Genomic DNA, 119,849 nt, shown 5'->3' with positions numbered 1-119,849 from the left:
CTTACTATGGCTAGTATATTCTTTTTTTAACCATTTTTTTTTCTTAAAATTCTTGTTTCAAGTGATAGCCTAAACATCCTCAAGTATTTATGGGAATGACTGGCATTTCAGGTAAAACTACGTATGTATTTTTGAGTATCTAGAATTCTCAGATATTACAACGTTTTTGGATTAAAGTAACACTGGTTTAGAAACGCTGCGATCTGGTTTAGTTACTCATATTTATTTGTATTGACAGGATACTGTGCCAGATGCTGAACACCAAGAGCCAGCTGCTGCCAAGCACCAGAAGTGGAGGAGGCCGAATTGAGCCTGTCGCCTTTGAAAGGCTGCAATTGAGGGAGGTCCCCAGTAGCTGGAAAAAGGACAATTTTATGCCTCTCTTCAAAAACAGCGAGAAAGAGGATCCGGGCACATGAAAACAAGCAGGTGATTGGGATTGGCCAACACGGGTGTTTACAAAAGGCAAAATCCTGCCTGAGCACCCTGAGTGCTTTCTGCGATGAGATGATGGTCTGCGCAGACAAGGGTGGCAGTGGGTCCCCTTATGTTGACCTCAGCGAGGCTTTTGACACCGTCTCTCCTAGAATCCCTGCAGGCAAGTGGGGGCAGCACAGAGGGGGTGGGTGGCTACAAGGTGGCTGTAGGAATGGCTGGGCCACCAAGCTCCAAGTGTTGGGCAGCTCTTTGCAGTCGTCTGCAACAGCCAGCTGCGAGCTGCTCCTCAGGGGTCAGTAACACCTAACGGACTCACCGGTGGCCTGTACGGTGGGATGGAGAGCGCTTGGCAAGTGCGCAGGTTTTAATACCAAATGGAGGAGCCTGCTTTTCCGGGCGGTATGCTGGAGGGTACAGCTGCTGGGAGGGACTTCAGCAAGCTGGAGATGTGGTTTGACAGGAACCTCATGAGGTTCAAAAGCCAAGTCCTGTGTCCGGAAAGGAGCCGCCCCGTGCGATATTTCAGACGGGGCCTGCTCACCAGAAAGCATCTTTGCGGGAAAGGACCCGGAGGGAGCCAGGGGACACACAAATTTTGTGGTGGACAAATGGAACACAAGTCTGCAGTGCGCCCTTGTGGCAGCAGAGCTCAACTGAACACGGTACTGCTTTAGCAAAACCATGGCCAGCACGTCAAGGGAAGGGGTAAAACTCCTCTGTTTGGCACTTTTGAAGCTGTGCCTGGAGTAACGTGTCCAGTCTGGGGCCTCCAGTGTGAGAGAGATTTTGACAAATTGGAGTAAATCTGGGAGAAGGCCACAAAGGTGGCTGGGAAATGAGCTCATTGTATTCAGGCAAGTGGGATGGGTTCATTGAGCCTGGAGAAGGCTGTGGCAGTTCTGGCCACTGTCCTCAAGTGTGTGGTCAGTGGTCACAGGAAAGAGAGACAGACGTTCCTCAGAGAAGCCCCACAAGAGGATGAGAGGAGTCAGCCCGAAGCTGCAGGAAAGAACATTCTGACTGCATGTAAGAAAAAAATGTGTCATGGTAAAAGTGTGTAAGCCCTGGAGCAGGTTGCGCAGGACGGTTATTGCAGCACCCACCTGTGGGGAAGTTCTTATATGCAGCCAGATGAACCACTTGATCCAATTTCGATTGCTTTGAGCAGGAGGCTGGACTAGGTGACCTCCAGAAGACCCTGCCATCTTAAATGGGTCAATAATTCTAAAAGATAAGAAGGTCTTCTGCTGAAAAATCAAAAGTAATCATTGTGCTACAGGGCAATTAGGCGCTGAAGGAAACTTTGCAGCAGTAAATACTGACTGATCATTCAAAACATGGTGGGCACCTGCTGTGAGAGCCTGAAACAATGAAGACAAGTGTCTTACCTGTAATAGGCTGAAGAAGGGGAACTGAAAGGAGGATGTACCTGGAAAGGTGGGAGACTCAAAGTGACAGGGAAGGGAAATTATTTGTACTGCAATATTGTGACTGGATTTTGGAGTGGCCGAGGTTCTGTTTTTCAGGCCAAAACCAAGGACTTTGCAGTAATTGCAATGCGATGTGTTTCAGGCCTTGGTGAGTTTTGCTAAAACAAATATGTTTTCACAAAGTTATTTGGTTTAGATTATCTGAAACCATTTAACAAATTCAATGGCTGAAAAACTCACCGATCTTGCTCACCTCCTGTGTTCGCAGCCAAGCAACTTCTCGTAGTGCATCCAGCACCGTGGCTGACACCTGTTCTGCGTTTGTCTCTGGGTTCATGTGTTTTGGGGCAATGGGCTATTTGGTTTTTGAATTGCATGTTTCTTCTGCACCCTATCAGACTTAAAAAGGAAAGATCAATGCAAAAATTAGTCATATTTTTTTAGAAAAGTATTGTGAACGCTTTAAGGGTAATGTTGGTAACATAGTTAAAGTAGCAGCAAGAAGGTGGGTTATAATAGGAAGAAAAATACTCTGAGCAACAGACAGGCTACTGCTGGCTGAATCTGATCAACAACCATTGGTTTTTGCAGGTAAGATGCTGACTGAAAAAAGGGTGCCTGCTATCTCAGAAGCAGGGCTAGGTTGTATCAGAAAAGGGACCGGCTTGTTCAGGTCAGTCTTACATGAAAGAATTTGACTGTAGTGGTGCTGAAAAACACATTAGTTAGGATCTACTGTGAGCTATTTTTCTAGGCTAGGAGCAGCCACGGCGCACAGGCTTCTTTTTCAAAGCCTGCAGTTTACGCTTTAGATATACGATGTAATTTCAGCAGATTTAAATGCCCAACACGCGCAGCAGCCAGTTGGTACTGTCAGAGCACTAAATCTGAGCCACGACTTTCAAAATACTTCAGGCAACGAGCACCCTCTCTGGCGCTCCAGGTCCAAACGTGGCTCTTGACCGGAAAGGGAAATTTCCATTTTGTTTCCCCAGGATTTTGTGTTTCCTTCAGGAGGTCAACTGTTCATAAAAAAGATGTCATTTTTGGTTAAGCCTTCTCCCCAGAGCCATCCACCCAAGTTACTGTTCCATTGAGACACTTCCTCTTCTCCAGCTGTAAAAGGGAGGTTTTTCCCCACTGTTCAAAGACCAATTTCTGCCAGCCAAGCTCTCGCCATCCCATGTCTGAAGCTATTGCAGCATTCTCTTACCTTGCCTTCTGATTATATTAGCTGACTCTTTGATCCTCTCTCTAGCTCCTTCCTTGACCACATCAAACCATGCCACTTGTTTCTCCAGCCCTCTGTCACCCTCTTAAGTACCAGTTCTCATAGCCTGTCAGGATGTCAGCTCTCTCCTCCATCTCCTGAGTGAAGCCTGTCTTCATTTTCCAGCAAGTGCTGGTGAGATTTTTCCATTCTGCCCTTGAACTTGAAAGCAGCTCCTTAAACTATAAAGTTCACCTTCAATATCTTCCCTACAGCTCTCTTATAGCAGCAAAAAACCACCTCCCATCCCTCCCCTCCCGAAAAAAAAAGAACCACCGCCACCACAAAACCTGCAGGGAGAGTAAAACTGGCAGGAGATTCTGCAATGTCAGATTTCAGCACGTAGGAAAGGCTAAGAATAGGGGACAACGTAACCACGACCCTTCCCGCTTTATCTGTCTGAGCTCTGTCAGCCTTGACTGTGCTAAGCACATTTTCTGGCAGACCTGATAGTTGCCTTAGAGGGGCAGTGATGCCTGCAAACACTTCCTTTTTGGGATATATTATCTCCTTAGGAAGGCAGGTGGTAGCTTCATTCAAAGCTAATTTTCATGTTCAACTGTGCCAAATCAGGTTTTCACTTGCAATTCGAATTTTAAAATGGTCTCTAACATTTTCCACAAAGGCTGAATGATAAATGGATCCTCACTGCCTGACTTCACCGGAGCTGCTCTGAAGCTCTCCCGGTCGAATAGTGCAAGCCTGCCCATTGCCAAACAGGACAAAGGAAATAATGGGGGTTTGGTTTGTATAATAGGAAATACACTGGCTCTCTTCTTGCTTTTTCTTGTCTCCTGATGGGATCACGTGGAGGTGTACTCCTGTTCTGAACACAAGTCCACCCACCCCGCAAAACAGCACAGTTTGCAGTGTAGCCCCAGTATGGGGATGCGCACATACGCCTTATAATGTGTGTTGGGTTTTAATTTCCTTTCCTGCTCAATATCTGACATGCACCAGAGGGACAAGAGATCTGCTTCCTGTTGCCTATCTGCCTCTGAGCCCAGGGCTACAGTAATCCCCTTCCATATCTTGAAAAATTAATCCCGAGGAGTGCTTTGAGTCGATGCCTCGCTCCTTCCCCGGGGCAGAGATGCGTTTCCTGCGTCTCGGCTTCCCGCCTCCCTCCCCCAGCGGAGAGTCAATCAGAGTTCACGTAGAAAAGCCCTCCAGTATGAGATTTACCTGTGACTTTCACAGGTGAGTGTTTGCTGATGAATTATTCAGCCCCCAAGAAAAAGGAGATGGGAACAGGAACACAATGTCTATCTGACACCGGTTTGGACTCCATTAGTGAATGCTTTTCACCCGTGACAGCTACCAAACCATAAATCCCAGACTCCAGTCCTTTGCTGATGCTAAACAGACTCCAGTCATATTCTCCCCCTTCTCTGCTACTCATCTTTGGAATACATAAGGGGTTGGGGGGACATGCAAGCACAGATACGTTCTACCACCTGAGCCCTTTGTGGTGCCAGATCTGGCACCAGGGTCATAAATCAGCTTCAGTAGTTGCTCTCTGTAAATGATTTAGTGCAGGAGATACTGATTAGTGGTAGCAAAGGCACCAGAACTGTTCGAATGTAGAGGGTGATAAGAATTCCATCCACACCTTCAAATGCAAAAGTTAATTGTAAAAGTTACGGCTTGCTCTTCCCTCTCTGGGACTGAAAGCTGGGAACGTTCTTGTGCCTTCTAAATCATTGGAGCTGGTCTGCTCTGCAGTCCCCGTCATGGGAAAAAAAGCATGAAACAGTTTTAACCTTTTCCTGAAAATACTTAATTCCTTACACGTGTTGCCTGCAATTATTTACATCTACTTTTAAAGACAATTAATGGAAATTTTAGGTATTTTATATTTAAATTTGCATCCTGTGGTGACTACTTGCTGCATGCCAGGATGATGCTCCACCGGCATGGAGAGGAGACAGCAAAATGAGAGTGGGCAAGGTGGGCTGCAAGGGGAGAGGGAGCTCCCACTGCACCCGGATGCTTTGTGAGCTACTAAGAGGTACAATGCACTCACAGGAATTTAAGGAGGAAAACGTGTTAATGAAGGTGTCTTTTGAGACTGTCAGGTTTTGTTTTACATTGTGAGTGAGCAAGGATACAGTTGTGATTTGAAATGCACTCCTGAGTTGTCGCTTAAAGGATATATAACTAAAGACTTAAAAGCAGCTTGATAGATGCTTGATAGATCTTATGAAGTGGGCCATCGAGGGGAGGACTCTACTCAGTGCCAGGAACTTCACCTGGCCACTCTAGCCCATTTTACTGGCATTTCTCTCTGTGCACCACGGCTTGATCACCTATAAGGCATATTTGAACCCTAAAACCCTTAAAAATTTTTTTCTTTTTTTTCTTTTCTCCTAGGGCTACAATTTTAACTGACAAACTTCATTGTGACTTGAAAAAGCTCCCATGTGCAGTAAGTTCAGAAGTTCTATTCATTTTCCACAAGGCACATTTAGATTTACTGTCAACGTTCCAGAGCTGGCAAAAGTTCCAAGTCAAGGAGTTACCAGAAAGCAATGAAAAAACTTGTATGGTGATGGTTATTTCTTTCTATTCATATGGGCATTGCATGTGTTTACGCTAAAACAGACATTCAACTCCATTCTTCCGTAGTAACGTAGAATGTTGATAATGAAGGTAGAACTTTACCACAAATAGAACTTGTCAGACATTTTCCAATACGTCAGTAAAAATGTTGGTGAGCACCAAAAGAAATTTTCTTCTTAGCATGAGAGAGAAAGGAAGTGTCTCATCCTGATTCATTGGCATTGTTTGACCTTGGCATAAGGAAGAAACACAAAATGCACGTTGTTCCTCAGGAGGCAGCAATAGAGAACTTGAGATCACTGACAATGTTGGCTTCCCAACACCTTAGTATGGGTATAAAGAAGAATTACCTTTGCTTTTTTGCCTCATGTTCTTAGTCTGATTTCAAACCTGTTCATGGGACCTAAGCTGCCCGATGTTGTTTGGATGCTGTCTTCCACTGCTAATACAAAGACCAAGTGGACTGATGGCAATGTTTCAACGGGGTAACTGCTCGTATTCTTCAATGTACCAGAGGAATAACACTGAAGTGATAACAATACAGAATTTAAATACAGCATATCTGCTTTACAAACAGTAATCCTCCCAAGACTTTATTGACATGATCAGACATTCTTTAAAACATCCCATGTGGAAAATTTATTCTTGCCTTGATCACATCTTAAAGTGCCTGATTCTTCCAAAATACACATAGAGGTTTTCAGAGAATAAGGTCAATAAAAATGGACTCCAGATAGCAAACACGGTTTCTTTTGAGAAGATATGAATCAAAAAATTACCATCATCCTCTTTCATTTTAGAAATCTATTTCACCACATTGTCAAAGGAATTGTCTTTTCTCATCGTGACAGATAGAGAAGATGAAAATTGTCAAACTTTTTTTGCTTGGAATTTGGAAGGCTGATAGCAGTGATTGTTCCCAGCTTTTCTCAAAGCGTGGCTTCATACTTTCGACAAGCAGTTCACAAAACGATGCATTTCAACAGATCACCCACTTGCTTTCTAGTTTCATTTAAAATAAGAAAATTTTCAATTCCGTGAGTGTCTCTTTCAGACCCAGTTGAGACAAAGGGAGGTTTTTTTTTTATATTGCCTGCTGGTTGAAAAGAAACACCAGGACTTTAAAAACAGCCAGTGATTCTTTGAAAAGGGGAAAACATGGGCAGTTCTACCCGGACTGAACCAAAGCACTCTGTGACACGGGCTGCCAGGCCCCTGTGCTGATGGGAAATTAGCCTCTCACCCCTTGTCTATCAGTAAAAGGAAGAGTTAAGAAAGTAAAATGAAGATCACACCACAGGTCTTCTCTTTGCCTTACAACGGCAAGGAGGAAGGGGTGACACCATTCTCTTCAGCCAGCCGAGTGTCCTGGCGATGACTTGTGGTAATCTTGAATGCTTGGCTTCTGTGATCTCTAGCACTTATCCTGCAGCTTGTGTGTCTGCAGCCAGCCCGCGGACAGGGCTGCTTTGCCACGGCACAGGACCTGGAGCCGTTCATAAGCGGATCTCTAGGAAGTATGTACAGGTGTTGTAAAGAGAAAAATCCAATTTACGAAGTTATTTGTATCTGACAAATCTCATAACAGTAGACCGCTCCAACTTATTTTCGTATTTCCGTGTACTGTTACGAAGGTGTGATATTTGGTCTGCATACTACTGCTGGTGGAATTTCCCCGCCCCTCTATTTGCTGGGAAGAATCTTCTTATTTCTAGCAGCATTAAAACAAGTAAACAAACAAAATGCTTCTGCTGCATTGGAACTCTGTATTTTCAGAGTTACAACTTAGAAAAAGCAGACTCTGACCAGAGTCTCTTTAGAGGATAAAGAAACCAAAAATTAACACCACTGCTCCCCAGCAGAAATACCTTTCTTCTTGGCACTGATTGAAAGTATGGAGGTTAAATATGTACCTCCAAAGAAATCGCTCTGTAGGCATTGAAAAGGAATTGAGAGGTAATGCCAAGTATTTCTGAAGTTCCTGCAGAGGCTTCATACCAGGAGGACAACAATGGACCCAAAGGAAAGCTCAGTAGAGCTTGTCGCACCTGGAACAGCTGAACGTAGGTTTATAATAGAAACAGTTCAGTCTGCTAAGAACCTTTCAGGTTGATTTTTAAAAAAAAGAAAATAGAAAAGGAAAAAAAAAAGATTATTTCCTGTTGCCTGAGAAGTTCACTTTGATCGCGTTTGTTGATTTTCCTTTTCTTTTTTAATGTATTTTAATGTACTGAAAATAATCTTCCTGTTCTCAAGATACAGCTAAGTTAGAAGAACTCTTCAAGCTTTTTAATTCGTTAGAACCTGAGTTGGTAATTAGTTATATTTTCAAAGATTCCTCCCATACTTTTATTGATCTGCACAGTGTCTGCACTTCGAGTTGCAGCCCTGGCGGCTACAAGAAGCCTAGTGATGGAGATGCACAGCTCAGTTCCATATTCTGAGGTGGCCTCTGTCCTCCTTTGCTTGGTTTCCCATCGAAGGAAAAATATAGTGGAAAAAAGTGTCACAGAACTTCTGCATAAGGGAGTTTCATCTAAGGAATTTCCTTCTCTTTGTCTGCAAACTAGATTGAGAAAAAGAGTCAGCTCTTGAACGCATATTGTTGAACATGCAGAGAGGCCAAGACCACATTTTTCACTCTGTTGAGCCAACAGTTTCTTCAGCCAGCAACAATATGCATCCACTAACCCAGGAAAGAAGGGAACAGGAAGGAACTACACCCCTAAAATATGTAAGTCCCTGTTAAACAGAATCCTTGCAGGAACTTCCATGAAGTCAATCCCACTGCAGTTTTCTCACCAGCCGTGCTCCTCCCGTTGAAAAGAAAAACATGGATCTTCATATTAGAAACTCTGACTTGATATGCAGGTTAAAGACTAACCATCTGTGATTCTTTCTGATGCTTCATGCTACCTTGAAATGCAGAACTCTAGGAATAAAAGTTTAATTCTCTCGGCTATCGGTAGAGTCAGCAGTAGGGGTGAATAGTACATTAGATTTGATTTACACTGCATCTCGGAGTAAAGGAAGTAACACAGAGTTTCTTATGACCATTTATTATGCTGTTATTTTAAGACAAGTGCAGTTAAACTTGCAAATAGCTTTCTTTTTTCTTTTTAGAACTACAGCTTTAAGATGCGGAAGTTCTGCATGTCTGTAAAACGGTCTACCAAGGTCCTGTTTAAAGTATGAGGCATTTGTTTCACCCCCAATAAATGATTTTATTAGGAGAGCCAGCTGTACCACTACTACTTTCCTAAAAACACAGATTAATCAGAAATACATCATTAAAAGAAAAAGATAATTTTCTAAAGTACTTTCCAAATTGCTTTTCTAAAGTAATTAAATTACTTCAGAATTTACTGTTACAAGCCAGTAAAATTGTTTGCCATGAAACCTAACAAGACATTTTAAAAATATGGAATACAATGAAAGATTGGAGAACCAATTAGATGCAAGACCAAAGATCCTCTCTAGCTGGATTATTATAGATTTTCTACAGAAATTCAAAACATTACTCATACAGTTGATGACTGAAGAGGACTAAAATTTGAAGCGAGCTGAACAAGTTGGGTTCCACCCTAGGTCAGGGTTTTCCCTAGAGCCAGCATACTAGAAAGGTGCAGAGCAGTTGAAACGGTACCACCTGGATTGCAAAGGTCAGTCACCCACAGCAGAGCACATCTTACACAGCAGCTCCTGTATAGCAGCAGAAATACCCTTAAGAAGCAACCTATGATCCCTCTGCCAAGTCCTGGCCTTGAGTGCCGGCCGGTGCTGGAAGGAAACGGGTACTTGTCCACTTCAGCTGTGACCTTTGGAACCATCCAGAGCCCCTGGTGACAATGCCTGCCCCTTGTGTTCTTGTTCCAGCTAATAAGTGAGTCAAAGAGGATGTGAATGGATACATACCTCTCAATATGTATGCTATATGACAATTTAGGCTCATTAGCCAGTATGTAATTATGCCTAATTTCACATCACTTCTGAACTTGGTCCATTAAGAAAACTTAAACTAGTATAACTTATGTTCTCTGAGACAGCAACAAGCTGACCTTAAATGAACTGAATCTGAAATTGCCCAGTGATTGGCTTTTCAAGTTAATTATTTTTACTTTAGAAGTTAAATTTAAACGTGGCACTTTGCAGTCCATCGAATCTAGGTCAAATAGATAGGGTATTAATAATAACCAGTCCTGTGTGCAATTTAGGGGTTATATTTAGCAGTAAATTCAGTTTGCAAAATCCTGCAAAGCCTGGATTTCATGTAAGTAGCCATCTCCCACAAGACAAAGGTATAGGGCAGAGTTTTCCAGACTTCTGTAGATACTTAAATTCATCCAGGGCTCTTCCTCTTCAGCTCACTTCCCTCCTCTGTACCGATTCTGGGCATCATAAGTACAGAAAGAAGTACAGGGTTTCTAGATGGTGATTCCCCTTATCCTTGTTTAATCAGTTTTCTTCCTACCCCCAAAGAAATTGAGTGGGCGAAGGAGACTCTCCTCTCTGCCCCACATAAGGATAACTTCAAATAAAGGCACAGGGGTCCAAGAAGGAGGCAGGATCCCGCGTTGACCCAGCCAGAAGGCAGCTGAGCTAAAAGGCATTGGGTAACATCCAGTCCAGCTAAACCACCTCAAAAGGTAAAAATCAAAAAACTAGACCTTGCAGGAATGATAACTCAATGAAAATGTTTTGGCTTGTGTGAGCTGGAACAAAATAACGAACTTGGAAACACGCGATTTATTTGTTCACTGGAGTCAATTTCCTTTTCTGAAAGATACTAGAAGCTTTGGTGACACTGTTCTTTTTTACTGCAACGTCCTCCCTGTAATGTGCTCATCGATGATATTTAAGAAAATGAAGGGGTGAAGCTCTCCCTGCCTTTGGCTCTTGTGAATCACCTGGACAGTGCCGGGCAAACCACAACCAGATCCTCAGAGCCAGCAGCAACTGGCTACAGGACGCAGGTGCTGCCCGGCCATGTCCGCAGTCCAGTGGTTTTCCCACCTTGGCACACCTTTCGGGTGCTGGGTTCACTTCCCCCCATGCACGCAGCAAGCCCCACAGTCCCAGGCCATCTATAAGAATTCAGGGCAGGTTTATTTCTGCACTTGACAGTTTTTCATATCAGGGATCTGATTAACAGCCCCAGTGAATGGCTGTAATTTATTCGAGCTTCTTGTCCAGATGGTTTAAAAAAAAAAAGAAATCCCCTTTGCAGTAAATGAATGTAGAAATGGTGAGCTGGACGAGTGACAGCACATAGAAATGGGCAGTAAGAATTTGATCAGTAGAAACAGCATTTGGCATTTTTGTTGAAAAACTAAACATTTGGGGAGGGAGAGATGGAGGATGAAGGGTTACATTTGCTTTGAAAAAGAAATTGCTTCACAATCTACTGGGATGTGTGGGTGGGAGTGTGTGTGAATGTTTTTTAAGTGAAACCCTGGAATAAATGAGTATGTCCTATCTGATCCCTCTTCAATTCCTGCTTTTTTTTCATCTTGCAGACATCATGGAATTGGGAGCTCCGATGGCTTGTTCAAAAGCCAGAGAGAAAGACATTGTTCCAGGTGTGTTGATGAACACTGTAAATCCGAGCAGACTTTAGAGTAACTGTTAGTGGTATCAAAGGTAAGTTGACGTCAACCACTCACAGTGCAAATGTTTGCAGCTTGCTGTTTGCATCTTGTAGCTATAATCGTAGAATTATAGAATGGTTCGGGTTGGAAGGGACCTTAAAGATCACCTAGTTCCAACCCTGGAACAGGGATGCCTCCCCTGGGCAGGGACACCTCCCACTAGACCAGGCTGCTCAAAGCCCCGTCCAGCCTGGCCTTCAACACCTCCAGGGATGGGGCAGCCACAGCTTCCCTGGGCAACCTGTTCCAGTGTCTCACCACCCTCACAGTCAAGAATTTCTTCCTAAGGTCTAATCCAAATCTCCCCTCTTTCAGTTTAAAACCGCTACCCCTCATCCTATTGCTCTGCTCCCTGATAAAGAGTCCCTCCCCGTCCTTCCTGTAGCCCCCTTCAGGTACTGGACGGGCTATAAGGTCTCCCCGGAGCCTTCTCTTCTCCAGGCTGAACAACCCCAACTGCAAAAGTCTAGCTAAACAGAGAAGGGCATGGGGAAATCAGAAGTGTGGCCTTCTTAATACTGTGTCGATTTCCTGGCAGCTAATGAGAATTTATCTTTTTTTTCCCCTCCCAGAATTCCCACACATTTCATTACGTGGAGGGCAGTGGTGCTGGTGTGCGTTTTGATGACACCTAGTGGCAAAATGGGAATAATGCGCCAGAAATAGAAGGCACATATGGGTGGTATCAATGTTGTTGAAACTAAAGGAAAATGAGATCCAGGGGGAGCATAATGTGAACTAGAGGCTGACAGCAAGAGTGGAAAATAATAGGTTATGAATGAAATGGAGAAACTTAACAACATTATTTTAAGAAGCAAAACCAGCTCTGATAAATGTATTCCATATCTTTATAAAGTGTTCCGTACAGAGGAGCTATAATGGGCTCTATGGGATCAGTTACTGTCTATTTAAAAACAACTGTAAACAGCCATAAGATTAATTAGTTTAGTTCAGTAAAGTTGTCTCCTTGAATACCATTCAAGTGACTTCCACCATTGCTCAAGTGAGGTAAGTGGGAATACAAGCTTTGGGGTTAGTGTTCCAGATAAACAGCTACTTTTTTCCAGATAGACAGCTACTTTTGTGTACTGTCTCCTGATTGCTTTAAGAAAACAGGCCTGAAATCACCTAAGAAGCTTCAGTTTAGCTTCTAGTTGCCATGCGTGGTCTGCTAATAGATGGTATAGGTAGGGAGAGGTGTACACAGAAAAGGAGGCAGTTGTAACCCTGCCGTTCGTATTATCCTCCCCCTCTCCTGCTGTGTGCCGTGTAATGGAAGCGCTGGGCTGCATTCAGCCTGCTGCAGTTATTGCTGAGGGCACAACTGAATTAACAGTTTGAGATTCCTCAGTCAGTTGAACATTCATTTTAAAAATGTAATAACTTATACTTCACGGAGAAGGAGTGAAATTAAATTGGTTTTTTCTCCTTGTTTTAAATCGCTGAAAATTTCATGACTGGCTTCTCTTTCCCCATTCCATATTTTCTGTTACCTTAATTTGCATGTTGGGCTGGTTTGTTTGGGTTTTTTTTTTTTGGAAGATAAAGACTCTTCCTCTAGATTATGGGTCTCTGAGTTGAAATATTCAATTATCTGAGGGCACCAGTATTAATGATTTGCACACAGTGACACACACAGCTCCATTTTCCTGTCAGAATGTCCTCATTTTCACTTTTTAATATCACAGTTAGAGGTCAGCAACTACTTCAGTTTCAGGACTCTAAGCTATAAGAGAAAGCAAGCAGGAAACTTTCAAATGCTTCCCTCCTCCAAAAAGCTCTCAGTAATTTTTCTCCTGTTGGGACAATATCCCAAACTTTAAAAGCCCGGTCTGGGGCTTTTTTGTCTCATTTAAATTTTTTCCAAAGGTTGAATAACGTATCAGTCCTGCTTATGTGGGTTTTTTTTTTCTAATTGTAGAATTGAAATAGGTCAAACAAAAAAAAAATGGTGAAGAAGAAATAAAATATCAGTATTCTCACAATACGCAAGTGAAGTCTGTGTCCAAACTCTAGCTAAAGCGAGAGTTAGGTATTTATTCTTACAAGTCAGGAGAGAATTATGTATTTCCAACTTAAGTTATATACAGGGCCAATACCTTATCAAGACTCGATGACAGCAGTCCTAGATTTTAGCGCCCTGTACTATGAGATAAATGAGAGCTGCTGTCTCGCTTAGACAGCAGAGAGAGGGTATGCATAGATATGCTTGCCCTCAGGGTTGAACTAGCCATTTACACACCTGGAAGTGGTGCAGCCCCCCAATTCAGACCTGCTGCCGCTCGCTACTGGAGCTGTAAGACCAGTGATTTGCCCAGTGTGGCATAAGGGGAGGGTGCAGCCCTCGCCAGACCCTACGCAACATCTGCTTGCATGTCAGGTCTGTAGAAGGCTGCGGCAGAAAAGAATAAAACAACCTGTTCTTCGTGCTGACTGAAGCTAGCAGAGGAGGCAACGAGCTTAAATTTGAGGAAGGAAGATTTAAATTAGATGTTAGGACAAAATTCTCATGGTTTGGGTGAGTAAGCATTGGCACAGATTGCCTAAGCTTTGTTCTTAAAACCTACAACAGAGGGAGATTTCACAACCTCTCAGCAAACTTTTGCCAAAAATGACTCACTGCAGAGTAATGTGTTGACTGATACCTTGAGATCTCTCGCTACTCTAGATTTTAATAGTCTGTATATGCACAGTTCATTGATTTGCTGGTTTGTTCGATCGTTTGACATCTTAGCCCCGGTAATTACTTCAAAAGTCCTATATCAGCCGCTGGTATGGTTGCATTACAGAGTGCTTTGATGCATTTTTACTAATTGGCTGCTTCTGTATTATTATTTAGAGCGCATTAACTTTTAGCCTGACTCATAGAGAACACTTCAAGTCCAAGTGCCAAACAATAATTAATGCTGTGTAAAAATACACTACAGCAAAAAGTAGAAACTGAGAGCAACGAGTGGAAATATTTCCTGCTCTTTTCCCCAGAAGGCTCCAATGTGAAAGATTTCTGCGTTATCAACCGCTCGCATATTGACAGGGGCTCATGGCCATCCTGTTAGATCAATGCATTTCCATCAAGGATTCACTTTTTCCTGGAAAATCCCAGTAATTCAAGACTTCAGAGTACGAGACCTAACACCCACAGCTGTGAAGTGCTTTCCCCAGCCTGACAGTCTGGCAGGGCCACCAACCTCTTTGCAGCCTTTCTGTTCCTATTCCTGCCACAGACCCGGCAGTGCAGAATTGAGGTGGGGTTACAGATAGTGACCGCTGAGGGCAGCTCTTGACTTAGAGGGACAGCTTGTTAACTGAAAAGAAGAAGTTACACTGATATCAAAAGTCATCTTTATTTTGTCTCCAGAAAAGATGAGAACAGCTGTCTAGCTGATGCTGTGAAAATGTGTCAGGAAAGCCGCTGGGGCACAGTTTTAAGAAACTCAGTCCCACTTTCCCACTACCTCTAAATTAATAAAGACCCTGAGATGTCCCCGTTGCTCATTTTGCAGCTGCCAGAAGGGTTTGTCACAAATACATTTTTCAGTCTCAGTCCCAGGTCTGTCTGATGGATTGGGAAACATAAATTGGGAAATAAATATTTATGATATATAGTCGCTGGGATTCTTTTATTTATAGATTGTTCAGTGCAGATGCCTATCACAATAGTAAAACTAAAACTGAGCTAGGTTTCAGCATTCATGATTCATTTGCTATGGAAGGCTTAAATCATCAGTCCACTAAATGGAATGGTTCTGAACTAAATCGTGAAGTCTTTATAAGTGTCAGTCTCGCAAAGAAAATAGATTTATGTTATGCATTTTTTGCGTCTACCGAAAAAGCTATCTTGAACGCAGGGGACTCAGTAACCATCCCTTGAATACCAACAGCAAAGCTTAGAATAGCTGACACTAGAAGACTAGCTACTGGAGCTAACATATTTCTAAAATGACCGCGGCGTTCAACAGCGATCCCCGCTTATCTGTATACCAAAAGGTTTTCAAAAGTCACTTGCACTTTGCAAACCACAGTGTCTGTTACAGATACAGTGAAATTGTTATGCTAGGCAAGAGGAGTTGACAGTTGATTAAAAACATCCTCTGCCTGACACTTCGCTTTTTGGAAACCCCGGGTGCATATTTTTAATGCGATTTAACTTTGAAGAGAAATAGTCATATCTGGCCATCAGAACCGAACCTTACAGTCTCTAGCTCTGCAGCTCTCCTCTTCATGGGCAATGATTGCAGGTAAAATACCTTCAGGTAAGGAGTTGGCTCTGTGAGCCTGCAGCAAAGCATTTCAGCCTCTCCTCCAAGGTCAAAAGACTGCTACTTGGGATCTACCGACATGCGCCAATCTTAAACAGACAAGAAATGTAGTGTCTTAAGTTGAACACAAATAAAATAAAACAAATAGTTGAAAATACTTTAGATGCCAACTTAGCAAGCTTTCTTGCTTTTAATGGACTTCTGTGTGAGGCTCAAGCATCCATTATCAGCTTTTATACACTAGGCCAGATCACTCCTCAATCTCCCCGCCAGTATTTCTGACTAGTATTGGTATTTCAGGTGGTCTTAGTCAGCAACCAGACCTCCACTGTACTCACTAGTGGTTGCACACAGAAAAGCCTGCAGCTTAGACATATCACAAATAAATTGATGTAAGAAACTACTTTTGGGCCTCTGGAGGGAAATGGACAGAAAAATAGAGGATAATAGATAATAATAGAAATGGCACTCCGTGTATCTACCATACCATGACCCCATTTCTTCCACATAAAGATCTGCCTGCATTTTCCCATCCAGCTTTTGGGAATAAGTGTCCTTTCTACGTCTTCTGGAGTAATCAAATTTTATCATCACTTTCGCTTCGTTGAAATTGGTGCCTCTTGCTCATAGTTGCCATTCACTCTTGCTCTTTTTCCATAATTGTTCAGGTTACTTTAACATACGGCAGTCCTCTTTTAGCATTTACCATTTTCTTTATTTTTGGTTTCTGAAGAGGCTCTTTCATCTTTCAAGACTGGGATTGTGCTTCAGAATCAGATTCAATAGTTGGTTTTATGAAGAACAGATGCTCTGTTCCCTTGTCACCTCTCCAAATGGCCCTTCGCTTACAGGTAGCAGCTTTCATTTACAGGTACCAGGGTGGAATAGTTTTCCATCAAGAACGTCATTACCTCTAAAGATGCATCTTTACTAAGTGAGGTTGAGCTTCCCCATTTGTATAATGCGTATTTGATGAATAGTTGAATGAGTTGTGCTTCTTTGCGTTGAACTGACATGAGATCTCTTACATTTCACCCAGGCACGTTGCCTATGGCAGAATAATGGTTTGATCAGTATAGTGTCTTTCATAGCCAGTAGTGGTATGTTGTCTGTTTGCTTTTTGTGGTTTTTATCTTGTGGCACTGCCGTGGAAAAGCAGGAAAGTTATCACTCAGGCCTGAGGAGAAAAAAATAACCCTGCCTAATCAGCCCTCAAGTTTCTGGTGCTTTCATTTCATCTTTGAGAGTATTATTCACTCTGACTATGACCAGATTGAAAACGCACGGAAGTAGCAACAATATTTACTACAGGGATCATTTGAACAGAGGGTTAAAAAGCAGGACATTATTGACTTATTATTTCTGTATCAGTATTATTTGTCTGGTTTGGTGTCAGCTCAATATAGAGAGGAAGAGGTGATTCTTGTCATAAAGAATTCGTGCAAACTAAAACTTAAAATGGGTATTTCTGTGGATGGACCCCTGCCTGAGCCTCTGCATCATAGGAAAAGTGCATTCCTGTAGAGTCTTCTGGCTGGAAATGCAGTCGTGGCTGGTTAGAAATAAAACAAGATATCTGATAACACCACTTACGTGTCCTTATGCTGGTTCCTTGGGAAGTATTTATATGGGTTTTGGTCCAAGGCAAGCTGTTTGGACACACCTCTCATGATAATTCACATGCAATTTCCCTTTTCTTGATTTCATGAAGTTGAAATCACACCACTGTTGTTGAATGTATATACTTCCTGGGTAGCAAAGCTCTACTGAATTTGTATGCATTTAGTTGGTAACTAACACATACTTACCAGGCTGTAATATCATTTGCTTATCTCGCATTTTTTGGCTTCAGAAGCAAATAGCACAAAAATAGGTTGGCTTGACTGAGGGAGACTGTTTTGGTGCCAGCCTAGATAATAGCTTTGGCTGCTACTTGCCTACAGATGTTTGTCTAGGTGATAGGCTTGAAGGTCTGTCTTCCTCCTGAGGGCCCCGTAGGGACTTTTTTGCAGAGGGGCCCAAATAAGTCAGTAGAGATTTCACTGTTCAGCCTGCTTTCTTGCCATCCTGCAATTCTGAGCACCATCAGAGGCTGCCAGGTTCAGAGGCAAGAAGGCTCCTACCAAGCAGGAGTAAGTACAGATGGTCCTTCCACCTGCCCTGTTCAGCAAAGGAGGACCCACACTTTGTCCTCTATTCCCTGCAGTGTGGCGTAGCCACCTCAGCACGGTCATAAGTAACTATGAATCTGGCCTGCTATTTTAAAGGTCATTTTCATCCCTTCCTGATGACAGAGGTCAGTCTGCTTAGCTAATTGCACAGAAAAGCCGCTCTCTGAGTTACGTGCTCTATAAGCAAGTCTCACGAACATGATGAATCACTGAAGGGGAAGAAGCAAGTCTAAAGTAGGGAAGTTTAACAATCTATCGTATCCTTCCCTTAATTAAAAGTTTGGAGTGAGGCACGTAGATATGACGAAGAGATAACGAACTGCTCTTTAAAGAGGGAGAGGAAAACCAGCTGCGGGTAGTCTTGGCTTTAAACATGACTGGCAGAATACTGGCCTGGAACTCAAACCATCCTCTGTGCTTCAGTAGTCCGGGGAGAGCACCTGGTTCCCACTATGATGCTGGTACTTTATTTACCTGTTTATATGGAGGCCTATTTCTATTTTCTTGGAATTACATACAATCGAATTTCAGGCCTTCTAGGATTTATATAAAACATTCATACAGCTGACAAGTAACAAAAGGGAAAATAGAAGTTCTGTAAAGAACCTTCATATGATTATGTAGGAAGGATAGCAAATGTGTGATATGAATATAGATGCAATCATAAGAAAGATCTATCTCTCAAGTGGCTGGAGGTTTATGGGACTGAGACCATCATTGAAAGTCACTCTGCCAGCTGCTGTGCCTATTGTGAAGGACTCGACCTGCCCTGTTCAGTCTGACAGTAACACTTTCATCTTTGCCATTGCTATAGAGGACATGTAGGCAGCCTTTCAGACCTACATTGCCACGGTGGCAATTCTTGCAGTGTTCGAAAGACTGAATGCAGAGATGGGTACGCATTGATGCTCCTCATTTGAGCCTCTTAAGATGCTTATATCTTCACCGAAGCTTTTGCAGTCAGGTTCCCCTCCTCTGCTTGCTAAATTAGGACTTTCCACCTCAACGAAACTTTTTATGGCATTCCCTGCTCTCCAAGACAAACCATGGAGGAATCTGTCATTTTTAAATTTCAAAGGCAACGACAGCCTCTTTTGGCAGTTACAGACCAGGATAAGAGCAGCAAGCAGACATTGATGCTGGATACTTAGTGGAGAGGCTTCTTTCTGCCAAGTGGAAACGAACACGCAGATCAGACTGCACAGAGCTGAGATGAAGCCAACTCTTACGCCATTTCAGCATCAGCCAAAATAAAATATTTCCTTACTTTGGAATGCTTGGAAACAAGGGAGGGAGAAATCATACCCTGTAGAACAAGTGTCCTTCAGATCAGTTGCCTCACTTAGTGGTCAGGGCAAAGAAATGGCTCCAATACTTCATCCTCTCCCAAGAATGCTCCTGTACCTTTGACAAAGCCAACGGTCTTTACAGGTGTCCGGAAACCAGCATTGCACACACTAACAATAACTGTGTCTATTGCGTTTTAAAAGGGAATTGGTCCCCTTGAGAAACTTCAAACACCACAAACACACAAAAATAAATTGTACAATAAAACATTTGCTGTACAAGCAAAGTGATATCGAATACAAGAAATTAGGGGAAAACTGGTTTCAGTAACAAGGCACAGCAATCATGTTCCTGATGCCACCACCCACCATGTCTTCTCTGTAGGGACACGCTTCCCTTTAAAATGGTTGATGCTTAAATGAAATTTCAGATCAACAAAACCCCAGCTCACAACCCCTTTTTGACTTTACTTTTCTCTCTCTCTGATACTTCAGAAAGACCCTTTTATTTCTCTCTTGCATTTGACATGAAAAACTTGTTTAATAGAAATGCAGATGACGATGGTGGCAGACCTGCACCACATCAAACACTGTGGGAGAGCCCTTCGGCTTTTTGTTCCAAGGTTTTGAAAAAAAATTATATTAATAGAAAGTTTTTGAGGGATGTTTCGTCCTGAAATGTTTTTGCCTGCAAACAAATATGAAAACAAAGCCCAGAAAGTTTGTGGGTTTTATTGGCAAAAGAGTATTTCAGCGGAAAACATGAAATAAAATACTGTTTTTTTTCATTTTGATCCATTTGATTCCACAGGAAATGCTCAATAAATTGTACCTGCCAGTACCTTCGCTGAAATGTGACATAAAAAATAATGTAAAAATTAAGTACAGAAGTGAATGTTGGTCTCTGGTATTTTATACTTAAGACTCTTATTGCCTTGGAAGGTAATATATATTATGGCATCCTGATGAAACACTGCTGTCTTATAAAGAAAACTGCAGTGCTAAATTTTCCAAACTACCATAAATGTAATTACCTCCTGCTGAGAATCTGAGTGCTTGTTCATGGCATCATTACTTTTAGGAATTAAGTCTGTAATTTCCTTCAGAATATTATTCATTCATTCCTAAACCGTAAAAGTCGGGCCAAAAAGTTATATCTGATTGGTCAGCGTGTAGAAATTTCATTACTTTTGCTCCTTGCCAGAAGGTACATTAAATCTTCACCATTTAAAGTGCATCAAAGAAACTTCTGAATCCTGCCTGAGCTGGCAGGAAGCGGTGAGGAAGGAGGGAGATCCAGTCAAGGGAGGAGGAGGCAGGGTGTGTCCGTCCGTCCGTCCATCTGAGCAGATTTTGGCCAGCGAGGACGGTGGGCACAGATGTGTGTCTTTGCTTTCTTCTCCAGCAGCCAAGTTTCCGGCTCTGCAGAAGGCCCGTGAATGTTTGTGGCTATTCTTACTGAATACGGGGAGCAGAATTTTACTCCCTGTAAATTCTTCCAGCTGAGCTTGCTTACCCTTCTCAATGCAAGGGATGTTGCTCACCTACAGAAACTTTAAGTCAACATAACGCTTTTCCTTTTGTTGCCTCTTTCTGCCTGTAATATGGCGCAGAGAAGAGTCGTGAGGTGGTAGATAACGCATCTTAATGGTAAGGAAATTTAAGTTAGATTGATCTTCAATTTTAATAGCAGAAGCTGCTCCATGCCAGTGCTGTGCAACAGTTGCTGATGCGTACAGCAAAGACATCCCCATGTTGTTATGCACATTGAATGTTAGTATGGTATTTGCTTTTTTTTTGATTCAACTCAATTTGCTTCAAATTTTTCTCTTCCTTTACATGATTTTTTTTTTTTAATTCTCTTAGGAAATTAAAATCTTACGGGTTGCTCAGTAACTGTAGCAGTATTGCTGCAGATGTGCAATAGGCATATCTGATTACTATGGTGGTCTTTATTTTTTTAAGTAAAAAAAAAGTCTTTAAGTAAAATAAACATGACACTGAAAGTAACAATGGCCTAATAAAAGATAGTTTTTATTATCCAAAATGTTTGCAGCCATGTATACATTGTATTAGCTGTAGTAGGAAGTTTTTGGGAGGAGTGGATTATTCTTGGATGGGTTATTTTAGTAGCATCAACCACCATAAGACCACCTCTCCCCAGAGATTTATGCACACATCAGATACGACATGCAGGCAGTCTTGTCACACCTGGCTGCAGCTGAGGCGGGAGAGACTTTATTCGCAGCATACTCATGCTGAAATAGCGTAGGCCAGAAGTGGCAAGATCATGGAGTTTGATTTTTATCAGTTTCTGTAAACGATTCTAGATGAGGCTTATCAATGGCCAAGTTTAATATTTCTGCCCATGGAGGCTGGCAAGTTCCCCCTTGCTTTTGTCAGTAAAGTACTCCAGAGCTTTAGCCAAAGTTTTATGGGAAGGTAATGCGGGTGGCTACTGTGGCAACGTGAAATGTCTCGGCTCATTTGCACGGCTCCTGGCAGGTAGCATGTATGTTATTCGAGTGGCGCAGTTGTCCTTTCTGAATCCATTTCCCCGAGCACTGCAGACCCCCTTGGGTTCGTGGAAGGCAGGAATCCCCACACCAAGCAAAATCTTGCCTGTTTCACATCATCTCTTGACAGATGGGGTGGCATGCAGTTGTTCACTGGCTGGTCCAGGTGAGGGCTAACAGCTGCCTCCTGTATCAGTTGCTCCTCTGTATCAGAGAACTGTGCTGTTGAGTGTGAAGTGTAAGAGTTAAAATCCTATCAGTCATTAATTTGGGAGGAAAATAGCAGAATGCATATGTGACAGCAAATAATTGCTCTACTCATAGATTTCATTTCAGCGTTTACTAATTTGGGTGTGTTTGACACTGTAGCCGCAGCAGGATTTTAATGTAGATTTTTACCAGTAATTACATATAGACAGGCTCTCCTCTTAATGTGGGAGGAATAGAAGAGTTGTAATTGTTGACATTATTCAAAACTAATACATGGCATTTTAAAGATGTGGCAATTGTGTTAATATTTAATTTATTGTAGCTAGGTTAGGAAGGTTCCATTTATTTTGTTTTTTGTATTCAGTTTAATCAAATGTGTCCATTAAGTGTAGGATGTGGCATTTGAATTCTTTTAGGGTATGCTTGCAGGAGATTGATTTTTGTGGGTGTTTGCAGAGAGTGAAGGAGTTTGCCCGTGTAATCTCCAAAAAGGTCAAATCTTGACTTAATAAATGTATGATTCAAGAACATAAAGCTCATTCTTTAGGACATCACATTAATATTTATTGGGGTCTGGATACTACAAAGACCTGCTAATTAGCTACAGAGTCTTTTGTGTATTGGTTAAACTGGCTTAAATCCAGTTTTGCTCAAGAGGGATTAAATTGCTCCCATTATGATAAATCTGCTAAGCAGGGGACTCATATTCCCATTAATTCCTATGGCTCACATTAGTGTGTAGGTACATCTTTCTGCCATGACTAATAGCTAGTGGTAGTCGACATTTTTAACAGATTCAGTGAAGAATATTTCTAAGCAGAATCATCCCCTATTGCTGACAGCAGAGTAAGAACTAGGCAGCAGTCAGGGAGCCCAGCAGGAGCTACACAGCTGCATCTGGAAGAGGAGGCACCGACTGTCCCGCCCCGCGTAGAACTCACCCTGTGCAGGAAGGGAGCAAAGACAAGAAACCTGAGCTAGGAGTTGCCTGAAGGAAATGCTCCCAGATGCAGAGCTAAAAGTCAGTCCAAATTTTCAAACTACAGAAAAAATGAAGATGGCTACTGAGATGATGACAGAAAAGCAACGCTGAAAGCGGAGCAGGGAGAAGAGGCTACTGTCCAAGTAAAGGGCTACTATGCACAGCTATAGTTGCAGTACTGCCTAGGTGAGGGAGGAGATATCTATAGATAGTGCAAGGCAATACGGTACGAACATCACCAGGCTGAACGGAGCCTGTAAACCCACAAGACTCAGTCTGGATCTGGTCCAGAAAGAGTGCAGCTATATTTGCATAGTGCCAGCCCTAATCAAGTATACCCTGCTCCTGGAGTCCGTTCAGTTGTTTCTCAAATACCTTTGATTACAGAGTTAGTGGGTTGGGAAAGATAAGATTAGGCAAAGCACCTAGTAATCTCAATATTTTTGTAAAGTGGGAAAGAGAATGCATGCAGTGTAACAGCTGAAAAAAGACTTGGTGCCCTGGTAGAAAATTCCTAGAATGAGTGGGCTTAAGAATCACTTGCAACTAAAAGCTCATGCCTTATGTTGAGGGAAGAAGCCACAGAGTCAAAATAGGATTATAAAAATAAGGGTGGAAAGGGCCCAAAAAAGAATCACTTGGCACAGAAGAACTCTTAGCAGAATCACCCTTTTTTTTCCCCCCCCAAAGGAATGTGGAGACTGCTGTTCACAGGCATGCCACTAAAATGTGCAAAGCAATGTGGGAATGAGGGTATGTTTGGTCAGCCCCAGCTGATCCTGCTTCTTGTCATCATAGGTGGTGATACGGGACCAAGGTGGGGAGGATGATGAGGAAGCAGGCTCATGTCTTACGGGGATGCTGAAGCAAAGGAAGGAAAGTAAGCGCATATGTATGTTTGAGGAAATTGAAGAGAATGCATTCAAATGTAACTGTAGTAGACCAGCTTAAATCTCAGAGGCACTTTCTGGACTAGTCAGTAAGAGATAAGTATTGATGGAACTTGCCTGACCTTGAATCAACAGAAACTTCTTTGTTTTCATAGAGCGCATAGCATCTGATAACAGAGTGATTCAGCTGAAGAACTTTGCACCTCTATGCAGTATCGTCAACATTGTGGTAAATCTGGAGGGATAATGAGATTTTAAAAAATACTTGGATGGAGCTGTGGGAACCTTAACTCCTGTAATTGTTTTGTTTGTTTTTCCTCCTGACAGGTATTATTCTAAAATAGAAAAATATTATTTCATAAAGCCTCATTTAAACCCCATGCCCCCAATCTTCAGGACTCTCGTCTTTCAGTGAAAGGGAGAATAATGGGCAGAGAGCTAACCCATCTGCATAAACTATTTACCCGGAACTCCTGATGGGGTAAAACCACAGAGAATAAAGTGCTCTCTGCTCTTGGTTGCTGGCACACAGGGAAAAGCCAGCCATCGGAAAGCTTCATTTGCATCAACACTCGACTCAGCACTTCCCCACTGATGCTTTTGAGACACCATAACAGGAAGCAAATTAAAAACTGGTTTGGATAGTGAAGCTGAACTTAATGTAGAGCTCAGTTTAGAGTCCTTCTCCAGAAGGACTCTCCAAAAAAAGTGAAGGTTCTTCCTGAAGCTGAAGAGAGTGATAGCAAATTTGGATTAGCTCCATGAGGGCCTCCTTTTTCCCAGAGCTAAGCAGAGCTGAAATAGCCACCAGTAGCTGAACTGAAGGGCAGGTTCAGGCAGCATTCCCAAAGGACTGGAGCCTCTCCACGAGCCCTCTTGGATGGTACTACGCAATGAAAACCAGACGTCAGCCAGAGAAGAGGTGGCTAACAGCATACGCACCTGCTGCATGCTCTTTCCGTGAGTGAGGAATCAAAATAATGAACAGCTACTAAAACTAGCTTAAGGGAATATATATTGTGTATCACCATAAACACGTTGCTGGGAGCAGTGTTCAGGCTGAAGCTGTGTTTCTCTAATAATGATAATCTCTCTCTTCCCACACTGAAGAACCTAGTGCTTGGAAGTGGGGAACAATTTTTAAAGGTTCTCAGGGGATATATTTAGTGGTTCCAGAAATTCTAGCTGGGGGATTGAACTAAAGGTATATGCTAAGAACCCAGAAATACATTGAACTGGTCTTTTTCTGATTATTCCAATCAACTAGGAGGGAGCTTATACGATTTGAAGCTTTTATTTCTTGCTAACACATGTTCATGCACACAATGGCATTCCGTTGAATTGTATCCAGAAAATTAATTATTCTTCAGAAGGATTTTGGCTTCCTCTGAGGACAGCCTCTACTTTTTTGCATTAGAGAAATCTTTTTGTCTTTGTTTAACAAATAGGTGCAGTGGGGAAATACTTGCCTGGGAAATTCCTGTAGGGAATAAGATGCACAAAGATCTTGATGCTGCAGCCCAAGATAAATAGGACATTTTAATACTCTTAGCAAATGAAAATGCAAATCACAGCAAAGTAGAGGAGGAAAAAATATATTCCCTGGCCTGAACATTCAGAGAAAGGGAGTGAGACTGGGAGGTGTCTGACAAGCACATTATTTGCAGTCTCCTGCTAATTGAGTGTTATCTGAATTGCTTGCGGCCGTCATTCCATGACCAAATGTATTTGTAGAAATGCCAGTAGTTTCAGAGAGATGATGCACTTACCAGAAAAAATTGTGTGCACTGTAGGGAGACTACAAGCAAATGGTAATTGATGGAAGAGATGTCCAGGAGGACTCCTTGTGCTTATCAGGAGTCGTCCTTAAAGCCTAATCAGTGGGGTGTTAATTTATCAGTTACAGGTAAAGAATCTAACTGGAGTTTTCTTGGTTTGTGTGTGTGAGTTCAATTTACCAGCGTGCTTGGCCTTCTCTGCCAACCTAGCAATGAACTACCACCTAAGCAATGAGATTTAGGTGAGGCCAATGCAGAAAGGTATCTGGCAAAGAAGGAAGTATTTTTAAAAGGACTCAAGAGGTAGGCATACAGATCTATGAGACTTAGGAAGCAGAAAAAAAACCAAACCCAAAGGTTAAAACAAATAGGGTGAGGGAAGAAGAGATGTGGAAACAATAAATGAAGAAATCTGAGAAAAGATGTAGAAAGAGGGATAGGAGAGAAGGAAAGAAGGATTGTAAAACAGAGGAAAAGTTTGGATAAGAGGGACAAATATAGGTATTCAGAGAACAAATAGAGAATGGCATGAGGAAAGAGACTAAAATAAAAGAAAAACGTGAAAATGAGAAAATAAAAACAAATTAACAACAAACTAGAATTATGGAATGAATAAAAGCCATACCTAACACTGTGCTCAGTGAATGTTTCATACTATTTGTCTTAGGCTTTCTGATGAAACTGTATTATCATAAACCATAAAGCCTTGATGTGCCATTGATGCACAGTGATGTGGATCCTCGTAACAAGACGCTGTGTGTAACCACTCTGACAAATGCTTTGCCTTCAAGCAGGTGTGTTGCCATGTTGTGATCCTCAAATGCAGCTTGAGGGTGCAAAGCTACCTTTCAGATGCCCCCAAAAGCATTTTTCTCTTTATCTCCTTGATCTGTCTTTGGCTACTACTAAATCACAGATTTGTGACAAATGTATGAGTCTGAAGGACCCCTACAAAATAATTACATCTCCATAATTCAACTTTTATTTAGCAGATACAGTTTAACAAGTCTTCTGGCACATATAATTTTACTCCTTGTAGGTTGTAGGAAAATCTTATGTATATTTTTAACTCTTTTAATGACATCGAAATATATGGTCATGTTTATATTCAACTGGAGATCATTTCATTTCCACAGTTTCTCCTTTGGGGAAAAGCACAGCTTTATGGAGACGGAACAATACAAATGACTGCAACCAACACGTTCTCTTTCAAATTTCTATTGTGTGGATATCGAGTAGGTGCTTTGGAAAACAAAACTGCAAGTACTCCAAATTCTCCAAAAAGTCAGATATTCGTTGTGGCATCCCGCTGCTAGCAATGCCACTTGCCAGCTGTCAAAGCCCGTGATGTATTGTATAGCCTGTGATGCTTTTGCCGTGGATTCTTGATTGGGCACTACGGTCAGGACGGCATTGGTGATTCCGCTCCTGCCTTCAGTTACAGCCATCTGCAGACACGCAGGTGCGCACACGCCAGCTCCAGCCATACCAGGGCCACTCCGTTTTCAAAAGCGTTAATCATTGCAGAAGAGCAAGGAGGGTAATTGAAGTCCTGTGGGCATTTGAAATAGCTCAGCCCCACTCTATACTGTGAGGGCTGCCGAGCTTTATGTGTTATGAGACAAGTAGAAAATGTTGCTTGAATAGAGCATGCGGGGAGAGAGAAATAGATTAAGAGCCACTCTCAGCACGTAGCACCTTTTTCAAAGTGCTGACTAGCAGCTTGTATTTAGACAGTAATTTGGGGCTGAGAGGATACTTTCAGATCTTACCTAGCTGAGAAGAATATGATGGTGTGGGGAAGAGGACTTCACTGCTGACTGCCTTGATGGCTCTCCTGCTTTCCAGCAGTGCTAATCTAGGAGGCTTGGGGACCTTCTGGGACACATAGATACCAACTTTAAGATAACAAAGGTCCAAAAAGGGAGTGACTTGACTCAATAGCATTATTTTTGCCCGAATCGTGGGCTCATTCATTTCTATGCTCTTACAAATTAGGTTCATTTCAGGTGTGTTATCTCATCCTTGAAGACTCCCAGCAAGTGCTGTTGGTGTGGAGTCATTTAGAAGATGACTTCTACCACAGATTCACACAGATAAATTCAATAATGTAAAAACCCCGATAGAAGTTGCTGCATGAAGCTGTATGTGCTTTAGATGATCCCAGAGAACAGTGCTACTTACAAGGCACAACAGATGTATAATGTCTCCCAGATAATGGGAAATTGCACCCATTCTAGAGAGGTCATGTCAGAAAACCCAAACAAACCATATCATGGAAAATAAAAAGAAAAACCACAAGTGGGAATGGTTTCTAAAGTGAAAATGGGTAGCAGTTTTTTGAATGTCAGTAAGAATAAGGGAAAGAGTTGCATATGTCTTCACAGTTGCTGAACACTGTGAGAAGAAGCAGGGAAGAACCCAAAAAAATAATCTATCAGAGTTTTGAGGAACTTTGTGGTGTCTAACATATCTGTCCTTCTTGAAGAAGACATGGTATAATCACCTTGGAACCAGTGACAGATCACAGTTTGGTCACTGCAGCAATACAAAAAAATAAAACAGAAAAGGAAGAGAATGGTGCAGTTCAGATATATATGCCCTGAAGCCCTGGCTGTTTTAAATCACAGAGGAATACACACACACACAATTCAGCTTAAAAGGAATGGCCCCGTTCATGTAAATGCAGCAGAAAGTGTCCATTAAAAGAAATGAAATGTAATGATAAGCTCTGCCTACTATTATGACCAAACTGACTTCTTAATCTACACTATGATTTATGTTCACATAAGGTTTCAGCCAAGCCATTTATTTTATCTCCTTTTCTGCTGTTACAAGAAGGAACCAGGAAGATTGGCTACAATTTTCTCTCATTTTAGACAAATGCAATCCCGATGGCTGTGGCCTGAAGGGAAGAGCTGCCCTCCTGCCAGAAGAGGAGGAGGACTGTTGACATCTTGCGGCAGGAGAGGAGCAAAGGGTCGGCTCTGAGATGCACAGTTTGCTGTCGGCGTTACAGGTGAGATATTTCTCTTTGTAATAAACAGACCTATCCTGATGTGAGTGAAATTGTGTATACTGAGTGTAAGTCTGGGCAAATCAGCTTATGTAAATGTGATTTAGGGTGCAAACACTGTAGACTGACAAGGGAGGATAGGAAGTCTATTCAATAAGTTTCCTTTGAGTAGCAAAAGACCCCTGTGCAGTCGTGCGTGTTACAGGCACTCTTGCTGGAGAGCAGAGGGAACTGTGGAGCAGGCACCATTAACAGAGCTGGAGTGATTACTCTTACGAGCTTGGAGCTGCAAAGGCCCTTTGGAACTACAGGGCAGGTGAGGCAAGTGGCTGGAGGCACCACCAGAGACAGCAAATGATGATCAGCTTGGACCCGTGGAGCTTCAGGAGCTGGAGGCCACGCTTCTCAGCAGTGTGGGCAACACGTCCCCCAGCCTGACAGCCATAACCTGCAAGACTGAGGTGCTACCATGGGATGAGGCCACACGACCCAGATGAAAAAAAAAAAAGGACTTCATATTATATACTTGCATTTTTTGAAAGAAATGGTTACTTATTGTATACTATCCTATCACCCCATTAGAGCTTCTTCCTCCCCCCTTCAGTGAAATACTGTTCTAATATTTGAGTTCATCTGTCACTTACAAGTGGGAATAATTAGTTCAGTTTTATATTTCCAAGTTTCAGGGTATATATTTAAACTAGTGTTTATTAGAAATTCCTGAAGTTTGAACCCAGTCCTTTTTGCTGTCAGTAAAAGCCTGACAGAAGGGTTGTATTCCCCCATCTTCATAAAAACAATATTTCCTGAAATATTTTGCAGTTAACGTTTGGATATTAAGCCCTAATAAATGCTCAGAAAAGTGTGAGAAGTTCCATATGCTGCCATGTACTTCCATATACTGCAGGGCATCGCTGAATCTTCAAATTTCTTCTTAAATTTTATGTGCTGATACCTCTCTTCTTATTACCGCTTGTATGCGCGCTCTACTTATTTCTAACACATATTAGGTCATCAATTGCCTTGAAGCCGTTTATAGCGCCCGGCATTATGTTAAATGCACCTGCCATGCTCCAAAGAGTGGCTCGTCTTTCAGTGAAGACTTTACAGTGTCTAGAATGAGGCACCAGAAAGACACCAAGTGATTGGCAACCTGAGATGAATTTGTGTGAGAGGGCTGCGTTCCTCCCACCTCCCTCCCTGGGGGGTCAGGGATGCAATTGGTAGTGATGCTCGACGTACATCTTCCTCAATTTAAGTGTGGGTGCTTGGCAGGATATTCTTCACAGGGACACCTGATGACTTTGAGACGCTTTCTTGCTCTTGCGCTGAAATACTTTGGAGTTACTCATTTTGAGGCATAAGACTCAGCTCATTTGTTCCAACTTTCCTTTAAAGAGGAGAAGAAAGCACGAAATATAGCTTCCTGTGTCTCCCCTGGATACCAGCTATTGCTTGTAGGAGAAATTAAATAGATTGCATTTTCATTTTTGCAGTCTGAAATGGCTGATGGGACATTCAGAGGTGGTAGTTATTTAAACTAGGCTAAATTGCAAAAAATAGGAGAAAAAAATTTGCAACTTAACAGAAGTTACTGGTAGTTCACGTATGATTTTTTAGTGCACCCACTATTGGTTTAACTTACTTTTATTTTTCATTTAAATACACATGATTTACTGTATTAGTAGTATGTGAAAATATACCTTGTTCTTCCTTAGAAAGGCAAAGTTTCTCTCATCACTCCTATCTGTAGTCTCTGCTTACTTTACGTTTGGACCCTGACATATAAACCTCACATTGTGGTTTGCAGTGTTAATCAAGATACTCCTTCGTGAAGCTGTATTTCTGTAAAGGCCTCTATCACATACTAATTCCACAGCAGAGAATGCTTGTCTGTTATTTAGATCACCATACTTTTCTAGCCCATTTTCCAATGTCAAAGTTTCTAAGTAATCATCTGTTACTTCAAATAATATAAAAATAGCATGTCATTACCATTAAGCACCAACTGCAAGGATTTAATTTTAAACCATTTCTCCTTCCTCTGACTGAAGAAATGCCTCTGTGATAATTTCTAACCTTTCATCAGCATAATTGCTAAATAATTAACAATGGTTAAATGATGAGAACCTGAGAGATTTGAAAATTATTACTGAAGGATGTATTTAGCTGGAGCAATGGCCTATACAAATCTGTTTCAAAATAAAAGCAATGTATATTCACCAGCAGTAGCAGCACAAATTCTTTATATTTGCTAGATGTTCTGATATATGCGCTTATGCCTTAGTCACTTACAGCTGCCCCTGGTCCTACATCAAGGCGTAAAGACCCATCTCACTGCAAAGAACTGCTTGCGTGCTGTGGCTGAGCTCTGCTTCTCCAAGGTTACTTCATAATGCTTTGCATGTCTTCATTTCCACTAATGCAAATTACTTATTCCACAGAATAAGCCGTGGAAAACAATGTAAAGGCTCTATAATCCCTTTCTATTTTTGTAGCAGATATTGAGTACTTCCTTGCTTCTGTTCACCGAGCTGATTAGTATGCTGAGTTTTTTTGCAGTTTCTCCACTCTTCTCAACGAGCTCTACGTGCTCATTTTGGATATGTCTTTTATACACCCTTTAGGAGCTGACAGTCACCAGCCCCTCCATCCTGTCCCATCTCTGTGAGTCATGGGGATTTACTCTCCTTTGTCTCCTAACTTGGGTAAACTTAGAGGCTGCACACAGATCTGCTGGGATCCTGATGACCTGCTAATCTAGGTGCCACCAACACGTGGGCCCTTATATCCTCTCCTGCCCTTTGTTCCAGGCACTCCCATTCATTCTCCACTCACCTCAATCTTAACATTCCTAGTGCAACATAACAAAGGTAGGCACACGGGCAGGAACTCCAGGTATTTATTGGTGGGGGTAGGAGAAAAAATAGGCCGAGGGGCAATGGTTTTAAACTAGAGCAGGGTAGGTTTAGATTAGACATTAGGAAGAAGTTCTTTGAGGGTGGTGAGACACTGGTACAGGTTGCCCAGAGAGGTGGTGGAGGCCTCATCCCTGGAGACATTCGAGGCCAGGCTTGATGAGGCTCTGAGCAACCTGATCTAGTTGGAGATGTCCCTGCTTACTGCAGGGGGGTTGGACTAGATGGCCTTTAGAGGTCCCTTCCAACCCAACACATTCTATGATTCTATGAAAAATGGGAGCATGACATGTACAGCATAAATCTGCCAGAAGCCTGGCTGCTCCTCAAATGAATTATTCCTGCCCCCCCCCACCCCCTCCATTTTTTTCTTTAAAGTTCTGGTGGCTAATTAGTGTATACGGTGCCATGGTGACACTATTAGGACTCCCAAATCATGTGTCTGTCTACAGATCTTCTTCAAGTCCTTCTCAAGTTCATCTTTTTTTTGTCAGTAAATTTGTCTTCCCAATAGTTTTTTGGTAAAATCATGGAAAGTTCTCTGTGGCTTTGACTCCCTATTTTGAGGGTGTGGATATATCTTATATCTAATCACATACCTGCATCTCCCCATTCTGCAGTATTCTTCTTTTCGGTTGCATCATGTGCCTTTAGTGGTGGATGTGATTTTGCAGCCAGCGAGTGATGCAATTACCCTTTGAATTGCAATTCCCTTTGGTTTCCCCCAACCCTCTCCACAGTCACTTCTCTCCTTCTGTGTGCTTTCATCTACTGCTGTGCCTGTCATAGCCAGTCAAAGTTTATTTAATTTTTTTTTTGGCTGAGGTTTTGGGAGAAATAGTGGCAGAGAGCTTGTTTTGTTTTGTTTTTCTGTTAGAGGTTCCAAGGTAGGTAGTTTGCTGAATTACCAGTAGTGTCTGTACAATCCTAATGACCCTTCACTCCCGTCACTTTATTTATGCCTTTGAGCTGTTTAAATCAGGGGCACCTGGCTGGAAACAAAGGGAAGTGGCTGTCTGAATGTTTTCACAAATAAAAGCAATGTGTCTATTGCTTCAGCTATATCCCCACCACTTCCTCGTAGAGTATTTAGCACAAGGGCGTTCATCAGGCCTTGGCTTTGTTAAACACCTGCTCAGAAAATCTGCTGAGTACCGGAGGCCATGGGAGTACAGCAGCCCATTAACGCCTGCTTTTGCAAATGCTGGTCTAACACTAATACAGCAGTTGTGATCCTCTGTGAGAAAGTGCTCTAAATGCAAATTTTAATCAATGCCATTTCCTCATAAATCAGTCCCTCTAGCTTCCTAATTATCAGCGCCAGGCTCTGAATTGTCATTAGGCTTCTCATATTGAGGTCCAGATTGAGAGCGATATCTTCCTGCGCTGCACAGGGAAGGATTATCGCTTTGCTGCTCTATCAGGGATCTGAGCCCACAACAGGCAGCTGATTAGCACGCCTTCCTCTCTCCCGTGCCCAGGCTTCCACCGCTGCAGCTTTCCTACTGGTTTTCCTACTGGAAAGCTACTTATTTTTCATTCTTCTTAAAAAAAATAAATAAATAAAATAAATAAACCTACATGATTCCTCTGCAGTACTGTCATTTATAGCTTTTTTTAAAGAAGTGCCCAAATGAAAGTTGAGCCAACATCAGGCTTATTTTGTTATAAAGTTCATAAATAATGTGACCATAACTGCAGTTTCCTCCTGTGCTAATGTTTTTGCAGCCTCCTCATTTTTCTGAACAACTGAAAACCTCTAGATCAATAAAAATTTTCACTGGAATGGCTTACAGACATCTAAGCTTTCAAAACGGCTGTGAAATAATTTCCCTTCCCAGTAAAATAGATGTGAAATTTGTTGGCAAGCGTGTGTTCTGCTTTTTTATGTGTAAATAGAATTTTAAAAGGAAGTATGATTCCTGTATTATAATTGTTTGAAAAATAATGGCATGCAGCCTATTTCCATTACCAATAAGCAGAGCTTATTTATTGATTTAATACTGTAAAAGTAATCATATGCTCTTATTAGGTTGTTTAGTTTCCTTATGATTGGATGTAACCTTGTTATACCTAACTACTATATATATAAAATTTATTATTGCTGGTGTTTATTGTTAATAAAATAATAAATGAAAATGAGACTATGATCATATTAAAAATGTACAATCCTTTCACTGCAACGAACAGTAAATATTTTGCACATTAGAAAATTTATGTTTGATTCCTTAAACGGACACTCTTAAAGGGATTTTTGCAAAGCAAAGAGCAAGATCTTTTCTTTTGCATTTAAACCTGAAATTAGAGATGCAGATTGTATTTTTAAAAGATTGTGCCGCGACTCAGCACTGAGGAAACGGTAGTTTATTAATATCTTTTGAAGGCATGCTCTGCCAGGGAAGCCTAAAAATGTAATTGAAAAAAATGCATGGTGGCCAATGATAAAAATAAGGATATTAATGAATATGCAGAATAGAAAAACTTGAAATCTATTCAAGGGTGAAAATTTTGAGGCATAATCTAGATTAAACTCAAATACAATGTTTTATTTACCAACTACAACAACACAAAGACTTTAGAGTTTTGCTTTGCTGCTGATTAGATGCTGCAAATGTTTAAAACTGAGTATCTGCGTCCTGCTCCGCGAGAGAAGCAATGAAACGCTGTGCATTTTCAGGTATGATCTGGGAAATATTCCCTACGCTCTGGCTCTGGGAGGTGAACTGCCTTTGTTAAGAGCCACCTGGGTCTGGCCTCTAATGTCTGCTTTGCAGAACAGAGACATCCACAGGCAGGTTTGGCAGTTTGACTCGTATATCATGCAGCTAGAAGCTGATTGTGCTATTCCGAAAGACCTCTGGTCATTAGAAATCTGATTTCAAATCTTTTATATTGCTCATATACTTCCATGGTTTATAGGTGATCTAAAGCCCAGCCCATGCTCCTGCCAGTGGAGCTACAGAACTGTTTGAAATGAATAGGGCTTCTCGTCAGTAGTGGCCACCTATACAGACCTGATTACAAGATTTGCACTCCAGCGCAAAAAAAAATATCTAATTCTGCAGATATTTTACTCAAACAAGTAACTTCATATACATGAGTAGTCACCTTGAATTATAAAGACAAGAGAACTAATTATGCTTATGAGGCTTAGCAGGACTAGAACAAGAATTATGAAAAGGCTTTTCTTCCCATTCTATCAAAAATGGTTTAATTTCGTACACTGAGTTGAAAACTAAAACGAATGAAGGAAGAAGTCATACGTAACTGCCTAGGGAATCTCTGCGCAGCTAACAAATTGTGATTGATCTCAAAACATTTCTGTATTACTAAATATCACAGCAAATGTGTATTCTGCTGCTTGCTGCCAGAGTTTGTGACCCACGTTCAAAAACTGGAATACTGAAGGAGCCCTGAATTTCTCTGGTTGCACTTCAGGTGGAAGCCGTTTGAAGAACGGGACAGCAGCCACTTAGAAAACCCTGGCTAGTCCAATTTATTAAACAACAGAAAGATGTTTGGAGAGAGGACTACTGAAGTCAAGGAGTGACACTAGGAAAGGCGCACAGGGCTGACCGAGCACTCGGAGGGAAGGGCATGTATGACAACAGGAAGGATTTACTTTTTAACTCGAGGTGGAGTCTGATGAATACTTCCTTTGGTGAAGGTGATGACTGAATCAACTTGGGGGGGACGGAGAGAAGCTATTTTTGATCTTAGTTTTCTCCAGCCTGGTTCAATGTGTAGCTGCACAGATTAAAATTCACCATGCAAAAGGCAGTGGCGGGAGGGGCAGGTGCAAATGACAGGAGGGCTTATCAAGCTCTGGCCTGAGATGACCAGCCATGGAGGAGAGCCTGCCTGTAGGTGGGAGGATGGAGAGACACGTGCCATCTTCCAGGTGACAGAGGGACGGGTAGACAGGCAGCGTGGACGCAGTGAGAGAATTTTGAGCTGAACCTAAAACATGTTTAGACCAGGGAAGAAACCAAAACACAGAAATGGATAATGAAGTTTCTACTGTCAGCTGAAGGCAGAGCTGAGAAGGCTCGTTACTACCCTTATGGCACAACACTGAAGCGATAAACTCCAGGCACTAAAGAGGCCAGCAAGTTTAGAGTTCAGAAAAGGACTTCACCTGAGGCAGTGAGGACATTGAGGAAGGTATAGGGGAAGAGCTGGCACTAGCACTGCTGACAAGAACCAACGGGCATAAGGACATGTTTCTGTGAAGGGCTAATAGATGGCCCAGACGGTACAAAAGCCAATGAAAACAGATGGGGCCTGTTTATGCTAAGGAAGGTTTAAAAGCATCCTCCTCCTGACTGCACGTGCTTAGTGTGCTCATGAATTTTAAGCAGGAAGGTTCATTAGGACAATTTGCTGCAATGTCAAGATATGGAAAACTCACATGTTTCTCGCCAGTCGTGAGAATTCTAACTTTCTATAGTTTGGTTTGGGTTTTTTTTGCTATTTGATTCCAGATTCTTATCACACAGGCATTCATAAATACAGGGTAGCAAATTATAAGCACAATATTTGCTTTCAGGAATAAAATGCTAATAGTAGTCTGGTTCCAGTCGCTGGTTATAACTAGAGGACATAGCCCCAGTCAGTTATGAAAAAGGGTTTCAGAGAAGAATGAATGAAAACCAATTATTTCATAAAATCATGTGAAACTAGCACAGTCCTTGCACAATGCTTACGCAAAACAATCTCACAGCTCTACATTTATTATATTGGTTCAACTATGTCGACATTCCAAATACACTTCTGATTCAGTTAGACCAAATGGTTCAAAAATCCTGAAACGTGAGCCTGTGTAGAAATAAGCAAGAATAGTCAGTAATAGTATCAAACTCTTAGCAAGCAATACATCCACGAGAGAAACAGAGAACTGAAAAGCCCTAGCTCCAGATGGCCATTTCATTAGCTATGAATTCTGCTTCCTCCTCCAGCTCAAAACACAAGGTTGCAAAACCTGAAAAGGAATAGAACTGCCACAGTTTTGCTGAAAGATGGCAAGCGTATGATGTTGCAAATAGCTGTTCCTTTTCTGTACAGTCTGAGAGCAACCATCGCAGCTCGAATAGCTCACCGTAAAAGGATCTACAAACCACAGAGATTGACTGGATGGATTTGATGGGTAGGTACAGACAGGCTGTCGTGGTAGTTGTGAGTTGGCTGCTATGTACCCTGCACCGAACTGCAGAAGAGTCCACCCAACTCCTGCCTCTCTGAGGCTAAACCAGTTGAATATTAAGAAATAACTAAACTTAAGCTCTTAATGCTGAAAAACTAAGTAGATTTAAACACCTTTATTACCATTACAAGAAAGATACTATTAAAACAATAAGGTACTCATCAATATTTGTTACAGTATAAGAAACCATCTTGTATACAAAATGACTGTTTTTATATTTCTTACCTAAGTAAGTACAGAAAGGTTTTCTACCCCTGCCATGCCCTAAAAGTGGAGTTGCACACATGGACTGGCACTGCCTCTGAGTGTGCTCCCTGAGATTCTTTTCCTTTCACCTGTGTGCATCTGATAAGTTTCCTTATAGTTTACAGTACTGAAAGTTTAATTCTTAGTACATTGGGTTTTCAACCTGCTCACTGGCTCATGGGAAGAATATGAGGAGTTTTAACGATCTTTTCTGTAGAAAGGATCATTTGCTGAAGTAAAATTTGCTATGGGTCTGTAAGGGAAGAGTTTTTGTCTTTTTTTTTTTTTTACATATAGAACTGTAAATTTTCATGTTTTGTAAAATTTTGTTACATACAGTAACTCAGTGTACGATAACATTCTTCAACAATATTTGCTTTTATGAAAATTTTTCAGTATTACCTTATTAAGTAAAAATTGTTGTGTGATTTCCTTCATCTCTGCCCTATTTTTTTTCCCATCTCTCAGTATGAGCTGTTCTGAAATTATGCTCATGTACTAGAAGACAACGTGCCAAGTAGCTAATTTAGTACTCAACAGTTACATCCAAATTTCAGTTCTTGTATAACACCAAATACTGTAACGACGAAAAGCTCAAGAAATCCTTGCCTCAGACTAGAAAATCAACAGCGCTTTGGATTAGACAGTAGTATTCATATCCCATTTAAATAGCACCTTATTCTCAAGGTGGCCTGAATGACTTTAACAACCTATTTGTAATGTGTGTGACCTCTGTGAATAAGATCGGTATTGCAGCCTGATTGCCCATGACTTCTGATGTATGTGTGCAGAAAAGTGATATAGCAAGAGGTTTACAAAATCCTTTTGAACTACACAAAACAACAACAAAACCAGGACCAATGAGTGAGATTTTAAACCACCTCTGTGGATTAGAAACAGGTCCCACAATTAGGTTCTTAGGGCTTTTGGATGTGTTTGAAAATCCTGGCCATTCTGATTTCAGAGATATTTGAAAGTTAAGGATAAACAAATTCATTACATTCGAGACTGCTTTTTCAAAATGCATTAAAGTTTGTACACAACAGTTCTGATAAAGCAATGAGAAATTACCTCCACACATTCAAAAATGTTTTACTTTTTAATTATAATTACAGATGTAATTCATTTCCTTGGTAAAATAGTCGGGGTTTTAGCCGTGAAATTCTGTCTTTCTTGATGAGGATTTCTGACATGCAGGGTGAGCACTGAATACTGAGTAACTGAACACTGAATAACGCAATCTCTATAAAATAAGCACTCTTCTACACCAAAGGTTACAATTTAAAGCTCCTAAATGCTTAATAAACATAATAAACTATAAAGTCATGAATCTTTAAGGACATCCATAGGCTAGCAGACACAGTGATGAATTTTAACCAGCTCAGCCACTTACTCCTAAAAATGGCTTTTCTCTGAGAGTGAAGAGCTCTGGCTTATTGCCTCTAAAAATAGCATGTATTTTATCCTCTTTCAATTCACTGTTGCTAACAATGATTGTGATTAGTGTTAGTATACACCCTGGAAGCCAGCTGCTCTTGGTAAAGTTAGAAATCCAGGCTATATGAAGAGGAACCTATACAAAGAATGTATTTAAAATCCACAACTGACCACTTCTTGTTAACATAGAAAGATTTGCTATTGAGATGCTACAGAAAAAAAAAGTTATTGGGAAACTCCTTTCATAGAATCATAGAATGTGTTGGGTTGGAAGGGACCTCTAAAGGTCATCTAGTCCAACCCCCCTGCAGTGAGCAGGGACATCTTCAACTAGACCAGGTCGCTCAGAGCCTCATCAAGCCTGGCCTCGAATGTCTCCAGGGATGGGGCCTCCACCACCTCTCTGGGCAACCTGTGCCAGTGTCTCACCACCCTCATTGTAAAGAACATCTTCCTAATGTCTAATCTAAACCTACCCTGCTCTAGTTTAAAACCATTGCCCCTAGGCTTATCGCTACAATTTATCGGTTTCAATTTATTCTTTCTCCAAATGATTCCCATTCTGACCCCCCGAAAAAAACTACAGAAGTTTTTCTCAAGAACATGCTCGTTAACACCTCCTGGTTAGAACTGTGCTAGAATCTAGAATCGCCAAAAATAGGGAATGCATACAAAAAGTGTAATGCTGCCTTTGTTTTCCCCTTTTCTAAGACTGCACAAAGTAACAGCTACAGTGCAGGACACCTATTTCTTGATCTCTGACATACATTACCATCTAACCTCCTTTACGCTGCTAAAATTTTGTTATACCTGCCAATAGTTCATTTTGGAGCTGGAAATTGAATGTAAATCTAATGCAAGGAAAAATAATGGTGACATCGAATGTAGGTTCTTCTACGGGCTACTGTTAATTAAAGAGCGAGCAAGTTTCAGGGAGACAGTGAGTCTCATTAGAATAAGCTCTGTTCTTTCTTTTTTTGGTGCAAGCAGAAGAAAGCAGCATGGAGCTGCCCATATGGCTCCAGCAGAACATTAGGTGCTTTGTATGGGAGTCGTTCAAAATGCCACTGACCACCAGCACTCTCTCTGTTACTTGTATAGTTAGCAGTTCAGAGTCATGCGTTCTCAGAGCTGTTGTACCTCGTGGGATAACTAGTATGGTCAGCACAGTTGTTCCTTTTCTTCAGCAAGCACCACAGCAGTAATGCCTGACCAGATTGAGCCACCCAGTGACACAGTGTGCTGTAGACACCCCACCAAACCTGCTCAGTGGTATGGCACAAGCACCTAACGTGACAGGTGAGGTTGTTTTCATCTCCTTCCCTTGCAGCCACAAACATGACCTGAGACATTGCCCATCTCCATTTTGCTGTCACGTACCTTCTGACTGAAGCTACAGAGATAGGATCAAGATCCATACCCTTGTTATTGCACAGGAGACCCAAGCCAGACCTGCTGGACTGATTTCCTGTGTAGAAAGGAAGGCATCCCGCCTGTATTACACAGGCTCGGGGTCTACTGCCAGCCAGAAACCATTTCTTCTTCACAAGATGAAATAAATTTGTGAGGAAATCATGAGGAAAACCTGGGCAGAAAGATACTGACCACAGATAGCTTTGCTTCCCATTAAACATTTCTCAGGTTGCTACCCAGGCAATGCAGCTTTTAGGCTTCTATTTTATATTTTTTTTTACAATAAAGCCTTATTTCCTCAGCAGGAAGGAAAGGACAAGTCATGAAGATTGTATTTTATAGAAAATAAAAAGTAATTAAACAAGGTAATAAAAGTCACCACAGAGCTTGCTGCAGGACATACAGTCCAACAGCCTCTAGTATTTGGAAGGACATGATGAGATCAGAGTATGCTTTATTGTTTCTATGTGAGCACTAAGAAGCATATTGGAAAAAAAGACACTCCCCTCCCACCCTCCCCCCCCAGTTTTTTCGGAGTCTTGCAAAGATTCATACTGCTGTCTCATTACAGACATGTCACTCATGCAAAGACCTTTACAAAACAAAGGCTTTCTCTTTCTTTTTTTTAATAATTTAACCAAAGATCTTCAAAATTATTGACAACATGAGATAGGTATTTAAAAGATTGTTTTATACACCCTTTGATAAGTATGAATATAATGAAACATAAATCCTTCAGAACCTGCTAGGCGCTGCCTCTGCAGAGTGCCAGGCTTTCTGCTTGTGCTAATCAGTAAATGCAGTCTCACGGGTTTGGGCTACTTGGGACTCGAGTTTCAGATTCTATTAAGAGCACAATGTAAGGCTTTGTTGCTGATTGTTGCAGAAGAAACAATCTCTCCTCAGTTCAGGATTAAAAACTAGTATTTGTGTTTATAAGGACATTTCAGGTTTTTATGCTAATAGCAGGTGAATGTGGCCACCTTCAGAAGCCAGTGAATGGTAGCTCACACACGGAGTACTGGAGCGGATCTTTTGTTTCTTTCTGTGATGTTTTGAATGTGCACTGAATGCTTATATTTTTCTGTCACTTCCACTTCCCAAACCTCCTAATACTGTTTATCAACATAGAAGGGACTTTTCCCACTGTTTTGCCAACATGAATCTGGCTGTATGACAAATACATAAGGCTTTAAAGTAGTAGACGTCTCTGCTGCTTACCCGTGAATACGATGATACCATCTTGTTATGAACATACAAAATATTCTCCAGTTTTTATTTATAATTCATCACTGCCAGACTACACTAACCCCACGGCACATAGTTATTTGTTTATTTGCTGTATATACAATTAATGAATCGCGATGGTCTGCAAGTTATGTCTGTAGCCACTTATGCTGGGTAGTGCTAGTTTATGATAATTTAACTACTCACGCTCTTTTTTTTTGTGTTACAGGTGAAAACAATTGTTCCTCCATTGCATGGAGATGTGGAAGCAAGTAAGAAGCAAAGCAGCAGAGTAAATGTCTCCAGGTGAGGGGCTTCCAGCCTGCCTGCCGCAAGGCTGTGCCCGGCAGTGACTCCCTGAGCCTGGTGGCAAGCGAAGTAAGAGCAAAGGTGCCAAGTGGACCCACGGGGTGCTGCACAGGATGGCCACTGTCACTCCTGGTGGCACCTGGGACCAGTGTCATGGTGATGAGCTGGTGTCCACTAGAAGCATGGCAGGGGGTTGGTTTGTTTTTCTTTGAAGGCTGATTTTTCTGGAAGTGCAGCAACTGAAGCTGGAAGCAGCAAGTCCATTGTGAGGGCTCTGCTCTGCCTCTAACAAAGGCTCTGTTGTGCTGGCATGCAGCACAGCGCCCAAAGCTCAGGATGTTTTCAGCCTATTTACTTTTATTTGTATTTGAGTAAATCTGTCATGGCTGCTGGAGAAAAATGGCCTATATTAAGGGCCGTTTAAATCAAATGGATCCTTGATACAAAAATGTACTGTGATTTCTTTTTACTGGTAGTTCACAAAGGCAATTAACTACAACTCCAAACTGCTGGTATGACCTTAAACAGAATTAATCATCTCAGATTCGGTCCTGGCAAACACTCCGCAGAGTACACACAGAAAAGAAAAGTCAGAAAACCTGTTACAATGTCGTGATGCTTAAACTAGCACAGCTCCAGACAGAATATCAATGGGAATGAATTTTGGGTTGCTCTGTCTTAAAGCATTGGAAGCCCCTGCAAGAGTTCTGCCCTTCCTCTCTGCAGGAGGAGAAGCCTCCTTCAGTCATTGAGAAGAGATTCCAGCTGTGACCAGGAAAATTGATAAGAAGTTAGGCCTGTGTCCTTTTGGCCAAAATTCCATCCCCTCCCTCTCCCTCTCCCTCTCCTCTCCCCTCCCCTCCCCTCCCCTCCCCTCCCTATAAGAATGTTTATGAGTATTCATTAGTTCATGCGTACTGGAAAGTTTGAGATCCACCAGCCAAACCAAAGTGCACAACCTTGTCATAAATAGAGGTACTTTCATTTATTGTATAGGCTGCGTGACAGGAATGGTACACGGAATGTAATGTCTGCACTGCAGAGGCTCTTAGAAGTGCGAAATTACAAAGAAAAACTCAGTATGGCAGTCAGCTGTATCTTTCCCTTTGTTGATTTCAGTTTTGCTCCTTTTAAAGACGAAAGTCAGTGACTTCCACCGGGTTTTCCCTTAAGCTGGACATCAGTGCTGGGCATCACATCACTTATCCTGTGTTCTGAAATACTATTTTTCCTACAGTCAGAGATTACAAGGATTCAGGCTGTGGGATTTTAAGTAAATGTTGATGAATAGTGTAAGCTTCTTTCTATTGTGTTACCTTCTGACCACAAGAATGCAATAAATAAGCATAAATGTAGAACAGTGACGTTGCAGTTGTATCTGGCACGTTCTTAAACCGTTAGTGCATACAAATATTTAAAAAAATTTCCTCCTTATTTAATAAAATAAAAACTAATGTATATGGTTTTCTACAGCAATTATTTTCTGTGGGAAGCTGATAAAGATTATCTCTGTTTATCTCTAAAGGTTGTTAGGGAAGTTTTTTGCTCTTCCTCTTGTTTTGCTGTTGCTGTGTTAAGTGTTCTTTCAGGAAAGACCTGACAGAGAAGGTATGTTCTCGAGGCCGACAGGCCTCCTCTGAGAATTTTAATGATAATTCTGTATCTTTAGCTCTTGCATGTCCAATGAGTGGTGCTGCTGAGAGAGGGACAGCTTTCTGAGTCAGCGGAGGCAGAGGGTGAGGTCAGTTCCACAGGCGTGCTCCGATGGTGCTCTGAGGGCAATTCCTACAGCTCATGCTGACTGGCAGCTACCGGGAAGGGAAGCGAGCGGTGGCGGTTTTACAAACTGGATTTTAAGGGGAGAAACCAAGCCCACACAAGACAATTCTCCAATATGGAATAAGATATAGTAAATAATATACAGTTGCTCTGCGAATAACAAGAGCAAGATTACTGCTAAGATAGAGCTTGCAGAAGCCAATTTGCTTTTTAAGAGCCATTATGTAGCCTAAAAATGACATGTTCACCAAGAGGTTTAAGACTGACAGCAACTTGACCTAGGCCAGTTAGACTGAAAGCAAGACAAGTGTCCTGGCTGGCTTTCTCCATAGCATTTCTTTCCACATTTTTCCTTGTATTATTTCAGCCTTGGCGTGACTGAGTTTCAGCATGTTTGTCCGGGCACCTGCACAGATGACAGGTTATTAGCTGCAACCGGGGGGAAACAAAGCGCAGGTCGCTTGTGCGATTACTGCAACACCGATAGCAAAGAGCCGCAGGTGGAAGCCGACATCAGCCTGAGGCGCCATCAACGACCAGTTCTCACCTGCCATCAATTTGACTTCCACTCAACACCCGCTCACGCACATGTATCTCTCTCCAAACAGCAAAGCGCGACTACTGCTAGCACTAAAAACCCGGTAGTCGCCCAGACTGTCCCACGCCGGGTTATTCCTAACGGCCCCTCGGCTCCTGACAGGAGGCCGGGGCGGCGGGAAGGGGCTCTGGCGGGGCCGCGGCCTGCGGGGCGCTGCGCTCGGCACCCCCTAGCGGGGCGGCGGCGGCGGCCCATTGTCTCCCGGCGGGGTGGGGCTCCGCCTTGCCATCGCTCAGCCGGGCCGGGCTCCCGCGCAGCTGCCGCGGCGGCTCCGCGGAGGGGGGCGGGCGGTACCGCGGGCTCCGCGCCCTGCAGGCGGAGGAAGGGGGCCGAGGCGAGGGCAGCGGAGCGGGGGCGGGCCTGGCAGCGCCTGGTGCTCGCCGTCTCCTTGCCGACGGGGGAGGGGTCGGAGCCCGTCCCCGGGGGCTGCTGGCGGGCCAGCGAGGCGGTGCGAGGCGGCTGAGGGCGGCCGCCGCAGCCTGGCCGGAGCGGGCGGGTCCAGGCTCCGCCCCGCGCCCGCCCGCCCTGCCGCCGGCGTCCCTCACAGCCCGGGCACCCGGAGCGCCGGAGCCGGGTGAGTAGCCGCGTCCGGAGGGGCTCCTCTCTCGCCTCAGCCCTGCTGAGGGGGCGGCCCGGCGGGCCCGGGCGCAGCGCAAGGCCCCGCGGCCTGCCCGCGCTTTGTTCCCTGGGCGGCGGGGTTGGACCTGCGGGGCGCCCCGCTCCGTCGGTCGGCGGCTGGCTCCCGGCCCTCCCGGGGGGCGGCGGTGGTCCGGCCTTGCGGCAGGGCAGCGTGGCCTCCCCGGCCGGCGCCGCCTCCCCGCGGCAGGCAGGCGGGCTAACGGGGTACCTGGCGGTTGCCTGCGAATCTCGTCTCCCCCCGCTTTTCACTGTCCCTTTGTGGGTGCTGCCGGCTGTCCCCGGGCCGGGGGCACGGCAGGTCGGTACGGCCCAGGGGGAAACCGCGCAACAGGTTTGGGTGTTGTTCGTGCCGCCCCGCTACATACGTGGCCGCGGTGGCCGGGGCGGGGGGGCTCCCGAGCGGCCGCCGCCGCCGGCGGGGCCTGCCTTTGTGCGGGCGGCGGGAGGGCGGCGGCCCCCTCTCGCCGGTGTCCCGGCAGGCTCGGGAAGGAAGGCAGGAGAGGGCTTCGGGCAAGGGAGAGTTCCCCGGAGGGGCAGCCGAGGGCGGGAGGCGGCTCCCCGCCTCGCCGATCCACTCGGCTTCTCGCGGGGATTTCCCCGGTGCGCGGCCGCTGGTCAGTGCGGGCGGCGGGCTCGGGGCGACGAGTCACGGCCGTGTCACTGCCTCGGCGTCGGGCGCTCCTGGGCTTCTGGAAGCGCTGCCTGGTCGGGAAGCTGATTCACTGCTGAAGCAGTGGTTGCTCAGAGCCATGGTTGCTGTTTCTTTGATTTTTGACAGGTCTATTGTCTAGCAATTTTGCCTTTCCCCCGCTAAATGTGGTATCCCTTGCTGCCCCCTAACAGAGCTTTTTAGCCAGGCAGCTCTAGGAAGGAGATGCTCTAAAGCACCCTTTTTTCTTAAAGAATTTGAACGAGTGTACGGAAGCAAGAGTGGAGACAATTAGTGGAGAATGGTTCTTTGTTTTTTGAGTTTTTGTAATTTTTTAATGAGCAAAATCGGTAAGGTTTTCATGGATGGGTATTAGTAGATGCTTTTGTCAGTTGTTCTTTCATCTTTCTTCACCCCAAAGGAAATACTGGTCTTCTGCATTTTTAGTATTGCAGTGTCTGCATTGTCCTAACAATTGGATGTTGACTTAATTCACACATTAAAATCCACTGTGATGAGGAAGTAGTGGGTTTTTTCCTCCCCCTTTCCCTATTCTGTGACACTGTCTGCAAAGATTCAGTATATAGTAAATAATGGATAGTGTTATTACATTATAGGAACAGTGATGGTGATGAACTTCCGTGCTAATAAGGGTTCTCATTTTTCTGAGTGTGAGTTTTTATAGTCCTAGTCCTGTTGTCTGTACAAAGCAGAAACTTAAGGAGGAGAAAAGGGGAATGGTGGACCACAGAGTAGAACTGAAGCTTGGCCAGAGAGGCCTACTGCTTGCTGGTAAGATGCTGAACATGATTTGCTCTGTCGGGGGAGTGGGGGGGAAACCCACCCCAGACCTCCTCACCAAAACTCCAAAACTAGGAGTAATTACAGTGTTCTTTAGTGATGAATTTTAGGATTTTGCACAGTTCTTTACATTGTAGTTTACTATTTGAAAAATCCTGTAAAATCACCTCAGCTAACTGTTTTTCCTAAAGTAGCATGCTCATAGATGATATTGTATTTGCAATTTAGATGATCTGTAACATCAGTCTTCCTAGAAGCAAAAGTTAAGAGAAGAAAATATATGCATTTTTAAATTTCTTACAAGAAACAATGCTGTGATATCTCCTGGAGGTGTAGGCTATAATTCTAAATTGGCTGTGGAATCACACTTTTCAGTAAAGCTTACATAAACAGGGGAAGTGTACATAGTTTTGTTATTTTCCAGCAGCAGAATAAAGGAGTCAGGTAAAGTTCAGCTCAGTTTCAGTTGGCTGCTGCTTGGGAATGGTAGTAGGAGGGGAACTGGAGGTACTTCTGGAAGAGACTAGATACGCACATAATGGTGAACTTCAATACAATGCTACGTAACTGTCAAGAGTCCTTAAGACTAGAGTATGAAGAGGAACATCTTTATTTCCCAGTGACTATGAGTGGCTGGGGAAATATAGAACACCTTCAATAGGTAGCTTCTGATAAAGTACGCAAAGCCTACCCTAAGGTCTTGTAGGGGTAAGAAATGATGTTGCAGGATTTCCACCACGTCTCTGCTCAAGCTATCTTGAGCACTTAATATTCATAGTCTTGCTCCTGATCTACGTGTGTGTTTTCTTGCCTTCCCTCCATGCTTTTTAAGGCTGCTAGGGTATTTGACTAGAAAACTTCCAGTAATGCATTTTTTTTTTAAATTTAGAACTTCTTGTGAGAGAGATTACAGTAGTGACTGCTGCATCTGAGTAACTGGAAAACCTATGAAATGTGTTTAGCATTTTGGCTTTGCCTGCAACACAGTGTATACTACTTGAGTTTTTGGATTTTGTTGGTGGGTGGAATTTATTCAGTTGCGAGGCTTCATGCTCAAGTCTTAAAGCATTTCCTGAGGTTGTACGTTTGATGCTTATCTCTTAATTCTGCATCTTCTAATACAAATAAGGACAACTCACATTTTTTAATTCAAGTTATAATTTGCCTTTTTAAATTTTATAGCAGCGATTAACTTAGTTTGTAGGAATACCTTCTTCCCCTTTTCACAAAAAACCACTAACATCGTTCTAGTTTTGATTTTGCCTAAAACTCTGTGTAGATTACCTCTGACTGAAAGCATACTACAAGGATTCTGGTTCCTGTTACTTTCCCACTGCTTCCGGTGCTGCCTCAGGAGTATTGCCTGCTAATTATAAACAATGTTGATGTCTACCATATGTTTTGGTAGAAAATACGGGATTCCTGCTGTCCCACTCAACTTGAATGCCTAGCTTACAAGTATTTGTGAAAGTATAATAGAAATGTTGACTCCCCTACCATGTAGCTTTGTAATAAACCCGTGTTTTCAGCCTCCAAGGAAATGAAGTTTTAGATTGAGGATTAACATCTAAAAATATGGTCAAATATTTTTTTCATTTAAATTTGCAGAATCCGGGATCTAGAGCTCAAACTTGTATCCGTAACAGAGCGTTGTGTTCCAGTGCCAATGGTAAGATCAATGTCTTCTAAAATAAGATCTTTAAAATTTTCATGCAATATATTTGTTTCTTCTGAAGCTTTGACACTGAAGAATACACTGTATAGAACAATATCTTTGCAATTGTTTCTGCACAAACTTATTTAGGCTGTAACTCATGCCTTCTTTAATTTTAGTTCGTTTTTGTCTTGAGATTTTGTAAAAGTGCTTTTACAAACAGCTTCTGATACTGAAGCTGTGTTACCTAGTTTGACTTAGATACTATGAAATTGTGTGGCTTGTGTTACAGTGTCTCATGGTGTTGGTGTCTCACACAGTAGTTTTTGTAAATGGCTTAGAGGGTTTATAGGCATAAGACTGGAGATATGTGAATTCTAATTTAAAGATGGAGCTGTGGTTGTGGGTGAGAGTAAGGGGCGAAATTTTAAAAGCATTGAGGTAGATTGTTGCTGCTCTGATGGGGTTGATAAGCTTGTGCACAGAAGAGAAACAAGGGACTCAAGCACCTTGACTGAGCAAATAGAAAAACGCACTGGCAAAGTTTTTACTCTTTAGACTAAATGAGTAAGAGATTTTGAAGTGAGGATATCCTTATGGCAGACTCTAAACTCAACAAGGAAGCAAGTGAAAATCAATATGGAGTGTTGTTTTCCTGTTTCTAGGTGAGAAGATGAGCTGCTGCATTTTGGACAAGCTGGAGTTTGGAACGCTGGGACATAAAGAACCCATTAAGGAGGAAATTACAATAGTTAAGAGGAGATGAAGGTATGACTTAGGGCTTCACAGAATCAATGATTACAGGGAGATAGAGGTAGTAGGCATGTGAGAATTAGGAGCCAAGCTAAACTCCTGTGGTGTTGACAGAGTTGAATTTGAGATATGTTCTTAGAGAGATATGAAGGATAAATGTTGACCAGACCAATTAAGACTGGAAAAAAGTGTTGGAAGAATAAGATAAATGGATTTGATGTTAATTTGATGTTTTGGTCAATAAATGATATGTATGGCTGAACTTGAGAAAATAAACAGCTCTTCTTGAGGGAAAGAGTCAGTACACATAATAGGTAGATGAAAATTGCCATGGCTTATCTACTTTTAGGTGTTGGTAAAAGCGATGTTTTCTTTCTAATCAGTATACCCTCAATGCGGGTTGTCTGTTTTCTCTCTGCTAGCATAGTGTTTGCTAATTCTGTCATGTTACATTCTAACTTGGCCCTAGAAAATAGTATCAGTGGAAAATGTATGTGTTGCATCCATGCAAGATGCTCCAGATGGCAGTTTAGCTTGATTTTATATTCTCTGAAGTGTGTGACCACTTATTGATTTATGATAGTGGAATGCTACATGTTTTGTTTTGAGGGGATGTGAGAGAGGGAGAGGTGCTGTGGTTACTGCAGGTGGTTGCTGTGGCCAATTTAATTTGTGGTTTGCAGCTGAAATGTTCAGAATTTTTAGCATGAGTACAAAAACTGAAGACATCTGTGCAAGTTAAAGAAAGATTTATTTCTCTTTCGCACAGTAATTCAAGAGCAGCATAGATAATTATTTTTATTTTGTAAAGCAATGAATTTATGTAATTCTGAAATATTTTGAAACTTAAAGATGTGAACGAACAGGATGTTTATGTACCAGGTCTAGCATATTTCATTCTCTTCTAACTTCATGTCTGGTTAAGATTAGCAAAGTTCTGAAATTACTTATTTATTCCTTGTGATTGGATTTTTATTGTTATCCTCATTGCATCTACCTTGCGTGTTATGCAGTAAGAGGGGAGGAGGAAGTCACTACCATAACTTATTTTTTATTAAAAAACACAGAGGAAATTGTTCAGGATGTTTCAAGGCCAATCTTGCTCTTGAGCTGTAACTTTTTTGGTCAGGTATCAAACACAAAGTTTTAGGAACTTGTAATCAGTCATCTTATTAGCTTCTCATCTGTTTTCTTCTTGTTTTGGGTCAATGTTCTACACGTAAGAAGGATGACTGATTTTTGTGTCTGCTATGCTTATGTCTACACACCCCACCTTAATCGATGCCTTGCCTTTTCACACTCCCCACCACTCTATGTGGCTTTTGGTTAAGAGCATTTCTTTTTGTTTCCAGTCAGTTATAGTGTCACTATCACTGGGAGAAGTGATTCTGAGGGCCTGAGCCACATGCACTTGTAACCAATGCCAAGTATGTGTATTGTTATGAGGTTGTAGATTGTTTTCTTATATAAATGCTACAAAAGGAACAAGAAGTTCTAATCTTGCACCCCAGAGGAAAGTTATTTTTCGTTTGCTCCGGTCTGCCAACAGTTGCATTCATCAGTGCAGCTGTTTGTCTTTTGACTTGGCCTGGAATTGTCAGATCCTTTTCCTCCCACTTAGTTTTATGAAGTACTGAAGGCATAAGAGCCCTCTGATCTCTCATCACAAACTGGTTTTGGACAGTTCCTTAAAGAACCGGTGATAGGGTACTCATTTCCCCCAGCTCATTCTTGCAAGCTTTTATGTCTTGTTTTGGTTTTTTGTGGTTTTTTTTTTTTTCAGTAGAGGTAGCTAGAAGAGTATATAACTTTATTCTGCTATTCATTGGTTATTTTTTCCCCCAACATGTGACTCAAACTATTTCTGTGGGAGAATTTATTATCTGTGTGATTTCTGTTTTATTTCCACATGATCTCTGACTAAGTAAAGTTTTAATAGCTGGACCTGAGGTGTCTTCCCAAGGGGTCTTAGGGAAGTGTGACAAGGAAGTGAACATAGTTTTGAACACAGCATTCCAGTTGCCCTATTGCTATGTAGAAAGTGAGGGAAGAAGCAATCTCCCAAATTGCATTTTGCATGTTCTGTGGTCACTGGATGCTGTGAAATGAGCTGGGACTACACCAGATGACTGCAACTTCTGCTGTTTTGTCTGCCTGTTGCAAGAGATATAAGATAGATCAGAGTCTTCTGTTGCCTATGGTAACATCCTACAAGGGCAAGCTACAGGGTTCTGCAGGAAGGTAAACATGGGGTCTCTGTCTGTAAATGTGGCAGAAAAGGAAATGCAGAGATGCATGCAAAACCTGTGACTTATTTTCTCTACTATTCTAGATAAAAGAAGCCTGAAAACTGCTGTAATTTAACGTATACCATATGTGTTTGGCTTGGCCTGGGCCTGGAAAGGGTAGAAAACTCTAGTAAGCTATCATTTTATATGCCATGTGTTGTAGCATCATTATGAGCTTCTGCATGTGTTCCTTTGGGTTGAAGCAAGACTGCTGTCTGTGGACACGGCCTTTGAATCCAAAGAAGTGCTGATCTTTGGGAGAGTGCTAATTGCTGCACGGTATCCTGTGCTTGCCCTTCCTGTATGAAAAGACTGAGGTGTCATTACTGTGTTTCACAGCTGTACATGCAGATGTTATTGTGCATCCTTAGTTAACTGTTTCTGTGCTTGGTACTCTTTTTTTCTTTCCCTCTGACACTTGCTCTAAGTCTGAGGAAAAGCTCTACCATTCTGTGGAAAGAATAGTTGACTGAGATCAAAGATAAAACTTATGAGCTCAATATCTTTTTCTTCTTGGGTGGCATAACCTCTCTTACTCACTTGTTCTCCATTTGGTGGTTCACTATTCATTATATTGCTCATCACTTCTTTTTGCCACTCATCTTTTATTTCACTTTTCACAGAATGTTGGGGGGGTAAAAGGGTGGGAAATGAATATGGAGGATGGGTTAAACAGAAGAAGTAGTTAAGTCAGCTTTTCTATTATTAGCTATAGTTGGAGAAAGTGTATGAGATAAGACTTGAACCTCCAGGTAAAAATGGGGCAAAAGAAATGAAGGCTTTCCCAAGCTTAAATTTGATATGGCTGTGACAATGTGCTTTTGGATTATGGCCTAGTAAACTGTTAACCCTAGGTTTTACCAAAAATAGAGCATGTTTTCAATCTGTCCATTCATCTGCTGTCACAGAGTTGCTGAGTTAGAGTACTAACTGTGTATGTCTAATGGAACTGACATTGTGTGGCTACATTTTGCTTTGAAATTAAGCAAACTTACATACTGATGAAATCAACTAAGTGTGTGGGTTTTGTTTTCTTAATCCTTAAATGTGAATTAACAGGTTACGGAAGATCAGGATTAGTTCCGTTGTGTACAACTTGAAAATCAGGCACAATATAAAACTTCCTTAGTCCCTTTTTTATGGATACTTTTTACAGGTAGTAAAAAGGAAAATAAAAAGAACAGAATGGGGGAAAAAAAGCAAAAAAAAAAAAAAAAAAAAAAAAAAAAAAAAAAAAAAAAACAAAAAACCCCTGGATTTGATCTTCCCTAAATATGTGGAGTTACCTTTTGTCCTGAAGTCTTAAGGGCTCTGCTATTAAAAAGGTATTAGTGCTCTTCATAATATGTTGAAGAGTAAAAACCAAACACTGCATTTGAGGACCTAAGCTGATGTTCATCTGTCAGGCTTTGTTGTTATTTTGAAACTGTCCAGCTGAGTAACCCAGTTTCACGTGCTCTTTAATTGAAGACAGCATTAACTAATGAATGCTCACAGCCTTTTTCTACTTTTTGGGCAGGGTTGGGGGATCAGCCCTGGAGACACCTTTGTGTTTTCTCTGCCTTCATGCCACTTAGCTGTGGGAGAGATGACGTTCTTTAATGGATCTTTACAGGAAGGTGAAATAATAATCTAAATAGATAATTGTGATATTTGGCTTTCTGTGTTTTGCACATGGATTTTATTTCTGTGTGGGACAGATGAACTTTTTCTTTAGCTGATCCAGGGAAAGCATAGGATAAAGTTTTGTGGGTTGAAGTTAGCATCTGAAAAAATTTATATGCTGGCTTCAGGGAACGAAGCTGTTAATTTTTAAGGTCTGCAATTCAGAAGTTGATTTTTAAAAGAATTTCATCCTATATGATGGAGGCTTTTTTCTTTTTTTTTTTTTTTTTTTCCCAGTACTTCAGAATGTCTATTGTTATTTGTGCTTTTGTTTGTGCCTGGACTTGCAAGCTGCAACAGTTTTGAATGTGGCTGCCCATCTGCTTCTTGGTTATTTATAGGCAGATCAGTGGAGTTTCTTCTAATCTCTCAAGTCTTCAAAAACATTAATGAATTAAACATTACAATACTCTTGTAAAAGGGAGTTAAATGGAGGGACTGAATGAAGACTAAAAGGGATAAATGACTTGCTGAAAGCCATATGTATATTTCATAGCAGAACAAGGAATAGAAACCAGATTTTTTTTTTTTCCCCTGACTTTTAGTCCTGTGGTTAACAGACCAGCTATGGTGTCTTGCTTGACACATAATGAGGGAATGAAGAAAGTGCTCATTCTTTAAAACTTGCAATAGATGCTTGTGAACAGAGTAATCTGTTTAAAGATCTTGCACCATGTACTGAGAGTACTAAATGTTTCAGGTCTAATGAATTTGAGTAAGCATGTTTATATTAATTCTCATTGAGCCTGAATTCATTCTGGTTGTTGATGGTTTTGACCAGTGTTTCTCACTGGGTTGCTTAGAAGGAAAACACCTGTTACTTGCAGGGCAGCTTCTCCATAACATCTTTAGGGTATCTTACTTCCAGTCATCTGGTCACTGCAAGTCCATCAACTTCTCCCTCTGCCCTCTCTCTTTAATAGACTTTTTAAATAGTTTTAAGCAGTATTTGAACATTGGTTCTTATGTATTTTTTTTTAATTAAACTGAAGATGTGTAGCAGAAAGTGCAGCTGATATTCTTCATTCATCAGAAATTATACACTCTTATGCTAACATTACACATAGTTCTTACTGTGTTTGGGTTTTGTGGCTTTTTAGTTTTTTTTTTTAAAGAACTTTTAGATTTTTAAACTCTGTCAAGTAAAACAATGAAACTTAACAGTTTTTCCAGAGCCAAGAAATTATATGGGATGGAGCCTACCAAGCTGTGATTTGATTTCATGTTGGAGTGCAGCCTGAAATACTGTTTGCATTTTCATCTGTTCTGTAATATTTTTTTCTTTTACTATTTGTTTACTGTCTCCCCAGCCTCCCCCTAATGTATATCTATTTCATTTAAGTTTGTATTTAAGAGGATTTTCTCCATGAGTAGTATTAATTTCTGCTTGGTGGGGAGTGGGGTTAGATGAGTTTTCTATTTCACTGGAACACCTTTCAAATATTTAGGTTTTAAATAACAATATTATGTGGATTTAGTCTTTTCACTTTTCTGTGGAAATCTTCAAAAGAATGAACACGTTATTGGAGATTAACATTGCTGTGTTGATTTAAAAACCCGAAAGCCCAGGTCATTCTAAACAAGTTCAGTGGGCTTCTTCAATATAGTTCTTTTATTTAGCATGTTTCCTGTATACACAAGTTTTACAATTTGGCATATGGTATTTTAATTGGCAAAGTGGTTTGCAGGTGGGCATGCAGCACTCCAGATTGTTTCTGAAATTCAGCAAATGCATTTAACCTCTTTAACTTGTTTCATATCTGTAAAATTTGAGCATATAAATTTTATGTCTTTTGTTTTGGAAGTGACGAAATGCGGCTTCTTGAAGTATTTCACTTTCCTCAAGTGAAATCTGTTCTGTTCAGTATTCTTGTCTTTCTGTAGCTTTTTTCTATTTAATGAGTCCAAATGACCTTTTTTTTTGTTGATGAATAGACACTGGATCTGTTTGTTTCAGAAAAATAGTGATGCAACATTGACCAACACATCATTCTTTCCTCATTCTGAATTGAGACCTTGATGTCTAATTTAAGAGCCTGTCACTTTTTCTTCCTCCAAACAAGTTAAAAAGACTTTACATTTTATTTGTAGGTCTAAATATATTTATATCTGCTTTTTAGCAGTGTACCTTTTTAAAAACACCTTTGATAGCTCCCAGTGGTAAGTAGATGCCAGCTCGCTTGAAATTGTTTCACTTTCCAATATTAAAAAAAAGACATTTAGTTTAATTCACCCTGAGATTCTCTGGAATGTTAAAGCTAGAGAAGGATGTTAAGCCTTATTTTTAAACCTGAAGACTCTTTTTCTGGTATGTTCTGATAATGTGCTCTGGTGAGAGTTTTATTCTGGATGGAGCACATCAAAGGTCTCGCAGAAGAGAGGTAACTGAAAACTTCAGGAGTTTCTGGAACAAAGGCTAGGTGTTTGAAATTATCGGCAATTGTTCTGACTCACCTCCCTCCACTCAGAATGAACAGAATGCTTCCTTTGGTTCCAGGAAATACTGAACAAAAGAACTATTCTGATCCATGGACAGTGCCACTGCTGTGGCAGAAAGCCAGGCAGTGCTTTCATATCAAATACATTGGTCTTTTCACAACAGCAAAGAAACGTGCTCCCTAGAGTCGTAAGTTGATGCAAACTTTTGTTCATATGTGAAAGTATGAAGATAATCAAGTGTGTGTATAGGTTTGGGCTTTCTTCATTGATTGTAATAATGAGCCATTCGTAATAATTTTGAAATATAACTGGGGGAGGAAAGGGGAAAAATCATTACCAGGTACATGTTCTATGTCTTAAGAAAAAAGAATACTAACAAAGTTAAATAGCTTGCACAGGGTGGTTTGAGTGTGGTATTTGAGACAAATATGACCCCCTGAGTCACTCTCAAGTTTTGTGTTTTATCTAAAAAATAATGTACAAATTTTTGTCTGAAGCACACAGGAAGCTTTAATAGGATGCTTAGTTGAGTAATTGTTTTAAGTGCAAGCTGTCTTGGGAATCAGTTTCCTGAAGGAACTGAAACTTGTTTGTTTCCTTCTGTAATAGGGGAAACATGTATTTTATATATTTGACAAAAATGGCACTTAAATATAGATGTTTTGGGATAAGGGATGGGAAAGAACATTGTGAAGCATTATGCATTGGACAGAGAGGGACAGTAAAAAGTTGTTGAAATGTTATTTCTGTTTCATAATAAAAATAATCATTCTGCTTTTTTTTGTTTGTAATGAAGCTCATAGTTTTAACAAGAAAAGAAATACTTATTTTGTTTTACCTCAGTCTCTATTTGGAGTTATCTGTGTTGTGTTGTTCTGTTTGTGTTTTTTTCTTTGAGATCATTTATAGTTCTGATTCAGCTAACGTGCCCCCCACCCCTGAGGAAAGAAAGCTTTATTTGTGTGCATGAATGCTAAAGTATCCAGATAGAGAACTCCAGGTTGCAGTCTGAAGCCCTGTGCCTGGAATTTAAGGGGAAAAAAAACATTTTTTTTACTCTGGTTTTTACTTTGACTGGATACAGGTGCATATCTTGATTTGCATATTTCTGTGCAGAATTAGGGTTTTCTTTTATTATGGATTGATTTATGCAAGTATGACCTTGGAAGGACTTATAAGCAGATGCCAGCTGGCACTTTGTGTAGGCTGTAAGAGAAGGTTGCAGTTCAAGCATCCTGTTGATTTGTCAATGAAACACAGGAGCTTAATCACAGTGAATTGCAGTTCATAATGCAATAAAAATGGGATGAGAGTAAGAGGTGATTTGAGACAACAGGAGCAGAAGCATGTCCAGCTATGGGTTAGACGTACTTATTCTGGCTGTTCATGTTTTTGCTTTAATTGAAGACCAACTGATGGCAGGGTAATGGCAGTGTCCTGACGTAAATGCAACATAACTTATTTAAATAATTATTATATCCCTGGTAATGTGAGACAGACTATGCAAAAGTGCAGTTTTATTTACACTTATTTCACACCTGAATTGACCAAGCAAACAAATGATCTACCTGTAAATTAATTGTAGTTTAATGGGGTTGGGAAATAGGCCTTTTTATATAAATTATCTCAGTGTCTTTGGTTGGGATTCTTCTTTGACCTTTTTTATTTATTTATATTTTAATTTTTTTGATGATGAGTGGGAAAAAAATCTTTAATTAAAGATTGACATGGAAAAATGCGTATGATATGTTTTTTCTTCAGTTTTTATAATACTTTGAATTTTGGTTAGTGTTCTGTGCTTCCTTCAGAAGAGCACAGAAGTCTTTTGACTAGTACTCATTCTAGTGAAACATTGTAATTGATTTCCTATGCTTGACAGCTTTAACTTCTTGTGTTTCAGAGCTGTGAAAATTGTCTGAAGTAGAATGGAAGCTTCAGTAATATTACCCATTCTGAAGAAAAAATTGGCTTTTCTTTCAGGTACGGTTTCTGTTTTCCTCAATTGGTTCCTCCCCGCACAATTTGGATGGGACTTTTGGGTTGGTTATTTGTGTTTGCTGGATGTATTTAACAGAAATACATTGTTGGTTAGCACTTTGTCATATTTCAAAAGAATCTCTGAAACTTTTAATCCAAGCTATTGCTCTTGGCATTTAGCACTTGTTTTTGCTGTAGGCTGTAACTCAACCCACAAAGTTGATGTCATGAATTTTCAGTCCATATATAAAAGAATGAAGATTTAGCAGACATCCAAGAATAATCCTTTCTGTTTGTGTTGTTTTTTTTTTAATGTGGTTCTAGAAATACGGAGTGAATATTTTTGAGATTTTCTTTAGAAAGTTTTTCCTTCCTTTTCACTCTGGTCTTTTCTCCAACATATAAATGGATAGAAGCAGAATTAGCTGTGCATTGCGACATTTTGATTATTGCCAAGTAGTTAATTCAGGCAAGGCTGGAATTTATTGTATTTATTAAAACTTCGTGACTCTTAGGTTGAAGGTAACTTTCTCTCCTCCCCATGGCAGAGAAAAACAAAAAGGAATACTTAAAATGATGAATGACATTCTCTTGCCGATTTCGCTGCTGCCATAGATAGTTTTGTTAGTTCTTGCCGCTTGATTGTCTACTCTAGGGTAGATAGAAAACTTGCAGAACACTTCTCAACTTCACAAATTGACAAGTGTTGCCATAAACAAATACCTGTCTGGTTTAATTTATTTTAGGTAGGGTAGTTTAGCCTGCTCCAGTCACTTGAGAAATGAAACCTGTTCCTCTGTTAACAGAACTTGTTTTGCTTTGAGTTTGTCCACTTTTCCCAGCCATTGCAAACCAAACAATTCCTATTTTAAAACAAACAAGCCCCACCCCCAAAAAAACCCAAACAAACAAAAAAAAACCAAACAAAAAAAACCCCAAACCAACTTCAACTTACATTAAAGCATGGGACAGTGGGCAATTTATTCCATAGTATTAGCAGGTGCATAGTATGTTGGTTGTTCAGCATTATACCACAAGGGGAAGTTCTCATTAACTGGAGTGCATTTTCAGTTTGCTATTAAAGCTGCCTGATCCGTTTTGAAATATAGATGTTCTTAGTGGAAAGTAATTTATTGAGTGGCAGTTTAAATGCTAGGAACCTTTTTGAACCTACATATTTCTAAGTAGGCTTGACCTTTTTTTAAATTGTGTAGTATTAATGGAATGGATACTTTAATTTAATGAATGGTAAAGATTCATGCAGTAGCTATTTTAAACATTCTTCAGTGTAAGTAAAGGAACCCAACAGAGAAATCAGTTTAAAGCAATTTTATTCCATATAGTTCCATAAATAAAAACATACTAATGATTAAAAACAAATAATGAGAGAAATAATATTTTAGGAAAACATTATCCAGTGTTTCCATGTTGAAGTCTCTTGTCATTTTTTGAGTTAAATTGGTACAAATAACATTGGCCCTGCCTTCTCTTTCTGGAAGGAAGACAGAGTGGTTCCTAATGGAGCAGTGTCTCCTCAGATTTGGAATCCATGGCTGTGTAGCTTGCATGTTGGTAGGTCATTACAAGTAGCGGGGGAAGAAAAGGCAAGCTATTGACTTAGCAAAAAACCTGAACAACCACTTTGATATAAAATGAATTAAAAAATTCTGAGTTACACTTCTGAGTTACAACATACATCAAGTTAATTTCCCCTGATTTTATTTGTCAGGTTTAATTCTAAGCCTAAAGATTCTGATAGTCTGAGTGTAGTGCTTTTTTGTAAGAGAAGGTGGAGTTTGCTATGTCTAAAATCACAATGCGATTGGGTTTCTTTCACTAAGCATTGTATTCTAAGGTGGTGGCAAATATTCATATGATTTTTAATTTTTAGAAAGGAGTTACAAATAATACAACCAAGATCAAAGAACAACTTGCTTTACTGTTCAATTAAATAATTCTTATCGTTTAGTGTGTTAGCATTGGAAAATGTTAGACTACATCCATGATTGCTGTCTCTTCTTAACTGGTAACTTTAGGTAATATACCTTGAAAGCCACATTCCGTTTTTTTCAATATTTCCTTTAAAAACACAGTTTTGAGTTAAAATGATTCTTAGATGGATAAAGATATACCAGTTATCTCTTACATAAATGACTGGCCATCATTTTTCACTCCTCCCTTGTTCTCTTTCGGTGCTATGGCAGGTTGCCAGAATATTTACCTGATCTGTATATACTTCAGTGCAAGAAAGCTGCACAAAAATCACAGTGCAGGCAGAATACAGATGTTTGAATATTTTTCTAGTAATGTTTACCAGCTGGGGGGAAAACCCTTCAGTTGTTACAAGAGATGACTTGTCATGAAACTGAATAATTTAGATAATTTTGTGAAATGTCAAGAGATTATAGTTTTTGGGTTTGGTTTGTGGTTTTTTTTTTTTTAGTCAGTTCAGCGAATGCTGTTTAAATTCAGGTATCTGGTGTGTATCTAGTATCTTGCATGAGTGGGCTTCAAGTGCCAATTTTAAACTTTCATTAGTTAGACCATGTTCAACACTGGAGTGTTTCAAGTCTGCATAAACAAAACATGAACTACTATCGATACCGTTAATAGTGAACTACTTTTGTGGGGACTGGTGTTTGTCTGTCTTGTGAATCCATAAGTACCTTTGAACAGAACAAGTCCCTTCCAGTTATGAATCAGTTACGGTAAGACTAACTTGCTATAAATGCAAGAAGAAAATGTGCTTTACTGCGAACCGTTCCTTCCCCAGCCATGTATATATTCATTAAAATGAACAACTTCAGTGCTCCACTCATGAGTTCATGGGTAGGGAAGGAGAAGAAGTGTTAGATACAGTTCTTAAAAATTTATTATCTAATACAGTCCTGAGCTATTGCCATGGCTCATGGAGTTTTGGACCCTGGAAGGTTCAAGGTGACCATTCTACTGTTCCCTGTAGAAATACCTTCATAACCTCTTGTGTTCTTATTTTTCCTATTGCATGATCATTCAGTTTGATCACCAAATTCTGTCCAGTCTGTTTTAAATTTTTATTACTTGTGGCAGTGTTTTCTTGCTTCTCTGATGCAGTTATTTTTCATCATTCCTCCATTTTAAAACATGTAACCCATTTTTGAACTTGGCTATCGCGAATTTTAGTTTCAATGACTTTTTTTCTATATTCCTAAAAACTGCTACCATCCTTTCTCTGAGGATTTCCTTACGAATGAAGAAAGACCAAATGATGCCTGCCCACTTAAGGAAAGGCTTCTTTGTTCATTTTTAATGTTTTATTCTTGTTGAGAGATAGTCGCTAACAAGCTACCATTGGATCAATATGGCTTCTGAATTATTTTACATCCACAAACTTACAATTTTCCTCTTATTTGTTGGATTTAATGTGTACTCACTAAGCAGTGTAGCAAGTGGAGAGCAATCCTTTTTTCACTGCAAGTGTACAGATGAGAACAAATGTCCAATTTTTAAAGCATTGAGATATTTTTTTCCTTCCTTTTTTATCCCACTTCCCCAAGCCAATTCTCAGGCTCTCTGCCATTCAGAAACAGGGAAGGGTGGACAATCTGTAAATAACTGTTGCTTTAAACTGTGACTCCCTCTTAGTTTCCATGGAAAGGATCTACCCATTTGTCCTTTCTCATATAGCTCCGCTCTTGAATTAAAGAATGTTTAGAAATATAGTAATTAAAAAGTGCATTGCTGTTTTCCAGCAACAATTGTCCCCCAAAAAAGAGAAAGGGGGGGGAACACAGCTATTGCAATGGACCACTTAAAGCAGTAGGTCCTTTATGAAGATGTGAAAAATATGTGTGTATTGGTGGATCTTTAATATTCTTTGAGGAGTTTGCACAGCTTTGGAAACAAGGAAGAAAAACCTATTTCAATTAAGATGCCAACGTATGTTGTGTAAACAGTGTTTTTTCATTATCTTGCCTGCATCTCTAACGGATGGGGGGAGTTCTTAACAAATTATGTCAATGTACATGTATGCATCTGCAAGCATTACTGTGCTGTGCTCATGCGCTTTGTCTTATTCCTCCACAGCTGTTACTATTTTGTAAAAAGTTGTTCTTACTGATTAGATAGAACTTCAGTTCTACCAATATTAAGTACATTTATGAAGCAAAAGCATGATTTAATGGCTTTAACCATGTGAATAAAACACTTATTTTGAGAATAAAGATGATCTTTCTCAAGTTATGGAAATTTACTTTGCTTCTTTTTCACCCCAAATAAAGCTGAGATTATCGTTATCTTTGTATGGTTTTTTAAAATGTGGAAAAAATTGTTTAGTAATTGCCTCCTATGTGTACTTAAATGGCTCTGATATATATAATTTTAATAGAAATTAGCTAATATGTTAAAACTTTTTTTAAAAAACAATATTGAATAAAATGGAAAAGGCTTTCGGCTACTCCAGATTGTGGAAAAGTTACTTTGAAACTGGTTTAATGTAGAGATGGGTATTAGTTTAAAAAAAAATACTCAAGAATTAAAAAAAAAAAAAAACACCCTCAGACTTAAAGAAGACTGAAGTTGTGATTTAATAAGCTGTAAAGTGAAGCACTATATCTTTCTGGAGTATGTTTTGATTTGTTAATGTTCTTCACTTCATGTGCAAATTCCTATACATACTTCTGTTCCTCCCCACCACCAAAAAAGCAACCAAAATATTTGACCGGGTTTTGAAAGAAAGATTTATTTTCCTTCTGCTGGTTATAGACATTGAAAGATTCAAGGGCAGAGAGAAAAAAAAAAAAAAAAAAAACAAAAAAACAACAAAGGTGGTTTGCTCAAAACAGTGAATACATGAACTAGATGAGTTGCTCCAAATTAAGTGGAAAGATGTGTTACAGCTACCTTTGCTCCTTTTACTTAATCCTCTGATGCATTAACAGCCATATAGGGGCAGATGTCTTGGTCTCAAGGCCTTCTGCCTTCAAAGCATCACCAGTGATGCTGTATCACCCAGTACTTGGAGATGTGATAATAGAAGTCAGCTGCACACCTGATTTCCTTCACCCTACAGCACTGGCTGATTGACTCTTTCAGGGAGCTGTGTCAGTATTTATTTTTCTTGCGATCTTGTTGTATTCAGTGAATTTGGCTTTAGTTCCAATTTAAGCTATGAGTAAGAACCTAGTCCAAATCCATTGTGGTTACTGCTTCATACCTGTTTGACTCAAGTCAATCTTTTAAAAAAGAAACTACCTTTCCAGAAACTTTCTTGAGAGTCTGTGTAGTCAAAACCAACCCCAGTTTTAGAACAGTCTCCTGAAATGCAGCACGTCAGCATCACCTCACACTTGATCTTACTGCATCTCATAATGGACATATAAATGTGAGGCCAGCTCTTTAAATATTTTTGTTACTAATACTCTTTATGTAACTTTTACCACAAGGGTTTGAAAATGCATGTGAAGATTAAAGCAACTCATTGGAAATATTGGTCTTAATTGTAAGGTGACTCTTAAGTGTTTTTAAGTAAGTCTGGAAATCTTATGTGTTTGATGAATGAACCTACCAATTTAGAGTATGTGCCATGAGCAGCCTGTGTGGTATAAGATCCTCCTTTGTGTAGTCCAGGTTTCTGGGAGGTGTTGTGTTCCAGTTGGAGCTGCTGGGAACATGCACACCTTGGAAGCTTCCTAGGTTTCTGACGGACTGGTAATATACTTTTTAACAAGTTAATCTAGATATGCAAAAATAATGTTTCCAGAAATCTTGATTTGTGTTGACTATGTTGAAAGTACTAGAGGAAAGACTATGACAGCTCCAGATGTGGTCTGTGCTCTGAAGCCTTGGCGATGCCTTAAATATCAATATGGTGAATGAATCCTCGCAACTGAGAGGTGAAATGTCAGTTGTGATTTGTGCAGTAAACTTAAAGGTTACTTTTATGACGTAGCTACAAAATATTTCTTTTACCTTAATGCCATCACATTACCCTTCTAATGACTTTTTCCCCCAAAATAGGAGGGAAGGACAGAAGAAGTGGCCTCATTCTGACAATTCCATTATGCCTTGAACAGACGAGTATGGACGAGCTGAGTGTCACACTAGACTACCTTCTGAGTATCCCAAGGTGATTTCAAAGGCATCCTCTTCAGGGCTGCCTTCTTTTCCAGTGGTGGAAAGGATCTTTTTATTGGTTTTTCTTTTTGCCTTTCAGCACCAAATGGATTTTACATAAATGTTTGTTTGAAATATAATACTGTCTGATGGAATTAGAAATATACATCCCAATAAACTAAGGGATATCTGCTAAGCCTCGCATATCTCCTTTTATTCTGTATATCTGGCTTTGGCTTTTTTTGTCTTGTGTATTTCTTCACTCCTTTCTTGTGATATCTTTGGTAATTTCGTTTTAATGACAGTGCACTTAAATTACTATGTAAATTAATGAGCCATTCTAATGAAACTCCTAAGCTTGCAAAGGTAGTATAGCCCAAAGTGAAAAAAAAAACTCCTCTCTTTCTTTGCTACGTGCCTAATCTTCATAGCTTGTAGTGCCTAAGTGTGCACTGAGTCTTAAAACATACGAAGCTTTACTGAAGTTAATGAGCAACTCAAATATTTAAAATTAAGATACGGCTTAAATGTGCTGAATGACAACTGGAGTATACTGTCATCCAGACCTTGCTGTAAAATCATTGTTGATTAAGTTCTGCACATGTAACCTTGCAAGCTTGTAGTGACAGTGCTTGGTCCTAGCTTAGTTAACTGCGTTTTTTTTCTTAAGATCCAGAGATCGATCTTTATCAGAGCTTTGTTTTGTTCTCTTGTGCCACTGATTTAAAAAGGAAAGAAGCCTTTCAGATAAATCCTTGCTTTTGTATCCCTTTAAGTTCCTCTTCTGGAAACAGAGGAATAATGGCATAACTAAAGACTGTTTTCTGTACTTTGCTTATTAGTATCTAGATGTGTTTTTAAAACACAATTAAATGAAACAATTTTTTTGTAGTTAAGACTGTTTAAAAAATTCTGAGGGAGGAGAGAGAAGCAAAGAATAAATTCAGGTTGCTTACAAGTAAAACATCAATAGGTATATGAGTATATTGCACAACATTTTAAGTCATGGAAGTTTTGGGGTTTTTCAAACAGCTTGTTGTCTGTTGTAAAGTGATGAAAATCCCCAATGTTCATCCGCGCAAGTCATCTTATTGAGTTAAGGACTTGGCCATATTTATGGAACAGATGCAGGCATTGTTCTAGCAAGGATTAATTGTTCCGCAGTCTCCTCCTGATGTATGTTTTTACATATATTAGTATAAAAATAACTCTCTGAAAATTCAATCAAAGTAGTCTTTGTACTCCATGCAAACTGGGAAATCTGTTTGCAAGCAAAGTTCAGTGTTCCCACATCTAAGTTTTATTTGTCAGTTGTGGAAAAAATGACCTCTCTTTTATGGTGGCAGTATGGAAAAATCATTGTCATTTTTGTTTGCATCTTGTTTTTTAGTGGGAAATGCAAACTTTTTGGCCTAAGCTTGTCTTTTTTGTTCTGGAAAGAATTGCTGAACAGTGTGTGAAAAAAGGAGCGGTGTGGGGAGGGATGTTGTCCCAAACGCAGATAGCTGTCCAAGAAACATTAATGTTACTCTTTTTTCCCACATTCTATGTGTAAGGTAACCTAATATGGTTAACTTTTAATTCAGTTGTGTGTGACATATGTTGTAACTGTTTTGAAATATGCATTCTAGTGTTGATGGATAGTTGTGTCCAAAATTTAAGAGGCATAACTCTTTACAGTGTCCTGGGTAAAATTTCTTTGGGGAGTGTGTGTGTGTAAAGCTTTCCTAAAACTAAAGACAACTTATTCCTAGCATTTAAGTCTACTGTTACACCTTTCTTTGATGCTATTTAAAATTCTTGGATTCTGAAGAGGCCTGTTCAGAATCCAAGAAAAATAAAAATGGCAATGTTATGCTATTGTCTGTGTGTAGTAAAGTTTCCTTCCTTTGTTGTATTCTCTGTATTGTGGCTCAAATCACTGTGTGGGGTTTTTTTTTGTTGTTTGTTATATTTTTTTATTTGAACTTTCATACAAACAGTTCTGTTTGTGTTGACTGAACTTTTCAGAAGTGGTAGCTCCCTTCTGAATTTGGTTGTTTCTTTGGATGTTTTGGTTTTTTAATAGGTTTAGTAGTAGAGAAGGGCAGATGCTGATACTGCTAGTTTCCAGTGAACCTAAGGACTTGTCTCAAGATGCTATAGTAATACTATTCATCTTATTCTTAAAAGTAGTGGTAGTGTGCTTTTTGAGTTCATTCTGATTGAACATTGCATGCATAAAGCCTGAATGTTCACAGTGCTTCCAGAAAAATCATGTGTGTGATCTTAGAAGTTCCTTAAAACCAAAAGCAGGTATGGAGCAGCAGCCAACTTTGTAATTATTTTTTCCTAAATAGACTAGTAAGGTGCCTTTTTTCCCTTTCTTTAAATTGCAAGATAAATTTGCCTTCCACCCATACCTGATGAAGCTCAGCTTAAACATGAAATAAATAAAAGTTACAATTTTCATAGTGAAACATAATGCCTACAGTTACATGCAAGTTGCTTTGTTTTTTGTAAGCTGAAGAGATCACAGACATGGCTTTGTTTTGTAATTCCAGATTTGGGTGCTAGAGATGACATAGTGCTTTTCTACCTCATGTAAATGTCATGTTTTTTAGTTGCTTATAACTTTGCTGGACACAAAAATTTCAACACGGGACATGATATCTAACGTGGTAATTAATGCTAAAATTGTGGTCTCACTTCCGTGCCCTCTTCTGGCTGCTGCTGTGCTGGTTGTGAGAAGGTAAAGCTTCCCAGCCATTGGTGGTATCCAGAGGTTGCTGCCACCGTTGGGCACTGCCCAGCTGTTGCTGTGAGCGCGTTGTTGCCGGCTTCAGTTAGAAATGAGCTGCAGAGCTCTTGGTGGGAATGCATAGAGTGAGGAAAGTTTTCACTATTTCCTCCCATTTGGTACTTGAGCAGAAGTACCTTTGAATTTTTGGCTTTGCAGCTAAGTATTTGCAGCAGCGTTTTTTTGTTTTTTGTTTGTTTGGTTTTTTTGGTTGTTTTTTTTTTTGTAGTATACACAGGCTTGAACGTCGTTAGAAGAGATGATGTCAGTCTAAAATACTCTTTCTGGTAGATCCCAATGCAAAGCCTCTGTCCTTGTTAGAGGCTTTTTGTGCACTGCAGTTTCTAGTGCTGCAATTTCTATGTAACTGTATCCTCAAATTGTGTCAATTCATGAGTAATCGTGTGAAAACTGACATCCCTTTCTCTTCCTTATGAAACTAAATCAGCCTCTTCTTTCTGAGGATTTTGTAAAGTTTACATCTATGAAACCTTTTCAGACTTGCTAAAGTACAAATAAATGTTGTATTGGAAATACACTTCAGTACTACTGAAAATATGCTTGAGCATTAAAATTGAAAGTTAGTTCTAAATGAGTAATCTAAGGTTTATAAGATAGTATTTTTATAAGTAAAAAAACTATGTAGTTGTATTTTTAGATAGAGTTAAAATCAAAGGTCATTGTTATATGACACTTGTTCATGAATTTTATTTTTTCTAAGTGTTTTTCTTCTTTTAGCGAGAAGTGTAAAGCTAGAGGATTTACTGTGATAGTGGATGGCAGAAAATCTCAATGGAACGTGGTAAAGACTGTTGTGTTAATGCTACAGGTAAACAATTTTTTATACATTCATAGTTGCCTAATTAGTTTTATAGATGTGAACCCAATAGCTGTCTTGTTGTAGAGGCAGTAATTTCTGTATTGAGAAATAGACAATTTATGGCCTTTTAAAATCACAAAATGTGGTTCTGTGCAGAAAGAAACAATCTGAAAAGCGGATGATACACCTCACTCAAGAGAGGGATAAATTCATTACATGCTGAGAACATACAATTGTAGACCTTATTCTAAAACAGAGTTTTAGTTAAAAGGAAATACAGAAATATGTTCCTGGCATCGTCAGCTGTGAGTAGTAGAAATGTCTGCGCGGCAACAGTTCACACTGAGAGTGCAGCTGAGCGGGTTCTGTTGCAAAGTGCTGTAGTACTTGGTTTCCATTGGAATTGTCTGTAGTTGCATATAATAGTCAATATCACAAATTATATTCTGGATGCTATACAAAGTAGGAGAAAAAAACCCAAACAAGTACTAATTCCCAATTATAGAAATTCATAACAATTTATTATTTTAGCTTTTCAGAACCCTGGAATTACAATAAAGCCTTATTTCTGCTAAACAGTATAGGTTATTTTCTGGTCTTGCTGATCAAAGAAAATACAAGATGCATCACAGAATAGATTAGAGAATTTGGACTACTGCCTTTCTTACTGCACAGATGATTTCTCTGTATCAGGCTTAGATGAAGCCTCAGAAAGTGTGTCGAATATGAATAATTTAATTTTGTTGCCCTGCTGGCTCATTGTTGCTCCTGGGTTTTAAGTCTGTTTCAAGGTGTCTTTCACCTGTTCTTGACTAAGATTGCATTCCTATTAATAGAGTTACAGTAATTGGATCCACTGTATTCTGATTATGATCTTGACTGAGCTTTCACGTCAGCTAATGTGCAGTTGTGACATTTAGTGGGAACTTCAGCTAGCAGGGAAGGTAGCTATTTGCCCACGCTCAGATTTCACTGGCTTCCTGTCAGCACAGTTCCCATCAGCGTGAAGCCTGCAGAAACATAAGCTGCACATCTGTATCTTTAATTTGATAAGGAAGCAATAAAGAAGATTTTCCTAGGTAAACTAATCACGTGTGCAGACCACTTCTCTCTGCTTGGACACACGTAGTTCTTAGAGGTGCTGGTTGGTCATCAGGCACTTCTGTATTAAAAATACTGTCTACTTTTAAATAGTTTTTGCATATTCGTGAAAATGGTGCAAGAATGAAATACATTTTTTTTTTCAGTGCTATGATTGCTAAGTTGTATGTATTTAGCTTTTTCAGAATTATATTTCTATATATAAAACAAGGTATTTGAAGAGAATTCCCAGGGAATGTGTCACCTTTATGTCAGTACTGTGATTATCTAACTGGCTTATTGCTATAGCTGATGACTTGGGAGTAATCAAGAGTCTTTGTTCCTCGATCTACATTTAAAGTGACAACATAAAATCAACTTGGTAGCTGAAATTACAGTTTTAGGCTGAGGAATGTTTTTCTGGTAATACTTCTATGAATTAATATGCTGAAATGTTAATGTTAAGCCCTTTTGTTCTAGTCTAAGCAATATGTACTGGAGAAGGGTAGGATATATTCTTTTCACATGTGATTTTAATAATAAAGTATACAATTCTTTTATAACTTTGATTACTGTTTCATTCTACATAGCAAATGTCACGGGTAAAAAGCTCTGTTGTCCTTAACATTTTTTTAATGAAATGCCATAAAAAAAATTAAGCCTAGCCAATAATTCATGTTTTTCTGTACTGATGTAGTATGAACTAATGGTTATGCCTCAGGACTAGGAGTAAAGAGATTAGATTTTCTTTTCAGTTCTGACATTTTGCTATGAAATTTAGTGCAATCTACTGCAAAGCAGAATGGAACCAACATGTGACGTAGGTGCAGGAGACTGAGTTTAATTCCTGTCTGTAAATTTCAAGTTCTTGAATAAATGATGACATGTTAAGTGGAATTCAGTTCTGCGGGAAATGAAGGTTTGATCTTGAATGTTTTACTTCTTTTTTCATTTGTTTTCCAGAACGTTGTTCCAGCTGAGGTGTCACTTGTTTGTGTAGTAAAGCCAGATGAATTTTGGGATAAGAAGGTTACACATTTCTGTTTTTGGAAAGAGAAAGATAGACTTGGCTTTGAGGTACGTAGAACTTCTGTCTACTTCAGTCAAAAATACCGTTTCTGGAATACTAGAATAATTGGATGAAAATTAATGTCTCTTTAAAATAGTTACATTCCAGATGCTTTGTGGATACCCTTAACAAACCACTGTAGTCTTTAACTTTTTCCTTCTTTAATAAGAACATTAAATGAAGTGGGTCTCAAATTAGAAATGTGTAGCATTTTATCTTTGCCAACTGAGAGGAAAAAGCTGTTTGATACATATAGTGGATGTTTTGAGTAAGAAATTGTTGCACAGGGTTTAGTGTGAATTTTTTTCACGACTGTAGCATGTTGCATGGTGTCGCTAAATCAGTAGAAACCATTTTGAAGAACGTCTCGTCGTTGTATGCATCTTCTCTCATTTTTTGAGTTCTTTGCCATTAGTAACAAAGGTTATAGGTCCCTTCAGTGTGACAAATATAAGCTGATATTGTTCATAGCTTGTGAGGCAGAGTATATACAAGAGATGACACACTAATGTTCACAGTTCTTTTATCTTTTTGGGAGGTTAATAGAAACCTCAACTTTCCCTATTTTAGAAAATTATCGGTATCATCAATCTTTCCAACCATATCTGAAGCTAATCTTGTTTGAACTACAGCACACTTGCTGTGCTCACCAAGTACTAAAATGTCTACTTGTTTTGTACAACAAAGCTCTTAGCATCTTTTTTGTGAAAGAGATTGAATAGAAAAGCATTTTGCAGCCTTGGCCAATGCTGCGTAATTCTTTCTGATGATAAGATTATAACATTTTTGAATACTTCTGAAGGAAACTTAGTTCAGGTAGAATAGGAATTGGAAGGTGGCAGCTGAAAGGTTGTGTAACTGCTAAACGATATAAACCTAAAGACTCTATCATCCAGATATAGTGCTGTTAATTCATGTGAATTTTTGTGTTGTTAAGTCTTGTATCAGACTTTACCTAGTATAGGGGCCTTCATTTTAGGAAAAAATTCCTGCATGTGAAAGTGCTCTGAAGGAGCGTGGGGATAAGGGCTAAAATTCCTATTTTCAATTGGATGACAAAAACCTTTTGTTGTTTAATTTAAAATCTGCTTTAAGATTCCTTTTATTACATTACTTCATTTTTTTTGTAATCTGCTTTAGAGTCTTGTAAGTAAGGAAATCCTACACGTCTGCCTTGAGGTTGTTTATCTTTCAGATGAAGATCATATTTTCTTTTTGAGTAATTCTTTAAAGACAGATTTGAAAAGTAGCCCAAGTTCAACTGAACAGACACTTGTGTGTTTGAAAGTCTGTAGACAGCAAGATATTCACTGATAATGGTAGTGAAGTGCCTGAAATTTTGCCACTGGAAGTGGTTCCAACTGTGATAATCTTGTGACTTGCATTACAGTTAAACTCTCTTGGCTTTCACAGCTGTCTGTCCCTTCACCTGAAGCCCTTGTGAAGGAACTGGCAAGGAGTTGCGGTCAAAGTATATTTCCGTCTTGAAGTTCAGCATGTGGCAGCTCAGGCATAGCTGCTTTAATCAAAAACATGAGTATGGTGGTGTCCACCTGTTATAAACTAGCCTATTGTTTGGAGCACATCCAAGATGAGAATTAAAAAAAGGACTGAACCAATCATCTGTACTCAAAAGGATGATTTAAGAGCTCGTATTTAGAAAGTGACTTAAGTTTGCAATATTGTTTCACACAATTGCTTTCAGGGCATAAGGTAAACACCAAAGTCCAGAGAGTGGCAGTAATAAAGGTGAACCTCCCTCGTTTGCAGTCCCTACTGTCTGACTTAGTCTCTCTTTTCCCATCTGCACGCCTGTAAATATGGTCCTTGGACAAGTTCAGTAAGTCTTTGAAGTTGTAGTATAAAAGAATTTTATACAGCGTTTGTTACTGTGTACATCATGGCATTGCCAGTTTAGAAATTAATCCTCTAATCCTCTAGAAGATTCTTCTTGCATTTTTCTTTATGACTCGGCTAGAATCTATTTCTAGACAAATAAGCAGAAAGCCTACAGAAAATATGTTCAAGAATTAGGGATAATTTTACATGGCTATGATGATAAAAGTATTTTATTGCTTGACTTTAAGGATTGGCTAAAGTCATTAAATGATAATTCCATAATGAAATTTAGTAAGCTTAGTAATTTCATGAAGCATATTTTGTGCCAGTGATGATGTTGGCATTGTTGGCATAGGCCACTGGAGCTGTGTAACTAAACCTTTTGGTTTCTGTTTTTAAACTAGTTTTTTCATTACTGAGTCATAAACATTTTTTCCTGACCTGAAATCTTGATCTAAGGTTCTCTTAAAATAATCATTCTGAAGTTTTAGGAAGAAGAAAATAATTAAAGTATTAGAGATGCGTTTCATGCAGACATGTATCAAAATGCGTCAATTGTAAGGAAAGTAGCCAGTGATGTATCATTTTACAAGAAAAATAATCATAGCATTAAAACACAGCAACTGCTTCCTAGGCAGGAGGAAAACTTCATATTTGTTCCCTAATGCCTCCTTGTATTTTGGCTTGATGCGTGGACAGATCAGAAGTTTGTATGAGTAGAGGATAATAGCAGGTAGTTGCTGAATTCTCATTTTGGTTGATAGGTGTTTGCTCTTGAGTTTCCCTCCTGCCTGATGTAGAAGCACTGAAAGAGGGTGAGACTGCTTGCCTGCATGAGCCATCAGCTCTGGGGCAGTTGTTGTCTGACTGAGGTTGGATAATGAGCAGCTGTTGGTATAGGGTTGATATAGGTGTTTCTAACAAGGCTGTGTGATACCATCCTAGCTCATGGCTTTTCCTTGTATCTTGCACTTTCTTTAGTTGTTTTTTTTCCCTGTGCAGTAACTCATTCTTAAATGGTGTTCTTCATTAAAAGACAAGGAAAACTGAGAGAACAGTAGGAAAAATCTTGTGCTTTCCCAGATAATGAAGAATCACCCTTGGTATTAGGCAAGCCTTTGTTCTTCAGCATGCATTAACTCTTGGTTGTCTGTTACTTGATTGTGATTAGGAAAGCTGGCTCAGTAAAAATGACCCACCTTCTCTGTGCTCCAAATAATATTTGTGTTAGAGACAGTAGTATGTCTTTGCTCTATTCCTGATACGAGTGCAGAGCACTGATAAGGCTATGGAAGCCTCTAACTCATGCACAAACCTACAGCTGCATAACTGTATATTACTGGCAGTAAAAACAAAGCAACACCCAACTTGTGTTTTGGATCATGGGTTAGGTTTGGATAACTGTTTGGAAAATTCAAGATTGCATTTGCACCAATGAAATAAATATGATCTAAACATTTAAATGAGAGTATGAAATCTTTTTATTCATTTGAGTATCATCTAATTTTATTTGAAGTAAATGCTATGTAACTGTGATTTCTAATTTCTAATGGGGCATCACATCTGCCTTCTATTTCCTGCTACCTGATCTGTTTTTAATACCTTGCTTAATATTGCCGTATGAAGCCATTAATCACAATGCCTGCCTTTCTGTTCAAAGAAAGTTCTGTTCTGCTTCAGAGTGAGATGTGGTGATGAGAGTTGCAAAGCACTGAAAGTGACTGTGGGAACTGAGATCAAAAGGCTACTGGGTGGATAAGTATAAAGAGGTGGGCTGATTCAGCAGAGTTAAAGTGCATATTCTTATTCCTGGTTATTATTAGTGTTGGGTTTTCACCTGCCTCAGGTGAATTCCAGTTCATTCTCCAGCAGAGCTTTCTTCTGTCCCTTTATTCCTCCCTAAAATGCTTATTAGCAACCAGTTCATGTGTTCATCGAAGCAGTTTTTTCTGGTCCTGTGCCCATGTTTCATAACAGGAGAGTTGTCTTCGTAATTTTCCAAGGGTGTCTTTCAGCTGAAATGTTGTGTATGTTACACTGTAATGCTTGATACTGTTAACGTTTTTAAATAAATGAAGAATAGTGTTTGAATATAAAAACTTCTAACTGTGTTTTGGAGGGCTGGGAGGTGTTGCTTTTTCCTTTTTTATTAATATGTTCTACATAGTGACGTGAAACAAATCACTCTTGTTAGTAGCTGTAGTGTGTTGTGTTTGAATGTGAGCTCTTCATATGGAGATAAGTAGGGTAACTGGAGAAAAATGTGTACCATAAAAGTAGAAGAAATGTACAGGTTTGTACACAATGCAAAATTGCCTACAGCCTGGTGGGTTTTTGGGTTTTTTTTTTGCATATGCCATTCATTTAAGAGACTGGGAGGAAAAATAATCTCTGAGTCTGGTTTACATATTAAGTCAGTGCTTTTAAAATCAGTTTGTCAAAAGCAGAGAGGAAGAAAGTGTGCTTACTGTTCTTATCCTTGTGGAAATCATGGAGCAAAATTTAAAAGCTAATTTAGGATAATGAGATAAAGAAATCAAGGGCTTTTAAAAAAAGAAAAAAAGAGAAAGGAAAAAAGGTGATAAACTATTGGGAACCAGTTGGAAAAACGAGAGTATATAGCAAAAGGATCCCGATAGTCCTGAAGTCCAAAGTCTGAATAGGTCTAAATGCTTCCTCCTGCACTGTAGCAGCTAACAACTCAAAGTCTCTAGTAACTGTCAGAAATTTCTTGTGATCGTATATCAGCAGAATCTGCTCTGGAAAATCTCAAGTCATCAATATACAGAGGAGTACAGAAACCTAAAAATCACTTTTCTTCTGTGAAAACTTCCTGCATATCAACCTGTTTATGGTCCGTATACTTGCATATAAGAATGGCTCTGAAAGAAATAATAGCTAGCTGTCTTGCTTTTTCCACATTACGTGGCTTAAAAATAGCTAGTAAGCTCTTGTCATTTGTTTCAAAGTGTAGGAAATGTTTAAGAAAATAACTGGAAAGGCTAAATCCTATGTGATTAGGCCACAATTTTTCGTATCAGTCCCCAATTCAAGTAAAGTAACTCTTCTCTGTCTGCCTAAGTCAGTGGTACATACTTAAGTAGAAACTTAGCTTCTTTAGACTAATGGTCTTTATTCTGAAAGTGATTAAATGTCTGTTACATGGTTATAGCAATCCTTACTGTTCCAAAATACAAAAATCTCTACCCCAACCAGTTTTATATGTGCTTTTTTTTTTTTTAAGCCATTGAAAACACACTGAGGTCCAGAGCTTATTACTGTGTTGCTACAAGGGTTTTTTATACTGTTCTTGTATTTCGAAATTAGCCATTGTTACTACATGTGTCTTTATATCTTAGCTCTCAGTATTCTGTTTGGAAATTAATTGTGGCACAATCATCCCCAATTTACCTTTTAAGAATAATGCTAATAAGCAGAGTATTGCTCCACAGAATGAAGAATGACTAACGCTTTGTAGGAAATCTTTAATTTTTGTGTTGGATCTTCTCGGTGTTTTAATACTGAGGCACCAAAATGTGTAGCTTTTATGGACTTTCCCCAAAAATACATATAGCAGTTCAATTTTTTTATCAAAATGGTGTTTATTTAAATGCAGCTCTCCTTTCATCTGCATGTATCTTTGCTGCTGTTTTAACACCAGAGGCAATGGGTTCTTTCTTAAAAAACCTGGGCCGAATCAGGGAATTGTCCCTGGGAGATGGAATACGTAAGCCTGCATTTATGTCATGTTCTAAGTTCAGTCCTAAAGAAGGGTGTGTTGGAAAATACAAGGGTGCTTATTAGGTCTGTTCTCCAGGATGGAAAATATATAGTGTTCTAATTATTATCATGAGCCCTGGAGGGGAAGGTGAATGGGTGGGCAAAACTGTGAGGGCTGGAAAGTGAAGGAGACAGTTACTGGGAGTGGAGTTGAGAGTTTAGTGTATATATCTAGGTTCTGGTAGCTGCTCTTGGCTTTCTAGTATGCCAGATTTCTGTGTGATGCTAGCCAGATAAATACTTAACTTGTGTTTCTTGGTGTAACGTTAACGCAAATGTTCATTGTATAGATTAGTGTTCCATGTTAACAAATAACACTACTGGGTGTTTAATCAAATAGTGTTTCAAAAAATGGATTGAAGTAATATTTATCATCAAACAATGGGATTCTTCTTGTGAAGAGGAAGTCTTTGCTTTAGAGCTCAATGGCAATGAATCACTGTCAGACCAGATAAATGGGCAGCTATGTTTTGTCTGTGAAAAGTGTCATAGTTATTCTTGAAAAATCACCAGGAAAATAGTTGAGGCCATATTTAAGTTTTTCCAGCAGCTGAGTTTGATGGAGAATAAGCATAGCTAACTTTCAAAAAAAAACAAATGCCAAAGAAGAATCTGATTTAATTAACACTTAATTTAAAAAAGAAGAAAAAAAAAAAAAAAAGTTGCTGGGTTTTCTACAAAAGCTGCCTTCACTGTAGTGTGAAAAATGAACGTAGCCATTCTTCAATTTTGATTTCTGCACAGGCTGAAGTGCAAAGTCATTCTTGCAAAATCTCTCCCTTGTTCATTGAAGCTTTCCCCATATTTTTCCAAAGCTGTTTGGATATGTAAGCTGCTGGCATAACAAATCATCAAGAATCAATCCACTGAGAAAACAGCTTTAATATTGAGCCCAAAGGACTCTATCAAGATTTGGCATTTTATATCTATCAACCAGGCTGTGAGAGGGGAAGAGATATCTGGGCTTCCCAGTGTTTCTTGGCAGAATTTTTGGGAAATGAGCAAAAACCCCTCTACTTATGCCTGCTTGAATAAGATTTGTCCAAAATTACCAAACAGCGACCAGATAAGTATTATCAGCTTTTAGCATGCTTTATTAATGTTCTTTTAAAAAAAGTGTTTTAGGAACGACAGGTTCTTCTGTTCCAGTAAATAAATGAAAAAAGTATTAAATATTTTGATACTAACTTATTAAAATTAGTAAATGAGGCAGTGATGTTCTGTTCATATTCAGTAAATACCTTAATATAGTCTCTTACAGTAGCTACACTCTTAGTCAGTTACCTTGCAATGTAACAAATCAGAAGAGATAATTTAAATATTATATATTATTGTGTGCATAAGCATACTTTAGTTGCATTTCTATCACTTTTGCATAACACCAAACAGGTAGTACTGTGTATTCTATTACTCTTAGAATCTTTTTATTTTTCTAAAGATGCATCTTATTTTATGGCTAGAATCACTTGGTACTCACATGATCATGAAGTTTATTTAAAATAAGTGAGAAACTGTGTCACGTGTTGGTTGGTTTATATGGACTTTCAGCCCATATAAACTTCCTGGTATTTGGGCACAGCTGGTAAGAATTCTCACAAAGAATTGTGAAGTTGGTCAGACTTTTTGGTTGTTGGATATTAGGTTGCTTGAAATTATAAAGCAAATTATAAGCAACCTAGATGTGTGTATCTAATTCATTAATCTTCATAAATGAATTTGTTAGGATTGACTTTTTTTGTTGTGTGAAATTCAGTGTATTTTTACGTTTACAGTGTTGTGTAAATGTCACTTGGTAATAAATACTTTTTCTAAGAGATGGTGCCAATTATTCTTTTAAACTAAGACGGATTAAGACCTTTTTGCTCCTGAGATTAAACATAGGATTTAGTCCCCTTACAGTGCTTCTGTACCTATTTCCCAGTATAAAGCTTTTGCTCTGTAAAATATTACCATCCAGAACTGGGATGCATTGCTCACTGATACCAAGCTATGAAGATTAATGCAGATGTTTACTGCTCTTAGAAGATCATATGCTTAGATTCCACTTGTTTAAATTTTGTATTCTCAAGAGATGTGTGCTGTCTTCTTTCAGAAAGTAACTGCTCCTTTTTAGGTTCAGCAGTGTGGCTGCTCTGATATTACACACTCAAAAAAAAAAAACCAAAAAAACCGCCTTGTTACTGAAATCTTACACCATCCTGTCTGCCAGTAACTCCTGGTTTTGATTCTGTGACATTTGTATTAAAGATTTTTTTCATTTTTTCCCCTGAGGAAAGTAAGTTGAGATGGATGTTTTTAACATTTGGGGGGCACATTTACATGTCCTATTGAATATTCAGAATTCCCCTCTGATCTTGACATCTGCCTCTATCTCTTGCAAATGATCAATCAAAATTATTGCAAAAACCAGCAAATGACGGGGGGAGAGAGAGAGAGAGAGAGGTTAAACAGTATTCGGAGCTCTTTATTATGAAGGATAAGTGTTAGTGGCACTGTTGCATGGGTCCAAATGACGTTACTAGAAAAAAGATAAATAATTGTAGTCTCACTCCTGAGAAATAAGGGAGCTTTGCAGCGGAAGCACAAGACTTTGCAGTACATGGGGTTTTTTGTTTTGTTTGGCAGTTCTTAAAAAGGTTATTTTGATTTTATTCAAAAATACAGCATCTTTACTTCTGCCAAAACGTTGCCCTGAGTTATTTCTGCAAAGGCTTTCACAATTTGGCCAATATTGTACAAATCAAGTTTGCTCATTAGAGTGGAGCAATAGTGAGAGCTGCTACGATTCTTCTAGGTTTTAAAAAGAACTGAGTACAGATAATGATGATAGGGACTCTGGTCAGTAGCAAACAGGACATATTTGAAACCTGCTACCACTGTCACCTTATTTGCTGTTACTGTTTTGAGAAATGAGTGGATCAAGTGGGAAGGGAAGCAAAGATTTAAGGATTCAATAATTTATACTTTTTTTTTCTCTCTTACCATCTCTTCTGGTCTATTCATTTCTCCCTCAAGAAATTTAAGCTGTTTACTTTAGCATCCAGCTGTAGTTGTCTCTCCAAAGGCTTTTACTTTGGATTAGGAAAACATTTTATTGTGTTCACTCCAGGAAAAAAAAAAAAGCCTCTGAAAAAAGGGGGAAGAAATCAGTTCAGTTGCAAGTGGGATATTTCTATTTTTATAACTGTAAATGGTCTTCATCTGTACCTCTGTCTTATCCAGGAGTATTGAGAGCTGGTCAAGCAATAGAAAGCCGTCACCATTCTCTTCAGAGCAAGGAGAAACTAAAGATGTTCTCTGTGGTTAGTGGTCTACTGCAGTTTGGTAATGATAATTTTAGAGGGAAGGTTGACAAAGTATGCTGTTAACAAGGTATTAAACTATTGAGGAGTTTGAAGAGCTTTGTGAAGCACAATAGACAATATGTTGAAGTGTGAAATTCAAGTGCAGAGGTGGAATGCTAATTCATAATGGAAAACTTTTTTCAGGATGTGGTAATTTGACATTTATTTTCACAAAAGGTCAGACACAATTGCTGTGATTGGATTTTGAAAAGTTATAGTGATGTGTGACAGCACAATTTGCATGCTATAGGTGCTGAAGTTAAAGTGGAATTCATAGCTTTAAGAGAGAAGTGTCTTCTCCCTGTGCAACATTGCACCTACAGGTTTTCAACCTTTTTTTTCTTTGGCTCTCTGTCTATGTTCTTATGGACTATTAATCTGTAGTAACCGATTAAAATGGTATTTCAGAAGCTTCAGAGGCAAATTGTACTTTTGACACCTAGAAATATCAGTTATTAATTTAAAGCATATGGAGGGTGTTGGATTAGCCCTGCCACTAGTCTAGGTGTAGAACGCCACTTGTGCAAGATTATGTGCATGATCTGATGAGTTCTGAAATTATTATTTTTCTTTCTAGCTATATATTGCCAATATGTCTGCTTCCATAGAGAGGTTTTTTGTTTCCGCAGGAGTTATTGAAGGCTTAGCATATCATGCATTGAAGCAACCTGTGCTGCCAAATTTTGGTTTAGGTTCATATGAATAAGGCTTAGCCAGGAGCCTCTACAGTGCAGAAATGAAGGGGAGAATTTAGTCTTCTGACTAGCAGTGGACCTGTGTTTTCTTCTGTTTCCTGAAGTAGTTGATGAACTAGATTTGTCTCCTGGGCAAATGACTCGGGCTTTTAAGCATACTAAAATTTGAATTTGACTACTCATGGAAAAAGTACAGTTGATCCAACTCTTACTGAGCATGTTTGCACAGTAAATGCAGGCATTTAACTTTTATGGCACAAACTCACCTCTGGGACTGGAAGTATTGCAAGAGAGTGATAAAAATACCAAGTGCTTTGCAGTATGATATCCTGCTACTATATTCACTAAAAATAGATTGTGTGGTGTATGACTTAATCAAGAAGCATCAGTTACCACCAAAAAAACAGATTTACAATAGGAAAAAGAAATATGTTTCTTGGATATAAGTGAGGTGGTACGGATGATGCTTTTAAAGGCTTACATGTGAGATGTACACTGCATATCAAAATTACCTGTCTGTTTTAAGCCCATGTTAATTGCAACCATCTGTACTTCATTTAAACATTTAGCAGTAAGAGGGTTACTTTCTCTGAATCACAGAAAGATCTGCTCAGTAACTCTGGACACACTTAACACAACTTCTCAGGTACTTAAGGAAAAATATAAGCATTACTTACAAGTGTACCTCAAATTTATTTTATTGTTGCAGGTTATTTTAGTGTCTGCTAATAAGCTGACTCGATATATAGAACCATGCCAACTAACAGAAGATTTTGGAGGAACTCTCACCTACGATCACATGGATTGGTTGAATAAGAGGCTGGTTAGTTTTTTGGGGTTTTTTTGGTTTGTTGTTTTGTTTGGGTTTTTTTTTTTTTTCCAAATGTCTCATTCTTGAGCCATGATTTTTTATTTGTGTAGGAACTGCTAAGTGTGTAGAAATTGTCATATGTGTAGTAGTGCAGTTCAAATGCGTGAATGGCCTTATGGTGATAATTAACGCTGGATTTGTGCAAGGGATGATAAAGCTAATGTAATTAATTTGTTGAACCAACAAGTTACTTAATGAAGCTCTCGTGTACGCCCTCACTCTAGAAGAGCCTGAGTGTATGGCATAGTCACCACAAAGAGAAATTATTTGGCTGCTGATAGGAGAAATTGAAAACAAAGAGGAAATACTTGGACTCTGCAGATGATCTGAGGTTATCTCTTAGGCTTTGGTTCCTCTGGATGAGAGACAAGTTTTAAACTGTCCTACACTAAAACCTCTGTCAGTGGAGTTTCCCCATTAAATACAGAGATGCTGTCAATGTCTAGGAGCAAATACACCCCAAATTCATTAATGGACACAAATTGTTTAAGCAACTGTTGGTACGCATAGCACTCCAGAATGTTTTTAATTTGTTCTTCAGAGATACTTGTTTTTCAGTCACTTAAATTGAATTTTCAAAAAAAGTATTTAATCTTCAAAGAAACCGTATGTTCCTTTCCCATGTGATCTATTCTTAAAATGCGCATCTCCATCTAGGATCTCCAGTCTGACTATACAGGCTTAGTTATCTGAGATCCTATAATCAAAGAAACTGATAAGGATATTTCTATAGAATACATTTTTCTTTTATCTTAGTTATTCATTACAATATAGCCCATATTAGTGGTGATTAAAAGCTGGAATCTTCACAAAGTTGATTATTTTAATGCATTCAAGTGAGCTGTCAGATGCTTGTGTAACATGCCTTGATTCTCTAGCATTATTATTCAGATTTACTTAAAGGCTTAAATGAAAATGTAGAATAAATATGTCCATATGAACTTACAGGTTTGGAGAAATCTCAATTTTTCAGTATTTAATAATTCAGTCCATCGTCATTATATTCAGTGTAACATTTACTGTCTGCCTAAGGAATCTTAGCACTCTTAAGTGCTCCTTGAACAAAACTGCATTTTCTATTCTTTCTACCCTACCATCTGAATGTTGGGAAATAATTACACTGTGTAAAGATTGAACTATTCTAACAGAACTAGTGGATAGATTTGCACTGATGCCTTCAATACTGCCACTTATATTTCATTTCCTAAATTAAAACTTGCCTTTTGTCTAGGTATTTGAAAAGTTCACAAAGGAATCAACATCCTTACTGGATGAGCTTGCTCTAATTAACAATGGAAGTGATAAAGGAAATCAAGAAAAAGAGAGGTTTGTGATTTGCTTTTTGGAATCAATACTTTTGGATTACAAAATTTCATTGGAAATCCAAACTATTGCCTTAAATATTTTGAAATGTATAAAGAAATTCTGAAAGACTGTAATATAGACTACAAAATTCATCAGTGTGTGTAGATGGATGATCATTTGTCTATTGACCACATGCAGCTGAACTTTTCATACAGTGAGATGAAAAAGTGAGGACATTACTGAGTAAGGAAAGAAACATACAGCATAAGGTAGCTCTGGCTTTAGCTGAAGTTTTTAGTGCTACTGTAATACAAATTATTACTATGTTTTTTACTTTAAGTAGTTACTAAGCTTATTATTATTAATAATGTGTTTGTTGTTTTGTTCAAGATCAATAGATTTGAACTTCCTTCCATCAGTTGATCCTGAGACGGTATTGCAGACAGGTATAGTAAGTCAATAAAAAAATAAAAATAAAATAAATAAAATTAAAAAAAAATGTTGGTCAATAAAGTAGCATTATTCATTTCTAAGCCCCAAATGAAAGCACAGAAGGCACAATAACTATCTTAGCCATCTTCACAATGTAACAAGCTTATCAATTAATGTAATCTTTGTTAGGTTAAAAAAAGTGATGTTAACAAATGGAAGAACTCCAAATGTGTCTTTTTAATTATAGTTTTTAATAATCTTGATAACATCTTCTCGTTATTACCATAATTAATACATTTAATTTTGAGATTATGTTGTTTCTAGATGATGTTGATGTGTTGGCCTTATAGAATGAATTTGTCTTGGTAGCCACCAAATGGTTACAATACGTATAGCATTTTCCTACACAATTCTGATAATTTGTGTCAGCCTAGTTCTGACCTGACCATCTGTAAAAGTGAAGAATGCAGTCTTCTGACTCTTCACTGCTTCGATTCTCCCTTCAACATTAAATAATTTGGCGTTCTTTGATTGAAATCTTCTGGGTTTGGTTTTTTTTAGGGTGAATTTCCTATTGAAAATAATGTATAATAGAGTGTTGATTTGGAATGGAAGTTCGCTTAAAGATTTGTGCCTTTGTAGAATAGGAAGTAATTCATAGTGTTAAGGTGGTGATTAGAGTCTGAGTGCTCAGAATCCTTATCTTATAGACTCCTACAAACTAATGTGTGGATCACATGTAATATTTGCCACAGAGAACTAGTGGCTTTACATGCTCTCTGCATAAAATTTTACTTTATTTAGATGTGGGATAATATTGTTCGAGTTAAAATGTGAAATAATAGCTCCTTGCTGTGGTCTTTAATGTTTTTAAAATATGAAGTGTCTATAGACACTGTCACTAGATTTTAGTCTAATTGTGTATCCTCCTCTAATGGCAAAATTTTTTGGACAATATGACACTTCAATTTTATGTTAGCAGATGGCTCCCAAGAGCATTAGTTTATATGTATTCTGTTTTCTTAATTATGGCATAATGAATTTTTTTTGAGCTATGAAGTTTAATAACTTTCATTAAATCATGGGAGTTCCTAAGAGGCAACCTTTCTCTTTGTTAGATTCACTGTTCTGAAAGCTTGAGAATAAAGAATAAACTTTCCCCAACTAAACTTTTCCATCTCTTAAGGGTAAATATGAACAAACTGAGGTTTTAGATAAAAGGCTTCTGTCTTCCATAGTTACAAGTACTGTTGCTTTCACAAGCTCCAAATCCACATACAAAGTATAGTTCTTGGAATTTGATAAGAATCTAGTTTTAAAAAAAGTTTTTCCGTTGAAAACATTTAATCCTTACCGCTGAAACAATACCATAAAAATTCAAAATTATGTCAGTAGAACTATGACTTAAAGTCTGTTTGCTCTGCAGCTATCTGTGCCTAGTATTATAAAAGATGTTTATTTCCATAGTATGGCAAAATGGATTTAAATTCTTAAGACGTGTTCGTTTCACAAGAATATATGCTGAGTAATTTAAAGTTGGTTGCTGCAATCTCCAAAGCCCCTGGCATTTTGATTCTCTAGATAATACCAGTTGAATTTAGAGTCTATATTTCTGTATTTTCCTTGAGGTATTACAATTGCTATCCTAGTGGTAATTTTTTTTCTTTTGTTGAACTGGCAAGTTAGCATTTTAAGACCTGCAGAACTGGTGATATGGAATTGGGAGATTTTCACTTTTATACCAACATTTCTTTAGTGACTGAACACTGTTTTATTTGTTAACTTGTTCATTGAGCTTTTGGGGAACAAATTGATCTAGGTTTACTGATAGTATGGTGTTTACATCCTGAAAACTTTACCACAACTTAACAATAACATTCTTCAAATAGTTTAAATAGAGGATTAAGTAATCAAAACATACTAATTTTGCATCTATGAAAATTGTTACACTCTAGAGAGTCTGTACCCTGATATTGTATTTAAGAGCACAAAGAAAAATGAGAAAAAAATATTGATAAAAATACCTAGTATTCAGCTCCACGCTTTCATAGCAAGTTTCGTACTTGCAATAAAAATCCTGAAAGAAACACAGAAATTATATGCTCTGTTTGTTAGTGCTTCTAGATCATTCATTTAATCTAAGAATATGAATTGTTTGAGAGAAATACTTTGGATGCTACACAGTATTTTGAAGTAAACCAAAATACTTACAGTTGTTTCGGTCTCAGAATTGTGCTTTGCAATTTTTTCTTTACATTAATCAATACTATTGTCAATATGAATGTTAGTCACCGTATCTCTTTTATATATCTAAAATAAAATATACCTTGTGATTTCTACCCTATTTTATGACTGATACAACCCTACAAACCGTGGCCAGTGCTCTGCTTGAAATGGTATCATTAAATGTGCCCAATTCATGAAAGATCATTAGCTGCAAAAATGTACCGCTGGATGGTCTAAAAGCAGGCATTGATTACTAGTAATTTTTTGCTTGTTTTTTGAATCTAAATTAACCACGTCATTACATGTATCCTTCAAGGTCATGAGTTACTATCTGAGTTACAACAGCGTCGATTCAATGGTTCAGATGGAGGGGTATCCTGGTCTCCAATGGATGATGAACTGCTTGCTCAGCCACAGGTGATGAAGCTGCTAGATTCACTCAGAGAACAATATACCCGCTACCAGGAAGTCTGCAGACAACGTAGCAAGCGCACACAACTAGAGGAGATTCAGCAGAAGGTAATGCAGGTAAGCTTGGAGTTGTTCTTGAATACTGTGAGCCGGTGGCTTGAGCTCAAGCCCCAGACTGTGTTTCCTATAAAACTTAAGAATCAAGAGGTGAGAGCTTCATGCCTCCATTCACTCCTCAAACTGTGACGTGCTACTTTCATTTGATGCTTTACATTGTGGCTACCACAGTAACTTTCCAGAGGCTGTTCTGATACGTGGGGGTGATTAGAAATGCGCTATCTTGCCATCATGCTGAAGAACCTTCACATTGTCCCTTTGTTGCGTACTGTGGCAGTGTGACTCCTACACTGTCAGAGGGGCAAATGTCTGACCTGTTAGCGAAGAGAGGAATATTCACAAATGAGACACATTTGACTGTAATTTTGCATGAGTTGGAAACCGTCTCCTGCCCATGTTGTTTTAAGTTCCTGTTATTGAAGATAAGCCATTATTTATTCCTTTATTTGTCTACTGCTTGGTGTTTTAACTAAGTTAAAGTGATTAAACTCTCTGTATTTCAAGGGTACCCTGACAAAAATTGAATACAAACCTTCCTAATCAATCGTGTGTTAAAGGTCATAATAAATTGGTTTGGTCCTTTGGAAACAGGCATGTAATTAGCACTTTCAACATTTTCTCAGCAGAGTCTCAGTAGAGAAAATCAAGAAAATGGAATTAATTTATTCCTGTTGTGTTTATTACTTAAAATTAGATTTATATATTTTCAAGCTTCTGTATAGTTTGAATATGCAGAAATGAAATGGATATTGCTTTTAACCTTTCAACATTGACATTTCTAATGCATGAGGAGTGCAAGTCAAGTACTTGCACTTCACAGCATTCCAGGTATGGGTAAAAATAAAAACTAATCAACCTTGTTATTTCTAGTAGTGAAAATATAAATCTACTGAGGGAAATTGTTTTCAGTTACGTAGTAGTTCAGATTATTATAAAAAAAAAATCAAAAAGCAAATGTCATCTTTTGATATGTTGACCTGGAAATAATAAAAATATGTAAGTGTTGAAAATAGTACTGTATAGAACATATATCACAGCCGTGGATATAATCAGGTGAGATATTTTTTTTCCTGTGTTAAAATTATAGTGGTTGAACAAGATTTGGTGATTGAAATGAAATTTGTAATGTACTTTTGCAAATTGACATTGTTAACGCATTTAAATAGACCTGTTTACTGGGATAGCAGACTCATTTTGCAATATTTTTATTAGAAATAGTTATTTGTTTGCTCTGTCTACACTATGGATGCTACATAGTAAGAGGACTGAGTCTTTGTGCACAGGAAAAATGTTTTGCTGTTGTACCAAGCTAATCGGTTTTACAAAGTGCATTTAAAAGCTCTCTAAATGACATGCAAATGTATTGGAAAAACTTACTAAATCTAGAAATTGATTTAGTTTCCTTCTGGTTTACGGGAGAAAACTAGGCTAACAGAGAAAAGTAACAAGAGAGTGATGGACTGGAGGAAACCAGGAAAGGCAAAGTGCTGTGGAATTTATTTTGCCAGAACAAACCGAAGTTGCAATATAACATGCTTGCAGTATTTTCAGTTGGAGTGGGAGTGTGCATAGAAAGTTTTTGCCCTGTGTTGCTGATATTTATTTTTTTTTAGTGTTTTATTTCCTGCTAGCTGTCATTAAAATTCATTCCTATGTCAATCTTTGTATAGTTTCTTATATTGCTAACAATTCCTGGCTTGCTTTTGTGTTCCTGTTTAACTTTTCACTATTTACTGCTTTTGCTCAGTGTGAAGTGCTTAGTTCTTACTCCTGTCTCAAAGCCCTCTTACCCATAACCACCTCTCTTCCCTTGTGCCTTCAGTTTCCTACCGTTTCTTTTTAACTCCCGCTCTTCTCTTCTATTACATAGTTTTGTTTCCCTTTCCTTCCTCTTTCATTCTGCAGCGTAAAGATGGCAACGATTTGCCGACATTTTCTGATGAGCAGTTCTACTAAACGGGCTGTTAATGAGCAGCTCGGTATGTTATGATAAGTTCTAGCTTTGTCCCTCCGTAGGCAGAGGTGTGGCACACAGTGACAGCGATGCAGTAGTTGCTGGAAACTTGTAGTGGGGAGGAGGTCTTGGTCAGAGAGGGCACTGCAAAGCAGTAGTTTTGCACACTGATTCAGACTTGCGTTAAAAACTGTCGTTTCCGTGTGTGAGGAAATGCTGAGTTTACAGGGGGACATCTGGGTGCCTTCACTTCTAGGTCCATTCCATATTTAACCACCAACAGCTGTGCAGAGGTGCTGAGCACAACAGGAAGTTTCTGTTTAAACAAAACGAACTTAGAACTGTAGAGTCTTAGTTTGCCCTAGAAATGATAAAAGTAAGGAAGATTCAGGGTGCTTCTGGAGCAAAGAATATATGCTCTGAATATATTCTGGGGTGGGTGAAAATGGGGGGTGGGAAGACACAGACATGATGACTAAAAGGTGGGGTGACTTGAGTGCCCTTCTGTAATGGTGGTGGTCATTCTTGATTACTGTTGCAATGTAGCCTAGCAGCTCTAGGAAAGTGGTCCAATGAGTCTCTTTTTCATTTGTCTTCATGGTTATGGTGTTACATTGTGTATTGTATTATATTTCCTGAAAAAGTGTGTGAAGTTGTTCTGTCACCTTTGTTTAAACAAAAGTCATGTTAAAGAGAGGAAGCTGGCTTCCTATGCTTTTTCATTAAGGTTCAGAATGTGGGCGTATTTCCACATTTCCTTACTTCAGGACTCCGGTCCTGAAGTGTAATCAGTAAGTGACTGTTGCTCTAGGTTTCATCACAACTGTCTCTGTTTTCTAGATATTTAAAAACTTATGATAAAATTTTGCCATAGATATCATCTGATAATTCAAATGTGTATAAGGAACCCAAAATTTGAGATACTCTGCTTTGCTTTGAATAATACCAACATAAAATGAAATTGTTTCAAAATAATAATAATAATAAAAGAAATCCAGTATTCTAGTCCAAAATTGTGTTGCCGTGACCCTGCAAAAATTTCTGCAAAGGAGATTCCATGAGATGTGGTCACTGAGACTCTGTAAGAGGCTTCTGTTATTTGAATAGAGCAAGTTGAAGGACATAAATATGAAATACTAAGTTGTTGTGTAAATTTAATTTTGAAATAAGTACATGTTCTGTGCTTGAGTGTTAATATAATCAGCAAAATAAGAAAAAACTCTCAGGTGTGAGGCTGAATACAGCTGTGCCTTGTCACTCACTTAGGCAAAAAAAAATAATTCTTGTTTGAACATGAGTGGTCCATTATCAAAAAAATTGTGTTTTAAGCTCTTTTATTGACAGAGATATGAAGTAACAGGTCTGTATGTGAGAAATCTTTTGCCAGCTGCCACCTGCTTTCATGGAGTTTACAGGCTAAGGTTAATGAAAAGTAGCTTCTACTTAAAGCTTTTGACGATGTGAATGGATTCAACAAAGACGACTTCTACAGATCCTAGGATTTATTTTCTTTTCATAAACGTATACTTACTTTGAAATATTTCTGCTTATGTTACACAAAAACTGGTATAAAAAGAATTTTGTAATTGATTTGCAACTTTATCTTTGTCGTCTTTATCTTATTGACAGGTAGTCAATTGGCTTGAAGGACCTGGATCAGAACAGCTAAGAACCCAGTGGGGAATAGGTGATTCAATTAGAGCTTCACAAGCTTTGCAACAGAAACACGAAGAGATTGAGAGTCAGCACAGTGTGAGATTTCCTATACCCTTTTCAAGTAGCAAAATAATTCTAAGTACATGCAGTTATGAGCAATGTAATTTGGTTATGAATATCTAGGAATTTTGCATAGTGCATGATTTTATGGGCTACAAAGGAAAGTACCTGAGCAGTTTAAGAATGTAATATGGTCAGTATATGTACATGTTATTTATTTTGTTTTCCAGTATGGAAAAAAACTGATTTCTATCGGTGATTTTTCTTGTTTTTATTATGTTACAACTGTTCTTAAATTTTAATTTTGAGTTTGAGGAGTAAATTTCCTTTTTCCTCCTTGACAAAATGGCTGAGAAGTCCTGTACTTCTCAGGTGAATAAGTTAATATTTTTATCTTTATTAAACTACATTTACTGAAATGGAAGCTGAAATCAATGAAAGCTGAAACTGGCTTAACGCTTTCATTAATCAGGACTTAAGGTATGGTTTATGTACATAATGAAATCTTGAAAAAAGATTTTAAAAAAGGAGACCATAAAAAAAATAGAACGTTTTGTAACTCTACTGACTTGATGCTTTTGCTTCTAATTTTGTAGACTTCCTAAGGTTCAGTAGAATTTTGTCTTTCTCTCAGATGATTAACTATAATTGGGATATGAATACTCAGTGTTCCCAAAGGGAGTGTTGGTCACAGTGCTTCTACTCTTTTCTGACTTTCCTTGATGTAGATATTGACAATTCTCTCCACTAAGTTGCCCTTAACAGTCATGACAAAGAAAATAGTCGCTGGGTTATAATATTTCTGACATAATTTAGAAAAAAAACCACATCCCAAACCTTTAGTCCGAGAAACAGTGTGCCCTAGACTACTCTGGTTCTATAGACTACATCTCTACTGAATAGCGTTCTTGCTCAGCTGCAGAAGTGTGTGTCAGAGGTGTCTGTGTTTGGTCAAGTGAATCCCATCTTCTCTGTCTTCTCGTTGATTTAAGTTCTTCAAGCAATGTTCCACTCTGCAAATCCGTACTTTCTGAAGTGTAAAACATCTTACAGTTAAAATCGTAATTGAAAAGGAAAAAAAAAAATCCCCTGCCTACTTTATTGACAAAAATAATTTTGAATATCTTTGTCATATTAGCACTTCAAACTGAAAAGAGAAAACAAGATTTGAATATACTTTTTTCTCACTTGGATATCTGTAATGGAGAACTACGCTTTAGCTGGGGCTAACTACAGTTCTTGAAATCACTGAAATCCCACTGAAGTTTGCAGGCTGGCCTATAATCTGCTTATCGGTAAAGCACTGGCAAGGTGGATGCTGCTTGGTTCTCAGATGTTGGCAGGAGTTTGTAGAAACAACAGTCAGAAAAATTTAAATTTATACCAAAAGAAGCAATTGGGAGACCGCTGACCTACCTTAAATTTAGATGCCTGTTTATAAATTAAAACCATTTTTTGATGACAGCACTGAAAAAATGTGCTTTGCTTTTCTCTTTGATTTTTTTTAAACATCTCATAATAACTGAGTGTATTCTTCCTCTTTCATTTTCTCTCCTAATAATTGAATTGACAGCTTGTATGCTTGCTTTCTTTCATCCTCTCCTATTTATTTATTATTTCTCTTTTGAAGATACTTGCAAAAATATTTCATTTGTTTTAAAGATAGACCTTTTTTACTTCAACTTACTCTGAAGTGAAAAAATAATTTTCTTAGGGTGGTTTTTTGTTTGTATTTTGTTTGTGTGTTTGGGGGTTTTTGTTTGTGTTTTGGGTTTTCATTTTCTGACTCTTATTGATGAGCAATATACTAGAGCTGTTATTTTTAAGCAAATGTTGGCCTTCTCTCTGTGCTTTTGAGCTGTCACGTACAGCTGTGCCTAATTTTCCTCTACGGAAAGGATCAGTAACACAATTCTTATATATGGATTGCCAGTCTCTTAATTTCACTGATAGCTTGGCCAAAACCAATTACTGCAACTGTTTTACTTTAATGCTAAAAGTAAAAACTAAAAATTACTAATCTAAATTTTTTGTTTGACTTCTCATATTATAGCTCACTTTTCACACTTAATAAGCTAAATTTGTATGTTCAGTGTCTAAAGGTAATAACAAGAGTTGTGTAAATTGAGTTTATTGAACCGGTGTATTTGTAGCACATGTGTGACAGTGGAAGATGTTTCCATATTATGTCATTTTAGTTGCCCTTTTAGGGTAGACGAAAGATTTATTCTGCTCTTAAATTTTTGGCTGATTGCTAATTCAACTTTTTCATTACTTTTTTTTTTTCCATCTTTTCATACTCTGTTTCTTCCTGTGAGCAGATGGTAGAGAAGGCTTTGGGTAAAAAGAAAAAAAATCTGAATATGGATATTTATACTCTCTTTTGCATGCTTTGTAAATAAATTATGCAAAAGCTGAAGGCATAATTTAAAAAAAAATTGCAAACATCCCAATGAGAGTGTGACAAGACTACTAATTAAATCAGATATTTTAGGCCAATAGATGGTGCTATTCCATAGCATTAGAAATGCATGGAGCATTTGAAGGTCACTTTACTGTAGGCCAAAATAAAAGCTGTTGAACAAACATGTTTTGTTTTACAGGCATCTCAGTCATGCAAGATGTGAATGTGATCTTGATATACCAAGTAGCTTTAAATTTCCCAGAACTGTTAAATATTTGAACTTTTTTTTTTTTTTGCGAATACACCACCATGGCAACATAACTATCTTCTATGTAGATATTCAGTAATCAAAGCATTTGGAAAGCAAATCTGCACATTTTGAATTGAGTAGTATAAAGCTTTTCTTAAATAAGAAACAATGATCATTTTGAAGTTTCTGTTAATGGATACTCAGTTTTACTCAGAAGATAGAGATTACTTCCACTTTGTCAACACTACTATATTTTTTGAAAATGTTTTTTAAAAAATTATTCCTTGTTTCAATCATGTCACTGAAAGTAACACCTAGATAGTCCTATGAACAGCTTTTTGTAATAGCTTACCACTTGCCAAATCATCTTTTGCTTTGGTAGAGCACCATAGACATATAAGCATTAGAAATATGTTTAAAAACAGTGGAATTCCTCTGTTGGTTCAGTAAAATAGTTTGAGTGGGAGTTTGTGCTGGGAGCTAGTAGCCATGCCTTACGATCTTCCCACCTTTCTGCACCATTTTTTTTATAGTACAGAACATACATTAAGATGTACTGAGCGCTTTTTGAGTTGATTTGAAATTAGGAACGTTTTTTCCTCCCGTGTGAGATTTCATAATTACTGTAAGCTGTAATAAGTTTCTTTTAAAATCTAATTATTTATTAATCTGCAGTTAGATGTGTGCCATTTTAAGAGAAATAGAATTATGTTTTGTATTACTTTAATGCTTAATTTTTCTTCTGGTTATAGGAGTGGTTTGCTGTTTATGTTGAGCTTAATCAGCAGATAGCAGCTCTTCTAAATGCAGGGGATGAGGAGGACCTTGTGGAATTGAAAGCATTGCAGCAGCAGCTGAGTGACGTGTGTTACCGGCAGGCCAGTCAGCTGGAATTCAGGCAAAATCTATTACAAGCAGCACTTGAATTCCACAGTGTTGCCCAGGATGTAAGTTTTTCTTTTAAACTTTTCAGTTTCACGTGCCAATATATTATTGCCTTAGTATTATAGATGTTGAATACACTGGAAAAAAATTTAGGGGGGGTGCTGGGAGATATAATCTCACTTGGAAAATGTCACCAGTTTTCATTAACTGTAATTGAAACATTGAGAAGACGGATTTCCCTGTTTTGAGGAGCAAAGTGCCTTGTAATATGTCCTATATTTCAATAGTATTTTAAATAAAATGGTTACTAGCTTTTTCCCCCCTCTTGTTAGAGGCATATGCATTAATTAAACAGCAATTTGGTGTCGTTCTCATAGTTTCTTTTTTAAATTGCCATTTATTCCTTTCCTATACTTGTAAAAAAAAAAAAAAATCTTGGCTTCCTCCTCTCCTCTCATCTGGGAATGTATGTTTTTAGACTTTTATAGACAGATGGGTCATTTATCTTTCATCTTGATTTTATTTCCTATAGTTGTAAAGAGAAACTTCTAAAATGACAAATTTCCAAACATTTATAAAAAGACTGCAGACCCACCCATGAGAAGCTCAAACTTCTTTTTTAAATATCAACATTTATGTTGTTATTCATTTTAGTTGTCACAGCAACTGGATGGCTTACTAGGAATGTTGTGTGTAGATGTAGCGCCAGCAGATGGAGCATCAATTCAACAAACTTTAAAACTACTGGAAGAGAAGTTGAAAAGTGTTGGTAAGCAAAAGATTTCTGCATTTCAGGTACACACATTCTAATGAATGTATTGCAGGGAAAACCCTAGTAATCCCACTGCCCCCTTTAAAAAAAAAAGGCAGAAAAAATAATTTTTATCTCCTCTGATTCCTAGCTAAGTAATGCTCCACCTAACTACCTTTGAGTTGCTTATCTTGCTTATGCTATCTACTGCATAGTTGTTCTATCTGGGAAAACAATCTGGAAATATTTTCTTTTAAATGTTTTACATGTAATATATATATTTTTATATACCATTATCATGCATTTAATCTGTAAACAAACTCCTCCTCAAATCATCCTTAGTATGTTGGAAATATACTGTTTAGATGATCTTTTTGTCTCCAGAACTGACCCTGTGATGATTGAGATTGTTATTCACTCAGTTTTAGAGTAGGTAGAGCTTGTACTGAATATTTTGCATAGCTTTGAATGTATATGTTAATAAGTGGCATGTTTAAGGTTGTTACAGTGTCGAGCATATAGAATATTTCAGTTGGAAGGGACCTACAATGATCATCTAGCCCAACACATTGTTAGGGGAAAGAGCTTTGAAGCAAAATCATATATGGTAGAAGTAGTTATGATTGGAATATAACAGTCACATACACATTGAATACAACAGATGCATAAACTAGATATTCCTTTAAGAAAACAGATAGTACAGCTGCCAATAATAGATATAATAGCAGATTCTAAGGGTTGGCATATTTCAGTATAGAAAAATCTATCAGCCATATCAGATGTATTATAAAGTAGTAACTTCTGCCAGCCATAGAAGAACATTTAGACTACAACTGCTTAGCAATGATAAATACTTTAGGTATTGTGCAACTGTGTGGATGAAAGATGTTAATTAGCTATTTATATGCTGAAAACTTAATACTCACTGTCAGCTCTTATTCCTTTTCTTGTTATCTGCTAGGTCATAAAATAGCAAAGGCTTCTTCATTAATATAGACAAATGCTCACTCCAACATAAAGTTGGAAAGGGCAGTGAAAGACATAGTAATGTCCTTTTCACTTTACAGCCTTCCATCTCAGATTCTGTTGCATTTTATATCTCTCCTTTGGGGAAAAAATCAACAAATTTATAAGAGTGACCATTGACTTTTTTCTTTCTTTTTTTCTTTAGACTCAGGCTTGCAAGGCTTGCGTGAGAAAGGTCAAAGTCTTCTTGATCAGATATCTAATCAGGCATCCTGGGCCTACGGAAAAGATGTAACCATAGAGAACAAAGAAAATGTGGACCATATCCAAGGAGTGATGGAAGATATGCAGCTTAGAAAACAGAGGTAATAAAAGTTCTAGTCATTAGGATTTTCGTATGCTGATAGGTTACTAGAGATGTATATATTTTTTTAAAGATACTATTTTGCTTTATCTTCAGTTAAGGGATATAATACAACTATATATTTGTGGTATATTCAAATGGGACAGAAGCTTCCCTGTTGGAACATATTCCTAAATCCAAGCACCTTTTGTATTTCAGAACTGAATGGAGTATTTGGGTGCTTTTCTGTACTTGTAAATGCTCAAGAATTATACATTCCTTTTGTATGGAGCTACAGAATGGATGCAAGAGGCATCTTTTATATGTTAGCAGTTTGAGAAGGAAGGTATAATAAAAGTACAGTAGTGATAATGGCTCTAAAATTACATATTAATTATGTACTGACTCGTTAATCCTCTTCTTTTTCACAACCTTTGTCCTTTGAGCATGGCATTTTCACTTCTGAAGATAGGAAGAAAGATGAGATGGTGTCGGGGGTACAGGGTATAAAATGGAGGCACATAGTTCAGTTTCCAAAACTCCCCGCAAAAAAACATTTTGAAAAAAGAGTGGGGAATGACACTGCAGTAGGGGAAAATGCTGTGGAGAGTTGAATTTGCAAGATGGATTTTGCCATCATCCTTTTCCTCTAAGCCTTTCACTGATTATTTTTTCTTAAAGACGTAGGAGTACTAGATTTGCTGTAGTACTACCTTTTTTTTTCTAGTCAACAGTATGAAAGAATCAGATGATGTTGCTCATTATTACTGCTGGAACCCCTGAGAAAATACAGTACTCTCCAAAGAAAGTGCCTGAACTTTGAGGGCAATGGCTGAACAAAAAAAGTCCCTCTAGGGAACAACAAGGTCTAATGAGCATCAAGTTGTTCATTTTAGGAATTAATTCTATCACTTACAAATTATTTTCTTGGAGAGCTTAGTGTGTAAGAAACCACGTGTATTGGTAACGCTTAGAGAAGATATTGTTTTAAGTATGTCCTCTGAACACTCTTTACTTGAGTAGCACCTGTGTTTAGAGGGCAAACTGCAAAGAGCAATAGAGGACTATGTGTCACTGTGCAATAAAATGGCAGCTGGAATTCAGTACTGAGAAAAGAAATGCACATGGGAGAAGGAAAAACTTTATATACATAGTTAATGGACTCTGAACCAGCTGTTAACTCAAAGGTAAAAGTTTAAAAACTTTTGCAAAAACTGGTTTAATGTCCAATCATACTGTGAGAAGCAAGTAGAATGCTAAAGATTATTAGGAAAGTAGTAGAAAACTAAAAGGAAAATGTCATTGTGTCACTCTATAGATTTGTAGCCCACTTACATTTTAAGTGTTGAACAATTCTGGTCCCCATTCTCTGAAGGGATATAGAATTGTGGGAAGTCAATTAGAGGATCAGAAAGTCAATAAGGTGTTCAGACAAAGGTGTGACGCAGCTTCCAGATGATGAATGATTAAACAAGGTTCTTCAGCCTGGATGAGAGACAAAAAAGTACAGAAAGGACCATTATCTCTCAGTAGCATTTAATAATAATTTTTGCGATACTTCATTTTTGTTTTTTTTCTCCCCCAAAAATTCTATTGAATGTTTCTCATTATTTGTATACACATGCAGTATAACATTTATTTCTAGGGGTGTTTTGCTGCTTTACTTATGATTTTGGAGCCCATAAACTGTTTTCCTGTATTATTAGAGCAATAAATTTCCTTTCTGTAATCATTGCAGCGCTACAGGACATGTAACAAAACACAGCATGCTAACAAACTGTTCTTTGGAAGTCCTTATGTCTGCAACCAGTTTGAAAAAACAGATCTGTGCATACCATCTTTTGGATTCAGTTATAGTGCTAACTGTTGTTGCCATCAGTAATTCCATTTGCACTGGACAGGAGTCTGTATCTTGCTGTTTACTTTGTAGGCTCTGAAATTGAAATGGAAAGGTCATTCTGCTAAAGCTTAGCTCTCACTGTGGAAAGAAAAGGACTTTCAATACTTTTTTAAATTCTAACTAGAGAAAGAACTTCAAAATGTGCCTAATTCAGAACAAGAGAAGTAGAATTAGTTTTTATATGAATTAGATTTTTAAATGCTTCCTGACAAGTTATAGCAAAGGACATCATCATATGAAGGTTCAATGATTGCAATCTTTACTTAGCCAAAAAGAAAAATGGAAAGATGTATTAACATCTTTTAAACAGTGCTCGCTTATTCATCAAGAAAACTTTTTGCTACCAGCTCACAGTACAATTCAGTTATGCCAGGTTTAAGTCAGCTTTCACCTAGACTTCAGTAGGATAAAATCTGAGCCATGGAAACCTCTATGGGGCAAATCTTACCAGTGCAACAAGGTAAGGAACCTGCAATGCTGCTGGAAGGTGTTGTAATTACTGCTGGTATTACTATCTATAGCTTAGCCATATCAGGAGTCTTGAGGATCGTGATTTTGGTAGGTTGTAGTGCTCAGTTCTATTTATTGCATGTTTCTTACTGTTATGCAAGGCATTAAATATTTTGGCCAAGCTAAGCAGCACAAAAATGCTTTAATTGCCTTTTCATGAACACTTGTATCTTAACGTTGCTCACTGAAAACATTGCTGTCAAACTCAAAAGTGTATTGTGTCTGCTATGCATGTGTTGGTGAGTCTGTCTGTGCTACTGTTTAAGGTGTGAGGATATGGTGGATGTGCGGCGACTGAAGATGCTTCAGATGGTACAGTTATTTAAATGTGAAGAGGATGCTGCTCAGGTATGAAAATGCCTACAGAATTTCATCATTCTGGTCTTTGTGGTCCACTAGCTAAACTTACAGGGATTGATAGTTGTACAGTATTATTTTTGTCACTTGCAAATATAGTTTTATTCAGTGAATTTGCACAGGGAAAATAAAGGATATAGCAACGACTGAAAATGGTGTATTTCGTGATTGCATGCATGATCTACCAGTTTATGATAACTCATAACTTTTTTCCATAGCAAAAGTATATGCTGGTACTGAAGTTACTTTACCCTTCTGGATTAATTTCATTTTAATTTATGGGGTTTTCTCTTTTAACTTCTGTTTTTCAGGCAGTAGAATGGCTAAGTGAACTGCTGGATGCTCTTTTGAAGACACATATCCGATTGGGTGATGATGCTCAAGAAACAAAAGTCTTGTTGGAGAAACATCGAAAATTTGTTGATGTTGCACAGGTGAAATTAACTACTTTTTTAGCAATGAGTTTTGTACAGTTTCATAAGATCTTCTAAATAGAATTGGTACCTGTATGGACAAACATGGAATAGCTGTTACTAGTCTTAATAGTTTGCCTCAATGCTTGAATGAAGAAATCATGATTGCTGGAATTGGTGATGACCCTAATGAGATTTTGAACTCCCATCAACAATAGCAACGCTGCAGTTTACTACCTGATAGCAGTTACTACTGCTATCTGATAGCAGTTTACTACTATTCTGCTTCACATAGGGAATGCAAAACACAAACATAAATTTACGTTGATTTTCTATAAAGGCATATATTTCAAACAGTCTTTATAATGACTTTTGAAGGACTGCAGTCAAGATACTGAAATATGGATGAGTCACTTGGTTTCGGTCTATTTTGTGCTGTACTTCATGAAACAGAGCCTGCCTCTATACTGGTTTACCAGATACAGTTGACTGTTGGTGTATGATGGTCCTGCTCATACAAGGAGTTTTGGCACTAACAGAGTTAGTGGTTAGAACAGAACTGACAGCTTTAGTTCTTGACTGTAGCAGCCAACTAATGAATCCTGCTGTAGAAGAGTCTACTGAAATTCACTGAAGCCACAGGGAGTGTTTGCATGACTGTTTACAAATCCTGAATATGCAAACAGATGCTGGGTACATGTGAAAGTGCTTTTTCATATGTATACTCCTCTTAGGAATGTCTAATTCAGACTTGCCAATTAACAGATGTGATGTTTTCAAATTGCACCTGGTACACTGGAACTGATTGTCTCTTTTGATGAATGAGAACTGATGGTGACAGGAGGGTAGCTTGCTGTTACAGCGATGTGCCACAATGCACCTGGATGCTGGGTGACCACAAACATGGTGACAGTGAAGTCAGTGAGCCAGTCATCTTGGCTGTAGATATCAAGCATCCCATGTAAGATCCAAGCAGCTGATTGATATTTTCAGGAAGCTCTGTTCTTTTGCCAGTGTGAATGTTAGACAACAGGGGATTATTTTTTAATTTTTTTAAACAGCAAAAGCACAGTTTGGTTATTACAATTTTATTAATACTTCAGCAGTGTTTCCTACTAGACCAGATTAGTTCAATATACTTTGTGGATCTAAATTGAGAAGGTTTCATAAACTTGTCTGCTGTTGTGTTAAGATGCTAATTAGCTCCTAAGCTAAATGCAGAGGGTTTTATGTGTACTTTCTTTTCCATCCCCTACAACTTTTAGAGTACTTATGATTATGGGAGACAGTTACTGCAGGCAACGGTTGTCCTGTGCCAGTCCCTGCGATGCACTTCAAGGTCCTCAGGGGACACACTTCCAAGACTGAACAGAGTGTGGAAACAGTTTACAATAACTTCTGACGAAAGAGTGCACCGGCTGGAAACTGCTGTTGCATTTCATTCAAGTGCTGAAAAGGTGAGCGCTGTGTTTTTAAGACAAAAAATTTCTTATCAGAATTTAAGCAAACAAAATGTAAAAAAAAATGAAATTGTCAGTGCTTTTTTTCCTTTCTAAAATTAAAAAAAAAAAAGCAGAAAGAAGAAGAAAGACATGTTCTTCTAATTGTTAATTTCAATGCTTAATGCAATTATTGCTTGCATACCTACATTGGTATAGGGCCTGCTTAACAAGAACTAGAACAGCAGCCCTGAAGTTCAGGTGTGTTGAGTTGGGGCTGGGAGGAATTTATTTATTTTTTTTTAAACTCTTCGGAGGGGAACTCTGATGTCGATCATAAAGCATTTCTTTGTGTGTTTTATACTGTGCTTTTTAAAGGCAAGGAACACTTCTTGATTTGTGTTTTTGGGCAAGGTATAATACAAGACTATGGGGTCATTTAAGACCTTTAAAACACACCTCTGCTTTGGTATGGTTTTCAAACTCCTGTCCATTAAGGTAAATAATGAGAGGTAGGGCCTTTTCGTCCAGGAACCATTCTTTCTGAGAAGTGATACATTTTAGAAAAGCAATTTAGAATATATGTCCTAATGTTGACAATAAAATTGCATATAACTGCAAAATAAGCCAACCTCGTACATGGTAAAACAAAATAAATTCATTCTGTCATTGAAGGAGAGCATAGATGCAAAGCTGATTCATATGCTACTTGCTGGTATTCGTTTCTTGTTTGTATTAATGGAAGATACTTTGAATTTGTAGGCGAGAGTTGCAAAAACAGAAATATATCCTCTATGCTGCTACGGATGGCTGAAAAAAGTTTTACCTGATACAGAATTAGAATTCAGCCCATAAGAATTGATTGTCTCAGTCCATATTATGAGCATTCTTTCATTATTGCAGTAGTTAATTGCTATGTTTTTAGGCAATCACAAGTTTTAAGAAAAAAAAGTAAATGGGTAGCTGAAAAAATAATGGTCTTGTTCAAAACCATAATTCTTCTGGCACTATTGTGACATATTAATGAGACTGTGAGGAAAATATGCTGTTAATATCCATACTGCTTTGGAAAAAAGAAAGAAGCAGCAGAGGGAGAAGTGGAAGAAAATACAGAACTAGCTACTAGTATTGGGTCCCAATCCTGTCCGGAAACATTTGCGTTCAGACTTTTTTTTAATCCCACCTGTTCTGTACCAGATGTGGATTTTAGTTTTGAAGTAGCTTGTAAAGGGCCCTTCATTATTCATGTTTATGGAATAGAATAGACTGTTCCAGTTGGAAGGGACCTACAACAGTCATCTAGTCTAACTGCCGCACCAATTCCGGGCTGACCAAGTTAAAGCATGTTGTTAAGGGCATTATCCAAATGTCTCTTAAACACTGACAGGTTACTATTTTTATGCATTTGATATTTGTTGCTGGAATACTGTCTAGCAAGACTATTTTTTTCTTTTTTATTCCCTCTCAGAAGTAATGTAAAACATTCTGGTACAGAACAGTGGTAGCCCTGAACTATCTTCTCAATGTAACTTAATTGACATTTTCCTTTCTTGAATTATATGAATATTTCAATTGATCTCATTCACCCAGTTAATTGCACTTAAAAAACTACATGCTATCCCTTGTCTACTTTATTCTGCATTTCTTTTTTTTTTTTTTTTTAATAGATTTTGCAAGAATGTCCAGAGCAGCCTGAAGCTTTTAACGAAGTGGAGCAATTTGATGAAATTGAAGCAGTTGGGAAATCGTTGTTGGACAGACTAACAGTGCCTGTAGTTTATCCTGATGGGTATGCAGAATGTTTTTCTAGTGCCTACTGGATATGCACCCTAAGAAATGTTACATTTGAAGTATTTGGTATAACTTTTGTATAGCAGATTTTAGTGACCTACTAAAAGTAGCAACTGTTACTCTTAAAACTGATGTAACTTGCAGATAGACTGTGGAAGTAAAATCAAACATTAGAACCCGGGAAAGCTCCCCATGAGAGAAGATGCTTGCCACACTGTGATGTTTGTCCTAACACGATGCTCCTATAGCTATAGGTGTATACACATCTGTCTTTTAGGCAGGCTGACTGAATCCTGAACATTATTTCTGACCCCTCTGGCATTTCAGTAGAGTTCTGTGTGTCCCCTTTATGAAAAGTGGGATCTTAGCTGTCTTAAATCCTGGCATCCCCGGCTCGTCATCCCTTGGCATTCTATTTTTGATGCATGTAACAAACAATTAGCAAAGAGTTCACTCATTAGTAGAAGTGGTTTAAGAAATGTAGGAACACACAAAATGTCATAAAAAGCTTGGAGGAGTCTTCATCAGCCTCTTTACTGGTTCGGACTTTTGTCAGTATCTTCTTAGAAGTCCAGGTCACTGTTCCCTGTCCTGTTCATGGCTTCTAATCTGCATTAGGGAAAACAACTTCCCATATTGTGATCCCATGTGCAGTTGGGCAATCTGTTGTCTTTGGAGTTCCCCAGTCAAACTAGCCTATCGTGTGAAATAACTTTTCTGTCTGCTTATGCCTGTCCCCCTGCTCTGTCTGAAGTCCCTTGCCCTACCACCAAAGTCTATGCTTCGTAATTAGATTTGATACCTGTTCTTCTGGAACGTATTCTCTTCAAATTCTCCTTTTGCTGACAACTCGGTTTGTTGGAAACCAACAAAGTGATTTCCCTAACATTTTGGCTGTTCTTTTGTTGTGTTTGAATGGGAGAAATCAACTTACACAGCCATGTGTTCTTTTCAATTTGAGAGAGAGATGACATAATTTGGCAGCATGTGACTGACTTCCCATACACAGAGTCCTTCAATAATGCAGCAATCATATAGCCTCAGAAATCACGTACAGACAGATTTCCTTGATTGTCATAGTACTCAAAACTGCCAGACTGACTTGGGGAGTAGCTAGAGAACGGCAGTAAAAAACAGTGTTAGGAAATACCTGGTTGCACTTAAAGAACAGCGCCCTGCTGTTGATAAAATCTTTTGGATATAAAAGGGTAATTTAGGATTTGTAATAATTTCATCAAGATCTGCCATCAACTCTGATCACTGAGTCTCCAAAGCCTGTTAAAGGTGGTTTTTAAATTTCAAGATGAAAAAGTGCCTGGTTTTCTTATCTGCTTTGTGTTTTCTAGTGCCATTCGTATGTGTATTCACGCACTGTCTTACTTATCACTGCTGACTTTTTGTGGTTTTTTGTTGTTTTTTTTTTCTTTTAGGTCTGAGCAGTACTTTGGGAGCCCAAGTGATATGGCTTCTGCAGCAGAACACATTAGAGAGAAGATGAAGCTAGTTGGCCTGAAAAAGCAGCAGCTGAGACAACCAGAAGCCACTACCCCAGACAGCTAATACTGACCCTTGTCTACGAATTCGTAATAGGACTTCAGTTTGTAATCCAGCATGTTGTTTGCATATTACAGAATTTGGCATAATATATTAAAGTGCATTTCACAGCCGTTATAAGTCTCATCTTTTTTCAAAGTAACGTTCTCAGCATCTTAACACTGTACATCTATCAAGCCATAATTATTTAACATGCTATGAAACCATAGATTCCACGTATCTTATGAAGAGGAACTGTAAACTTTGCACTGAAATTTGCTGTAAAGCTTTACCTGACCTGTCAGCTGCTTCTGAGTTAAACAGCTGATGCAAGCTTTGAATGGTGCTAATGAAAGTGTTAGGAGTTCCATATTATGAAATTGTAGTTCTTTGCTTCCCCCTATGCCAAGGTGATGTAGTAATTTTAGACTGTAGGTAAAGTTCCTGCAGTGTAGACAGTGGTGACCTATAATTTTAATTTGAAATACTTTAAAAAAAAATAAAAAAATCATTTTTATTGTGCCAGTATGCAACCTGCCCATCAAATCTTTGATATATCAAATTCATTAAACAGATGTTTTCCTATTTGTATTGATAATGTATTAAAAGCTGTTTGTGCTTAATAAAAATCATCTTTTTAAAATCTAATATAAATTTGTTCTGGTCTGTATTCCCAAATGTCATTTGTGTTATATTTTTTTTGTGATGAATAGTAGTAAAAGTCATCAGTTCCCCCCAATATATTTACAAAGTCTGTATAATTTTTCTTAACAAATAATCTTTAACACACTGTAGCTATAAGGGGAACTGCTCTTGAACCATTATTAATAGGAGCAAGAGTCCGTATTTTTTTCTCTCACTTTCTGATAGCAGTACTTACAGAAAAGTAAGATAGTCTGTGCATTAGTCAGTGTTACATTAATAACAGTTTTGTTCCCATGTAAGACTGGTACGCATCTCTTGTGCTTTATTTCTAAGTCTTGTTTCCCTTTGAACAGAGAATCTTGAGCAATGTGAATATCCCTGGTAGTACCTTTGAGGTTAAAGATTTTCATCTAATGAAAAATGATTAACATGAAGTTCATAAGCAACTTAAAACCATGAGATTAGTAATAAAATGAAATTTATTAAAAGAAGGGAATTGGATTGAAATAAAATCAGATGTGTGCATAATTGGGTTAACTTCTTGCACTTCAGGATTTAATGTGGATAAATTCAATATTATATTTACTGGAAGGTGGTGTGACCATTTTAGAATACTATGTGTGAAACAAACAACTGTAGGTCTAAGTACCTTGTGTTAACTCACTATATTTTGCTCACAGTAAACATAATGCTCTCTTCCTGCAGGCATTGGTGTTATTCTGCAGGTTTTCTTGATGGATCTGTCATTCAAATATATTTATTTATTTGTCTCAGTTTTTCCACATTTTCTCCACAGGAAAGTGATATGTCAAATAAAGCAATTTCTCTATAAAAATAATAATTCAAAATTAATGGCTTCTCTTCACCTTCAGTGATAAAGGTATTTTTTTTTCTCTCCGGGTATGTTGGCAGAGGAAATCTGATTATTTTTTTGATGCAATGGTACAATATTATGGTAATACTAGTTTAAAACCAACCAAAGTTTCACAGACCTTATTTATTAATATACTTTTTCAACGCAATCTTTTAAAATTTAATTTAGTTGTTCAATTCCATTTGAGAGAGCTGCTGTTACTATGGCTAATATTTGGATGAGATAAGTTTATTTAGAAAGAACCCAAATGTGAAAAATTGCATATATTTAATACAACGCACAAACACAAAAGTAAATTAAGATTATACTCATTTATAAGCAGTGCGTCTCCAATTCTGCAGCATTTGTTTGTAAATTGAATCTACTTACACTAAATAATGGTCTGCGGTATAGAATCCCATTAAAATACTGGCTTACAGTAAGCATGTGTTACAAACATTAAGATTATTTGCAGGTTTTTATTTTATTTTTTTATTCTATTTTTTGTTCTCTTTAGGAGCTCAATAATGCATGCTAACCAGAACAGTATCAGAAGCTCCTATCTCATTTGTGTGACAGCTGTGTGCGCAACTTGGAACTGATGACCGTTCACCCTAATAACCCCGATGTTAATTTTGGCTCGGTGCATGAAGTCCAATCTTGAGGCTGTTCTTATCTGTGTCCAGCATTCGGAGAGGCCAGTGGATTCTCACTTTCACCCTATTGTCTCTGATCAAGACTGATATTAACCCCTTGGGCTATGCAGCTTTTCTTCTCTCTCTCTGCTCCTTTCCCCATCCTCTTTGGAATTCCTTGCCTTTAGGGAAATCAAGTGGCTGGTAAGGCGCTATTTACCAGTGATTTGCCCATTTTCTATGTATCAGGAATGATAGCAGTTGTTTTCTAGGTCACATTGTGTGAGTCTGACAGGTATTCTGAATCCTCCCTATGAACTCTGAGAATTCCTATCTTACTGAAAGAATGGAATAAACGCCATCTGTTAAGAATGCTGTTGAATGTAACTAATTGAGAGGGACATTTTTGTGCTGGTCTTCTCTCAGTCAATCTACCTTCTATGGTTGTACTTGCTATTGAACCTTTAGAAATGTACAACCCTTAATAGCATACAGAGTCAATGAGATATACAGAGACATGCTAAAGGCAAAGCTGTGCTCAAGTGATCTGTTGTTACTTGTCTGTGCAGGTACTTCTGCAAGCAGTAGGGGTGGCTCTACCTGTGCCCCTTGCTCTGCGCTTTCTGGTAGCAAAACTGATTCAGACAATGCAGTTCCAGAAGATGCAAATATGGTGGTTTATACTTTAACATAAATCACCTGCAGTGAGGGATACAGTGCTACATGTAAGATGGGGAGATACCAATAGAATAGGGAAGGACTGATTGTGAGGGTTGTGGTTACCATACTCCTAAGTATATGATGACTAATGACTTGGAAGCAATGGAGTCAACCCTGTTCCATGGTAATTAAATCAATACCGAGAATTTCTAAGTTCCTGTTAGCCAAGTTTGGATGCATTTGAAATGTTTCAAAATATGGTAAGCATTTTGTTACTCTTTCTGATAATGTAATCCTGAGTGTGTTTTTTATGACAGTGAACAGTGAGCAGCATTGGAATGGTGATCAACTCGGTAGGTGTCATCCATTTTTAGTGGTGCATCAATTGGATACGCTGGCAGTTGTATAAAATGCCTATACGCTCTTTTAATTGTGAAAGGTACGTGGGAATTTGTATTTGTTTCCACAAAAATGTTTGATTCTGTTTACTGCTTGACTTTGTATTGTGATTAGTAGGACTAATGGGGTTAATATTTTCTTGGAAAAAGCAGGTTGGGACCATGGAGACTTGTATAGCTTGTGTGACTGACTGAGCGTTCAAATAGAGTGACTCTGGAGGTACAGCAGTAGATGGAGAGGGGTTATGTGTGCATTGGGTTTGTATAGCACTTCTTATACCACCATGCTAGCCTAAGGATATCAGCATCAGTTGAAGATTTTTTCCATCTCAGTAAAAAAAAAAAGTTAAATTGTCAGCAGGTCATGATCACAAGGAGAGGTTGTCATGGGCTTTCAGCAACAGTAATGACGTGTAATGCATGTAATGATGTTATGTTAACCTCCAATTTCCTGAATTCTTTCTACAGAATAATTTTAATCTGTGTAAAGAGATGATTAGGAAGAAAGGAAGCTTTTGGAGCTACAGATGAAATTCTGTGATAGCACATTACGTGAGCTCTGGAGCTAAAATGCTGAGAAACAGATGAAAGCAAAGATTTGGTGATTCTTAACTTCTCTTCAGACTGTTGCAACAATAAACAGTGAGTCAGCACTGTAAAAATGCCTAGTTATGTCAGACTTCCGTTCTAATTTAAAGAAAAAAATCAGGAGATTGGCCTAAGCGTACAGAATCTCAACCCCCATATGTATGTAACAGCTGCAAAAGCACCTGAATGTGAACTGCAGGGCCAAAAACTGTTTGAGTATCTGGAATTTACATAACATCGTTCCAACAAGGTCTCTTTGGAGAGTTATCTGTTGTCTTTGTCAGGTTTGTGGAAAAGTGATATTCTCTGAAATAAAAGACACAAAGGCAAATAGTCAAGCAGTTATATTACTTCTGGTTCCAACTTGCACAGTCATTTTGGATCTCAGTAGAGGGAGTCTCTTCTGTAGTGTGTCATTTCTACAGTTTCCTATTAGGAAACAACCAATGTGTAGGCTATTGCAGCATTACTCCTGGGGAATCAAAATCAGATGTTTGAAAAGTACACTGCGCTATCATTTTAAAATCACTGATTCCCACAATAATCCCAGTTTTGTTTCCTCCACTGACATAATCCCATCGTTATAGTATTGATGCCTGTCAAGACTGCATCTTAATTGAAAATTCTATTAAAAATTGACTAATTGCATGCCTCTTCAAGGATATGGAGTCAAGGACTTCTTCAAGATATTTTTCATCTGATGCTCAGTGGGATGTAATCTTGTTGTGGAGATTTACTGTGTGGAAATACAGGTAAGACTAAATAACCACACAAAAATAAGCTTGGTTTCCCACTTCCAATGGGTCCCTTTGTACAGATCTTCCAAACACAGGGTAGTTTAGGGCCATTTTTCTGTGACTTCAAGGTTATTTTGGAACCTGAAGGTGAATCGCTAAAGAAACTTGTGAGAACACTTCTGATTCTGTCAAGTTGCAAGACAACATATTAATCAAATATCAAAGGTATTCACCAAAAATAGATGCTTATGTGACTAAAACTTTAATTATGCTAATACAAGAATTTATAGAGACAGGGTATATTTAAAAGTATTTAGTATATATAAAGCATTAATGATACACTTAAGCTCAAAATAGCAGTGAAAAATTAAGGCAATAGCTTTCACTTTTCCTGTCAGAGCTGACTTTAGTTAATATAGGTCTCTATTGCAGCAAAGGTTATGAGAATATAATACAGAGACAAGAGGAAGGCTGAGTCAAGATATGAATTCCTCTTTTAAATGGAGAGCAGAAAAAAATGTACTTTCGTAACATTTCAAACATGCTAAGGAAATAGTTTGGAAGAAATTAAAAAGCAAAGTGAAAATACCGATTTTTCTCAGTTGGAAAAGTTCAGCTAATTTTCCAGATACTAGTGATATGTATGGTTTATAAACTGGAGAGCAAAGAGTGAGAAAAACATTTCAAACTTCTGAATTACAAAGAAAAGCAAAGGAACCTTTAATCAGTCTTAAGCTTATCATTTTGAATATCTTAAGAGCAGGTTGTTAAATGGAAACAATCGGTTGCGTTAGCTAGAGTTGTGTGGATAACTTAATAATGAACAGAAATGGCAACATATGATTTTTATTGCAGATAAACCACAGATTTTTAAATAATAATGCTGTTTTGTTGGCAGTTTAATGGCAGCATTGAAATATCAAATGTGTTGTGACTACCTAATGCTACAGTAAGAAGTATCTTTTTGTACACAGATAACTGGCACACAAAGTGTGCTTAAAAATAAGTGTCCTTAAAAGCTTAAAGTAATTTAAAAATGTTAAGCATGTTTTTTTGATAGTTGTACAATTTTAAGTATATATATATTTACATATTAGCAAGCCTTCTAGCTTGTTCCTCAAACAGCTAGCCATTGATCACTGTCAGACATCACTCATGCGAGCTCCTGTCAGGAAGCCTCTAATGCATTTTGGATTTGTACGTAAACGGGAGGAATATTATATGCTGTGTAAAATCTCCTATTTATTTATTAACTCAAACATCTGTGCTTAAAATGTCTGAGTAGACCCAATGCAGTTACCCCTACTCAATATGTAATAGTTTTTCTTTGGGAAGGCTGATTTAGGCACAAACTTACCTGTCAAACTTCTATAGCAAAACATGCCACTGCCTGCCTGTGACCAAAATGACCTGTATGACTGCTTTGCACAGCCAGCGAAAACATCGTTTCTACCTGGGACCATATAAATACACTTCGCTCTTCTGAGGATCCTGATATTACATATCGCAGTCTTGTTCTGTCTACTCTGCTACAACACTGTTGCTGTCAGAAGGCAACATGTGTGTTAAGTAGATTAGAAAATAATGAAAAGGAGGTCTCATGGTAGCTGTCAGTCCTAGAACACGCACAGTAAGATGCTTGGGCAGTTCCGTGTAGGTATGTATTGCACGTAGAATTAGGCTGTGACAGCTCAAAGTAGAAGAACCCTGAGACTTCTGTGAAATCCTGAGAATTGCTGGCTCTATTTGAATGGGCAGAAATGCTCCTCACACAGCATGCTTATAGGTTGGGCCTTAAACTTATTGAGCCCTTTCCTAGATCTTACACCAAGCATTAATTCTAATAAACTATAAATTATGGAAATAAAATGGAGAGTGAAGCTTATCTTAGCTGTAAGAATTTGTGAGAACTGCCTCTGGGAGGAACTGATGGAAGACCTGTTACTGGAGATGTTTTGTATCAGAACAAAGCATAAACAGATACCTCTCAAAACCCCTGATTTTTATTTGTTACTGTTCTCCATTTTTGCAGGAGCAGTCAATGTGTTAATTTCAGTGGTGTAATTCTCAGACGTGGTTCACTCTGTTATGCTTGGTTTGCAGCGTATGTATTGCCATTGCAATTTCTGCTTCCCATGTTCATTTTCTCAGCAAGAGCTGCAGATGCTGGGTAAGTGACAGCACATTCCCACTGTCATTGCTGACTTTCCAGGCATGCCTGGATTGCTCATGATCCCCATGCCTCACGGGATCAGAGGCTGCAGAGTTCCAGTGGGCTGGAGGGCTCCAGCAGGACATCAATAGGACGTTTCTCTCAAGTACTGTGCCGGGATGTGCATTTTTTAATTTATTTTTTTTTTTAAGTCTTGGCCAAGTGATAAGTGGCTTTAAATGTTCCATTCTCCTCTTAAGGTTTTTAGACTACTAGGAAAGAGAGCGGTTTTCATGGTGTCTTAACCGTTTCCCCAGGCAAGTGTACAGCATGGTTACTCCGTATTTATTATGATTGTGTGATGTGAGTATGACATTTAGAGACTTGGGAACAAGCCATATTCTAAACTGGTACTAAGTGCAGACTGTTCTCTTTCTGAACCTTTGTATGCAGCTCTGCATGCCTCTGTTGGATGATGGATAACTGCAAGCTAGGCTCAGCAGGGGGAAGATTGTACAATGTATTCAACACATTGGACTGCTACTCTGCATATCTGTGGTGATGATGTGACTGTGATGCCCCACTGTCTGCTTTGTATCACTCACTGCCTCTCAGAGCGTGGCCTTCTTCCTCTCCAAGACAAATGTATCCAAAGAAACACAGCAATGTGGTCAGCTGTAGCCAGGGGTTTTATTAATGCTTTGCTTGAAACCGCATCAAAAGGCTGCAGCGAGCCACATGCTTGATGAGCCCTGTAAGGTTTTTATTTCCACCCATCGTATTTGGACAATTTATTAGGTAGCTACCATTTGCAGGCATCATTTCATGGCACATTACCTCTGCAGAACCAGTCATTTGTGAAGAAACCAGGGCATTTGCTCCTGCAGGTGACAGAAACGTGAACTATTGGAGTTCTGTTTGCTATTTGCTGTTAGCTGTTACCTCTTCTCTAGCAATTGCTTTGTCTTCTGGACCTTATCAGAGATATGTCCACACGTCTACCACTAAACTGTCTTCTCCACTAACAAGTGATCCAACAGACATTTTAAAGAGTCCCTTCATTGTTTCCATGGAAGAATTTGATTTCAGGGTGAAATGGCTGCTACTGCCAATGTGTGTGTGCTGGGAGGGGATGACAGCTGCATTCCCTGCTTCACGGGGTTGCTAGAAAGAAAACCTTATTAATATTCGGGAGTGGGTGTGATGTTATGGTCATGGAAATCATGCACACACCCAGAGGATATAAAAAGCACAGCGCAAATAATTTTCATCTTAGAACACTGAGGTGAAAGGGTATTTTCCTATATATGGTAGTGAGACCTGAAGAGCAGTAGTCAGCAAAAAGAAAGGAGGGAAAACCGAGGAAGTGTAATAAAACCAGTTGGTGAATTGCAAGATTTTAATTTATGATGAAAATATTTATAAAAATCATGTGGTGTCTGTAGGTGGGCTGTAAGGAAGTTTGGGAAGACCAAACTCATCCTTTGAAAGCAGTTAATTAAATACCCTGCAAACAGAAGAAATGTTAACAAAGCAAGAAAAAGTAACTCAGAGAAAGGGGGTTAATTACAGAATACTTACTAAATATCAGATCAAGGTGGTGGGGGGGGAAATTTATGCAGCCCATGAAGTACTCTTGCATGCGATTTTTATACCTGGAACACTGAAAGCTAGGTTCTAAAACATAGTTACTACAGATCCTGCTGCATTGACAAGGGATCTAAATATTCCACCTTGCAATTTAAGAGGATGATTTAAGATCTTATTTTTGTTTAATCTGAAGAGTACTGTAAAACATACTGCATGATTTAAATAACCAGTGCAAAAATAGACAAATATGAAACGTTTGCAAATACGATTTGCAAATACATTAGCGTTGTTATTATTTTAAATTTATGCGGTATGTATCCCTTTCACCTCAGGGCCTGACAATATTCCCCAAGAGTGACACCCTGATTTATGGTCACTTGCAGATTAGAGGATAGGAACAGGCTGGAGCAAAACCTACTGCACAGCCAGTGATGCCATGGTATCTTTTGTAAACCTTCTGTAAAAATGTCAGTGTATTTTTGATGTAACCAGTCAAACCTTAATTTGAAAATTTTTTTTTGCATTATGTGAATTTTACCTCATCACTCTAGCAAACTTATTGTTGCCAGTGAGGACACGGTACTGTTCTCGGGCAAATTAATGTGAAGTCTGAGAACGTATGCCACAGGACTCTGCCTCAAGCATTCTAATATTAAAATTGCGTTAAGATTAAAAACAAAACAAGAACCTCTGTGCAATTTTAAAAATGCAAGAAGTTTACAGCTGTACTTCATATGATATTTCCTTTTTCCCTTCTCCCCTAGTCCCATTACATACAGAGGGTCCCCAGTGCAGCTTTGTGTCTTAACTGCAAATTTTACCTATAGTGCCTGCCTGCCTTTTGTCCCCACACGGTGAGGAAGATCACAGGATATTATACCAGGAAATCTTGTATCCACCATATCATTAAACTTAATTTGTATCGTTTTTCAAACAAAGATGGTGATTATTGTCCTGGGCAAATCTATTTTCAAGTGCGAAATTTAAGATAATTAAGCAATGGGGATCCTTAATCAAAGCAGCTGACTGCAGGGTTCACTAGAGGACTGATAATTCAAAAGAAGCTAGTTTGAGAAATTGGAAAAAGTGGTGAAAAAGAAGTTATTACACGATCTGCAGGAAAAGTCCTGGCAAAAGGATCCTGGGCATATTACTGGACACTCCATGATCGATAAAGCTCTTGGAAAAGATACATTCGAGCAACTGGTTTATTCGCGTAATCAATGCTCGTGCTGGTGGCCTGGGGTAAATGTGCATCTTTAAAAGGGTCATAGATACAACCTAGACCTTGCAGGTCTAACACTGATAGCAAGGTCACAGATGGCCAATTTAGTGATTTGTTTTGCAACAACACTGCAGTGTTAAAGTGAACTTCTGACTGTGTTCATTCACTGCGTATTCCTTAGGCCCTGAGCACTGTTTTATTACATACAATTTAGTCTTTAGAATAAAAGTCATCTGGGAGCCTAGACCCAAATGTGATTTAAATTGATCCAACACTTAATGTGACCTTAGGTTCTCAACCAATGTGTGTGCCACCTTCCCACAAGCTCTTTCAGCTTATACTTAACAGAGACATATCAGTAGCAAGATCTTGAATGATGCAGAGCTCTTTCAATACCCTTGCTACAAAGGGCCAAGTGCCCTTCGCACTTACTGTAGATTGTCAGTCCCTAATTCGTTCTTGCAACTTTCGGCTTCTCCTTCATCATTCATCAAGACTTCTCCTGATTCAAAATCTTGTCCAGTCTTTTGTTTTCCTCCATCTTGTTTGAATTCCTGCTTTTTCTTATCAACCTTCTTAAAATTGTCCTCTCTCCCATTTTTCGCTATTTTACCATGGTGAGAGCTATGCCTTCTGCCTCCTGCTGAATTTCAAGAGGAGAAACCTGGGGTCCTGAGGTGGCTGATCATTAATCTGTGTGGTGGAAGAGGCAGAAGCTGCTTGGAGCAGACAGCAGAACAATTCAGTGGCTCCTGAGAGTTTGCCACTTTCCTGACTGCTGTTGGGCATAAGAGAGAAGGAATGCTGTCTTGAAGTCAAGGGAGTGAAAGCAGTGCTCTTGAAGACTCGAAACAACAATTACACCTTGGGCACAGCATTGCAGCCACATACTCTGTATGAAGAGCCTGAAGGGACTGTCAGATGGGAACACACTGCCAAGGTGGGCTTTCTCAATACCTCCTGCTTTTTAACCACTTATAAGTATGTCACACAATTCAGCACTTAGGTGAAAGGGACGGGCAGGACCTGGTACGTGCTTGCTGTTTGAGGTACCATGACCTGGAAGAGGGAAATGCGTGACCAGAAAGTGCAGAGGAATGCTCAGCAGCGTGAACCTTCAAATAGCAGAGTTATACAAGATGGAGTTATCTTTTTTTTAAAACAAAACAAGGCACTGCTATTTATAACTCTGCTGATAAATGACTTTTTAAAAAGGATTCTAAAGCCTTGTGGTTCTTTAACACTTAAAATTCAACTCCCCTGCTGATTTTTTCTCTTCTGGGTAAACCCTCCCCAATATCAGATGTCTAAAATAACATGCTATTAGAAGTGAGGCTGTGTAACATAGTTTTGTACTTGTTCTAAATTTAGCTTTCTGAAATTTGTGTCCATTTATATCAACTCTTCCAAACAATAGCAACAATATGGCTTTAATCTTTTGATGTGGTTAGTATGATTATATCTACTTAATTAGTCTCCTGTTAAATTAATGACTCATACTGATCTTTTGCATCATTGCTGGCTGATTACTTTTGATAAGATTGAACAGAGATGTTTCACTCTTAAAAGACGGTCCTAAGAACCCAGTTACACTGATGTAACTGTCTCTTAGAACAGTCTGTGTGATTTTTAACTGATGATTTTATTTCACAAGTTTAATACAGACATCTGCGTTCATGTATAAACATTGAAAAAATAATTAAAGGGAAACAGTCTGTCAATACAGCTAAATTGTAAAGGTTAAACACAGAAATTAGTGACATGGACTAAAACTAGCATTTTAGCTGCCTTATTAGTGGGATGGTTTTCAGCTGCCTTGAGACTTAGATGTAGGTTAAAATCTGCATCTTTATCTTCCTTCTTTATGGGGAGAAAGCGTGGCCTGTCTCACATCTATATTTGGTGCAGAGTGCATACTCCACTGTGCTAACACACCACATCAGGAAGGAATGCCAAATGCTCCCAAGGAATTTAGTAACAAAAGTCCTGCTGGCTTTCCTTACATGCATGCGAAGGAACATACTAATCTTGTGTAATAAACTCTTCTCTTTCTGCTGCTGCTGATGGAGCCTGAAAAACGGAATAATGGACTATCTAATGTCTTTTCATCCTCCTGACAGAGATGAATACATTGGGCTACCGTTTTCTCTGTTGACGAGCTTGCAACTGGGCTGACAAGCGTATGTGCCACCTGTGAGCTGTTAAAACTTTGTCACTTGTGCATTCATCAGAGTACAGCTCCATAGGCTGCGCAGCCTTTGTTTTGGACGACACCCAGTGAGAGAAATGCTGAGCTTCCCCAGGGGTGCTGATGGGGTAAGTCCACTCCAGCTGATTCTGAGGAAACTGGAGATAGCCTCCCTGCCATTTCTTCAGCAAACTTAAGAGGACTTGCTAGTCTCTTTACCTGGGATGTGAGAGAGAATGAGATGTGATCACTTTGTGCTTCACACCTGTATATTGTCTTCCGTTTTGTTTAATCTTTTCACCGCATTCAACAGTTAAAATTTTCATTGTTTATGTTTTGCCATTATATTTATATTTGAATAGCTATCAAGTCAGTTTTTTCTTTCAGTCTTTCGTGTTGCTGTCACTTTAAGGAAAGGTGTAAATCCAGTTTGTGTTTTTTATTGGCTGTGACAGCAAAATAAAATTAAACTTGCAAAGAAAAATGATACCAAGTAATTAATGTGTTTGGATTTGGAGACATCTGTTCAGATGAGTTGGCTTAGAGGTACATCTGTTCATCAATCAGAGCTGCCAATGGCTTCAGAATTATCACAGGGACCTGTGCTCCTCTCTCCCTCTCTTTCTCTTCCTTTCCCTGAGGTGCTTTTTGTCCTCTTCCTCCAGTTTATTGTTGTATGAAACCTCCTCAAGCTTATCTGTGAGTAAGGAATCTAAAGAAATAAACTTTTTGCATAGTGTTGTGCTTCAGAAGGAAAGGAGGTTCTTCCTGAAAGCACTAATGTTTTAACGCATTCTCAGAACAAGAAATTTGTTTTGCTGGAGGGGTTCTTGAGCAGAGACCCCAACACCTCAGTTTTCTACGCTGTCCATCTTGAGTTATGTGCTAAGATAAGAAGAAAGCAGATCAGATGAGCAGGTTATCACCAAGCTTGGTTTATTATTTCTGTATATTTGAAAACAATCAGGGTGATTGTACACTCTTCAGGAATTCAAGTAGTGTGATGCCTAGTGGATAAAAGTGTAAGCAGTCCCTCTGTGTCAGCATTCCTCTTTACCCTTATATAAGCCAGGTAAAGAACAGGAAGGCATTTTTTTTAAATAACAGGTGCTAGAAAGAACGTTCTTTATTTATATAACATTTAGAAGCTGGAGTTCTAAATTTAAACGCTATATGAGCTTTCTTAAAATAAGAGTGGAGGTTGAAATGATATAACATGTGGATGCAAGCTCTAGTTGAATTTGCTGGATCTCTTCTATAATTTAATAAACAGTAGGGATTTTAGCTACTATTTTGACAAGTGCTAGGTACAAATAGCATGTCTACTTTGCGGAAATCCTCCACAATCCATGAAGAGGGATATAGGGAAGAGAATGCTTTGGGATGAAAGAGTGGGACATGAAAAATTAATGACCAGTAGACTGAAATGTATCAGATGTCACTGCTTCCCAGGTCTGTTTACTGTATGGTTTTTTTTAAATGTTGTTGTCCTTGGAAACAAACAAATAGTGATTTTGCTCTTACCATTGCACTGAATTAGCGATGGTAAACTGTTTGCCAGTTTCTTGATCTCTGATACACTGTTGTTTTTACAGCTGACAGTGGTTTATTTTTCTTTCACGGAGACATGTTTGGTGTGACAGGGGTGAACCAGGATACCTTTGCTTTTGGTCTTTTCTCCGCTTTGCGTGACGATGCATTTTGGGTAGTTTTTTCTCTTCATGCTGTTTTCTTTAGAGTGTTATAAAGTGTCTTCAGGATTGGTGATGAAGGAGCGAGAGTAGAAGGATTTTTGTTAGGGTGATGCACAGGAAGAATGGTAAGATACAAGCTCTAATGCTTCACTATACTTGTATGTGTTTTATTTAAAATGAATCTGGGAACTATCCAACAATAATCCAAGTAACACAGAATCATAGAATTGTCTAGGTTGGAAGGGACCTTTCAGATCATCCAGTCCAACCATCAACCTAACTCTGACAAAAACCATCACTAAACCCTATCTCTAAGCTCTATGTCTACCCGGCTTTTAAATACCTCCAGGGATGGTGCCTCAACCACTTCCCTGGGCAGCCTGTTCCAGTGCTTAATAACCCTTTCAGTGTAGAATTTTTTTCCTAATATCCAGTCTAAACCTCCCCTGGCGCAACCCGAGGCCGTTTCCTCTTGTCCTGTCGCCTGTAACTTGGGAGAAGAGACCGACCCCCACCTCCCTGCACCCTCCTTTCAGGGAGCTGTAGAGAGCGAGAAGGTCTCCCCTCAGCCTCCTTCTCTCCAGGATGAACACCCCCAGCTCCCTCAGCCGCTCCTCACAGGACTTGTGCTCCAGACCCCTCATCAGCTTCATTGCCCTTCTCTGGACCTGCTCCAGCACCTCAATGTCTTTTTTGTGGTTTGTTTTTACTGCTTTTTGCTGGGGGGGAGTGGGGTGTCTTTTACCCCTCAGGCACTCTTGCACAGTTTTTTTCTGTGCCTTTACTGGGACTTCTGTGCCTTCTCTTTCCATGGCGGCAAAGATGGCACAACCCCCTTTTTGGGGCCCAGCAGGGTCCCCAGCTTGTTTTAGGGCTGCCTTTTCTTAAGCTCACGGACCCTAAACTGACAGGGAAACGGCTTCTGCCTGTGCTTCAGCTCTTACCTACCTGAAGTTAATCTCATTCACCTCAGCTGGCTCTTTCCCTCCCTTTTGCAGGTAATTAATAACCTCACTTTTGGGAGTGGGGAGTTTCCTCCCCTCACCTCGGTGTTACCTCAGTGACTTCGGCAGCAGAAACTCCTCGCTGGTGTGAGGGGAGCGAGGCCGGGCCGGGCCACCCTTCCGCCCCTGGGTGGTCGGGGGATGAAGGGAGGACAGACTTCCCTCGGCTGCGGGAGGACAGACTTCCCTCGGCTGTGGCCTGTGGCCCAATCTCACCGCTCTGCTGGGAGCCGTGGAGCAGCTTGCGCTATTCCTTGCTCTGCCTGGGTGCTGGGAAGTTAGTTTGTGCCTGGCCCCCACTGGTCTTGCCTCTCTGGCCCTAAGCAAAAGGGTAATGTCTGCAAGTGCCTCAGTTCCCTTCTGTTTTCTGGCAGCCTTCATAGTGCAATTCTCTTCAAGAAACACTTCTCTCTAAGTGTTAAGAAAGAGATGGTATTACAAGGTACTGTTCCCCACATGCCATTCATGTGCTTTTTGACCTCAGGGCTGAGGCGTCTCTGTTTCCCCCCTTCCTCCCCTGGCTGCTACCGCTGCTGGGATGGCGTTTATTATTGTTGGTTTTGCTTTTTAGGAATTACAAAACTTGCTAGTATTTCAACCAGTTTGTCATTCTAGAAACTTAAGCAATGTAGGGTAGAGAGGAGCCTCTTACAGGAGAAATACCTACCTCCTGCTCAACCCTCACCCTGATGTGTGGCCTCTGTGATGGCACAGTCCCCTCTTTATGAAGCTGGGGAGACTTGCAGACTGCTTGCTTTCATGCCTTCATTCCTGACGATACCTGAAAATGGTGCCAACTCAAAAGGTAAGATGGTAGGAGCCAGCAAAAAGCAGCAACCACAGACTTGGAGAGGTGTGACATCTTTGTCCTTCGTTCTGGTGGGGCTGCCAGAGAGAAGGCATTTTCATAGTGTACTGGCAGCTCCAAAGCTCTGAACATAAAGCAGCTCATCTCCAAGAAAGAATAGGCCCTTTTCCTATGCATAACTGTCAAAACTGTGATTAGCACACTTCCCTTGCCACACATGAGAAAAAGCTGCTGATAAGACACACTCCACATTGAAAATGAAGTGAGTTTTATCATGTTTGCCTCTCAAATCCTTTTTGCCTGCAGTTGTTACAGATAATACCTGACATTATTTACACTAGAGAGACTTGATCCTTTTTTTCTGTTTTCCTGAGATTGTGTCCTTTATTCATTTGTTCAGTTTCATTCTTTCTTGTGGACAGCTGGTGAATGCTAGTTTCCTCTTGTCCATCTTACTCTCATCTTTCACACAGCAGTGCAAAGGGAAAATATTTCTCTCCACTGACGCAGATAGCCTGCCTGTTTTCTGGCTTCTAGCAGGATTTTTGTTTGTTTGTTTCAGACAGAGGAACAGATGACAGAGAGGTAAGTAAACAAGACAGTGAAAGGCATGCTTGTTAAATTTTGTTTCCCTGGACACAGCTGAAATGGATCATCATGTGATGCCAAAATCCTCAGCTCTTTCTCCCATTTCTGGTTCCTTGCTACCTTTTCTCTGCCTGTTACTCTGATGTTTCCCTGTTTCTATCTTGTATACTTAGCATATGCCAAACAAATATCCATGCATTTGTTATCAGACATTTTGAATCATTTGACTCAGCTGCTGCCGAACTTCCTTATGGTCAACTTCTTGAGTGTGGTGTTTTTCCATGATTTCCAGCTGTCAGCAGTATGAAAAATGATTCCTCGTTTAACCTGGGTGAAAAATATCTCTCATGTCTGGCTACCCTAGCGAAATGATGGATTGGCCCAACTTGTGCCATGAAAAAGTACACTTAAAATGTGCTTCTGAGAGAACAAAAACTCAAGGACACGCTTTGACATACTACCAAAATTGGTTTGTAACTCCTTTTATAAGACTAATGGGGAGTCAGGCTGCTTTTTTTCAATCAGTTTTTCCAGCAGTCAAGTCCTGTTTGTTCTCGGTCCTGCCTGCAGGGTGAAAAATCCAAAGTCGCTTGTCTTCAGAAATGTTTTTTGGAAATCTTAAGTATTTAGCAAGCTTTGTGCAATGGATCCATCTTCTATACAAACCAAAATAGGGGGTGCTCTTCTGTTTCAATTTTGAGGTTTTCTACGGGACTTCTGTCCTCCAGTTCCGCCATACCTATTACACGAATACCCACATGAGTGTCATGAATATCTACATAATGTTTCAGTGGCAGGGGTCCATGGGACCTCTCTCAGGTGTTACAAGGAGTTTCGGAAAATTATGTGGTATTTGTTCCCTTGTTGGCAGCTTGAGGGTTCATGGCTTGAGGGTTCATGGCTCTGTTTTTTGGCACAAGGGGTGGGAAAAGTGTTGTTTTGATTTGCCAAGCCTATTTAGTTCAGCACAAACCACAACAAGGTGCTTCTGGATACCACGTTTGAAACTCATGGTTTGAAGATGGCGATCAGATTAAGATTATAATCTGCCAACAGTTGTGGGGTGTGGCAGGGGGGGGAAAGGACGAAGGACAAACAAACAAAAAATCTCAGTCCTTGACACATCCGTTCAAACCCTAATCTTCTTCCAGTTCAAATATTTTAGAATTTTCTCCCAGATCTTGGTTTCGTTGCAGGTGTGTGTTCTAGTTTGCAAGTAGCAAATCTAGTTTATATAAAAACATATCTAAATGTTAGATATTTTTAAACAAACAAGCAAGCAGATGCTTGAAGGAGAGTTATGCGTGTGGTTTCTTGGGTGGAATTGTGTTTCCAGAGTGACCTGCGAACCTAAACACCAGTGTGACTTTCTCAGCTGTTCTGTGGAAGGAAATCTAGCAGCTGCTGTCTCCTACTGCAGGCTACTTGTGGCATGCTCTGGGCTTCTGGCAATGGAATTAATGTGCCAAACCAAGACTGTGATTTTAAACGTGTCTATTCATTTCCCTGGACTGAATAAAAAAAACTTAAGTTGAGGTTTAAACAATTATCAGAGGGGTCTTCCTTATGCTCACTTGGAACAAAATGAAGACTATAGAAACAACTGATGATTAAATTGAAAAGCAGGTAAATTATCTTAATTTTAGGCAGGAATAAAACACTCCTTAAGAATTCACACAAAGTACTTGATTTTCCTTCTCTGGTTGTTACGGTCACTGTACTTTAAAATATTTTTGGATTAAAAATCCCCTGTCTGTTTTGATTCAGCATCTGACGTATGTACACATGTTCATCCTGTTTAAATATTTTGACTCGGTGGAAGAATTTCGTTGTGCAAATAATATTCAGTAACTAGTAAACGAGAAAATATTTTACTTGTAGAATGTGAAAATATAGACTGTATAGTTGCATGTTTTGAACCTCAAACACTGTGTTTGTCTTTATAGACTCAATAGTAGATTTTTTTTCTGGCTATTTTAATTTGAAAATCTTTTTTCCTTTGGTTAGCAAGTGTCAGGTGATGTTCATGGAAGAAGCCCTTCACACTTCAGATGGTGACAAAAAAAGAACAGGCAGCTTAATGCTACCAAACTAGGGTGTGTCCAAATCTCTCTCAAGAATGATAAACTCAATGGAGTTGTCTATTTTTAACCTCCTGTTCTTTCCTTTGGCAGACTAATCAGTGTTAGCTGAGCTGTTTCACTCAATGAATCCGAGCAACTTTGTGAAATGGGACACCGTGCCTTGCAAGAGCATTTCAAGTCTTCTTTAATGTATGAGTCCGCATTTTGAAACACCATGTCAAATGAAGGCCAGTTCGGAGCAGAAGCTTTACTACAACAACAGTCAGTTCAGTTGCTGTTCAGGGCCGGGGATGCCAGTATTGTTATAGCTGTGCTTAAGGTAAGGGCAGCAACTGCCAGCATGTCTGTTTTTGGCTTGCTTCTACTCAGGGATTACTACTTTTAAATGTTCTCTGCAAATGAAGAGCTAGAATACAATGATATGCAAGGTCATTTAATCAGTTAATATCTAATAGAGCTTCCTTGGAAGTTAACCTTGTTTCTGTTCACGATTTCTGTTTGTGTTTTGGGGGTTTTCTTTTGTTTGTTTTTTGAGTTGTGGGGTGGTTTTTTTTTTTCTTTTTTTCTTTTAAATAGAGTAAATAATTTGACCAAAATATGTAGGCTCTTGCAGGCAAAAAAATTCCTCTTACTTTGTTTAAAAAGTAAGAGATAAATGCAGAGTGCCATAGAAATGCGTTAATAAGTATGATGTTACCTTTAATTGTAGTTGAGACTCCTCCAGAGTTATTTTTAAACTATACTCAGTGATAATTTTACATAATTAGTCTACCAACTCCATAAATGCAGATTGTGTGTCTTTTTTTTTTTTTTTGAAGTATTTTGGAGAGGCGGGGGGCAGGGGGGAAGCCTAAATCTGATAATGAGTGGTTATTTTTGAAAGCTGTAAATTCACGTTTTCCGTGTGTTTTAGTAGAAGCCCCTTGTGTGTTTATAGTTGTGCTTATAAGCACCTATGGGCCTGTTCTGTTGGCTGGAATCTGCACCTACAGCTTGCACAAAATTTGGCATGTGGAGAATTTTATTGGCAGTTTGATTCTTCATTCTCCTGGCAACTTGGAAAACACGCTAGCCTCAGCCACTAGAGTTTGTCAGTACCTGCAGAATAAGGTGATAATGAGTTGGGCTGTCACTGAATTAGGGTGATTATTCAGGGTGGAGTTACCTCAGTTTGTGCCATCAGGAAAGTTCTCTCTTATTCAGTTCTCGCCCTTCCTGGTAGACTCTGTCTGCCTCTGCAGGGGAGTAATTTCCGTTTAAAGGAGGCTTAAGTTTAGGGTGAAGATATTTATTTTTCCTTGTGTGCTGTGGGAACCATGCTAGCCTCCAGTGACATCACTGCTTCGTTCCTTATCACCCATCCTCTCCGAGTTAATACTTCTCGGACTGTAGCAGTTCCACAACACGGTGAGGAAAGAATTAGCTATGCTCTGGTTGCTGTCAAGCTTCCTTTCTTTGTGTATCCTCAATGGGATG

The 119,849-nt window shown here is 39.0% G+C and overlaps 2 protein-coding genes across 7 annotated transcripts in view; both read left to right on the top strand.

The window, feature by feature from the left end:
* Positions 1 to 43,916: 43,916 nt before the first annotated feature.
* SESTD1 (SEC14 and spectrin domain containing 1) lies at positions 43,917 to 101,163 on the top strand. Of its 5 annotated transcripts, none has more exons than XM_063341120.1 (21): positions 43,917 to 44,160; positions 47,284 to 47,344; positions 47,995 to 48,097; positions 54,533 to 54,661; positions 56,375 to 56,454; positions 62,449 to 62,557; positions 66,062 to 66,152; positions 68,187 to 68,300; positions 78,660 to 78,773; positions 80,053 to 80,147; positions 80,517 to 80,572; positions 83,101 to 83,312; positions 86,896 to 87,018; positions 90,389 to 90,583; positions 91,176 to 91,290; positions 92,444 to 92,603; positions 95,258 to 95,339; positions 95,660 to 95,782; positions 97,027 to 97,218; positions 98,868 to 98,989; positions 100,422 to 101,162. In XM_063341120.1, the coding sequence occupies exons 5-21, from the start codon at positions 56,400 to 56,402 to the stop codon at positions 100,549 to 100,551; spliced, it is 2,088 nt and encodes a 695-aa protein (XP_063197190.1). In that variant the 5' UTR covers positions 43,917 to 44,160; positions 47,284 to 47,344; positions 47,995 to 48,097; positions 54,533 to 54,661; positions 56,375 to 56,399; the 3' UTR covers positions 100,552 to 101,162. The 5 variants fall into 5 exon arrangements, with proteins under 5 accessions (XP_063197190.1, XP_063197189.1, XP_063197193.1 ...); XM_063341119.1 differs by lacking the exon at positions 54,533 to 54,661 and adding an exon at positions 50,415 to 50,500; XM_063341123.1 differs by lacking the exon at positions 54,533 to 54,661 and having other exon boundaries at positions 83,101 to 83,303; positions 100,422 to 101,163.
* A 10,819-nt stretch (positions 101,164 to 111,982) lies between these two features.
* CCDC141 (coiled-coil domain containing 141) overlaps positions 111,983 to 119,849 on the top strand; it is a 101,621-nt gene continuing 93,754 nt past the window's right edge. The window contains exons 1-2 of one of the 2 annotated variants that reach the window (XM_063341871.1): positions 111,983 to 112,323; positions 118,464 to 118,692. In XM_063341871.1, the coding sequence (XP_063197941.1) occupies positions 118,588 to 118,692 (105 nt within the window). In that variant the 5' untranslated portion in view covers positions 111,983 to 112,323; positions 118,464 to 118,587. The remainder of the gene's footprint in view (positions 112,324 to 118,463; positions 118,693 to 119,849) is intronic. The other variant, XM_063341872.1, reaches the window with a different exon arrangement.

Source organism: Chroicocephalus ridibundus, chromosome 7 (assembly GCF_963924245.1).
Source record: "Chroicocephalus ridibundus chromosome 7, bChrRid1.1, whole genome shotgun sequence".
In the NCBI taxonomy this organism is placed as follows: domain Eukaryota; kingdom Metazoa; phylum Chordata; class Aves; order Charadriiformes; family Laridae; genus Chroicocephalus; species Chroicocephalus ridibundus.
Note: the sequence above shows the minus strand (reverse complement) of the source record. Positions and strands in the feature narration are given on the sequence as shown.

Coding starts and splice junctions, on each gene's coding strand:
- SESTD1 (XM_063341121.1), top strand. CDS start 56,400: ATGGAAGCTTCAGTAATATTACCCATTCTGAAGAAAAAATTGGCTTTT. Junction 62,558..66,061: donor TACCTTCTGAGTATCCCAAG/GTGATTTCAAAG, acceptor TTCTTCTTTTAG/CGAGAAGTGTAAAGCTAGAG. Junction 98,990..100,421: donor CCTGTAGTTTATCCTGATGG/GTATGCAGAATG, acceptor TTTTTCTTTTAG/GTCTGAGCAGTACTTTGGGA.